The following is a 144,179-nucleotide window of genomic DNA, read 5'->3' on the forward strand; positions in this document are numbered from 1 at the left end:
ATTTATTCCAAATCTGATAAGTAAATAGGGTCAAGTGGGGTGAACACAAACCGGCCCCCAAAGGGTGAAACATCACTTAAAAAGAGGATGCGGTTTAAACGGCTCAGCTTGATGGTAGGAGACAGCCATCAGAGAAAAAACGATATACTTTAAGCAAAATCCTCGTATAACATAGACTCAATAGCTAAAGGCCAAAGCACGGGAAAGGAGTTGAATGTGTCCCTTACCGTGAGAGACGGCAGCAACCGCTGTCCTCAGAGTTCGTAAGAAAAGGCACTGACGCGGCACTGAATGAACATTGAAATAGAGGCCACCACCGCGTGACGTTCAACGCGGCGCAGACGCTAAATGCTTGCAGTCAAAAATGTATTAGAAGAAAGACAACAAAGGTTGTTTTCTTGTGATTCGGCATTAGACATCACTTGGTAAGGAAATGAAGGACCGTGTAGATAATGCATAGAGAAAGCAAATTAACATTTTCCTGACAATTAGATTTCGTTAACACCACGTAATAGATCAAAACACATAGTTACATCCTAGATGGATACATTGTCATAAGATCGGTAGAGTTGAAGCGTTTGGAAAGACAAAGATCTGGATGTTCATCATTGATTTTGATTAAATACATTGGTGCGAGAGGTTGCATCATCTAGGCATAGATGAACATTATTAGAAAACATTATGAAAAACATTACTAAAAAAACACATCAAATTGAGAACAGTATGCATCAAGCAATATACAGACGTATTTTAACATGTATGAGCGCCATGCAGAGTGGCAAAAGTTCAGAGGGGGGTCAGCCTGGCTTGATGTTTACTCACATTGTACACATACATCTGTTTGACTAAATATCCTTTCAAGATGTAACCCCTGGTACCATCCATAGCCAATGTATTCATCCATCTATTTATTTCTTAAATTCAAGCCAGGCTGACCCCCCTCTGAACTTTTGCCACTCTTCATGGTGCTCATACATGTTAAAATACGTCTGTATATTGCTTGATGCATACTGTTCTCAATTCATTGTGGTTTTTTAGTAATGTTTTTCATACTGTTTTCTAATAATGTTCATCTATGCCTAGATGATGCAACCTCTCGCACCAATGTATTTAATCAAAATCAATGATGAACATCCAGATCTTTGTCTTTCCAAACGCTTCAACTCTACCGATCTTATGACAATGTATCCATCTAGGATGTAACTATGTGTTTTGATCTATTACGTGGTGTTAACGAAATCTAATTGTCAGGAAAATGTTAATTTGCTTTCTCTATGCATTATCTACACGGTCCCTCTTTTCCTTACCAAGTGATGTCTAATGCCGAATCACAAGAAAACAACCTTTGTTGTCTTTCTTCTAAAACATTTTTGACTGCAAGCATTTAGCGTCTGCGCCGCGTTGAACGTCACGCGGTGGTGGCCTCTATTTCAATGTTCATTCAGTGCCGCTTCAGTGCCTTTTCTTACGAACTCTGAGGACAGCGGTTGCTGCCGTCTCTCACGGTAAGGGACACATTCAACTCCTTTCCCGTGCTTTGGCCTTTAGCTATTGAGTCTATGTTATACGAGGATTTTGCTTAAAGTATATCGTATTTTCTCTGATGGCTGTCTCCTACCATCAAGCTGAGCCGTTTAAACCGCATCCTCTTTTTAAGTGATGTTGCACCCTTGGGGGGCCGGTTTGTGTTCACCCCACTTGACCCTATTTACTTATCAGATTTGGAATATATATTGGGCACCCCTTTTAGGCTGTCCCTATCTCCCACTGTGACCCGTAGCTTATTTGTTGGGCCTTCTGTTGAGTGTGTCGAACTTTCGCACACTTTTTGAAGTTCTATTTGCTGGTGAAAGCCCTGGGTTCCCTGTCCCGTGCGCTGTACTTCTTTTAGGTTTGGGTTTTAAAAGTGTTTTTATTACCATTCCTTTACCGTATATTTTTAGAGGCTGAATTACGTTTGTGATTAATTTCACTCTCCCCACCGATGGTGCGCCATGGCGTGTGACGTTGGAGTTATTAATTTCTCCGATTTAAGTGAATTTTCTAATTAAGTAAGTCACTCATGCTGAGGTCTTTTGAACCTTTATGTATCCTTTATTGGTTTAACGGATCATTACAATGACACCTCATTCTTTGTAGGTGTCACTCACCCCACCTCCATCTGGAGCTTCCCAGCCCCTGCGCCTTCTAACGCCAAGCGGACTCTGACTATATGTCCACCTTCTATTTTGGTAAATATAGCGATTTGTTCAATATTGAGTCCCCTTCATTTCGCCTGGTTAGGACTCCAATTTTATTAGTAACACTGACTTAATATCATTGTAGGTGCCATTCCTCCCTGTTACGCCGTCTTTTGTGTCCTGAAGAAGACCCCGTTAGTAAGGAGCCAACTAACCTACCTATGTCAAGGGGTCGAAACGTCGACAATACTACATTGCCAGTACTTCCAACAGTGTAATTCACACTGTGTTTTTGTTTGTACATGGTCTCTGTGAATAATCTATGTTCCAACCAATGAATTTTATCTGGATTATGTGGCTTTAAAATCGTTTCTGCCTTACAATTAAGTTGTGACAGTTTCATATAATTTATATGTCACTTTTCCCTTTTACCTCACGCAACTCACTACCCCCCCTTCCCTCCTATGGCACCCCGCACTGCTTGATTACAGTCGATTGCATTTATGAAAAATGTGTATCTTGCCAATGTGTGATTAAATACCACTTTGACATCATTTTTTCTGTACTTATTGTTATTGATTTTGTGTTAGTCTTTAATAAGTCTGTATACTCTGGGACCCTTTCTCCCCTATACTGCTTAATTACCCAGGTCCCAGTGATTATTGGGTTTACCCTTTACTTTAACGCTCTCATGGGCAGGTGCACACCTGCGAGGTATTTTATGTGATTCTCCCCTTTTCTTAAAATGGTGGAGAGTGAGACCCTTTCCTATACTGAGGAGTATATCAACCAGCTGCTACAGGACCCTAGGAACCTTTTCCTTTCATCAGATACACCTAATATTGACTTTACACTCAACGATAAAATAGCACGACTTGAACGTCTAGAAAAAAAGTTAATTCGTACTAAACTTCATGGTCATTTACTCACAAAATACTTACAGGCTAGTATAATACCTGTTGGACTACAGATTAGAAATGAACCTGCTATTTTTAAAGATACACCCAAATTCAAGGAAGGCTTCAGTTTCATTTCCAATAACGCCTCACAACATTGGATGGTACTAGGAGTGGAAACTGCGGCGCAACAGGTTCAAGTCTTGACGAGAGAGATTGCTGCCCTTAAACAAGAAATAGCTGGGGATGCAACTTTGATCATTGCCAAAAGTGCCCTTGAAAATCTTGACAAATCGTTAAAAGACTTTGAGATCTCCACTCAGAACAAGAAGTTAGATAAACTTTCTAAGGACATCAGATTCTACGAAAAAAAGAACACCTACCTCAACGAGGACTATTACAAACAAGACAATTCAGGCCGTTTCACAGGGAGGGGCAGAGGAGCCTTTAGGGGTAGGAGGAATTACACCACTTTCTCCGAGTCAACAGTTAGCTCAGACAGTGACCAAGAAGCTTCGGGTCCTGGCCACGACTATAACTACCGTGATAATTGGTATCCCCCCCAAGGGTATCCCCCCCAAGGTTATCCTCCTTTTTTAGGGGAAGGCCAATGGAGACCACCACGGGGTCGAGGCAACTGGCCGAGAGGACCAACGAGAGGCCAACAGAACCCAGCGAGTACGAACTGGGACAGAGGCAGAGGCGCGATCCCCAAGCAGGTCCGGTTCCAATCAGAGAACCACGGGGAGATCTCCACGAGACGCAAAGTATACAGGTGGTAAAACCCAACAACAATCAGGTAGTCAACATTTCCTCATATACTTTGAACACAGATGAACAATCCGTTCTTTCTAAAGGGTTGTCTTTTGTCCCTACGGCCCACCCTAATTCATTTAATCTCAGAACAGAACTTCATGGATTCTTCCGCAAGATACGTCTTAGGTATTTTTTTAGGAATTCTGATGATAATCCCTCCAAATCTCTCACAGGATTATGTCCTCCATCCAAGTTCGTACCGCCCACTCATGCAATGAGCAATAGAATCTTGGCATATGAGAACATGGTTCTGAGTGATGTCAACACCCTTTTATCAACTTACAAACACACTATACCTAACACCAGCAAGATTGAGAAAGCCGCCCTTCAGAGTCTCAAGAATAATAAGGACATTGTAATTAAATCTGCTGACAAGGGTGGTGCCATAGTGGTACAGGACACTATGGCATATAAATCTGAAATAATGAGACAACTGCATGAAGGTGTCAGTTATTCTCTACTCAAGTCCAACCCCACGAAGGATCTGGCTGAGGAGATTCATCAAATTACTCTTGAGGCACTGGATTCTGGTTTTCTTAGTAAATTGGAATTTGACTACCTTAACCAGAAGAACCCACGATTACCTACCATCTACACCCTACCTAAAATACATAAAGATATGCGTCATCCACCTGGACGTCCAATTGTGTCTGGATGTGGTTCACTATTGGAACCCCTTTGCAAGTATATAGATTTCTTTTTGAAACCGATGGCTGAGAAAACAACAACATACCGACGGGATACCATGTAAGTCATTACTATCATCGAGCAAAAACCATTTAACTCCAGTGAACAATTACTTGTCACGTGTGATATTGTCTCACTCTATACCAGCATCCCCCAGGAACCAGCTTTGAATGTGATGCGAGAAGTCCTGAATTCAAGACCAGCACCAATGAGGGTACCTACAGATTTCATCATAGCACTTCTTACTATTGCGATGAAGAAGAATTTCTTCTATTTTTAAGGCAACTACTACATCCAAAAGAAAGGTGTAGCGATGGGAGCTGCCTTTGCCCCAGATCTAGCGATCTTGTATATGGATAATTTTGAACAGCGCCATGTCCTCAACAACAACCCCTTCTCTCAAAATGTTGATTTATGGAAGAGATATATCGACCATATATTATTAATTTGGAATGGCGATATAGCTCAACTGAATATGTTCCATGAATGGCTCAACAAGTGCGACCATGATATCCAGTTTACCATCCAGTCTGACCCTCAAGAGATACCATTCCTTGATCTAAAAATTTTCAGTGAAGATGACAAACTCTGCACTACACTGTACAGAAAACCCACTGAACGGAATTCACTTCTAAGATATAGCAGTTACCACCCTCGCGGCCTGCGAGATAATCTTCCGGTGGGATAATTTTTACGGATACGCAGAAATTGTACCAAGAGATCTGATTACTTGATTGAGTCCGAAGACCTGAGTGCCAGACTAATTTCAAGGGGTTATCCCAAGCGCTTGGTCAAAAGGGCCCAGAAGAGGGCGTGGTTCAATCCACGGGAAACCTTACTCACGGCTAAAGAACCTGCTGTATCAGCCAAGAATAAAATGATTTGCGTTACAACTTTCTCAACCAGAAGCAACGCGGTAAAGAGGATAATAAACAAGCACTGGAGCCTTGTTTCAACTGAGATTGATCAACCAACCCTGCCGATGCATTCCTTCAAAAAAGCAATGAGCATCAAGGATCATGTCGTCCATTCCTTTCTTGAGGACCCAGTGGAACCGACCATCCAGTCACTTTGGAATTTACCACCTGTTATAGGCCATTTCAAATGTGGGTCGTGCAAAGCATGCCCAACAACAATTCAATCCAGAAACTTTGTTTACCAACAACACACTGTTACACTTCATTCTCATACTAACTGTAATTCTACCGACGTTATTTATGGGATTCTATGTCCATGTGGCCAATTATATATTGGCCAAACACAGCAGAAGATTAAAGTGAGAATATTGCAACACCAAAGTAGAATAAGATGCCAGGTCACAGGAGCACCACTAGTTGAGCATTACAGCCAGTTGGGACATAGCCCTGACCAAATGCAGTGGATTGTGTTAGAGAAAACCAAACTGCGGCCAAGGGGAGGCGACATATCCTCTATTCTTACCATTAGGGAGTGTAAATGGATGATCCGTTTTGACACCATTAATATGGGTCTGAATGAACAAGATCCCAGTAATGCACAGTTGGCCAGTCTAAATATTTAGGTATTTCTTGTTACTGTTGGCCTTTCTTTGCCTTTGACTAGCTTGATAACAATTGCCTTCTTACAAGTATTTGCTTGGTTATTCATTGGATGCGTGTGATGTTTACTCACATTGTACACATACATCTGTTTGACTAAATATCCTTTCAAGATGTAACCCCTGGTACCATCCATAGCCAATGTATTCATCCACCTATTTATTTCTTAAATTCAAGCCAGGCTGACCCCCCTCTGAACTTTTGCCACTCTTCATGGCGCTCATACATGTTAAATTACGTCTGTCTATTGCTTTATTCATACTGTTCTCAATTCGATGTGTTTTTTTAGTAATGTTTTTCATAATGTTTTCTAATAATGTTCATCTATGCATAGATGATGCAACCTCTCGCACCAATGTATTTAATCAAAATCAATGATGAACATCCAGATCTTTGTCTTTCCAAACGCTTCAACTCTACCGATCTTATGACAATGTATCCATCTAGGATGTAACTATGTGTTTTGATCTATTACGTGGTGTTAACGAAATCTAATTGTCAGGAAAATGTTAATTTGCTTTCTCTATGCATTATCTACACGGTCCCTCTTTTCCTTACCAAGTGATGTCTAATGCCGAATCACAAGAAAACAACCTTTGTTGTCTTTCTTCTAATACATTTTTGACTGCAAGCATTTAGCGTCTGCGCCGCGTTGAACGTCACGCGGTGGTGGCCTCTATTTCAATGTTCATTCAGTGCCGCTTCAGTGCCTTTTCTTACGAACTCTGAGGACAGCGGTTGCTGCCGTCTCTCACGGTAAGGGACACATTCAACTCCTTTCCCGTGCTTTGGCCTTTAGCCATTGAGTCTATGTTATACGAGGATTTTGCTTAAAGTATATCGTTTTTTCTCTGATGGCTGTCTCCTACCATCAAGCTGAGCCGTTTAAACCGCATCCTCTTTTTAAGTGATGTTGCACCCTTCGGGGGCCGGTTTGTGTTCACCCCACTTGACCCTATTTACTTATCAGATTTGGAATAAATATTGGGCACCCCTTTTAGGCTGTCCCTATCTCCCACTGTGACCCGTAGCTTATTTGTTGGGCCTTCTGTTGAGTGTGTCGAACATTCGCACACTTTTTGAAGTTCTATTTGCTGGTGAAAGCCCTGGGTTCCCTGTCCCGTGCGCTGTACTTCTTTTAGGTTTGGGTTTTAAAAGTGTTTTTATTACCATTCCTTTACCTTATATTTTTAGAGGCTGAATTACGTTTGTGATTAATTTCACTCTCCCCACCGATGGTGCGACACGGCGTGTGACGTTGGAGTTATTAATTTCTCCGATTTAAGTGAATTTTCGAATTAAGTAAGTCACTCATGCTGAGGTCTTTTGAACCTTTAGGTATGCTTTATTGGTTTAACGGATCATTACAATGACACCTCATTCTTTGTAGGTGTCACTCACCCCACCTCCATCTGGAGCTTCCCAGCCCCTGCGCCTTCTGACGCCAAGCGGACTCTGACTATATGTCCACCTTCTATTTTGGTAAATATAGCGATTTGTTCAATATTGAGTCCCCTTCATTTCGCCTGGTTAGGACTCCAATTTTATTAGTAACACTGACTTAATATCATTGTAGGTGCCATTCCTCCCTGTTACACCGTCTTTTGTGTCCTGAAGAAGACCCCGTTAGTAAGGAGCCAACTAACCTACCTATGTCAAGGGGTCGAAACGTCGACAATACTACATTGCCAGTACTTCCAACAGTGTAATTCACACTGATTTCACCCCATCAGTACCAGTTTATAACCAAAATACAGCAATTAACATCAGAAAGATGTCTAGTCAACCTTTGTGATGGGCCTTCCACTCCGCAGGAATACGTGCTGCCACATTAGAAGCTCACCTGGCCCTGGCCGGGAGCAGCAGGGGTCCCTTAAAACCCTGGCGGTCTTGTGCAGAATTAAGCAGTTTACCCATGCCGCTTTCCTCTCACCCCTCCCTTCCATCCCTCTCTCCTCTCCCAATCCCGGATCCCTCTCTCACTTTGCAGGCCATTTTCTTTCACCCCTTTTTACAACTTCTGAACTCTCCACATTCAACTTCTCACTTCACCCTTAATCACCTCTTGCCATTCTGTCTTTTCACTGCCCTCATCTCTAACAGTTTCTAGCATTTATCTCATAGCCTCTCTGGCCCGTCACCTCCCGTGCCCATCTGCACTTCTCATTCACCTCAAGTCTCTCCATTCAATGTCTATTTGTATCTTACACCTCTCCATTCCCCCCCATTCATCTTTTACATCTCTCCTTTGTTTTTTCACACCTTCTTGAACCAATGTCTCTCTCTCCTGTTACCTCAGCGCCAGTGCTTAATTTGAGCAGGTGGTTTCCGGTGCTACGAACAGGCACCTAATTGTGCACACTGGCACTATGACATGGTGGCTCTGTCTGTGTAATTTAGAGATGAGCAGAACAGCTGTTTATTAATTCAATATACATTAAAAACAATAAACTCCTGACATCCATGCCATTCTTATAGCTTTGTGGGCTTGAAATAGTCACACTTGTACAGTGTTATGGTTGGTAGTTGTATAGGTATTGTCATTGGCCGCACAGGCAAGGCAATGGGTGGGTGGTTAAAGTTGTGGTGGCCTACTGGTGAAGGCCCTGGCACATGTTTTATTACAAATTAATCACTGCTCAGCACCCACCCCAGTACTCCCTCTCTTCCCCTAGAGCTGCTGTCGCTCACCCATGTCGCATCAAATTACTTTTTAGGTCACAGATCATCTCTCAGCTATCTTCTCTCACAGTTTGACAGTAGCCCTCCTCTGTGCCCTCAACTTTCCCTCACACTCACTTCTTGCATGTCCGCACTTCCCTTCGGCACTTCACATTTCTCCTCATCCCTTACCTCTTCAATCAAATTCTCTCACTCCCTTGCTGTTCTTTCTCATCCTCTCATCTCTCCTCACCGATCACACGGGTTGGACCCGTATGCTCCTCTTGGCCTGTGCCACTCTGCTTATTGTTCCCTAATTCAGGAAGGCACGAACTGTATGTCTTGCATTTTGGTGCAGGCCACATAGTTATGGAACTTGCACGCTCCTTTGCTTCGCTTCACCAAGAATCTATTATCCTTTAGGAAGATATGACAACCTGTCTCTATGCTCTGTAGGTCACCCCATTTGGCTGGTTCTCCTTCCCCTTCTGTATGTTTCTCATTTGCTTTCAGGCAGCAGATGGCTATTAGCCCCAGGACACCTTTTGGTAACAGCAGCACACTACAAATGTAAATAATAATAGTAATAGGCAGAAGCATGGGAGCCACTAGACCCAAACTTCATGGGGGGCCTACACTCCCAGGCAGGGCTGGCCATGGCACTGGTCACACATGGCGCAACAGTCTTTTTTGGTGCCCCATCCCCCGTTTCCTCCTTCTCCATAAATTCCCTCACTACCACTCACCAACAAATCACCTCATCTCTGTGTAGCACCTTTCTGACAAACAGTTGTTTTTTATAGTGCTACTCATTGTTTACTCACACTCAGTTCTGTGATCTGCATAGTACATGTTCTTTGTAGCAGGCACATTAACCCTCTGCACTGTGTGGATGAGAAGAGTGCCTATGTGAGTGCACGGTGAGCAATGCAACAGTGTGAGAGTAGGGAAAGAGGAGTGACTGTAGGGTGAGTGAGGTGACCATATGAATTTGGGTGCGGATGTAAGTGCAGAGTGGGACGAATTAATGCATGGTTAATGATGGGCTTGTTTGAGTGAGTTGCAAATTGAGCAGTGAGGGGGCAGGTGAATGAGGTGTCACATGAGTGCAGATGAGTAGTCTGACTGCAGGCTGAGGTACGGGGTGAACAACGCAATTGCATTGTGATTGCAGAGTGATCACTGTGAGTGCAGGGTGAGAGGGTGAATGATGTGAGTACATGGTGATCAGTGTGAGTGCATTGTGATCGCTGCGAGTGCAGGGTGAGCGTGAAAGTGAAGTGCGAAAATGAGAAGTGAGTTCTCTGAATGCAGGGTGCATTCCCAGACACTTGAAGTAACTCGGCATATTATTGACGGCAGCGTATGGTTTAAGATATAAGTTAAACTATTGCTATTATGACATTAATCAGGGATTGAGGGTGGAGGAAATAAATAATATGCTGATCCTGCAACACACTTCTAGTCCTATGGTTAGGGTTGCCTGATCATTATTTTGATGTCCCAGACGGTACAAAAATAAGCAGTCTACAAAAGCTGTATATTTCAGCACTCATCTGTGCGTACTTAGAACAGCAAATATAAATAGAAAGCGCTTTTAATTGTGTTCTAGGGCTGCCTGAATGATCCATGACTGATAATTAAAGGGAACAAAGACAAAAAAGTCACATTACGAATTAATACATATTTAGTGTCAAGAGGAGGCCTTTGCAGGCTCTTTAAACATCAAATGGCTGGTATTTTTCTTCTGGCAACCCTACTTTATATTTCTTTTCATGAAATGCATTCTCACACTACAGCAGTAAATGAAGAATACAAATGTAAGGAAAAGGCAGAGTTGGGGACTCAGGGGTACTGGAACTAGAAAAAAAACTAAGCCTCAGTAACCAGTTTACAAAAGGTATGTAAATATGCAAATGGTCTTTAACAACCTGTGAAAAACTAAGGCGTGCCGGGCTGTGCTGGAGATAAGACTGCAGACACAGCCCAGCGGAGCCCACAGCAGCTCGAGCTGAGACACACTACGGGGGAGGAGGGGGGCTGAATCCCTTGTAGTCCGATGGGCCTGGGCAGAAGTGTGACCGGGAATGCGCGACCCCCTTTCCATCCCTCCACGGCCCCCCTGGGGGTCGCGCCCCACACTTTGAAGACCCCTGGTCTAAAGTTTCCAATGGAAATTAACATCGGGAAAATGCATTTTGAGACTCCCCTTTGTTCTCGGCTCCCACTTGCCAAATCACCCTGAAACTTTCAAGACAGGAGATGACCGGAGCGAGCCACTGGTTTTGAAAATTTCACGAAGATTCGTCAACCGGCGCCAAAGTTATTGGGATAACAAAAATGCTTTTTGAATAGAAATGAGGTCCTAACTATAACTACCTACTGGAGACCGCCAGTAGGTAATATATATATATGATCGACTGCACCATTAACTAAAAATAAATGCTGCATTGGTAAAATCAGCACATCAATTTGTCCGTATCTCTTGCCGTGCGTGAATGCACACAGGAGTGGTAATTGTGTATATATATATTACCTACTGGCAGTCGCCAGTAGGTAGTTATAGTTAGGACCTATTTTCCATAGGAAATCTGCAACATTCTATTTGGAATAACGTTGGCGCCCGTTGACAAATCTTCGCGAAATTTTCAAAACTGTTGGCCAGCTCCGGTCCGCTCCTATACTGAAAATTTCACGGTGATTCATCAAGCGGGGGCCGAGAAAAAAGGGGGGTCCCAAAACGCGTTTTCCCCATGCATTTTCCCAAAGGACCTGTTGACGCAGCTACAGCCCGAACTGCTGAACGGAATTACACCAAATTTGGCAAAGAGGTAGTCCTCAGTTCAGACTCGTGCCTTTTGCTTAAATGATGTAAATCCGTTCAGTAGTTCCTGAGAAAATTAGAGTTAAAAAGATAGATATATCTGGGCGGAGCCTAACCACACATCTCATCGTGAGATCTGATTGGCTGTCAGTACTTCATCCAAGAAGTGTTGGCAGCCATCTTGGGACCAATATACATGATAGCACCTCATTAAAAAGCATTGCAGTTAATGGAAGGTTTTAAGACTAAATCATTTGTTGATGGTACCATACTGATTTTAGGAATTGTGGTGTGTTCTAAGGTGATTTTACCATGTGAAACAGCCATCTGCTGTGATATCATGAATCATGTTTGAGAGAAAACTATTTTCTCATGCTTTTCCCACAGAGGTTTGGAAGGTGATCTATAAGCTAAACTGAGAGCATATTTTCTGTAAATTCACATTATCTTTCTCAGTCATGTGAGAATGAAGTTTGAAATTCTCAGTAAAACATGTACATCCAACAAGGGCAGAGACTGTCAGTTGATTCCTTTGTGTTCTACTGCAGCTTCCCAGAGTGTTCTAAAGAACAACTAGAGCACTAACAGTCCTACTTATGACAAACGTATTGCACACCTGAAGCCATCTTGATTGGAATAAAGTGGTAACTCTCTCCCAAAATGGTCACCAGAGACAAAAGAGACCAAATGTAGCCCAAATATCACCCAGATGTAGCCACAGTGCTAACATTCAGAATTCGTAGCAAATGTGTGACACATCTGAATGCTTTCTTGATGGATCCAAAGTAAAAAACTGAAAGTATTTCCTACTGAGGAGACTGCAGTAAATGAGGAAATTAGGAAACTTCATAACAAATAAATCTCCCAAGATGTCCACCAGAGACAAAAGAGCCCAAATGTAGCCCAAATATCACCCAGATGTAGCCCAAGTATAGCCCAATTACAGAATGTCCCAGAGTGTTCTAACGAACATCTAGAGCGCTAACAGTCTTACTTATGACAAAAGTATGGCACACCTGAAGCCATCTTGATTGGAATAAAGTGGTAACACTTAAAACATTTAATTTACAAAGGAACAAAATGAGGGGGTTCATATTGCCATAGAAATTATGATTAGTGCTGCAGAAAGAAAAATTAGGGCACATTTTGACTTCTCAAATCCTCTTCTATTTCATAAAAAAATTCTGACATGCAGACTGAAACATGCACTTTGAATACCAGCAGCAGACTTCCCTGGTGAGCAGTAGCTTTACCACAGTGATCTAATGAGCAACTAGAGTGCTAACATTCAGAATTTATGGCAAATGTGTGACACATCTGAATGCCTTCTTGATGAAACCAAAATAAAAAACTGAAAGTATTTCCTACTGAGGAGACTGCAGTAAATGAGGAAATTAGGAAACTTCATAACAAATAAATCTCCCAAGATGGCCACCAGAGACAAAAGAGCCCAAATGTAGCCCAAATATCACCCAGATGTAGCCCAAGTATAGCCCAATGACAGAATGTCCCAGAGTGTTCCTAAGAACAACTAGAGCGCTTACTGTCTTACTTATGACAAAAGTATGGCACACCTGAAGCCATCTTGATTGGAATAAACTGGTAACACTTAAAACATTTATTTTAAAAAGGAACACAATAAGGGGGTTCATTTTGCCATAGAAATTATGATTAGTGCTGAATAAAGAAAAATTAGGGCACATTTTGAGTGAGTTCTCAAATCCTCTTCTATTTCATTAAAAAATTCTGACATGCAGAATGAAACATGCACTTTCAATACCAGTAGCAGACTTCCTTGGTGAGCAGCAGCTTTACTACAGTGATCTAATAAGCAACTAGAGTGCTAACATTCTGAATTTATGGCAAATGTGTGACACATCTGAATGCCTTCTTGGTGGATTCAAAGTAAAAAACAAAGTATTTCCTACTGAGGAGACTGTAGTAAATGAGGAAATTAGGAAACTTCATAACAAATAAGTCTCCCAAAATGGCCACCAGAGACAAAAGAGCCCAAATGTAGCCCAAATATCACACAGATGTAGCCCAAGTATAGCCCAATGACAGAATGTCCCAGAGTGTTCTCAGGAACAACTATAGCGCTAACAGTCTTACTTATGACAAAAGTATGGTACACCTGAAGCCATCTTGATTGGAATAAAGTGGTAACACTTAAAACATTTAATTTACAAAGGAACAAAATGAGTGGGTTCATTTTGCCATAGAAATTATGATTAGTGCAGCAGAAAGAAAAATTAGGGCACATTTTGACTTCTCAAATCCTCTTCTATTTCATAAAACAATTCTGACATGCAGACTGAAACATGCACTTTGAATACCAGCAGCAGACTTCCCTGGTGAGCAGTAGCTGTACTACAGTGATCTAATGAGCAACTAGAGTGCTAACATTCAGAATTTATGGCAAATGTGTGACACATCTGAATGCCTTCTTGATGGAACCAAAATAAAAAACTGAAAGTTTTTCCTACTGAGGAGACTGCAGTAAATGAGGAAATTAGGAAACTTCATAACAAATAAATCTCCCAAGATGGCCACCAGAGACAAAAGAGCCCAAATGTAGCCCAAATATCACCCAGATGTAGTCCAAGTATAGCCCAATGACAGAATGTCCCAGAGTGTTCCTAAGAACAACTAGAGCGCTTACTGTCGGGCACATTTAATACACACGCACACCAAGCCATTCAAAGGGGATTTGACAAAAATTCGACCAAACTATGCAAGAAACCCCCCTCACGGATAATAAAACACACTTCCACCGCCGGATGTGTAATACTTTTTATTTTACTCTCTGGAAAGGAGACGAACCTCACTTGAGAGTCACAGCGTGCTCCTGGCTGAGCCCAATGCTGTGTTACACCCACCAGTGCCCGCTGAGTGCCACACACCTCTGTGTTGTATTCCACCAGCTAGTGCGTATGCTATGACACTCTCTAGCCCATGTGCAGTGTAACACCACCCCGTGAATATGTCATTCCACACTTGCCTTCGCACGGGTTTTATTGCCCCATCTAATGTGCCTTCCTCGATGCCTATGTTATAACGCACAGCGCTATGCCATACATATTACAATCTGGGATCCATATCTTTGTCACAGTGCATATGCAACGTTACACTCCCCAGCACATATTTTATATTACAACTTTATAGACTAGTTAGGTTACACAACACTGCCCTGTGCATATTACACTCCAAGGCGCATATCGCATAGCACGCGCTAGTGCCTGTGCTATCTCGCGCGCTCCAATGAATCTGTCATTGCGCACAATGTATTGCATATTATTTCACGCCCCGGTTCATCTTATATCACAATTTTTGGTGCATAGTTTATACCATATACTATATCTAGTTTTCATTTTCAATCGTGCTCTCAGGACTATGTTCTATATAACACTGCGTCCACCTACCCTTTTCACGGGCATTACATTTTGAGATGGGGGGTGGAGGGTCAGGGGGTGTTTCTGCCAAGTGATCCCGGAGTCACAGTCACAAACGTCCTCTTCTTCCTGAATAAAAGTGAGATTATGCTGAATACTCATTTTAAAAACAATAAAGTTCCTAATACCCACCTTCTCTGAACAGTTAGCTTGCTGCCCCATCCACCTCCTCCCTATCCTCTGTTGTCTGAATCCATGGACTAGCCTCCTCCCTCCTGCATGCATGGTCTGATGTGCTGCCACTGCCCTCCATTTAGCATGATTTACCAGTCCACTCCTCCTGCCCTCCATTGCCCAATTCCATGGCCCATCATTGACCTCCTGCTTAGCCTCTGTGCTTAGCTTGCTGCCCATATTCTCCTTCCCCCTGCCCGCCAATGTCTTTGTGCATGCCCCTGCTCCATCCTTTTTGCCCACCATGTTCCATGAATCTGCCACTCCTATCTACTCTGAGTGTTCTGTTGAGCTGCCACTCCCCTCCCACCTGCCTAGCATTGTCAGATGACTGTAACCTGTCCCTGCCACCTCCACCCTGCCTGTCCACATGCCATGCCCCTATCCCCTTCCTGCTGTCCTCCATGGTCCATTTTACGGCCACACCCTTCTGCCCTCCCTGGTCTGTTGTGCTGCAACTGCTCCTCCTGCCTGCCCCACGTGGTCTGTTGTGAGGCCCCGTCCCCAGGGCCAATACAGCCCTCCTTCTTAAAAAAATAAAAAAAATAAAAGACCGGCATCGCGCGGGAGGCCATGCCCCCTCCTTGCAGCACTCTGCAAACGCGCCCCCTGGCCAGTTGTAAGTTGGGGAATTAATTCCTCTTCAATACTGAGGGTCCCTGAGGGCCAACTAGTCCAACAGGTATCTCCAGTATGCACCAGGGAGCTGCGTTGCAGACAGGTGTTCTGAGGCCATGCCCCTTTTTACACCTCTATGCAACGCAGCTCTGTGGCGCTTACTGGAGGTACCTAGTGGGCTAGTTGGACCCTAAGGATTAAAATGAACTTAATCTTCCAACTAAAAACGGCCACAGGGCGCGTTTACACAGTGGTGAAGGGAGCAGACGGGGCCTGAGGTGACGTGTGCAAACACGCCCTGTGGCGCGTTTTAAGTTGGGGAAATAATTCCCTTTCAATCCTGAGGGAGCCTGGTGGCCAACTAGCCCACCAGGTGCTTCCAGTAAGCACCACTGCTCTGCGTTGCAGAAAGGTGGTGCACGCCGTGCCCCTTTTTACACCTCTCTGCAATGGCGCTTACTGGACGTACCTAGAGGGCTATTTTTCCCCTAGGGACCCTCAGGATTCAAGGGGACTTCATCTCCCAACTTAAAACGGCCACAGGGCTTGTTTACACAGTGGGGAAGGGAGGGGACAGGGCCTGAGTTAACGTGTGCAAACACGCCCTGTGGCGCTTTTTAAGTTGGGGAAATAATTCCCCTTCAATCCTGAGGGACCCTGGGGGCCAACTAGCCAACCAGGTGCTTCCAGTAAGCGCCACTGCGCTGCGTTGCAGAGAGGTGGTCTAGGCCGTGCCCCTTTTTACATCTCTCTGCAACGCAGCTCTGTGGCGCTTACTGGAGGTACCTAGTGGTCTAGTTGGACCCTAGGGACCCTCAGGATTCAAGGGGACTTAATCTCCAAACTTAAAACGGCCACAGGGTGTGTTTCCACAGTGGGGAAGGGAGGGGACGGGGCCTGAGGTGACGTGTGCAAACACGCCCTGTGGCGCGTTTTAAGAAGTAGTTTTAATCCCCTGCCCTATTATATACTAGGGGCTTACAGAGGAGGTCATGCTAATCACAGGGGGACCCCAACGCATAGTGTTCCCTAGTGTATGTAGGTGTTTTCACTGTATTCTGAGTGTTTTTTAACATAGCACTGGCTCTAGGACTGGTTAGTCAGACTCAGTTACCACCAGTATCCGTCTGAAAAAGTTGAGGGTACAGGATGATTTTGCAACAAGGCTTCTTTCTGCTCTTCTGTTTGTTCCTTCTGCACGTTATCCTTCTTCCTGCACTTTTCTTCGTCTTTGAGGACTTCTGTTGCTTCTTTTTTTTCTTTCTGTGCGGTTTTTCTTCTTTCTTCACATCTCCTATCTCTGTAGGCATAGTTAGAAATTAGCATTTAAAAAACCTTTGAAATTCACTGAAAAAACCATAGGTTTCAGGCACATTATAGTTAGGAATTAGCATTTAAAAAACCTTATAAATTATCTGAAAAAACCATAGGTTTCAGGGGCGTTATAGTTAGCTGGACCTTTCACTCATACAAAACCATTGAAATTCCCCCGTTATAGTTAGTTCAGCTAACTATAACTCGCGCGCCCGCAATGCACTGCTGATGACGTCACATATTACATCACTCATGACATGGTCAGCGACATCACTCATGACATCACTGATGACATCATCCTTGTGATAGAGTGGCAGACCTCCTCTCCCCCTAATATAACCTTTGATACACACATTCAAAAATAGAAAAGAAAATTTTCAAAACAATGGACATACCAATAACAGTTACAACAACCTATTCAGTAATTCTAAGATCCACATACACATCCACTCATTCACCAACAGTCTTATACAGTCACTCATACATGTACTCACTCATCAAATGTACTCATACACCTATAAATCCTGTTACACAACGCCACTCATCCATAGAGTTACTCACACACATAGTCACTCATGCTAATAAAGAATCAAACATCCATTTACTTGCTTATTCAGTGATACACACACCACCACACTTACTTCTACAGAAACTTACACATACTTAGTCTTTTAAACAATCACTTATAGAAACACATACTTATTCATACAGAAACTCTTTCAATCTCTCACTCTCACATATACTCACTTATATACACCAATAGTCACATATACTAGTTTAAAACATATGTAGTTACTCATAAAGACACTATTGAGACAGTTATTCACTCACTAACACACCCATGCACACACTCATCCACCCATACAGTCCTGCACACATGCTGTCTTCAACACTTACAAACAGTGAGTCACTCATTCATGCACCTATGCACTACGTAATACCCCCACCGAACCATGCAGACACTCAGACTGATACTCAAAAAACCAACTAATAACCTATATAGACACTCATGTAGCTACTCACCAACCATGCAGCCACTTATACACAAAGTGAGAGACTGATACAGATATTTACATATTTAAACATTACTCACTAAGCCATGTATTCACTAAGATACACTTAATCAGTCAGTTATACAATCAATTTTTCAAAAATAAATCATCCATTTAGACACTTATATACCCATTTATTCTTCCATTGACCTTGTGATATACATATATAAAACATATGTAATTTTCAGAAAAACACACATTCACTGGATGATGTCATCAGTGATGTCATTTGAGATGTCATCAGTGATGTCATGAGTGATGTCACTGACCATGTTATGAGTGATGTAATATGTGACTTCATCAGCAGTGCATTGCGGGTGCGCGAGTTATAGTTAGCTGAACTAACTATAACGGGGGAATTTTAATGGTTTTGTAAGAGTGAAAAGTCCAGCTAACTATAACGCCCCTGAAACCTATGGTTTTTTGAGTGAATTTCTAAGGTTTTTTAAATGCTAATTCTTAACTATAACGTGCCTGAAACCTATGTTTTTTTCAGTGAATATATATATATATATTTGTATATATATACAAGCAATAATAAAACATTTGGCAAATGCAATAGCACAGTTGATTTCCTTGAATGTGCACATACTCACTCACACATCACAAAGTCAATATGATTATAGCATTGTGTTGTACATTGGGAAATACACATCTCGCACGTTCTGTTCTTGGCAAGCTGGTCTACTCTGTGACAGCTCCCACTTTAAAACTACAAGATTAAATGAGAGTAATCTTCAAGAGAAACAAGGCATTTGCAGGACATATATTCATGCTAGGGTAAAGTGAAATACCAAAAGTCAGATAAAATCATGGTAGTCAAATGTCATCATGTGGTGTCAAACCATAAAAGTGCCTCTAGAACTACAAAATGTTGCACTTTCTTTCCCTATGGGCCTAATTACAAGTTGAACCCTTGGTGGGAGTGCGGCCAGTGGTGCACCGGCGGTCCGGCTGCCGTATTTTGCCTACCGCAAACACCAGGGTTCATGGATCCTGCGGCAGTGGCGCAGCAGTCAGAGGTTGAAATATGCTGGTGGTGCCGATATGGCACCGCCAAGCATATAACGCTGTCCATGGCGGAGAGCCCGCCATGGAATGCGGGGTGGTGAGGCAGCTCATGGAGCCCTTACAGGCCCACCTGTCACCTCTATACCGGGGGTGGATGCATGGGGGCACATGTTGTGCCCCCTTGCATGTTTGCACCCACAGTTCCTGCACAGGACAAAAATGCACAACATGGTGCATTTCTTCTTGTGCAGGAACATGCTGTGGCGCTCCCACAGCACTGCCTTTCTATGGCTCTCCTTTGCGCAGTAGAATGCCACCGCCATGGGACCGCTGCAGCAGCACCACCCGCACAGGATTAACTCGTAATCCTGCGGGCGATCTGACTATGGGTTTGGCGGTCTTGCAGTGGGGTGCTGGCGTGGCGGCCTGCTGCAAAACCGCCATACTCATAATCAGCCCGTAAATCTCTATTTACTGTTATAACATGAATATAGAAAAATAGTTATTAGTAAATATGTTTTAATAATATACAGTTAAATAGACATATTTTTTTTTTCAAAACTTACTTGTATCTTGTTTAATTAAGTTTTCTATTCTTGGAAACTTTGTTCAGCAAGCTTCTTCTTGAAACAGGTGCTTTTTTCTGGTGGAAGAGAAAAGGTCATTTTATTTAGTGCACATATTATGTTTTTGATGTTAATTAGGTTAGGTTATTTGGAGTTTTAGGTTAGGTTATTTGGAGTTTTAACTATTGCTGTTTTGGTATTTTTAAAGCAGTTTTTTAGCTATACTTACTTCTTTTTTTATGGCCTTTGATGTGTGCTTGTCGATGAGGTTTGTTTGTAGCTTTAATAATCTGTAGAAAAGATTAAACAGTAAAAACTGTATTAGTTGTTGGTTATTAAGAATTGTTTTTTAAAGGTAAAGTTATTTAAGTTCCTATAAGTATAATTGTTACTTACTTGGAGAAGTGGATGTACAGTTGTATATGTTGAAGTCTTCACTGTTGAAGGGAATATCCAGCAGAGTTTCTTCCTCTTCTAGTGTTTTGCATTTTTGAGCAATTTTTACTTAAAATTCTATGTAGTTTGTTTCATTGGTTATACTTTTGTATAGTTTCATATTATTGGTTGTTTTAGCTTTTAATATTTTTTTTCTGTTATGCTCCTATTTGGAAAACTCCAAATAATGTTTTTTATGCTCATATTCGAGATGACTTATTTTATCATTAAATGTATTTAGTTTAAGTAAAAAATATTATTGTTTGTAAATATAAATATGTATTGTATGTAAGTGGGATATAAATATGTGTAATTTATAATTTAGAGGAGTTTTATGTTGATATTTTGTAAATGTATTATTTTAGTTAAGTAAAATATTATATTTTATTTATAAATTGTAGTTATTATATTAGGATATCTTTTTGTTTAATAGTATTTTTCTTAATTTTTACTACTACTAATTACATGTTTTAACAATATTTATGTTGTTGATATTGTTGATTTTGATATTTTTGACATAGTCTATGGTCAGATAAAAGTCACAATATTTTTGTTTCCGATATTTTTTTTCCAATATATATGTGACCAAAGCTTGCACAAAGCCTTCGTGCCTGTCTTTATTTTCCAATGGGCGAAAATGGTGGTCCTGTATGCTCACCCTCTCCCTGGCGGCCACCACATGTTTAGTAAAACCCTCTACATCCTACTGGTCCCATTCGATGACGGGCCAGATCTGCTTTTTTCCCCAAAAACCCTCATCCTAGCGGAGCCCTGCTTGGTACCTCTGCTGCGCCTCGTGAACCCTTTATTTGTGCTGGAATAGCGCTGTTTCTTGGCTGGTTCCTCCATTAGGCAATGCAATACTTTCTCTTTGACCTACTCCTTGACTCGGCTGGCCACTAGCACGCAGGCCCATCCAGCTTGGGGCCGGTATTCTCGTGTGCATTCGGAGGTGTGCACCGCCTCCCTCGCACTGATCCCACCTAGTCATTCTCAGCTGATTCATTGGGGAAGCGTGCAGGCTTCCAAGTCTCTCCTACGCCCCTGCTTTTGCATTGGGCGATTTGAAGCTTGCGCGCCAATAGCCAGTGTGCATTTTTTCTGGCATTTCCTCCCGCCCCTGTTGGCGCCCACCCTCTATAGCCATTCATCTCAGGCCCCAGTTTGCCTTTCCAGCCGGAGATCAAGCACATCTAAAGAACAGCTTCCCACAGGACTGTAAATCTTCCGAGCTCCACTGTGTACATTTTACGTTACCCCAGCAGGAGTAAAGTCACTGATTTTGTGCACTCAAACATATGCTGGATGTAAAACTTCTCGCTGCCAGTTTTGTTTTTGCTTGCTCTATTTCCTCTCGTTACCTCCATGCACTTAGAAACAAGACTTCTCTGGTATTAAGCCGTACATAATAAATAAATAACTAAGGGGCATATTAACAAGGCGGCGCTATAAAATTATCGCCGCTTTTGCGACCTTTTTCAGCCGAAAAGCGGCGATAATTTTATCGCCTTATCAGCAAAGACACGCTATCGCGAGTTTTGGTGACTACTGCCCATTTCCAGCACGCCTAAATTTGCATCGCTAATGAGATGCAAAGTAGGCGTGGCTGTGAAACCAACCAGGGAAAATATTGCGAAGGCAGCTTCGCGATATTAACAAGGATGGGTAGCGATTATTTAAAACGCATTTGGGGGCATATTATCAAGCCAGGCGATAAAATTATCGCCGCTTTAGCGGCAGAAAACTGCCGCTAAAACGGCGATAATGGGCTTGATAATATGCTCTATGGAATTCCAATTGAAGCCCATGTTAGACGTCCTCCACATTTAACATGGGCTTCAATTTGAATTCCATAGAGCATATTATCAAGCCCATTATCGCCGTTTTAGCGGCAGTTTTCTGCCGCTAAAGCGGCGATAATTTTATCGCCTGGCTTGATAATATGCCCCTTGGAGTTTTAACTATTGCTGTTTTGGTATTTTTAAAGCAGTTTTTTAGCTATACTTACTTCTTTTTTGATGGCCTTTGATGTGTGCTTGTCGATGAGGTTTGTTTGTAGCTTTGATAATCTGTAGAAAAGATTAAACAGTAAAAACTGTATTAGTTGTTGTATATTAAGAATTGTTTTTTTAAAGGTAAAGTTATTTAAGTTCCTAGAAGTATAATTGTTACTTACTTGGAGAAATGGATGTACAGTTGTATATGTTGAAGTCTTCACTGTTGAAGGGAATATCCAGCAGAGTTTCCTCCTCTTCTAGTGTTTTGCATTTTTGAGCAATTTTTACTTAAAATTCTATGTAGTTTGTTTCATTGGTTATACTTTTGTATAGTTTCATATTATTGGTTGTTTTAGCTTTTAATAATTTTTTTCTGTTATGCTCCTATTTGGAAAACTCCAAATAATGTTTTTTATGATCATATTCGAGATGACTTATTTTATCATTAAATGTATTTAGTTTAAGTAAAAAATATTATTGTTTGTAAATATAAATATGTATTGTATGTAAGTGGGATATAAATATGTGTAATTTATAATTTAGAGGAGTTTTATGTTGATATTTTGTAAATGTATTATTTTAGTTAAGTAAAATATTATATTTTATTTATAAATTGTAGTTATTATATTAGGATATCTTTTTGTTTAATAGTATTTTTCTTAATTTTTACTACTACTAATTACTTGTTTTAACAATATTTATGTTGTTGATATTGTTGATTTTGATATTTTTGACATAGTCTATGGTCAGATAAAAGTCACAATATTTTTGTTTCCGATATTTTTTTTCCGATATATATGTGACCTGCACAAAGCTTGCACAAAGCCTTCGTGCCTGTCTTTATTTTCCAATGGGCGAAAATGGTGGTCCTGTATGCTCACCCTCTCCCTGGCGGCCACCACATGTTTAGTAAAACCCTCTACATCCTACTGGTCCCATTCGATGACGGGCCAGATCTGCTTTTTTCCCCAAAAACCCTCATCCTAGCGGAGCCCTGCTTGGTACCTCTGCTGCGCCTCGTGAACCCTTTATTTGTGCTGGAATAGCGCTGTTTCTTGCCTGGTTCCTCCATTAGGCAATGCAATACTTTCTCTTTGACCTACTCCTTGACTCGGCTGGCCACTAGCACGCAGGCCCATCCAGCTTGGGGCCGGTATTCTCGTGTGCATTCGGAGGTGTGCACCGCCTCCCTCGCACTGATCCCACCTAGTCATTCTCAGCTGATTCATTGGGGAATCGGGCAGGCTTCCAAGTCTCTCCTACGCCCCTGCTTTTGCATTGGGCGATTTGAAGCTCGCGCGCCAATAGCCAGTGTGCATTTTTTCTGGCATTTCCTCCCGCCCCTGTTGGCCCCCACCCTCTATAGCCATTCATCTCAGGCCCCAGTTTGCCTTTCCAGCCGGAGATCAAGCACATCTAAAGAACAGCTTCCCACAGGACTGTAAATCTTCCGAGCTCCACTGTGTACATTTTACGTTACCCCAGCAGGAGTAAAGTCACTGATTTTGTGCACTCCAACATATGCTGGATGTAAAACTTCTCGCTGCCAGTTTTGTTTTTGCTTGCTCTATTTCCTCTCGTTACCTCCATGCACTTAGAAACAAGACTTCTCTGGTATTAAGCCGTACATAATAAATAAATAACTAAGGGGCATATTAACAAGGCGGCGCTATAAAATTATCGCCGCTTTTGCGACCTTTTTCAGCCGAAAAGCGGCGATACTTTTATCGCCTTATCAGCAAAGACACGCTATCGCGTGTTTTGGTGACTACTGCCCATTTCCAGCACGCCTAAATTTGCATCGCTAATGAGATGCAAAGTAGGCGTGGCTGTGAAACCAACCAGGGAAAATATTGCGAAGGCAGCTTCGCGATATTAACAAGGATGGGTAGCGATTATTTAAAACGCATTTAGGGGCATATTATCAAGCCAGGCGATAAAATTATCGCCGCTTTAGCGGCAGAAAACTGCCGCTAAAATGGCGATAATGGGCTTGATAATATGCTCTATGGAATTCCAATTGAAGCCCATGTTAGACGTCCTCCACATTTAACATGGGCTTCAATTTGAATTCCATAGAGCATATTATCAAGCCCATTATCGCCGTTTTAGCGGCAGTTTTCTGCCGCTAAAGCGGCGATAATTTTATCGCCTGGCTTGATAATATGCCCCTTGGAGTTTTAACTATTGCTGTTTTGGTATTTTTAAAGCAGTTTTTTAGCTATACTTACTTCTTTTTTGATGGCCTTTGATGTGTGCTTGTCGATGAGGTTTGTTTGTAGCTTTGATAATCTGTAGAAAAGATTAAACAGTAAAAACTGTATTAGTTGTTGTTTATTAAGAATTGTTTTTTAAAGGTAAAGTTATTTAAGTTCCTAGAAGTATAATTGTTACTTACTTGGAGAAATGGATGTACAGTTGTATATGTTGCAGTCTTCACTGTTGAAGGGAATATCCAGCAGAGTTTCCTCCTCTTCTAGTGTTTTGCATTTTTGAGCAATTTTTACTTAAAATTCTATGTAGTTTGTTTCATTGGTTATACTTTTGTATAGTTTCATATTATTGGTTGTTTTAGCTTTTAATAATTGTTTTCTGTTATGCTCCTATTTGGAAAACTCCAAATAATGTTTTTTATGCTCATATTCGAGATGACTTATTTTATCATTAAATGTATTTAGTTTAAGTAAAAAATATTATTGTTTGTAAATATAAATATGTATTGTATGTAAGTGGGATATAAATATGTGTAATTTATAATTTAGAGGAGTTTTATGTTGATATTTTGTAAATGTATTATTTTAGTTAAGTAAAATATTATATTTTATTTAAAAATTGTAGTTATTATATTAGGATATCTTTTTGTTTAATAGTATTTTTCTTAATTTTTACTACTACTAATTACTTGTTTTAACAATATTTATGTTGTTGATATTGTTGATTTTGATATTTTTGACATAGTCTATGGTCAGATAAAAGTCACAATATTTTTGTTTCCGATATTTTTTTTCCGATATATATGTGACCTGCACAAAGCTTGCACAAGCCTTCGTGCCTGTCTTTATTTTCCAATGGGCGAAAATGGTGGTCCTGTATGCTCACCCTCTCCCTGGCGGCCACCACATGTTTAGTAAAACCCTCTACATCCTACTGGTCCCATTCGATGACGGGCCAGATCTGCTTTTTTCCCCAAAAGCCCTCATCCTAGCGGAGCCCTGCTTGGTACCTCTGCTGCGCCTCGTGAACCCTTTATTTGTGCTGGAATAGCGCTGTTTCTTGGCTGGTTCCTCCATTAGGCAATGCAATACTTTCTCTTTGACCTACTCCTTGACTCGGCTGGCCACTAGCACGCAGGCCCATCCAGCTTGGGGCCGGTATTCTCGTGTGCATTCGGAGGTGTGCACCGCCTCCCTCGCACTGATCCCACCTAGTCATTCTCAGCTGATTCATTGGGGAAGCGGGCAGGCTTCCAAGTCTCTCCTACGCCCCTGCTTTTGCATTGGGCGATTTGAAGCTCGCGCGCCAATAGCCAGTGTGCATTTTTTCTGGCATTTCCTCCCGCCCCTGTTGGCCCCCACCCTCTATAGCCATTCATCTCAGGCCCCAGTTTGCCTTTCCAGCCGGAGATCAAGCACATCTAAAGAACAGCTTCCCACAGGACTGTAAATCTTCCGAGCTCCACTGTGTACATTTTACGTTACCCCAGCAGGAGTAAAGTCACTGATTTTGTGCACTCAAACATATGCTGGATGTAAAACTTCTCGCTGCCAGTTTTGTTTTTGCTTGCTCTATTTCCTCTCGTTACCTCCATGCACTTAGAAACAAGACTTCTCTGGTATTAAGCCGTACATAATAAATAAATAACTAAGGGGCATATTAACAAGGCGGCGCTATAAAATTATCGCCGCTTTTGCGACCTTTTTCAGCCGAAAAGCGGCGATAATTTTATCGCCTTATCAGCAAAGACACGCTATCGCGTGTTTTGGTGACTACTGCCCATTTCCAGCACGCCTAAATTTGCATCGCTAATGAGATACAAAGTAGGCGTGGCTGTGAAACCAACCAGGGAAAATATTGCGAAGGCAGCTTCGCGATATTAACAAGGATGGGTAGCGATTATTTAAAACGCATTTGGGGGCATATTATCAAGCCAGGCGATAAAATTATCGCCGCTTTAGCGGCAGAAAACTGCCGCTAAAACGGCGATAATGGGCTTGATAATATGCTCTATGGAATTCCAATTGAAGCCCATGTTAGACGTCCTCCACATTTAACATGGGCTTCAATTTGAATTCCATAGAGCATATTATCAAGCCCATTATCGCCGTTTTAGCGGCAGTTTTCTGCCGCTAAAGCGGCGATAATTTTATCGCCTGGCTTGATAATATGCCCCTTGGAGTTTTAACTATTGCTGTTTTGGTATTTTTAAAGCAGTTTTTTAGCTATACTTACTTCCTTTTTGATGGCCTTTGATGTGTGCTTGTCGATGAGGTTTGTTTGTAGCTTTGATAATCTGTAGAAAAGATTAAACAGTAAAAACTGTATTAGTTGTTGTTTATTAAGAATTGTTTTTTAAAGGTAAAGTTATTTAAGTTCCTAGAAGTATAATTGTTACTTACTTGGAGAAATGGATGTACAGTTGTATATGTTGAAGTCTTCACTGTTGAAGGGAATATCCAGCAGAGTTTCCTCCTCTTCTAGTGTTTTGCATTTTTGAGCAATTTTTACTTAAAATTCTATGTAGTTTGTTTCATTGGTTATACTTTTGTATAGTTTCATATTATTGGTTGTTTTAGCTTTTAATAATTTTTTTCTGTTATGCTCCTGTTTGGAAAACTCCAAATAATGTTTTTTATGCTCATATACGAGATGACTTATTTTATCATTAAATGTATTTAGTTTAAGTAAAAAATATTATTGTTTGTAAATATAAATATGTATTGTATGTAAGTGAGATATAAATATGTGTAATTTATAATTTAGAGGAGTTTTATGTTGATATTTTGTAAATGTATTATTTTAGTTAAGTAAAATATTATATTTCATTTATAAATTGTAGTTATATTAGGATATCTTTTTGTTTAATAGTATTTTTCTTAATTTTTACTTCTACTAATTACTTGTTTTAACAATATTTATGTTGCTGATATTGTTGATTTTGATATTTTTGACATAGTCTATGGTTAGATAAAAGTCACAATATTTTTGTTTCCGATATATTTTTTCCGATATATTTGTGACCTGCACAAAGCTTGCACAAAGCCTTCGTGCCTCTCTTTATTTTCCAATGGGCGAAAATGGTGGTCCTGTATGCTAACCCTCTCCCTGGCGGCCACCACATGTTTAGTAAAACCCTCTACATCCTACTGGTCCCATTCGATGACGGGCCAGATCTGCATTTTTCCCCAAAAACCCTCATCCTAGCGGAGCCCTGCTTGGTACCTCTGCTGCGCCTCGTGAACCTTTTATTTGTGCTGGAATAGCGCTGTTTCTTGGCTGGTTCCTCCATTAGGCAATGCAATACTTTCTCTTTGACCTACTCCTCGACTCGGCTGGCCACTAGCATGCAGGCCCATCCAGCTTGGGGCCGGTATTCTCGTGTGCATTCGGAGGTGTGCACCGCCTCCCTCGCACTGATCCCACCTAGTCATTCTCAGCTGATTCATTGGGGAAGCGGGCAGGCTTCCAAGTCTCTCCTACGCCCCTGCTTTTGCATTGGGCGATTTGAAGCTCGCGCGCCAATAGCCAGTGTGCATTTTTTCTGGCATTTCCTCCCGCCCCAGTTGGCCCCCACCCTCTATAGCCATTCATCTCTGGCCCCAGTTTGCCTTTCCAGCCGGAGACCAATCACATCTAAAGAACAGCTTCCCACAGGACTGTAAATCTTCCGAGCTCCACTGTGTACATTTTACGTTACCCCAGCAGGAGTAAAGTCACTGGTTTTGTGCACTCAAACATATGCTGGATGTAAAACTTCTCGCTGCCAGTTTTGTTTTTGCTTGCTCTATTTCCTCTCGTTACCTCCATGCACTTAGAAACAAGACTTCTCTGGTATTAAGCCGTACATAATAAATAAATAACTAAGGGGCATATTAACAAGGCGGCGCTATAAAATTATCGCCGCTTTTGCGACCTTTTTCAGCCGAAAAGCGGCGATAATTTTATTGCCTTATCAGCAAAGACACGCTATCTCGTGTTTTGGTGACTGCTGCCCATTTCCAGCACGCCTAAATTTGCATCGCTAATGAGATGCAAAGTAGGCGTGGCTGTGAAACCAACCAGGGAAAATATCGCGAAGGCAGCTTTGCGATATTAACAAGGATGGGTAGCGATTATTTAAAACGCATTAAGTATGCCTTAACGCAGTAATTTAACATCTGTTAAAGTCCTGACTAAGGCATACTTAACATGGGGGGTGGATTCTGTGGCTAAGACCACAGGCCCTATCATCTAGGATATCGCCGTTTTCCATGGTGGAAGACGGCGATATCCACACTATCTCTGGAATTTATATCGCCTCGGCGATGCGCGTTGTTGATAACGCGCTAACCGGGCGATAAATTCCAGAGATAGCCGGCGATAAAAATGCAAGCGCTAAGCGTGCTTTGCGATATTTATCCCCGGCCCTTGTTAATATGCCCCTAAATAATTAAAGCGACATTCTCTTGTTTGAAATTCTAACAGGGCAGCAGGATTCCCCCTCTTGTAAAGGAGAAAGTGCAAGGTGCTGTGAGCGCGATGGAAAGTATTAGGCTCTCATGGAGGGGTGAGGACAGAAGTGTAGCATGGGGCCAGCCTGTCAGGCCAGTGCCTTACCATGCACTTCAATTCTAACCCTTGTATTTCAATGAGCCAGTGTGGCCAGGATCTCACCCATGAACTGAATAGGGCTCGCTTTAACTCTGCCTTATTGAGTCTTAGTTACATGTGAAGAGTTTGAAGCGTAAACCCCTGCTCAGAATGTTGGCTTGTTCAGCCTAGCCAGAATAGATGGAATCTGGGCCATTAAAGGTTCTGCGGTTTCTGCTTAGGGTGCAAACCTTGATTCCACTTCTCTCCTCACAAGTGATCTGCATTTGTACAGCATTAGACAGTATCCCTGACTTCATAAAGGCCCATGGCTACTGCTTATGTCACCAACTTCCATTCATGTGCATGTGGCAATATTTGACTCCTTTCACAACATCTCTGCCTTATGCTTGTTGCTATGTAGATTACTGGACAAGCTCTGCTTATTCCCTTTTTTCATTTACATGCACACTAGACTGCACTGCCTCTCTGATTATCTTGGTGCTATATTGCTGTGTATGTGTTTTAGTTCACAAGACCCCATCCAAACAGGGCTACCTAGAATAGATTTGATTTGCACTTGTGTGGTTTGGTTTGAGTTCGGGTGTTGATATGAATTTTCATAAATACATAGAAGTAATTTAGAAGAAGATTGACGGCAGATGAAAAGGTGACAGAGTGGGTGATGATTCCAAGCTTTTGGTTGTTTATGAAGAAGTCTTTAAGGGTCTGAAAGTTTGTTGTTCTCATTTGGGTTGACTTCATTGTGTTGGTTGGATGCCGAGCAGGGTGATTTGCAAAGCAAGGTGATTGGACCAGTTTATGGATATACTTGGTGTGCGCTGAATGGTTAGTGGTGTTCAAAAGATGAGGTCCAGGATGTGGCATTTGTTTTGGATGTTTTGATTGGCTGGCAGTGAGTGTGTCAATAAGGTTGAGGATGGTGTTTCTTATTTTTTCATACTTGAGTTGTCTGGGAGGTTCGAGTAGTTAAAAGTGTGGTGTTGGTATTTTGAAGGCATTAGGTAGTGATGCATTTCAGGAATCCATCTAAGAAGTCCTTGCTCTGTCCAGGAGGTCTGTAGAGAAGGTAAAAGGTGGCAGACTGTTTTGGAAAGAGTAGCATGTGACATATGAGAAGGAGCTTCATAAAGTTGAGTGTTGCTTGACTGCCTATGATGCCGAACCAGGAGGAATTATAGATGACGGCCAAGCTTCTATCCTTATGAACATGGTCCACTCGCTGGATTATGTAGGCCATGAAAATAAGAATGTCAACGGTGTGGAGGTGAGACATGTTTGTACAATCAAGAGTTCATCAAGGTTGTGATGAGGTGGTGGTGATACCTGGAGCATATAGAACTGCAGAGCATGCATTGATGAGTATGAGATGAGGTTTGTGTTCAATAAAGTGAGGGTGAGTAATGGTTACTGGCATGTATACGTGGTGGCATCTATGTGTTGTGAGAATTCCATGTGAGTGTTTGTGTGGTCATGTTCTGAGTGTGATTATGGGAATGGGCAGTGTGTTGTGGATGTTGAGACACATGATTATATTTTACTTTGTAGGTTGCAGGGGAGCAAATGTTCTAGCTCAAGGTCCTTCCTGGGTCACAGAGGTCTGAAAATAGAAAGTTCTTTTTTGTGTCCACCTTAATTTGTGCATAGTAAGACGGCACAGGAGATGATTATGGGGGGGGAAGTTATGTCAGTGGATCCAGTAAAAATAAGAAATGTCATTTCCTGCAGAGATCGATGCCATGACATTGAGTGATGTCACTTCCTGATGTAATAGGTGCTTGAAAATGCAGTGATGTCACTTCTTTGAGAGATGGGTGCTTTGGAATGAACTCTGCTTGTCTGACTTCTGTTTTTTTAAAGATGGTTCTAGCAGGTAAACAATAATGTCAGTTCTTGTAGACATGGACGCTACAAAATGTAGAAACTTTTTTGAGACAGAGATAGGCTCATGGTTTGAATAAGACTTTGGAAATTACTACAATTTAACTTGGGCGAGAGGAAGAAGTCTAATGGGGACAGTAGCTACGGACTTGAAATAATCTGTTGAACATGTCTGACAATGAGGAATCACGAGATGTAAGGCTTGGCTGTGATTTGGCCACATCCTGCCAGATAGGATGGGCAGCCTTTTAGAAATGGAATTCCTGGTTTGCTGAGGTATGCACCCAGGCCAAGCAGGAACCATTACTCTAGTCATGGTAAGCTACATACACACTAGCAGATAACCTGTACACACCCTCTGGTAGTTTGGCACAAAGAGAGCAGACAGGCTTATCTAAAGAGGCAATGTGTAAAGTATTTTTGCAACACACACACACAAACACACACACAGTGGTATAATGAATACACCACAAAAAGACTCCAACCAGGTTTATAAAAATAGAGTATATATTGTAAACCAAACAAGACCAAAATGACAAAAAGCCAATGTTTAGAAGTTGAGATAGTGAATTTTGAAGTAAAAAATGCAGTAAAGCAATTAGAACAAGTAGAGCTAAAAAGATTACTTTAGGTCCAGGGCAAAGTCAAAGTTCAGGTCGACCACGATGGAGCGCCAACTGGCTACAGCACCCACGCAGGCCCCAGTGAACAAAGTACCTTTCCTGGTCATAGTCCAGGATGCATCGATATCTAATCCCACAGGAGGAACCTGTGGAACCTGTGGATGTGTCGATCTTCTCCACGCAGTGTCAGTTCCGAAGACGGGTGCTGGAGTAGTGAGGTGTCAAGCTGTGCGCCAGATTTTGATATGCAATCAAGAGGATATGTCAGTCTCACCAAGCTGCAGCGATACGCTGCCAAATGCATCAATCTTTGGAGGCAAAGCACTGGTTCCAAGACGATGTGCCGGTTTTACTCCCACAATCGGGTCAATGTGCCGGTTCTGCTACAAGCAGATAGGAGATGCGCCAAAATCTGTGTTGCAAGTATCTGGCCCACTTCCAGTGAGCCAGGCACAGGAGCAGAAATAGAGACTTTGATATCCCTGAGTCTTAAGAAACAGGAGGCAGGCCAACAAGCCCTTGGTGATCACTTTGAGTGAAGGCAGAGTCCAGCTGTCCTTCAGCAGAGTCAGGGAGCAGTAGGCAGCAGGGCAACAATCAGAAAATCAGGCCCTCCAGATCAGCATGCATGCGCTAACGTAAGAAGCGCTGCTTCTCCAGATGAAGAAGCACACTAGGAAAACCTGGTCTGGACTCCTCAGGGCTGGTAAATAAATTGGCTGACAGGAGTGGTTTGTGCGCTGTGGTGTTTGCATGCGGTCATTTTGTGCAACATATGCTCTGCTTTGGCTAATTTGGGAATAGTATTTCTGCTTTCATTTTGTCATACAACATAACTCCTTTCTGTAAGAAGATAACAGAACCATGTTTAAGCAAACATCCCAGATAGGACCCATCACTACTATGCCATTCTGATGGCAGGTGGGCGTTATGCAAATTATGGCAGCATACCATATCATACCATATACTACCATGTCATAAAATGTCATAAGGTAACATGACATACCATACAATAATATGACATAACTTATTAACACAATGCTGTATTAACCATTGTGTTTCTTTGGTGACTTTTATACCAGTCCACTGTTTATACTGCCAATTGACCTCTGTCATCTTAGAAGGTATGCTTCAGGACCTTTTATTTAATTTAATAATGTTGTTGAGATTTCACCTGTACAAACATTTCTTGAACTGAGCGAGCTCATTATCATCAAAAATGATATTCGGGTCATCTGTTCGGTGTTGTGTTGTCATGTTCTACCCACAGCCATGCAAGCTGTCGGTGTGTCTGGTGGTGAGAGTGAATATGTCCTGCTCCCTCTTTGAGCCTGATGCAATTTGAGTTTTAAGATCTCGCATCAGCTCTAACTGCCCCGTCTTAGACCTGCTGGCACCATTAACAAAAGGAGAGGGCTCTGATACTTACTAAAGATGCTCTTATTCCACAGGCCGACAAAAGGACTAAAGGCACTGTTGGACCTGGCCCTTTTGGCCGGATGGTCCCTAAACTTTTCGCCTTCCACCTGTACTTTTTCTGACCTGTTGTTGGCTATTCTATGACTCTGGGCACTTTACCACTGCTGTTCAGTGCTAAAGTGCATATGCTCTCCCTATGTAAAATGTATATGTTGGTTGGATTCCATGATTGGCTTATTTGGTTTACTGTCAGACCCCAGTAAAGTGCACCAGGAGTGCCCAGGGCTTGTAAATACAAATGCTGCTGGTGGGCTTGCAGCACTGGTTGTGCCACCCACAGAAGCGGCCTAGTAAAATGTGCCTAAGGTCTGCCATTGCAGAACCTGCGTGCAGTCTGGTACTGTCATGCTGACTGGGCAAGTGCACCCACTTCCCAGTCCCCAAACCTTCCCTTAACTTCATATTAGTCACCCCTATGGTAGGCCCAAGGCAGGGTGCATTGTAAGCATAAGGTAGGACAAGCCCTGGTGTGTGTGGCATGTCCTAATAGGGAATTACAGCCATTTTCGTTTTTCACTATTGTAAGGCTACCTGTTCTCCAAAGGCCAGAATGGGCTGTTAGAATTGTTACATCCTATGATCCTAATATACCCAGGGAACATGGTAGAAAATCGAGTTTAGTATCCCTGAACTCAGAATAATAAAATACATCTTTTAGTAAAGTTTATTTTAATATTCTGTGTTTGCAAATACCACTTTTAGATAGTTGGTATTTGCTTGCCTAACCATTTCAGCCCGCCTCTGCTATGTTGTGTATCTGCCTGTCTGGTTTGTGTGAGTGACAGGGCTGGGGAAACCCAGAGGGGCAGGGCTAGGTAGCCTGGTGGTGAATAGAGATATTGACATCCAGATGGGTGGGAGGAGTGCACCTGGACTCTGAATAGGGCTGTGCTCTGCCACCACAATGCTGGCTCCACCTCCTGTGGAGCGACTGATGTATCTGCCCTGCACCCTGAATAGAAAGGCAGAGTCATGTCAACAAAGTGCTCAAGAACTGGTTTGGACTGGGCAAAGGCCCCTCTACCCCAGAGGAACAAAGGAATTAGGGGTATAAGTATTGGGACCCTGCTCCCAATAAATTAGATCCTGCTTGACAAGAAGAACCTCTGCCTGAGGAGAAGGAACTGGGAAAGCTGTAAGGAGGAGTACTGTCCCTGACCTGGGGGATTGGCATGCAGTGGTTGCTTTGCTGCTGGAAGGAGAGGAGAAAGACTACAAAGACTTTATTTCAACTTGTGCTTAAAAGATCTCCAAGGGCTTGTGCTGAGCTTGCCCCCTGAACGAAGTCCCAGGACCAGTGGACTTCACCCCCCAGCTCCCCAGAGTCTTTTGGAAGTGCCTGCTGCTGTTGTTGGGCCTTCTGAGGGACTGCGTGTCGCAAGGAGCTGGAAGCGCGACTCAGGAAGGAGAAGCGTGCCGTCATCGGAGCTGTTGTCATCGCATCTCGCAAAGGATGTCGCCGCTGCAGCATCGCATCAAGCGGAAGCGTCTCGCATCATTCCAGAAGTGTCTCGCAACACCGATAAAGCGTGTCGCCATCGCAGCCATCGTAGCTGACGCATTGCACCGCATCAAGAGAAGAGTCTTGCATCGAGGAAGAAGCGTGTCGCCATCGTAGCCATCGTAGCTGTCGCATTCCACCGCATCAGGAAAAGCGCCTCGCATCCATGGAGAAGCGTGCCGCCGTCGGAGCTGCTGTCGTCGCATCGCGTAAAGGGGTGACGCCGCTGCAGCATCGCATCGAGCGGAAGCGTCTCGCAAATGTCGGAGAAGAGTGCCGCTGCCAAGGCCGCTGTCGTCGCATCGCATAAAGGGGTGACGCCGCTGTAGCTGACGCATCGAGTCGAGTCTTCTCGCAACATCGGAGAAGCGTAATGCATCTGGAAGATCTTCACGTCTTTATTTCTTTGCACCAAAAACTTCATCGCATCAACATCGTTGCAACACTTTCGTTGCCCTGCGTGTCGCATCTAAGGTACATTGACTTAAAGTGTCGCATTTAAGAACTTAAGAGAACTAAGCAAACTTCTACCATCTAAAGTAACAGTATTGTGTATTTTTGTCGTTTAATGGTCTTGTGGTAACTCTATATAAAGAATCCTTATTTTTAATATAAAAACCTGTGTGGTGTCCATTTGTAGTGTTGTCACTTGGTTGCTGTATGTGTTCACAAATGCTTAACCTATAACTCTCTGAGATAAGCCTTGTCTGCTCGCGCCAAGCTACCTAGAGGGTGAGCAGGGGTTATTTTAGGAGTGTAACCCCTTACCCTGACTATAGGAAAGGTTCCCTGCTTGTCACAAGTACCTACCTGTGCCAACCAGAGAACCCGGATTCTAACAGGCACTCTCTATCATTAGCACTGGTGAGACTAGATTTACCAAATGATTAATCACTAAAACCAGACTCAGGCTTCTTCTGTGGGAGACCCAATCAGTGTTGGAGCCCACTAGTAGCATTTAAAGTACAGTCCTTGGGTATACAGTATACCGCTATACAAGGGATTTTCCACTGCAACAAATATGCCAATCAGATATACACCAGTGTCATCATGTTTAGAGGAGAAGCACATGCACTTTTCCACTGGTTAGCAGTGGTAAAGTGCTCAGAGTCCTTAGGCCAACAAATAGAATCAGCAAAAAAGGAGGGCAAAAGGCAAAATGTCTGGGGAAACACCACTGTAAGGATGACAGGTCTAACACAGCCTCTTTAAACAAGAAACCTTTCAATAAGTAGTCTTTACTTGGCAGTATAGAAAAAATCTTTTCGGAATTACACGGTTGCTGACTTGCAAAAGTCTCAGTATTGAGATACGTGGAGAAACCTTATCTAAATAAATAAGCAAGTGGCCACAAACAGGACTGGCCAGTGAACACAAAATACACAAGGCCTGATTTACAATATTTTGCCGTAGATGCGACGCATTCCTGACCTCTTTCCCAGCGCTGGTGCACAATTGGCTGCCATGTTATTGTTAATGTTAATTGGGATTTGTAGAGCGCATAATCACCGTCAGGTCTTTAAGCGCTAAAGAGGGAGTGGCTATGGCCCACCCCAGAGTGACTGTTGGTCTCAGGTCAACGTGTGTGTTATGTCCAGGCCTCTATAAAGAGGAGGTTCTTCAGTTTTTTTCTAAAAGGGAGAAGTGCTTTCTTCCTTATGAAGGTATCCTGGCAGCTTATTCCACAGCTGTGGGATCAAGACCGAGAAGGCTCGTCCCCCGTTGGTCATTTTGTTGAACCATGGACAGGCCAGCCGGCCTGTCTCTGATGACTGGAGGGTACGTCCAGGAACGTATCTTTGCAGGCACTTCTTGATGTATACTGGAGACTGTCCATGAAGGGCCTTGTGGGCATTGCAGTGGCTTCTGAACCTGGCTCGCTGCTTGACGGGGAGCCAGTGTAGCTGTTGCAACAGCTCCCCCATCTGGATTCTTTGAGTCCGGGCTGTCTGGAAGGAGGCGACCCATTGATATACCATCCCACTAATGCCCATGTCCCTGATTCGTGCCAGGAGTTGGCTGTGGTTGACCGTGGCGAGCGCCACCGTGAGGTCTAGTATCAAGGCACACGGCTTCTTGCTGTTGCCCGTGAGCCTGAGTTCATCCAGCACCGACAGCATCACCAGCTCTGTGCTGTGATGGGCCCTAAATCCTACATGCCGAACCTTAAGTAGCTGATGTTTGATATGGGCCTTTAATTCTTTAGGTTGGTGACGTCTGCCCCGCCTTTTTCAATAGGGGGTTACTCTGGCTTCCTTGAAGTTACTGGGGAACCTCCCAGATTCCAGCGCTAGATTGATCAGAGCGAGGATCTCTCCCTCAATCACTGGTAAAACCATTTTGAATATTCTTGGTGGGCATGGGTCCGCTGGAGAGCCTGATTTAATTTGAGCCGCAATGTGGGCCACGGAGACATGGTCTAGCCTCAGAAAGGAGGCGAGAGGCTCCATGCCGTCACATTGTAACTCATCCATAACAAAGGGGTTTGGGCTGGTGGGAGTGTATATCAGTAAGGATGTCCTTTACTTTATCTAGAAAAAAGGTCAGTAACCTGTTGCAGTGTTCCGGGCTAGCGATTGTTTCCAGCACCTGCTTTTGCCTGAGTTCCTTCAGAATTCTGAAGGTTTCTTTTTGCTTGTTATCTGCCTCCGAGATCCTGGCCTCATCGTATTTGGCTTTTCTTGCCAGAATGGCTTTTTTGTATGTGGTGAGTCTGGCTCTGTAATCCTTGAGCACCTCAGGGTCATATGACTTAAACCACTGTCTTTCGTGTTGGCGTAGGGTCCTTTTCTGTCCCCTAAGTTCCTCCGTGAACCAGGGGGCTCCCTTAGCCTTATTCCGCACTCGTTCTTTATGGGCAGGTGTCACCCTATTGATGGCTGCTCTCAACTGGTTGGTGAGGGATTCACTCTCCTCCTCGAGATCCTCCGGCTGTGATCTCCTTGGCGAGTTGCCTCGCAGTGCATCCCCTAGGCCGCCTACCTTAGTTTTGCTCCAGCTTCGTACCATTCTCCATTCTGGGGAGGGTGCGTGGGGCACCTTGCTTGGGGGATCTGGAGCCTGATCAGGTAGTGGTCTGACCAACTACATGGTCTGATGTCCGTCAGCTTAGCCGGTGGCTGAGTGGCCCAAATGAGGTCTAGGGTATGTCCCTTTTCCTGGGAGGAGGAATCCACGAGCTGCTGCAGCCCCAGTGTGGACATGGTTTCCTCTAACTGACTGGCCTGTGATTCTCTAGGTATCTGGTCCCAGTGTTAGTTAAAGTCCCCCACCACCAGGAGTTGCTGGTACAGGGAGCGTAGGTCGGTGACTATGTCCGTGAGGAGATCGTTAAACCGCGGGGTCGATCGAGGGGGGCGATACACCACCACTACTGCCAGGCACGATGGCTTGGAGCATACTTTTGCCACTAAAATGTCAGCGCCCTCTAGGTTCTCTCCGGCTAGCTTTTCTACAACTAGCTGCTTGTTATAGAGTAGCGCTACCCCTCCCCCTCTTTTCCCATACTGCCTATTGTGCCATAGGGCATCGTACTCTAAGGGGAGTGCTGCTACGATGTCTGGACCTGAGCCTTCATCAAGCCAGGTTTCTGTGATTTCTAGGATGTCAGGGTCTTCCTCCAGAAGGAGGATGAAGATCTCTAGACTATGCTTCTGGAGGGAGCGTGTGTTGAGTACTACTGCCTTTAGATCCATGGGGTTTACTGACCCTGTGCCCTTAGGGATATGTGGCTGTGCAGCCCTACTCTCTCCTCTCCCCTGCGTAGTAAGCAAACTCTCAGCTATGAGTGTGTCTACTACCTGCTTCTCCAAGAAGAGAGCTCTGTGCTCTAGTGCCCGCAACTCCTCCAACGAGTAGGACTGGATTTGACCAGGGGTCCTGGCCCTTGGTCCCGTTCAGGCGCGGAAGGACGCAGACGGGCTTGCCTTAGGCGTGCCTTTGGCCAACGCAGGCACCCTTGCACCATGGTGCAAGGGTGTCTACATTGAATGATTGTTTTTGTGCAGGAAGGGACGCCATCCCACACGAAAACAATCAGTGGAGGCGATTTCCTAGAAAGAGGAAAACAATGAGGAGAAATAATGTTATTTCTCCTCGTTGTGCCTCTCTGCGGCGTAGGCTTTTGACGCATTCCCAGGTTTACATAACGTTAGATAACTGGGAATGCGTCAAACGCCATGAGTGAATTGTCGTACTATGTGAGTCGATTGTTGGTTATTAGTTCCTGGGTCTGCAGAATATTAATGCTGTTTGACACGATCAAATCTTAATAATTCTGTCTGTATATTCTTTTTAGATAGTTTGCTATGAAAAGTACAAGAATGACTACTCTTTAAGCAGTCTCAGACACAGTTGTATTTCTTGTGACATACACAATGCACTCGTCTGCTCTTTTGGTGAAACAGCTGACTTCAGACTGTTCTGCTACACAGATAAAAACCCCGCATAAATTCACACATAAGTAAGCATTTCCCAAAATATATGTTTAGAGAAAAGCAGAAAAGAGATTTCCACGTGTTTATTCGGAAAGAATGTAATGACTGTGGCAGTGCTTCTGCGTTTTATCGCAGACTTGTTAGGGCATTTGGATGTCACAGGAAACAGCCTCAGATATGAAAATGCTGAATTAACAAAAATATTCATATCTTATTCACAAGACATGAAAAGTAGGAGGAAGTTGAGGGAATGTGAGATCAAATGCAGAAGCTGATGCAGCTGTGGTTCTCAGGGTCCTAAACTATCATGTGGTTGACTCTACAGAAGCTGCAGATGTCTGTTGTGTTCCCCGACTTGTTGGATGCTGTGTTGTTCCTACACATTGGAATTCTCCAGGGCATATTATCAAGCCCATTAGCACCGCTTTATCTGCAATTTTCTGCCGCGAAAGCGGCGATAATGTTAACGCCGTCCTTGAGAATATGCCCCTCAATACCCCAAACTCTTCCGCCATTCATGCAGACCAAAGGACGCTGTTGGCTTGCACCTTTCTCAAAGAAAAATACCAGCCATTGGATCACGTTTTAAAAAACATTCCGACACGTTGAACGTGGTAACGGGGGACTTTGAAAGCAAATTGTGGTAATTGATTTTCACCACTGACTTACATTGAAGAGGGGGAGATTTTTGAAGGGAGACACCTAAAATAAAGACATTTTGGGCTAAAAAAATATGAGTTTCCAGCATAAATTAGGTGTCATGTTTGTTTTAAGTTTAAGGCAGCTCTAGAAATCCTTTTAATGTGCTTTCAGTTACTGTTTTACGTATGTACTGTTAAGGGAACACAGTTACAGTTTTACATATGTACTGTTAAGGGAACACATACCAGCATACAGGCTTTAGCAAATTTTTTTGCAATTATAACAAATACTAGCAAAAAACCTGACAGGTGACAACCGTAGGGTTAGGTGTTGCTCGGATATGAATTTACCGTAAATAAATGAAAAGACAAAAGACGTTTGGAAAAACAGGAGAAAGTTATCGAGGGCCATGGAGTGAGAATGGTGATATATGCTGATGACACTCAGCAGCTAGTCATTACATTAGCAAATGATGACGGCAGGGCTGCAGCGAAATTCAAATCTTTTCTAGCTGACCTGGTGACATGGATGCAGGCTAGATGCCTGAAGTTAAATGTGGAAAAAACAGAGGTGTTTGTGATTAGGAAACAGCCCTTGATTTGGTCCTCTGCATGGTGGCCTGGTGATCTGGGCCCCACCCCTATCCCAAAACCCAAAGTAAAAACTCTGGGCATCCTTTTTGACACTCAGCTGTCATTTGAAAGTCAGATCAGGGCCACAGTGGGCACCTGTTTCAGAGTGCTGAGGCTGTTAAGGAAGATTCTGGGATTAATACCTGACTCAGCACAAAAAACAGTAACCCAGGTCCTGTTGGTGTCCTGGCTTGATTACTGCAATGTGCTCTAGGGGTCTCCAAAGGCAGACTGGAAATGCTTTAAAGAGTATAAAATGCAGCAGCCCGGATGATATTAAGAATTTCAAAATGGATTTCCATTAGCCCTGGTCTGGCTGAACTTCATTGGCTCCCCATTAAGCATAGATTCTCCTTCAAAGATCTCTGTCTTACGCAATGGATACTGAATTGGAGGGGCCCTAGTTACCTTTTCCCCTTGATCAAAGTTTACACCCCTTCCAGAATACTTAGATTTGGAGAAGCAGCCCTGGCAGTGATTCCAAGAGTGCCTCGATCGCGACTGGGAGGTATCTCCTTTAGTCTATGTGCGGCCAAGCTGTGGAACTCAATGCCACTCAACCTGAGACTTGAACCTTCAGAGGCAAGTTTCCGAAAAAACCCTAAGACTTGGTGGCATATTTACAAGACGGCGATAAAAAATTATCGCCGCTTTTGCGGCCGTTTTCGGCCGTTAAGCGGCGATAATTTTATCGCCTAATTAGCAAGGTCAAGCTAACACGTGAAACCTTGCTTTAGCGCACGAAATCTTAACGCCCAGCTTTGCATCTCTCATGAGATGCAAAGTGGGCGTTCCTGACCTAACATGACAGGAGAAATCTCGCTAAGCGACATTTCTCCTATCATCAAGCCCCACGCTATGAAGCATAGCGGCAGGAAAAGTAGCGATAACCCATGCTATCGCTACTTTCCTTACGCCTGCTTCAGGACTGACTTAGCCATGATATTCTATGGCAGGTGGATATCATGGCTAAGTTTGTGAGTCCCTATCAACAAGCTAACGCCACATTTCGTGAGATTATCGCTGGGTTTCCAGCGATAATCTCACGTTAGGCAGTTAGCGCTAGGATTGTTATCGCTTTTGAGATAAGCGTTGCTAATAGCACGCTATCTCAGCGATAAAAATCCACGCTAGCCGGCGATATTTATCCTAGCGCTAAGTGCGCTTATCGATAATTATCGCCGGTTGTTGCTGATATGCCCCTTGGGTCTTTAGGCAGAGTTAGTAGGAGCACAGAGCCTAACTGTTTCTAACTCTACTTCTGACCTCGATATGAGGTAACTGCTTAACCTGGGGACACTCCGTGGGAGTAACCAGGTGCTCTATAATTTCTAAATAAAGAAATAAAATAAGTTGGTTCAATTAAACGTCCCAGTAGGGAAAGCCTGGACATAGTGCGTCAACTCAAAGTATCTTGATGTGCAAAGTATTGACCTTCAATTTATACAGTTCATGAGGTACAATAAAATGATAGTTACATTCCTAAAGAGCATCTTAGTCATAAATCAGTCACTTGTGTGCATCTGATAAGGACACAGATGGCTCTCGACCTCGGGAGAGCTAATGTGGGTCAGTGTGTGTGTTCAGGCGTCTGGTGTGAGGGGCACGTGATCACTACGTGTGGTGTGCATGTCGTGTCCTGATTGGTTGAGTGTACCTATCTACATGTGGTATCTAGCTGGTGGTATTTATGGGGAATGTGAGCCTTTGGCCAAACGGGTTTTATTAGGGCCAATCATCTTGGACTTGATTGTGGTGCAACTATCTATCTGTGGAATCGATCAAGGTTTTCCATGTGTGCATGTTTATCTTTTGTTTATGGGGGACCCCACCTGTGACCTGCTACTTGATAGGCATGGGCATCAGCTGCAGGGCCTGCCTGACCACATATCTTTGACTCAGGGTTGATGGAGAGGTCGCCTTGGGTGAATCCAACAGCAATGATGTGAGTTTATCGGAACTCCCAAAAATAATATGGCAGCCACTGGTATCATTTTTATCGACATTATAAACATTATGTTTACAATGGTCATCTTGTACATTGTTATCGTTCATACTGGTTTTAACAAGGTTATGTGTATCTGGTCTGAATGTACGTTGACATTGGTCTTATTAGCAACAGCAATATTATCGTATGAGCATAGATTATTACATACATCGGTATCACTGTTGCTGATGGCAGCCTTGCTTTGCTAGGCACAAGTTACATTATACATTGATATTGCACTGACGGGTATGTGCGGGCACAAGCTATGGCATATGTTCACATTGCAATTACTGATATTGCTGTTGTCGTGCCCGCAAAAATAATGATATTCATTGACATCGCATTAACCCATTCCAACATAGGTATGGAAAGTCTTCCCCTGGAAGATGACCTTTAAGTTGAAAACCTCATCTCTACTGCCCTACAGGTTCCTTTTTTCTAAAACCCAGCTTGCATTCAACTAAACTGCACCAGCAAAGGGCCCAGTTTACATGCAGTTTAGCACAGTCTGGTAGCTTGGCACCTCCACTTTATTTACGCAGACTACTTTTAAATAAGGTGTCAATACTAGTTAAATGCATGTTGAGTTCTGGTCCAAAGACACATACTTGATGATAGAAATTAGGTTTTTTAAGCACAGTATGGATAAGTGTTCCTCCAATTTCACAGCAATGTTTTTTTAAATGATCTTTCTTAGTTTTGAGAAGGTAACATCCTTGACATTTACATGACGATTCAATCGACAGTATAAAATAGCAATACATTTGTATGGCATAGGTGGGGTACAGGGAAACACTCATCTGGAAAGCATTAAAGTCCATTCTGTATGCTGGTACGCCGCTTCACTCTCGGTGCAGCACAGCTATACACAGTCAAAAAAATTCACAGCAATATTAAAGTTAGATATCATAAAATTACATGATAATTCTTGAAATATGACAAGATGTTTGTACAAATTCAATTATGATTTGTTAGAATTTGGGTTTCTGGTTGGCAGAGTATACACCCGGTCCAAGCAGGAACCACAATTCTAGACAAGGTAAGTCAGATACACCTCAAAACTTAACCTGTGCTCACCCTCTATGAGCTGGGCACAGAACAGTCAGGCTTAACTTTTGAGACAATGTGTAAAGTATTTGTGCACACTTTAATTACAATAACACAGTGAAGACCCGCAAAAAGACTCCACACCAGTTTAGAAAAATAGAGATTTGAATTTTTAAAGATTAAATCCCAAAACATTTCTTAGAAGTCAATATGTATGTAGTGGAATCCTGCTCCTGAATCGCGGGTGGGAGCAGGAATCCAATTCACTAGACCACACAAACTTTTTGTTGTTGTTTGAGGAGCAGATCTTGGGCAAGGGTCACTCGCCTATGGGCAACATTTTGCATCCATGTTTCAGCCCCCCAGGGGGCTAGGTTTATTTTTGGCCACTCTGCCCCCCCAGGGGGTCGAAACCCACTAGACCCCAGGTATTGTATTTAATAAATTGTGGGGAGCGACCCTATAAGCAGAGGTTGCTCCCTTTGGTGGCAATATATTGCATCAATGCTTTGGCCCCCGGCGGCTAGTTCAGCTGCGTTCTGAGCTGCTGTGGAAATGTACAAGGCGGAGGTGGGGCAATAGTGTGACACACGGGGCCCCAGACCACCAGGTGGCCTATACGGGACCTGGCACCACCCGACACATCCCCTCTGGTCAGACCACTAGGGGGGGTGTGTAAGCTGGCAAGGCTGCTCAGCCTCCTCTCAGCTGGTAGGGGAAGGGCCTCCGCCAAGCGGCAGGCCCTCAAGTCGGATGGTCCTTGACGGGGTGGAAGCTGAGGCTGGCCGAGCAGTCCTCCCTTAAACTGACCAAAAATGCCCAATTGGTCGGAGTTTCCCGCCCTGGCCGGGCCTTCCCCTGGCAGGTCGGCCTGCATGAGGATGCCGGCATCACATCCCTCCCTACTCCCGTTGAAGCCAGGCTCGGACCAAAGGCCCATCAGGAAGGGCTGGGAGGGAGGAGTGAACTCGGGCCCCTCGGTCCCTGGCATGCACGCCCGGTCCCTGGCTTTGGCTGCCTCAGAATCACCGGACCTCAAGGGGGTCGGAGGTACCCTCTCTCCTGTAATCCAGAGGAAATAAACCCCCCTTTCTTGTAATACGTGCACACCGAGTGACAGAGGGGACCGTAGGCACGAACGCACCCGAAGTCCTGGCTGGGATTGGTAAGGCAAATGAGCCCTCATCTGTAGTTTCAGGGTGGCCTGGCCATCTGGTAGCGGCATTGGAAAGCATGGCGGGAGACCAGATGGCTGAGGGGCTCAGCGTGACAGATGGCCGGGCTCAAAGGTGGGCCTCAGGGATGGGACTGCAAGGGGGGCCCTGATGGGCCTACGACCTGGGTACCACTGGCACCCTAACATCCAGCAAAGCAGGGAAGACTCCTGGGCACGACGGGCCCCCGTCTCAAGCCCTTGGGGGGTGCAGCAGGCCAGAGCCCAGAGTGGGAGTGCCATCCTCGGGGCCCGGTCAGAGCTCCTGGACCAGGCCAAGCAGGGGAAGCCTCCCCGGGCCTGATGGACCCGTCCCAGGGTTGGCAGTGCGGCAGGTCAGAGGATGGGGCCTAGGGATGGATCATGCGCCCCATAGGTCCAGTCATAGCTCCTGAGCCCAGATGCATAGGGAAGGCCTCCCTTGGCCCAGAGGACCCCGTCCTGGTCACTCTGCCATGCCATGTGCCACCCTGCATGAGGATGCCGGCATCACCTCCCTGCCCACTCCCGGGGATGGCTGGCTCGGACGAAAGGCCCATTGGGAAGGGCTGGAAGGCAGGCATGAAGCGGCCCAAGGCAGGGGTGTCCGCCCTGGGGTCTGTCAGGGCCCTGGGGCCTAGTTAGAGCTCTTGGGCCCGGACACTGTCAGGAAGCCCCACCCCTGGGTCCTCCTGGGCCCCGGGCAGTGCTTTTGAACGAGGCCAAGCAGGAGAAGCCTCCCCGGGCCAATAAACCCAAGTCCCAGGGCCCTTGACAGTGAGGCAGCATGGGTGGAAGGGCCCCATGGCTTGGCCACACATGTGAAGCCTCCATGGATCCGAGAAAATGATAATAACATTTGTTCTACCATTTTTGTTCCCTTAGATTTTTGACCCTAGCTCAGCCAGACCCAGGGTAACCTAGCCAACCTAGAGCTATCCATTGTGTGGCTCTCACCATGTTATATTACCCAGAATCCCCTGCAAACTTTTGCTCTTTCTATGCATGCTGCAGAATACAGCACACATGGGTAGTGTAAACACAAGGAGAAATAAAAGTATTTTTCCTCGTTGCGCCAATCTAATGTCTGCTTTTGAATGGCGCTGCCTCAGATTTACACATCCTTGTAAATCCGGGGCAGCGTCAAAAAGCAAAGGGTGTTGCAGTGGAACATCCACAGCTACACCCATTGCACACAGATATCTGCGTGAAAGGGTACCATATTTACAAAGTTGTGTTAAGCAACCCAAAGTGGCTTAGCGCCACTTTGTAAATATGGAGCTGGGCATTGCGCCACCAGAACGTTTCAGCTTATGGGAAAGCAAGGCGACAAAGAGCTTAGCCTGGAAGACACTCTCCTCAGTCACCTGTGGCCTGTAGGCAGTTGGGGGAGTCACGCACTGTCTCTGCAACATGTGCTTAACGTAACCATACTAGGCCGCAATACCCTTGGGGTGTGAACGACCCTCTCGGTTCACATGGGGCTCCCTGCCCCCCTTTCCCCCAAGGCAAACAAATAAAAAAATTCAAACACCTTCACTGTTTGGATTAGGGGTCGGAAACCCCGGCCGTATTTTATTACATGAAATATTCAAACATTAAAATTAATAATTATGTACATTATGTACACAATACGCAGAAAGTCCAGTACATTGATAGGTACAAGATGTCAATTGGCTAACCATAACCTGTTTCTAATACATAATCTAAGCGATGAATATATTTTCTTTCTGCGTATCCCTGTTAGAGTCTATGGCAAGGTCAATGACTAGCGGCCCCAGATGCAGATCAAGCTAAGTCCCAACCTCATACCGGAGAGAAGTTTGAATTGGGGATCCAGCTTACTGGATGGATACCTCCCCGGGGCCCCACCTACGCCCTCAACATTAACTTCATAAACGGGGGCCATTGCAGTTATACATCCTTGCTCCCTTGAGCACATGCGCGTGCGGGGATTGGTCAACCAGCCTACAGGAAGTGAGACTTCCCTTGCCTCCGCACCCTTCCAGCCCACCAGCTGTAACTGCCCCTGGAGTTCCAAGAGAGACCCTCTGTCTCCCCCTCAGGCGTCCCTATTTGACAACGGCGATGCACGCTAAGGCTCGAACTAGGCTCACCAATCATGACCTTACCGCCACAGGCCAGTATAGTTGCCCGACTAACTGGACTCCCCCCTCTGCCTACCAGAAGGTCATGCCCTGCGCCTTGCACCTTCCAACCATGCCAGCATATTCTCCATGAATACCTGGTTACCTCGACTTGAGATGTATACCACATCCTGCAGGAAAAAACTGGTCTCCACGGATGCACCTGTGTCTTATTGATCTAAGCTTCGGGGTCCTGAATAACTTCCCCATCTTGCTGCAGAACCTCTTAACCAAATGATTTAAGGCACACACAGTCACCCCCTCTCCACTCAAGTCTAGGAATCATGTGTGACCACCATATTGTTGCCTCGGGGCATCTCTTTACCAACCACCACACTTCAGTAAGCAGGGTCTCTATTACACCCCTCCATCCCAGGTGCACCAGGTCGTTACCCTCTAAATGCAAAATACAAACCGCAGAGGTTCCCTGATTTTGTCACCAGATCCCTAAATTGACTAACAAGCAGACCACCCTGCCCGTAGAAAGAGATTTTTGCACCTGCCTGCCGTGCCCTGACCTCATAGTTACCTCTAAAAAAGAGCTTTCGCAACTTTCTCAACCTTCTAACATGAGTGGCTGATTATCCACACATCCTGTTCTGCATGTTCCCAGGCGTGAACCTGGTCAGTAACGTGTGCTGTGTGTCGGCGAATTGTTGACTGTTGTCCTCCTGCCTGACAGGATGTTGCACAACAGGTCATGTATCTGCTAAATCGTGGCAGTGGCTAGGAAAAGCCTAACAGTACACCAGTGACCGCTGTGGATGCCCATGTTGGTTTTTTGGGAGCAGCGTGGGCAGAATTGGGAAAGCAATTGGGTGAACCATGCAAGTTGTTGAGAAGCCACTGGGTGACCCCAGCGTCTCCTTCACACTCCAGTTACATCTGCTTACACGTGAGGATTTACATTCATAATAAAAGAAGGCTGCTTTAGCTTTCTGGGATAAAAATCGCCATTGCACAAAAAACCGCCCATGCTAACTGGCAAAGGTACCCGTAACCTCCTCCCTACAACCTCTGTGGCGGTGTTTGCCTGCAGTGCTCCCGGGAGCCTGCCTGGGTCTACAGGCCGGGCCCCCAGCAGCGAGGGAAGCCTTGGGGAAGACGCGGCGGAGCAGCATGGGGGCAGCAGACTGAGGCAGTTCTCAGGCCCGGCCCCGGGCACATCCCAAGGGAGAGGAGACCCCAGACACAGGGCCTTTCACATCATGCACCCTGAGACTGAGCACTGTCGCTGAATGGGGAGGACAAGTGCCATTTACCAGCTGGGATTTTTGTGAGAGAAATTGAAAATAAAGGAGAATGGCCATGGCTAGACTTACAGTGCCAAGACGAGAGGGAAATGCAATTGACCAATTCAGTTATAGAACCAGGCATATGTATAGGCTAATATGCCATCCACACAGCCACTCTGAAGGTGCACACCACATGTGCGTGCACATACATGTAGTTACCAAGATGTATTAACAAATACAGTACTGAATGTGTTCAGTTTGGGTTTTTCGATCTAGATATTCCATCACGCCTCATCACAGCGATTGTTATCCCATTCGTTGTGTAAAAATCCCTTGTAGGCCCTTGTCAAATACTAAGAAAATTACGAGCACGAAGCAGCATTCCGCTTGCACTGTCAAGTATGTTTACATTTTTATGGGTACATAAAATCAGAAATATGACTACCATTGAACCCTAAAATCGCGATGTTACATATTATACGAGATTATACGTTGCAAACAACACCAGACAGTGGAGCAAGACATTTTTATGGCAAACTGCACTTCTGGTGAGTTAAAAGGCCGCCTTGTCACACCTATTATCCGTTTAACAGACGAGATGCTCGCCTGCACACACCATGTGGGAATGTGATATATGAAAGGTGTGGCAGGGCTTCCAACCATCTGCCTAGGGTTACTCCCGGGTGGCCTCACTGTGCTGTCAGACCCTGCCGCGCTGTTCCACATTCATCTTGGCGCAGGGAGTGTTTGAATTTATATATAATTCATGGCATATTCCCGGAATGGTGCACGCTAATGTATAATATCGCCCTGAAAAACGTGTGCTTTTAAGCACTGCCACTATCCCACATGTCCTTGGTATAGTCCTTGCTGCCCTATGCCTTGTTGTTAACGGGGGAATTGACTGACCCTTATGTGCCTTTCAGCACTGCCACTACACAAATTGAAGTCCCTGCGCGGCGTTAATGAAGCTTTCTCGGGCAATAAGCACGTCCAAGTCCCAAATTTGGGGTAAAAGGCCGCTTTATTGGACAGGTAGGCAGTACGATACATATTTATATACAGCTCATATTTCAAAACATATTCCACACTAACACCCCCGCCCCTAAGCAATCTACCCCATAACAACTATTACCCAACATTGTCCTGCCTACTCCTGTTCCCCAAATCCCTATCTACATCTCCTGCCTACCTCTTGCCTCCAACCTCACTCCCTTGCTTCCCTCTGTCGAAAGCTATTCCTAATGCCCCCCACCCCTTCCTGCCTGTCTTGATCTCCTCCAACTCTGCCACCTGTCGAAGCGACAACCACCAAGCAAAAAAATGTTATAAGACATTTTTACATGAAATGGAAAACAATAAAATACACAATTCAAGGGTGGGTGGGCGGGTTCCCTACCTATCTGCACTCGAGAGCAAGTGCGCCACAGCAATTTCGCGCTCCTAATGCTCACGCTGATAAGCGCCGGCCAATCAGCATAGCCTCCTGTCCTGGGCCATACTAAGTGCCTGAAGATTATACCCACAGGAACCATTGCACCGACTGACTTCCTGTGTGCGTTTGCGTTCTGTTCCTTCCCAACATATGTGATCCTTTCTGCACTGCTACCTCAATACGAGACCCTCAATACGAGACCCTATGCCGTCTTACTAATGCTGCTATACTACAGACTCTCGCCGCGTAACTGGTCTTAAAAAGGAGAGGAGGGGCCAACTAATGATAGAGCGTGCACACCCTCTATGCGCGTCTTTCGGTTCTGTGCACCGGGCAGCTGCCAGGACCGGAGGCATGGGGAGCCACCGGAAAAACCCTCCCCTCTTTAGCAAAACACCAGTGATTGTAATTAAATAGCCTCCCCCGCGACTGCCCGGTGCCACAACCAAAACGGCCCCCCTCCCTTTACCTCCATGTACCGTGAGTAAACTCTACAGCTCCCCTGGGTCTTATGTTGCGCGGCACTCCTCTCAGGCTGCACTGTACTCCTCTTAAGCAGCGCTGCACTCTCGTTGGACCAACGGTGATTCTCTTGATTCGGGTGCTCCCGCGCCGACTGTTGAAACGTCGAAGAGCGCCGGCCCACCGCCTCCGGGTCGACACCGCAGGTTCGCCAACCACCACCTGCAGAAGGGGGAAAGAAAACGGTGACGATCCTGGCTCGTGAAAAAGGAATCGACTGAGGCCCTGACCCGTCTTGTGTCCTGCAAGGCTGGGGAGCGGCAAAGAGAGAGACCGTCCGCTCTGCTCCCCAGCCTTTTAAACGCCTGTCTTGGGCAAGCCGGTTCAAACCTGCCTGCTTGACGTGGTCCAGTCGTGTAAGGTTCACGCGGGCCAACATCCAATCCGCTTGGGGCTAGAGGAGACCGGGGGTGCCACGTCACCACTGTGCGCGGCACGCCCAGCCTCCCAATTATGCAGGGGAATGGCGCGATTGCCATACTGGCGGTGTGCCCGAGCCCGTGCCTGCCCTACAATTTTACTTGTTTATCTTTTGCGGAACAAAAATCTTCAGTGCTGCATGCCTAACGTTTCACTCACTATGTTGGACTCTTTACTGTATTCATTTGGGAAACTTGTAAATTTAATAATAGGAGAAGAACCCAAAAAAAAGATACTCTGGTGACAACAGCATGGCACTTTTACAGTGTTTCCGAATGCTCTACGACAGCCAGCAACAAGCTTTAGAAAATGCAAGATTCTCCATTCTGATTTGAAAAACAAGTTTTAGTTCACAGAATATGGAGTAGAGGCTTTAAAAGGAGTTTGGGGTTTCTGAACTTGCTGAACGAATAATGAAGACATCTTTTTGAAGTGTAGTTCTTCAACGCGCTTAAAAATAACAAAGTCTCCTGCAGTTCTGCGCTACTTCTCTTTTGCTGTGCAGTTCGGTGCCGCACCCTGTAGAAAGTTGGCTCTCTCTATAGTTTACTAGAAAGAATTACACTGTCCAGAGAGTCCAGTGGATCCCTTACTGGTATACAGAGGTAAAAATAGATAATTCTAACGCTCTTTTTATGGCAGTGTGGGCGAGCAGTTAGGCTTATCAGAGGGTAGTGCTAAGCATTTGTTGTACTCACAAAGGCAATAAATGAGACATACACTCAAGAACAAATCCGAGACCAAATTTGTAGTATTTTTATATGTGTTTTTAGAAACCAACAACTGAATTCAACAGTTAATAAAAGCTTTAATTTGTATATCGACTTTTAACCAAATGTAGTTCAAGATATAAATGCTTACTGATTTTAAACAAAAGCAGTCGTTAACATCAGGCAAGGACCGCCATGGTCAAGGGAAAGAAAGCATTGGTTAGAATGGGATGCAATGGTGTGGCACACCACCAAGACAGTTACCATCGCGGTCACTGTAAGATAAGCATAGAGTTAGATAGCGGAGCACCACCAACACATTTACCATTGCAATTGATGGAAGCAACACCATGCCACGGAGTTTTGGGGGACAACGGTCAACCAGACTTCAAGGGAAGTTCTGCTCCAGAGGAGTCAGAGATATGGAAGTCCCAGGGCTCGGGCACTGTAGGCATTTCTGGGTTACCTGGGTCGAAGGTGGCAGGCGGAATTGGATAGTCACCAGCATCGTGCAGCTAGCGGTGCAGTGTGGGACATTCCATCGTGGTCAGGGCAGTTGTGCCCAAGTTGCTGCATTTCACGCAGTAAGTGGGTACAGGCACACAGGAGCGGGGCTGGTTCCAGCATCGGTCACAGGTACTATGAGGATCCCTCTGGGTGGTGGATGTGTTGAAGGGGGTCGGTCTTTACCCCGTGGCTGTCTTTACTGGCGGTGTGCCAGGGACTAGTACCACTAGTCCTATTGGAGGTTTCAGGCAATTGACAAAGGCTGGTAGGGCTCTGGCGTTCTTGGAGGCTTCCCAGGTTTCAGGCAGGGACAGCAGACAACGATTGTCAGATCCTTTTGCAGGGTTTGGTGCCGGTTTCTTCTGCAGCAGGGTCCAGTTCTTGGATCAACAGCACGTCTTCTACCCATTCTTCATCCGTAGAATCTGCAGTCAAGGTCTCAGGGAGCCACCTAAATACTAGATTTAGGGGGCGCTGAAGGGGAGCCAGGTAGTAGCCAGTGGTCTGTTTACCTGTAGGGTGACTACACTCTCTATATGCTAACCAGGTGTGGGGGGTGGTCATATCCCTGACCATGATAGGCTATTTTCCCCATCTTCAAAATGGTGGAAAGTGAAAAATAGGGTCTACCTCACCTGCCCTGCATTAGAGATGGTGCAGGCGTAACGTGGGCACACATCCTAGTCTCACTAGTTTTTTTCACCTTTCCTCCCACCAAAAGTGGAGCCGGTAAGGCGGTTTGGCCTCCCCCACTATCTGGAGGTTCCTGGGTTGGATTTCAAAGGCAGCATGGCCTTTGAAGCTTCCTGCCCAGGAAGGCCATCCTGTACTGAGGAGGTGTGAAGCACCTCTGCCCAGAGCAGGCTTTGTCTCTGTCCTCTGAGAGAGCAGGCTCTCATCCAGTGAGGTCAGAAACATGTCTGGTGGTGGCAGCCTGGTGAAAACCAGCCAGAGAATACACCGGTGTTAGGTTGGGTTTCAGGGGACCCTCTAAAAGGTTCTACTGTGGGAATTTATCAACAAAGCCATCACTGGCATTAGTGAGGATTTATTAAGACAGGAAGGGGCATACTTACAAGCCCCTATCGCCACCAACAACGTCACTAAAAGTGACGCTGTGTTTGCGATAGGGGCTTCGCCTTCTTTACAAAGCAGCATTAAGCCACTTAACATGACTTAACCCTGCCTTGAAAATAAGGCACCCTTCCACACAGTACTTAGCATGAAAGGGGAGGGCAAGGGGTGTTGCAGTGGGTATGAAGGGAGAAGGGTTTGCTGTTCCTGAGTGGGAAGAAGGCAAACTGGAGGAGCAGGGGGGGGATCTATTAGATGAAACCAGGTGTTCGTGAGAGGAAAATGTAGTAAAGAAGGGATAGCTCCATTTAGGAGCAAGGGCCCTCACACACCCCAAAGGGTGTCATGCTTCATCACTGAGCAGCTACTTGTTGGGCCGGTGCTGCAATGCCCAACGGGCCCCAGAGGGGGGCTCTGTGATGGAAATCTTCTCTGGTTGCCGAAGTGAAGCTGAAAGATAGTATGAGGGCGTATGTGTAGTGAGTAGAGGTGGGAGAACATGAGTGTGATTTAAAAATAGCTACAGGATTCTCCAAAACTTATTTAATCGCTGGGTTTCTGAGCTATGAGTTAAAAACGACTAGGAAGTCATGGATGAGGAGAGAGAATTATACCTACTTCAGCTCAAAATGATGTGTAAAGTGTTCACGGGGTCGGCATGTTTCATGCCCTATGTTGTCCAAGCAGATCCAGGCATTTCATCAGGACCCAGGTATCCTCATCTACTCTACGGGACGGAATAGGTATATGTGAAAAGAGGTAATTTCCCCTATAGTATGGACTTGTGATGTAGTCCTGTTTTAAAGTGAAAAATTTATTAAATCGAGGTAAAATGTTCTATACCTTCTGGAAAAACACCTAGAAGGGGGTCTTTTATCCCCAACAGTGACGTCCAGGGTACTCGCTGAATGGCGAGGGAAGCAGTGCTTCTCTGGAGGTGCTCTGTAATGCTGGACCTACCTGCATCTGGTCGTCACCGCAACACTCAATAATTTTGACACTGCCCCATATTTACAATGGTGGCACAATTAGGAGGCAGAGCCAAAATTAAGACCAGGGAAAACCTGGTCTTAAACAGGCGAAGCAAAGAGAAATGCTTTATTTCTCCTCGTTTTTGCTGTTTCTATGTGTGCTGCATTGTTAGAAACATCAAATTGCCATTGATTGTTTATGTGCTGGAAGGTGACCCTTCCTGCACATAATATCAAAACAAAAAGAACGGGTTAGTTATAAGGTACACACCTGTGCCTGGATTTTAGGTGGATGTACCCGGAATGTGTTCTGCCTAGGAAACCCTCAGGTTTTGAAAAAGAGTCCTCAATCACCTACCCAGTAGGTGACATGCTTCATCATAGGGCCCCCCCTGGTCACCGAATGTTTCCAGGGTGTGCTGCGATGCCTGATTACAGCCTCAATCGGTTCTATATTACAGCCAGTGTCCAGCCGGACAAAGGCTACTTTAACATACAGAATTTAATAATAATATTCAAACAGAGGTAAGTTAAATTTCAGTGGGATACAAGCCTGTATCCTACAGCTTACATATCGCATGGAAAACAAAGTGCGAAAAATCCTTAGGCAATTTACATGGATGTTTCAATCAGTAAATACTTCAAATAGTGAAACATCTGATACATATAAGGTCGCCTTCACAGTAATTTATATACAGTAAATAGAGTGTGTAAGGTGGACAACTGTGTCGATGGCGTTTCGATCCTTATCAGGGGGATATCGGATCATCATCAGGACTAATTACATAAAATTGCCCGTATAAAAATGCCTGGTTATAGAACCGATTGAGGCTATATTCATTGCACCACTAAACCCCTTTTTGCTTTCAGGGACCACTGTTTCCTGTAAAATACTAGTTCCTGAGGTCCCTGTCCTATTCCTCCGGGTGCCCTTGTCCTTTTTTTACACGCAATGCCTGATTACAGCAGAGCTGGTTGTTTTTTTGAGGGTATAATGGTGGTGGTGAGTGAAAAGTGCTCAAGTGAGATGTGCTTTTTAAAATTGACTCAAATACTGTTTTTTTAAACCTCAATTTTCTTGTTGAGAGTATTGGTCAATGTTAAAAAAGTGGCGGTTATGTGAGAGATGTTATTTTGATCTTTCTAATCCTGTGAAAGGTCTACATATTTCAGCCATGTTCAAATGTGCCCAATAGGGTCAGATGGCTATCGTCAGGACAGATACAAGCTTTCATACACACTAAGGCATGCAGCTGTTGTGTCTATTGTACTTACAACCCACTGGAAAATCTCTGTGTTACTTTTATTTCTTTGGAGAAAAATACATAGGTATAATCACTTCAAAGACATACATATACATAGGCAGTATTAAAATTGATGCTATAAGCAGGGGGGGAGGACTCTTCCTGGTCTGCTATTTAGCTAAGTCTCATTTGTGAAATTTAAATAATTTTTCAAATACCACTGACAATCATTTCTTTACCCAGAATTTTCTACACAGTGAATTCCTTTTTAGACTCTGTCCATATGAGTTTTTGTTGTAAATAAGGTGAGTAGACCATGGTAAGTTTCCATGCAGGCTGTCCAGATGACAAAGGACACTGTTGGGGCTGGCCAAGGCGTTTCCTTTTCCTTAAGGTTTCTGTAGTTCCAATATTTCTTAATAGGTTCCTTAGTTCCAGTAGTTCCTAATCTCCTTTAAACACAGTCTCTTTCCTCAACGCTGTAGGTTCTTTAAATCGTCGCCACCGGCACCGTTGGGTTGTGGGCGACCGATGGGGTGGTCACTGGTAGGGCTGTGGGTGCCAGATTCATCAGGCCTCTTGAATTTCTTCAGTTTCAATTCACTTACTTCAAGCTTGACAGGTTTCAGTCCAATTAGGTGGCACTCATAGGTTCTTCCTTCTTAAATCGTCCCCAAAATATGTTGTAAATAAGATGCGTAGTCCATGGTAAGATTCCAGGTAGATTTACTATAAGGTAGATGTTACAAGGATGAGCCCCACCAGGAGCAGCCTCCCTGCTGCTCAGTTCTTACTCCAACTGACACTCTCTCTCATCCAACATTTCATAGCCAGCTCTCACACCAACATTTCACTACACAGACAAACAGGCTGAGCAGCAGGTAAAAGTTATCATATAGCTCCCAACACATAAGAGACACACAAGACATACCCACATGTAAACATAAGCAGAAAATTAAAAACACTCTTTGTATTTAGATGGTGTTACAGATATATATCCAGTTTTGTTCCAAGTGTAGCAATGCATGTATACCCTCATTCTATTTAGGCGTTTCTTGAATTGGCATATCCCTTCTTACACAAGGGATATTATTTAATCAGCGCGTGCTTAACTCTCAACTAATAAGTTTACCCACATAAGTACTGTGTAAAAGCACAGTCAGCCTTACTTCATTAACAGCTGAGCATATCTGAACATGGCTGAAACATGTAGATCTTTCACAGAATAAGAAAGATCAAAATAACATCCTTCACATATCCGCCACTTTTTTAACATTGAACACTACTCTCAACAACAAAATTGAGGTTTAAAAAAACAGATAGTATTGGAGCCAATTCTAAAAAGCACATCTCACTTGAGTACTTTTCACTCACCACCACCATTTCACCCTCAACAACCAGCTTCGCTGTAATCAGGCGTCGCAGCACACCCTGGAAACATTCCATGGTCAGGGTGGGAGCCCTATGATGAAGCATGTCACCTACTGGGTAGGCGAGTGAGGGTTCTTTTTCAAAACCTGAGGGTTTCCTAGGCAGAACACTCCTGGTACATCCACCTAAAATCCAGGCACAGGTGTGTGCCTTATAGCTAACCCGTTCTTTTTGTTTCGAAAATATTACTCGAGAGGAGGAACGGGCTCGTAACCTGACTTCGCATTCTCACATTTCTGCTGAGTCTTTCCTGCATATCAACAATCAAAAAACAAAAATTATGTTTTGCAACTTATATGGGTGCTGCATTAAGCAGCACACATAAAAGTAACAAAACATCATTTAAAGATTGTTTATGTGCAGGAAGGGAGACCTTCGAGCACATAAACAATCTTACCCTCAACACAGACACCCTTGCACTATGGTGCACGGGTGTCTGCATTGGCGCTAGGCTGCTAAGTTTATCTCCAGCGCAGGGGGGAATACAGGGCTGCACCATATTGTTGTAAACATGGTGCAGCCCTGTGTTTCTGAAGTGGTGGTGTGCGGAGTTAACCCAGGGAGGCTAACAACGCACTCCGTCACTTCATTGTAAATATGTCCCGATGTTTGGCACCAAACATCCTAGAAATCAGTGAAGCCATCATGGAGCTAGGAAACTCGTGTTGACAAGTACCCAGCCCATGCCCTCTTTATTGCTTCCCTGCTCACTTTCATGCAGATATGCCCATAGACAGGATATATTACACCCTGCCTTAGGGCTGCAGGCCTGCGGTAGGGTTGACTTACCTATATCTTATGGAGTGCATAAAAGGCATGGCACACAGAGTGCCATGTCAACTCTTCAGATTTTCCTGCACTAAGACACGCAGTCTGCAGTGGCAGAGTGTATAGCCTTGGTGAGGGGGGCCTGGGGTGGCACAACCACTGCTGCATCTCCAGAGGACCCTAGGTACCAGGGGTATCATTTCCTGTGGACTTATAGGGGTAACTAAAGTTGTGCCAACTATTGTAGATTTTTTTAGGAAAATGATATGGCAGTGGGGATGTGGTTAGCAAGGACCCATTGCACTTACAGTTCGAAATCACATCAGGCAAAAAGTGTGGGGAGGGGTAACCATGCAAAAAGATGCACTTTCCTACACACCCTATGGCGCAGAGTATATTGACAGCACTGTATATTAAACACACTATTTCAGAATTTATGCAAGGGCCCCTGGGAGGTAGGTTATGAGAGCACACTCTGTATAATTATGTGCTCTTGTGAGTCAAATCCTTAGCGAGTAGTAGAGGGAAGCCTACATTTAGGAGATCTATGCATTAGCAGAGTCAGCAATGGATATGAAAATATCAGAGGCATCCGATATAAAAGTGAGTAACCATTGCTAAGGCTTTGTGCACTGCGACAAGTATAAAAAGGCAAACTAAGGTTATATAAGTTGGTCACCTGAGAGGTGGAAGCATTTATCTACCTATGTAGTATTGAGGCCAATAAACTATATGGGGATCACCTTAACAGAGGTAATAATATGCGTAGACACATCTGTCTGAACTGTCTTAAGGTGTACAACATCTAGTACACACATCTAAGAGTAGCAGCCTGCAGGATAAGTCTGCCATTCACTCACAGATGTGTGAAAACACCACGCCCCTCCTTGCCTGGGCTCTGAATGTCAGCAGCTGTCTACTAGGCAGCTTGGGCTATCCCTGTCAGCAGCTGTCTACTAGGCTGCTTGGGCTATCCCTGTCAGCAGCTGTCTACTAGGCAGCTTGGGCTATCCCTGTCAGCAGCTGTCTACTAGGCTGCTTGGGCTATCCCTGTCAGCAGCTGTCTACTAGGCTGCTTGGGCTATCCCTGTCAGCAGCTGTCTACTAGGCTGCTTGGGCTATCCCTGTCAGCAGCTGTCTACTAGGCAGCTTGGGCTATCCCTGTCAGCAGCTGTCTACTAGGCTGCTTGGGCTATCCCTGTCAGCAGCTGTCTACTAGGCTGCTTGGGCTATCCCTGTCAGCAGCTGTCTACTAGACTGCTTGGGCTATCCCTGTCAGCAGCTCTCTACTAGGCAGCTTGGGCTATCCGTTACAGCAGCTGTCTACTAGGCAGCTTGGGCTATCTCTGTCAGCAGCTGTCTACTAGGCAGCTTGGGCTATCCCTGTCAGCAGCTGTCTACTAGGCTGCTTGGGCTATCCCTGTCAGCAGCTGTCTACTAGGCAGCTTGGGCTATCCCTGTCACCAGCTGTCTACTAGGCAGCTTGGGCTTTCGCTCTGTGCTGCAGGTTCTCTAAAAGGGCGCCTATAGTTTGACTGCAGTTAACCGGATGTCAGAGGACCGAGCAGATCATTGTAGATATGGACTGCTGCTCCAGCAGTTTATGAATTTGTGTGAAAACTGGGGGCGGTGCAAGCTGTCAGGGTTTTCACTAAAGAAGATACTGAGCCCCACAGAGATAACGCAGAGCTCTGAAGGCAGGGTTGCTGCGGATGTCATAAGCTGTGAGTTTCCAGGAAGGGGGATATGGAGAAGAGAGTGTCCAAAGGGCTCTCTGAAATGTGCAGGACATAAAGGTGGGCGAGCCAATGAAAGCATGCGCGAGATGCCTGGTACTGGCTCAGGTTGAAGTCCTCTTAAATCTTTGAACCCAATGTCCCTACTGCAAAGAGCATAAACCGCACAAATTCTCAGAACTGTGTATTTTATGAGGATAGCTGTGAAGTACTGCTTTTCTCACACAGATCAGATCCATTATGTTTACTTGTGGGATGTCTGTCATACACTGCACCTGGCGCTCACCTGAGGGGCGGAGGGTGCTTTGTTTAAATAACATGGGTTGAAAACCAGCTGGCAGTGGGGCTGATTTCTTTATGTGCCCAGTTTTCATGGCAACAATAAAAATGTCAAGATAAGTCTGATGAATAATGTAGTGCTGCAAGATGGGCACATACATGCCAACATTTTAAAAGAGGAAAGAGAGTTTTTTTAAATAATCAGAAGAATGTATTTCTCCCATTGACTCCTATTGAGGCCTGAATCTGGTCTATTGTCACGTACAGGGACTAAATGAAAATACCTGTTGTTTTTCCTTACCTGTTCCCGGAGCATGGAGAAAGGATATGGCAGGCGGAGAGAGCGTGGAAAAAATGTTGTGCACTGGCCTGCGGGAGCAGGTTACTGGCAATGCCACACAAGACAGGAATCGGGAGGCGGGGGACTAGCCTTGCAATCATTAGTCTCAGGCCTGAATTGGCAGGGTTGGCATGTATGTGAGCATTTTGTCTAGTGACAGTTTTCACAAAAGAACATAAATCACACATATTCGCAAAACTGTATTTTATTAGGATTAGCTGTGAGTTACTGCTTTTCAATAGGTTAGTAGCCTTTCAATTCTGGTGCTTTGCAGCAGTTTCAAGATCTTCTTAGAGTTCTCGTTGCTCAAACAGATGTAATTTCTAATGTTTTTATGTTTCCCTCATCCTAATTGCTTAATTTTGCTTGCAAAAAAGTTTCACTCATAGTCGTTAAATATCACTCATAATTACACTGAAATTATGAAATGTCCCACATAAGCAATCTGGAACCTTGGCAACTACATGCAAAAAGGAGCAACAGACAATAAAATAGAATTTTGCAAAATGGACTCAAAATATCCTTATCAGTGCCACAATGTCCACCTGCTCTATTATGGACTCCACAATATCAATATGTTAAGTAGACATGGCATAAGAAATTCAGGGCCTCATTTATGAGAAATGACGCATCGCTGCGTGAAAGCAGCGATGCGTCACTTCTCAGTGTGCCCTCCTTGCGACATGATGGATGCGTCATATTTACAGTATGACGCATCATGTCACAAGGAGTTACAGATACGTCAGTATTTCTGACGTATCTGTAGGCGCAAAAATGACGCATTGCTGGAGTGTGTCCCAAAAGTGAAGCAACTCCAGCAATGTGTCCTTTCACAAGGGGCAAGCCCCATGTGAAAGGGCCTGCGTCAGTCTTACGCCTGCTGTGAGGCAGGCGTAAGATATTGACGGATTTACACCCTAGAAGTGGCGCAGTGAAATCTCATAGATTTCACTGCGTCACTTCTACGATGCTTACTTAAGTTGTAACGCCCACCCTGCATACATTATACCTGACGCAGGTATAATGTAGCGCAGGGGTTTACAAAGTGACGCATCTACCTAGATGCGTCACTTTGTAAATAAGGTGCAACAAGGACCAATTTTTACGCCACTGGTGCGTCACAAAAAGTGACGCACCGGCGGCGCAAAAGTGACGCAAGAACTCATAAATGAGCCCCAAGGTGCTCACTTATGGGGATTTAACGAAGGGCAACACAGCAAGTCACCTTCCTGTGCTGCCGTAGGTCGAAGTGAAAGGGCAGGACTGCACCATATGTATGTAATGCGATGCATTCCTGCTCTTTCCCACCGCGCTGGCGCCATTTCAGCAGCCTAGCGACAGCGCAGGCACCCTCGCACAATAGTGCAAGGGTGGCTGTGTTGTCGGCTAAACTTCAGAAAGTCAAGTGCAGCTGAAGTGTGCTCAGAATGTGGTCCTTTAGACAAACAATATTGGGGGCTAGACAGGATGCTGAAGACTCTCCAGGATAGCGGCCTTACCCATCATAAAGAGTAGTGCGAACTGATCCAGTCTTCAATTCGCTTTTTTGGCTACAGGTTTTCTGCCAACAGAGGGACATATCAACAACGAGGCGATGGAAAATTATCGCAAGGTCGCGCTAACGCGTGAAACCTTGCTTTAGCTTACGAAATCTGAACGCCCAGCTTTGCATGTCTAATGAGATGCAAAGTGGGCGTTCCTGACCTAACATGATAGGAGAAATGTCGCTTAGCGACATTTCTCCTATCATCAAGCCCCACGCTATGATGCATAGCAGCAAGAAAAGTAGCGATAACCCCTGTTATCGCTACTTTCCTTACGCCTGCTTCAAGACTGACTTAGCCATGATATCCTATGGAAGGAGGATATCATGGCTAAGTTTGTGAGTCTCTATCAACAAGCTAACGCCACATTTCGTGAGAATATCGCTGGGTTTCCAGCGATAATCTCACGTTAGGCAGTTAGCGCTAGGATTTTTATCGCTTTTGAGATAAACGTTGCTAATAGCACGCTATCTCAGCTATAAAAATCCACGCTAGCCGGCCATAATTATCCTAGCGCTAAGTGCGCTTAGCGATAATTATCGCCGGTTGTTGCTGATATGCCCCAGAGTTGTCCCGGAGTGAGATAAAGTGAGTAATATCAAAGATCCCAGCCCGCCCTCATCTGTTACTGAAGTGAGGAGTTTTCTAGGCCTGGTGAATTATTGTGAAAGTTTTTATGTATCTTAACTGTGCTCACCACTCTGCTCAATGAGCTGACTAAATCGACAACTTTGTGGGCTTGCGATGCCAATAGGAATTGTTCCAAAAAACAAGGAGGCTCTGTCGGCAGAGATGGCATTTGTACTTTCACACAACGAGAGGATCAGAATTATCCATGAATGTTAGCCCAAGAGGAGCTGTTTTGTCTCTGTGTTGGATGGTGAATGAGTGCCCCTACCATATGCCAACCTCGTGTCAAGACTCTACTCACCTGAAGCAATGGAATCTCCAGGGGCGACGATGGGCCACCCAAGCCCTCGAAGAAGATCCTCAACATGGGGTAACCCAAGAGTGTTGATGACAGCACTCTGGGGGAAAGGGGAAAGGAAAGTGTAAACGGTAGGGTGGTAGACAAGACCTTCTGGTTCTTCTCACAGCTAGAGATTTCGATTGCACCGGTTTTCTGTTTGCCAGTGCTAAACAGCTTCCAAAAGAGCATACCCACACAATTAGTATAATGTAATCTGTTAACCATCATTGTAACAGCCCTGCATGCAAGACAATTATATCATGGAGTCTTTCCATGAGCGCACTCACCATCATCTTTATGAGATGCTCATTTATTGTATTCAATGTCCATAACTACTGTTCCCAATGTCCAAAGAAATCCGGTGCATACGTTTTAAAATAATAATTGCTCTTATTCCGAAGGGATATAAACATGGGTGATATTTACAAGGGTTTATCGCCACAGGAACGTTGTTTTGTTAACTTGGCTTAACGCCGCCTTGTAAATAAGGGGCCTTTCGTGCTATACTCAGCATGAAAGAGGTGGGCAATGGGTGTTGTGGTGGGCGTTCCGCCGCATCACCAATTGATTTTGACCCTGCCCCATATTAACAAGGGCAGTTTAAATATGGGGCAGTGCCAACATTGAGACCAAAAAAAACTGTTTTTTACCCTTCCGAAATGAGTAGAAAAGCTATATTTCTCCTAGTTTTTCTTGTTTCTATGAGTGCTACATTGTGCAGCACTAATACAAACAGTAAATTGACATTGATTGTTTATTGTTCTGATGATTCTGGCTCTCGCTCTATGGGAACAAATTAATCACTAAATATTTGCACATTAAGGGGCATATTTACAAGCCCATATTGCCACAGTAACTTCACTTTTAAAAATGTTCCTGTGGCGATACGGGCTGCACCTTATTTACTAGGCAGTGTTTGGCCACTTAAGATGGCTTAACACCGCCTTGTAAATAGGGCCCCCTTTCACGCTACACTTAGCGTGAAAGCAGTGGGCAATGGATGTTGCAATGGCCTTCTGTCGCAACATCCATTGCTTTTTGACGCTACGCCCTACTTACAAGGGTACAAAGAGAAACACAAGGAGACCCTAGAGGTCAGACGGGACCAAGGGTAGACATATATTAAGAGCAACAGTGGTCCCACACAAGTAGAATAGGTACAGTATCACAACTTCTACAATCAAAAATTTGAATTATTCGCATATTCAATAGAAAAATAAAACCAATTTATTATCATTGAATTAGGGGCACGAAATATACAAGGGGGTGAGTGAGCAAACCGTGACGAGGTAAAAGGAAATCAGCCGATTTCCTTACCACAGGCAAGTGACTTAAAAAGTGACTTTTCAGTATGTGAAAATGTAAATACAAAAGTCACAATCAAATTAACATCTCATACTCATCAATAAAATACAGATTATAGTATAGAGTTAAAGACATGAGTCGACGACGTTTCAATACCTATAGAATAGTGGGATCTCTTCAAGACTAAGCGATGAAACAAGTGCCTGGGAAGTTTGCTGTGAGCAATTTCGAGTCAGGAGGGCCAGCGGCCAAATGGCAGCTCATAGAGCCTACGACCGCGATCGATCAGGAACCCAATTCCAGAGGAAAAAGGTGCAGAAATTTAACCCGGAATCACGGGGCGGAAAGACAGTAGGGCAGGGGGTGGCGCCTATGTCAAGGGTCGGAGAGGCCGCAGGAAGGGGCCGGTTAAGTCCCAGCCGGGACCGAGGTGGAAGAGTGCCCACGTTGGTTGAAAAACGGCACCTAAAGATGCGCGACGAGTGTGTGCTGGTGAGGCGCTCCTGGCGTACTCGCAGCAACAACGGTAGTTGTGGGTCATGTGGAAGAAACGTAGTCAATGGTACTACTACACTTTTTAAGTCACTTGCCTGTAGTAAGGAAATCGGCTGATTTCCTTTTACCTCGTCACGGTTTGCTCGCTCACCCACTTGCATATTTCGTGCCTCTAATTCAATGATAATAAATTGTTTTTAATTTTCTATTGAATACACGAATATTTCCAATTTTTGATTGTAGAAATTGTGATACTGTACCTATCCTACTATTTACAAGGGTGGCATAAATATAGGGGTCAAGGCCAAAAATAAGACCCGTTCTTAACCTGGTGCAACAAGGATTAACTGATAGTACAACCCAGCGAATTCAACCAGATTATAGTGGGAGTATAGACCTAATTAAGGTCTTTCAAGACAGTGTAATCTCAGCCATAAGACCTGTTCTTTGTTTTTAGTTATGTCTAGGGTACCCGCTTATTAAAGGAAATTGTCCTTGGTTTACCTAAACCCTTTCGGTGCTCATGACGTCATGGCACCAACCCATGGGGGAAGCGTTGGCGCTCCCCCCAGGGGCAGCCGATATAGCCCCCACAGAGGGGGATGGCAGCGGAAGAGATTCCGCTGCCACCCCCGATCCCCCCCTCAGCGATCCTGCAATTGTTTCCATGCGTCCAGACGAGCAAGGGGTGAATTTAGGTGCTCCGGTGGGGTGGGGGGGGCCAGATCCTCACAATTTGAGACATCGGGGGAGAGGAAACAGTGTTTCCTCTACCCTGATGTTTCGGTGCAGGGCATTTCTGCTGCACGATCGTGCACAGCGTCGCGATCGTACAGCAGGAATGCCCCTACTAGACACCTGGAATGTGTTTTTTATGGAAAGGAAGCAACCCCTTGAGCAAGGGTCGCTTCCATAGGTGCACAATTTATTTGAAGACTTTTCTGCCCCCCCTGGGGACAGATCGCCTTTGTTTTTTGGCGTTTCTGGCCCCAAGGGGGGCAGAAAAGCCCACTTGAGCCAGGAATATTTAAAATATAAAATGGAAGCGACCCCTTGGGCAAGGGTCGCTTCCAGGAGCCATATTTTTTTTAATGTGTATTCTACCCACCCTGGGGGCAGATTGGCAGGTTTATTTGGCCTCTCTGCCCCCAGGGGGGCAGAATACCCCACTGGACACCAGGGAGCTCTTTATCTATTTAAAGGAAGCCACCCCTTGGGCAAGGGTCTATTCCTTAGGGGGCACATTATTTTAAAGACTTTTCTGCCCCCCCGGGTACAGATCGTCTTCGTTTTTTGGCATTTCAGCCCACTAGAGCCAGGCATATTTTTGTATATGTGTATTCTGCAGAACGGCCTGTTTTTGGCCTTTCTGCCCCTGGGGGGGGGGGGGGCAAGAAAACCCTTTAGGCACCAGGGATTTTGCTTTGTGTGTAATGGAGGCGACATGGTTGATTCCAAGGGGGTAAAATTTGCTTAATGTTTTTTCTGCCTCTCCTGGGGACAGATCTGCCCCCTTTGTTTTAGTCTTTCTGCCCTAGGCGGGAGGGGGGAGGCAGAAGACCCTACTAGGCACCAGAGATTTAATTATTTTTCAAGGGGGGCACATTTCTGTCTGCTGCTTTCTGCCCCACCTGGGGGACAGATCGGGCTGGCAGACAACCTCACCCGATCCCTTGGGCAAGATCACCCCCCATTTTTCTCAGCCCTATTTGGAGGCCCATCTGACAGATTGACTATTTGGTTAGTGACATAGGGCCTCATGTAGGTAGCCAAATACCGGTCGGTAACGGCCGATTTTCGGTAATTATACCGTTACCGACCGGTATTTTGGCTTTTGGTATGTAGGGGGACAATTTCTGGATTCGGAATTTACCGAATCGGTAAAATTACCGAATCGGTAATTTTACCGATTCGGTAAATTCCGAATACAGAAATGAGATGTAGGGGGAGTGTGTGGGTGTTGTTATGAGTCGGTATTTACCACCAACTAATAGTTGGTGGTAAATGAAGAATGGATGTGGAAATGCATTTCAAAGCGCCTACAAGTGTGCAATGTGGCAGACATACATGCCCTTAGGGCATGTATGTGTGCCACATGTGCACACATGGCCGCTTCAGGGGTGCAACAGGGTGTCAATGTGACACCCTGCCACCCTTGCATGTGTTCCCCCCATTACCGAATCGGTATTTACCGATTCGGTAATGAGGCATACCTTCCCATCAATGGGAAGGTATGCCTCATTACCGAATCGGTAAATACCGATTCGGTAATTACCGAATCTTACCGATTCGGTAATATTTACTGAATGATTACCTACATACGAGTTACCACTTCTTAAATACCGATTCGGTAACGTTCGGTATTTAAGAAGTGGTAACTTGTATGCTACCTACATGAGGCCCATAGTGTGTTATAATGTTCATTGTTTTATTTCCTGTGAATTGCAATTGTAATCCTTTATTTATCCCTTTTTGTTCTAGTTCAAGGCTTTTGCTCTTTAGACTGTTTCAGGTTGCGGTTTCGTTACTGGTGGTTCTGCTGTTTGTGTAGTTGCATGTGTTTGGTAAGAGACTTTTTTTGCACAATGTAAAGGAGTTTCCTTTCTCTGCATGAATGTGATTTTTGCAAATGGTGTAATAATAGCAGAATGTTTGGCTTCTGTTTTTTGAGTGTCAAAAACTTTTTGCATTTGTGCTCGATGTGTATTTTGTTGTCTTGTGAGTAATTGGTTTTGGTTTTTTCTTTCTAGTGGGATATCGTTGGTTTTTGCTGTCTCTCTGCAAAGTAGGTGCTGGTGAGTGTAGCTGTCTCTTCCAAGTGAATTCTAGAGTTTTTGAGTATATAGATCTTTGTGATAAAATTCCACATTTTTTTTTACTTACTTAGGGGCATATCAACAAGGGCTTTATCTCTGCTTTTTTGGCTTTAAAAGCCAAAAAAGGAGAGATGAAACTAGCGCCCTATCAACAACAGGGTGCTAACACGCAAATTTGCATGTTAGCACCCTTTTACTCTACGCTTCCCCTTGCATCTCTAATGAGATGCAAAGGGGGCGTTCCAGAGTAAAATAATAGGAGAAATGTCGCTAAGCGACATTTCTCCTATTATCAAGAATGTCGCTAACCCTGTTAGAGACAAAAAAAGCAGCGCTAACCGCGGTTAACGCTGCTTTTTTACGTCTGGTATTTTTCAGACTTAGCCATGATATCCTATGGAAGAAGGATATCATGGCTAAGTTTGCCTGTCCCTATCAACAAGGTAACGTGAGATTATCGCTGGGTTTCCAGCGATAATCTCACGTTAGCCTGTTAGCGTGAGGATTTTTATCGCTATTGAGATAAGCGTTGCTAATAGCACGCTATCTCAGCGATAAAAATTCACGCTAGCCGGCGATAATTATCCTAGCGCTAAGTGCGCTTGAAGATAATTATCGCCGGTTGTTGTTTACATGCCCCTTATTTTGCACAGTGTTGGTTGTTGCTGTCTCCTTTCTTAGTAAGGATAATGGCTATCTGCAGGATTACTGCTCAGCAGGTTGTTGGTTTGCTTTTTGAGTCTTCCTCTGACCATGGTTCGGAGACTGACTCTGCATCTGAGGCAGAGGAGGGAGGGGAAGATTCAGGTAGTGAGTTTTCTCTCCACATGGAATCATCAGATGATGAAGCTACTTTCAGTGCGGATGAAGCTACTCTTAGTGCAGATGAAGTGCCTGTTTTAGAGGAGTACATTGATATGTCAATAGCGCAGAAAGAGGCATCTGGGCTGCAGCCTGGGGCTGCAAGGCTTCCAGTTGGAAGTGATGACCTCTGGGTTGCCCCAGGCATGCTGCAGCCAGCATTGCCAGACTTTACTGGTGTTCCAGGGTGTATTTTTTTTGCCGCTAAATTTATTTAAGTTGTTTATGGACGATGTATTATTTGCAGAGATTGTTGAGCAGACTAATTTGTATGCCGAACAGTTTTTGAGGGACAACAGTGCCAGCCTTAGGCCACTCTTTAGAGCTACCTGGTGGACTCCCACAAATCTGGAAAAGATGAAGAAGTTCTTGGGTTTAACTTTTTTGATGGGCTTACTAAGGAAGCCATCAATGTCTTCATATTGGTTTACTATTATCATGATGGCAATGGCTATATTTCCGCAGTCATGAGTCGTGATAGGTATTTGCTTCTGCATCGGATGCTGCATTTTGTCGATAATGGTTTAGCGTTTGCACGAGATCACCCTGATTGTGATTGTCTTTTTAAGATTCGGCCTGTCATTGATCACTTTGTTGATCGATTTTCTGAGATCTATGTTCCAGAAAGAAATGGCAGTGGATGAGTCTTTGGTCTTGTTCAAGGGCCGCTTGGTTTTTAGGCAATACATTCCTAGTAAGAGAGCACGCTATGTGTTAGACCTGGCACCTTGGCGTGAGTCTCCCTTCCACTTTTTGTCGCTGTGCCTCATGTGTTTTGCTGGTGTTAGCTGCTCAGAGCACTGTGCCACTGCCAACCAGTGCCACAGTGCAAGTGCTCCCTGTATAAAATGTATATGTTTGTTGGATTCCATGATTGGCTTATTTGGTTTACTGTCAGACCCCAGTAAAGTGCACCAGGAGTGCCCAGGGCTTGTAAATACAAATGCTGCTGGTGGGCTTGCAGCACTGGTTATGCCACCCACAGAAGCAGCCTAGTAAAATGTGTCTAAGGTCTGCCATTGCAGAACCTGCGTGCAGTCTGGTACTGTCAGGCTGACTGGGCAAGTGCACCCACTTCCCAGTCCCTAAACCTTCCCTTAACTTCATATTAGTCACCCCTATGGTAGGCCCAAGGGCAGGGTGCATTGTAAGCATAAGGTAAGACAAGCATTGATGTGTGTGGCATGTCCTAATAGTGAATTACAGCCATTTTCGTTTTTCACTATTGTAAGGCTACCTGTTCTCCATAGGCCAGAATGGGCTGTTAGAATTGTTACATCCTATGATCCTAACAGACCCAGGGAACATGGTAGAAATTCGAGTTTAGTATGCCTGAACTCAGAATAATAAAATACATCTTTTAGTAAAGTTTATTTTAATATTCTGTGTTTGCAAATACCACTTTTAGAAAGTTGGTATTTGCTTGCCTGACCATTTCAGCCCACCTCTGCTATGATGTGTATCTGCCTGTCTGGTTTGTGTGAGTGACAGGGCTGGGGAAACCCAGAGGGGCAGGGCTAGGTACCCTTGTGGTGAATAGGGAGATTGACAGCCAGATGGGTGGGAGGAGTACACCTGGACTCTGAATAGGGCTGAGCTCTGCCACCATAATGCTGGCTCCACCTCCTGTGGAGCGGCTGATGTCTCTGCCCTGCACCCTGAATAGAAAGGCAGAGTCATGTCAACAGAGTGCTCAAGAACTGGTTTGGACTGGGCAAAGGCCCCTCTACCCCAGAGGAACAAAGGAATTAGGGGTATAAGTATTGGGACCCTGCTCCCAAGAAATAAGATCCTGCTGAAACAAGAAGAACCAATGCCAGAGGAGAAGGAACTGGGAAAGCTGTAGGAGGAGTACTGTCCCTGACCTGGGGTATTGGCCTGCAGTGGTTGCCTTGCTGCTGAAGGAGAGGAGAAAGACTACTAAAGACTTTGCTTCAACTTGTGCTTTGAAAAGATCTCCAAGGGCTTGAACTGAGCTTGCCCCCTGAACGAAGTCCCAGGACCAGTGGACTTCACCCCCAGCTCCCCAGAGTCTTTTGGAAGTGCCAAGGAAGAGAAGCGTGCCGCCGTCGGAGCTGTTGCCGTCGCATCTCGCAGGGAGTGTCGCCGCTGCAGCATCGCATCGAGCGGAAGCGTCTCACATCATTCCGGAAGTGTTTCGCAACGCCGAAGAAGCGTGTCGCCATCGCAGCCATCGTAGCTGTCGCATTGCACCTCATCCAGAAAAGCGCCTCGCATCCACGGAGAAGCGTGCCGCCGTCGGAGCCGCTGTCGACGCATTTCGCAGAAGGGGTGTCGCCGCTGCAGCATCGCATCGAGCGGAAGCGTCTCGCAACGTCGGAGAAGAGTGCCACAGCCAAGGCCTCTGTCCTCGCATCTCGCCAAAGGTGACGCCACTGTAGCTGACGCATCGAGTCGAGCCTTCTCGCAACATCGGAGAAGCGTAACGCATCTGGAAGACCCCGTCTTTATTTCTTTTGCACCAAGAACTTCAACGCATCTGCATCGCTGCAACACTTTTGTTGCCCTGCGTGTCGCATCTAAGGTACATTGACTTAAAGTGTCGCATTTAAGAACTTAAGAGAAACTAAGCAATCTTCTACCAACTAAGCAACCGTATTGTGTATTTTTAATCGTTTAATGGTCTTGTGATAATCCTATATAAAGAATCCTTATTTTTAATATAAATACCTGTGTGGTGTCCATTTGTAGTGTTGTCACTTGGTTACTGTATGTGTTCACAAATGCTTAACCTATAACGCTCTGAGATAAGCCTTGTCTGCTCGCGCCAAGCTACCTAGAGGGTGAGCAGGGGTTGTTTTAGTAGTGTAACCCCTTTCCCTGACTAGAGGAAAGGTTCCCTGCTTGTCACAAGTACCTACCTGTGCCAACCAGAGAACCTGGATTCTAACACTATGGAATTAGGCTGTATATGCTGAGTGACAGGAGGACTGAATATGTCTCTAATTTCAGGGTATACACCGGTAAGGAATCCAGGATTAACCCCCCTGGTTGTCCGTCCACTTTTGGAGTGACTGAGAAAATTGTGTGGGAACTTGGTAGAGGACTTTTTAACAAAGGCCACTATTTATATATTTATATGTAGATAACTTCTACACTGGTGTGCAGTTGTTCAGGCAATTGGCCAAAGTGGACGCTGTTGCTTGTGGCACAATCCGCTCTAACCGTACAGGTTTCCCAACAGAACTTGTTTGTCAAAAGCTTGTGTGGGGACATTGCCGTGCGCTGTGTTGTGAGGAACGTCTAGGTGTGAGGTTTTCAGACAGGAGAGATGTCTACATACTGACTACCATTCATGATGAAAGCACTTCACCTGTGACTGTTTGGGGTCAGGTTGCTGAAGCGCGCAACCCTGTGTGCATTTTAGACTATAATAGGCACATGGGTGGTGTTGATAGAGTAGATCAGAGGTTGGAACCTTACGCTGCTCTTCGTAAAGCTTACATTTCGTATAAGAAGTTGGCTATCCATCTTTTCCACTTGGCAACCTTTAATGCTTTTGTTAAATTCAGGGATTCTTGTCCTGAGTCAAAGATGACTTTAACTAAGTTTCAGGAGTCTGTAATAGGCAGCCTTGTTGTAGTGGAACAGGCAAGTGTTCCTAGAGTTGGAGTGGTGGAGGATGTGGCTAGATTGACAGATCGCCACTTTCCTGATCACATTCCTCCCAAACCCCCTAAAGACTTTCCCAGTAGGTGATGTGGAGTCTGTTGGCGAAGAGGTACGCGGAAGGAGACTCGTATGTACTGCCCCGAGGGTCCTTCTGACCCTGGGCTGTGTGTGCCTGCTTGTTTTAGAATGTACCACGCGCAAAATAATTTTTGGGAGCATCCATGAGTGATAAAGTGAACTGCCTGGGGGAACGCTGGGTGGGAGGAAATATGTGGATCCACGCAGATTCCAGAACTTTCCCACACAGAAATTTGAGAAAAAACGTGATTTTTTCCGCGAAATTTGAGGTTTGCAGGGGATTCTGGGTAGGAGAATGTTGGGGGACCCACGCAAGCCATACCTCGCTGAACTCCCCCTAGTATCTAGTTTCCAGAAATGTGTGGGTTTGGTAGGTTTCCCTAGATGGCCGCCGAGCCCTGGGACAAAACCTCATGGGACCCTTGCAAAACCAGGTTGGTTTGTGATAGGTAATTTTGATGTCGCCTCAATAGGTTTTGGGACGTTGCCTGTCACGGGTCCTTGACCCACCCACGCGAGTGAGGTGTCATTTTTATCGGGAGACCTGGGGAAACGCTGGGTGGGAAGAAATTTGTGAATTCACGCAAATTCCAGAACTTTCCCACACAGAAATTTGACAAAAAAGTGATTTTTTCAGTGAAATTTGAGGTTTGCAGGGGATTCTGGGTAGGAGAATGTTGGGGGACCCACGCAAGCCATACCTCACTCGACTCCCCAGGGTGTCTAGTTTCCAGAAATGTATGGGTTTGGTAGGTTTCCCTAGATGGCCGCCGAGCCCCGGGCCAAAAACTTGTGGGACCCCCCTTGCAAAACCAGGTTGTTTTGTGATAGGTAATTTTGATGTCGCCTCAATAGGTTTTGGGCCCTTCCCTGCTGCAGGTACTTGGCCCACCCACGCAAGTGAGGTACTATTTTTCTTGGAAGACTTTGGGGAATGCGGGGTGGGTGAAATTTTGTGGATCCACATAGATTCTAGAACTTTCCTCTACAGAAATGTGAGGAAAATGTGTTTTTTTGGACAATGTTTTAGGTTTGCAAGGAATTCTGGGTAACAGAACCTGGTGAGAGCGAGTCAAGTCACCCCATCCTGGATTTCCCTGGGTGTCTAGTTTTAAAAAATGTATAGGTTTTCTACGTTTCCCTAGGTGCCGGCAGAGCAATGGATCAAAAACTATATAGGCACTTTGCAAAAAAGGGTCATTTTTCACTGTGAAATTGTGGTGTGTCCACGTTGCGTTTTGCGCCATTTCCTATCGCGGGCACTAGGCCTACCCACACAAGTGAGGTACCATTTTTCTTGGAAGACTTTGGGGAATGCGGGATGGGTGGAATTTTGTAGATCCATGCAGATTCCAGAACTTTCCACCACCGAAATGTGAGGAAAGTATGTTTTTTTGGCAATTTATTAGGTTTGCAAGGGATTCTGTGTAACAGAACCTGGTGAGAGCCAGTCAAGTCACCCCATCCTGGATTCCCCTGGGTGTCTAGTTTTCAAACATGTATAGGTTTTCTAGGTTTCCTTAGGTGCCGGCAGAGCTATGGTTAAGAAACTACAGCTAGGCACTTTGCAAAAAAAGGGTCATTTTTCATTGTGAAAATGTGGTGTGTCCACGTTGCGTTTTGCGCCGTTTCCTATCGCGGGCACTAGGCCTACCCACACAAGTGAGGTACCATTTTTCTTGGAAGACTTTGGGGAATGCGGGGTGGATGGAATTTTGTAGATCCATGCAGATTCCAGAACTTTCCACCACAGAAATGTGAGGAAAGTATGTTTTTTTGGACAATTTATTAGGTTTGCAAGGGATTCTGTGTAACAGAACCTGGTGAGAGCCAGTCAAGTCACCCCATCCTGGATTCCCCTGGGTGTCTAGTTTTCAAACATGTATAGGTTTTCTAGGTTTCCTTAGGTGCCGGCAGAGCTATGGTTAAGAAACTACAGCTAGGCACTTTGCAAAAAAAGGGTCATTTTTCATTGTGAAAATGTGGTGTGTCCACGTTGCGTTTTGCGCCGTTTCCTATCGCGGGCACTAGGCCTACCCACACAAGTGAGGTACCATTTTTCTTGGAAGACTTTGGGGAATGCGGGGTGGATGGAATTTTGTAGATCCATGCAGATTCCAGAACTTTCCACCACAGAAATGTGAGGAAAATATGTTTTTTTGACAATTTATTAGGTTTGTAAGGGTTTCTGGGTAACAGGACCTGGTGAGAGCCAGTCAAGTCACCCCATCCTGGATTCCCCTGGGTGTCTAGTTTTGAAAAATGTATAGGTTTGCTAGGTTTCCCTAGGTGCCGGCAGAGCTAGGGTTAAAAAACTACAGCTAGGCACTTTGCAAAAAAGGGTCATTTGTCATTGTGAAAATGTGGTGTGTCCTTGTTGCGTTTTGGACCATTTCCTGTCGTGGGCAGTAGGCCTACGCACACAAGTGAGGTACCATTTTTATCAGGAGACTTAGGGTAACACAGAAATGTAGAGCAACTGTTATTACCTATTGACTTTCGATGCATTTCTTGCTTCCAAATGAAAGACAATGTGAAATAGAAGTCATTTTGAAAAACGACCTATAATTCTCATGCCAGTATGGGTACTCCCAATGTCGGAAATGTGCAAATATCTGCTATTTCTAAATTCTATATTTTGTTCCCATTTCAGAAATACATAGGTGTCTTTCATACCTATTTTTCCATGTATACATTTTCCCAGAATAATTGCTTTATATACCCGGTACATAATCAAAAAACATTGCAAGACGCTGTTCAGTTATTGGCTCTGGGTTCGTCGGGTTCTTGGGGAATGGGATCTCTGGTTGGCTAAGGCTTGCGCCAAAGCCAGGCAGAAACCACCACTCTAGTCAGGGCAAGAGAGTTACACACTGATGATAACCCCTGCTCACCCCCTTGGTAGCGTGGCACGAGCAGTCAGGCTTATCTCAGAGGCAATGTGTGAAGCGTTTGCGCAACACACACATCAGCAACACACTAGGCACACCACAAAAGAAACTCCACACAAGGTTATATCAAAAATAGCCTTTGTTTTGTCATAAATACATTGGAGACATAATCACATATTTACACTGCACCAACTGCCACTAGGCAATATTCACAAGGGACTTATATACAGGACAGGGCCAATCGGGCCACTGTCATAATCCTTACACTCATAAGTAGTGAAAATAACACAACCAGTAACTACTGGTATTAGCATTAGGCATAAACACAGTATGCGTAATCACATTAGGCAGGAGCCCTACTATGCATCATCACATTATGCAACCACATTAGGCATAGACACATTAGGCATAAAACACTGCAAGGTAAAACACATAAGTCACAAGCAGGCCCTGAAATATGGGGATCACCAGCATGTCATCTATGAGCCCATTAGGCCACCGTGACATTACCAAATGCCCAAATACTACAGATACCCTTATCATCACATAGGGCACGTATCTCCTGGGCCCCTATTAGATACTAGGCGGTAATTTGGTTTCTTATATGGAAGCAGCTGGGCCACCTGCCCACCTACTACCACCACTACAGCATTCTCCTTCTTTCACCAAGTTGGGGGGCCTCCGTGGAGGTCTCACCTCGATCAGGCCAAACAGGAATACCCTTGGGGCTAAGTACACCAGATACGGGGGCAGGCCACCCCACACACCCAGTCTCGTCCCGACAATAGCAGGCCAACGGTGGCCAGTATCCCGCTACTTAGGCACCAGCTCCCACGGCGCTAACAGCCCGTCCGGAGCCATTCCTGGGTCTCACGGGTGGCTGTAAGGATGGCACGTGTGGGCAGCCTCACCTCGGTTAGTGGACCGAGAACAGTGAACTTCTCCAGGGCGAGCCGGTACAGCAACTGGGAAGGAGGCGGAGTAGACCCTTCCTATCTGGGTCGCGTCGGAGGTCGCGTCCCCAGCAGACCTGCCCTGACAGTGCGGCTTGGGACCGGGGATGTGCTGAAGTTGCCAGCACTCACCTCGCCACCGGCTCCTGCAGAAGGCAGTCCTTCTCTCGGCCGTGCACGGCCACTTTGGTCCTGGGTGGTTGGGGCAGCGAATGACGCCGAAGCGTCCCCTCCACCTTCCGTGTCACGCTGGTTGCTTGGCAACGCTTCCCAGTCCGCGCTCTCCTTCTGGGTTTGAAATTGGTCGCCTCGGGTGCAGAAATGCAGAGCACCCACCATGATTGTTCTGCAGGTGCTCCGACATGCACACCGGCTGCGTTTTTAAATCTCCCCTCCTGGAGCTTCCCTCACAAGGGGCCCTTCATCAGAGGCCTCTACTTGTTTTCTGCAGCCCACAGCATCCAGCCTATCTCCACTGCGGAGACCTATATAGGGCACATGCAGGACTCCTCTTGGCAATCAGGAACAAAGTACTTCGCCCTACCTCCCCATCAGCAATTGCAGGTCACGTGGAGCTTTCCCAATTGCTACAATTCCTCTAGTAGAGGACCAGAGAACAGGGCACAGGAACAGCAGGCAGGCCAGCACGCAGGGACCCTAAGCAGAGGGGTAGTCCCTGCAGACCCTTCCCAGCAGGTAACAGCCTGATCCCAGGCGGCGGTTCCTCCTGGCAGTCCAGCAGCCTGCTGGCTACCAGGTCCAAATCAACACCCAAGAACAGCACATGCTTTTAATAGGGTCACAGCCCCAGTACTTATACCAGTATTCTCTTTGTCTGCCCTGGCAAAGGGCTTGGGGGGAACCAGTCCTAAATGGTTCTGAGGAGTGTGGAGCACTTTGTGTACAGTGCTCACGCCCTCCTTTGTTAGATGGGGACTCTGCCATCAGACACACCACAGGGGGGCAGAGCCAGCATTCACATAGGCAGGCACAGTTCTATTCAGGGTCAGGGGACTACTCCACCCACTACTCCAAATGCAGATGCCCTATTTAGCCTAGCACTGACTCACCCTGCCCCTCCTGGAGCCACACACACCTCACCAGCCCCTGTCACTCCAAAGCCAGACATGCAATCCACTTCAGTCAGGCAGACACATAGCACACAGAAATGCCAACTTCTAAAAGTAGCATTTCTAAAAATAGTTATAACAAATCTGCGCACACCAGTGCGTAGCATTTATTATTACAATTCCAACCATACCAAACTTGACCACGCTGCTCCTCTCATATCAGGAATTACCACTGAACCACTTATCAGGGAATCCCCAATGCATTCCTATGGGAGGGCAGCCCCACAGTAGTGAGAAACCAAAAATGGCTGTTGATCACTACCAGGACATGTTACACACTTAAGGTACATGTCCTATCTTTTACCTACAATGCACCCTACCCATAGGGCTAGCTAGGGCCTGCCTTAGGGGTGACTGACAGGTAGTAGAAGGGGGGTCATGGACATGGCACACACTTTAGGTGCCACATCACAGCGGCAGTAGCACTGCGCGCACAGCCCCTGCAAAGGCAGTAGGCCTGAAATAAGTTGGAAAGGCTACTTTGGTGGGTGGCGCAATTAGTGCTGAAAGCCCACCAGTAGCATTTAATTCACCAGCCCTGGGTATATGAGATACCACTTTACAAGGGACTGACAGGTAAATTAAATAGGCCAAACAGGTGTAGACCAATCTTACCATATTTAACAGAGAGAGCGCTCGCACTTTACAAGGGACAGCAGTGCTAAATTGCCCAGAGGCCTAAAACCACCAACACCATTTCAGAAAAAAGGCTAGGAGAAAGTCAAAAAGTTAAGGGATGACCCTGCAAAAAGGGCCAAGTCTAACAGTGAACCTACAAGTCCTATATATCCACACAACCCGAAAGGTCCAGCGGATGTAACGGTATATTGCTTTCAAACAGCTGTCAAAATTAGAAGAAGTTACAGGTGAAAACGTTGACACAAATGGCTGTTTTTTTCAACTAATTTTCAATTTTTCCTATATTTAACTGTTAGTTTCTATGAAGAAACCTTGAAGGATCTACACAAATGACCCCTTGCTGAATTCAGAATCTTGGCTACTTTTCTGAAATGGATAGCTTTCAAGGATCCATTATTGCTTTCATACCCATTTCTACCATTAACTGGAAAGAGGTTGAAAGCACAAAAAATAGCAAAAATAGGCTATGTCCAAGAAAAATGCCAAAACTGTGTAAAAACGTTTGCTTTTCTGACAGAAACATGCTTGTCCCTGAAAGCTGGGAAGATGCTGATTTCAGCACCACAGCCCCGTTTTTGATACCATTGGCAGGGAAAAAAAAGATGCTTTCATCTGTAGCCCTTTTTCCCATTTTTCCAAAAACAACATTTAGCTGTATTTTGGCTAATTTCTGGGTCCCCTCCAGGAGAATCCACAAACCCTGGGTACCTTTAGAATCCCCATGATGTTGGGAAAAAAGGACAAGGTTTCCGCCTATTAGATCGGTGTAACCTGTGTCCATCCATCCATGGACTCAATTACTCCTTATTCAACCAGCCATCTATCCATGTATGCACCCATTTATTCAACTATTCATCCGTCTTCCTATCCATTTAGATGTGTGCAATTTTCCTTGGAAACAAAGGTTCCTTGACTGAATTCCACGTATTTCACAAACATCAATTCAAAACTTCATAAATGATTTATAGTTCACAAATGTATTTTCATGCAAATTCCACTGAATTTAATTTGTTTCATATTTGAATCTTAATTGCATCAAAGCGTTGTTTTAAGAAACCCAATGCATTTCGGGTCGATTACAGACCCTTCATCAGGTGTCTAAGGTTAAATACAAAAGAAACCAAATAAGCTTTATATTACACAATCAGTGAACATTTTTCACATATTACAAGTTCATACTAACTCAGCATTCGAAAATATGTCAAATGAATTAATCGCGCCGCATACACTCTTGTCAGTTATCGGCTGAGGTCCTTCCCAATGCAAATATTATACTTAACAAACAAGTATTATGCTCATACTTCACACAACTGTAAGAAAAGATCTCGTTAATTTGAAACTTAGATTATCACTGAACCCGCTATCAAAGATATCTAAACGCGTAAAGCACTTACTTTCAAAACGCATAGGAGAAGCTTAACGCGCACATCACACATAGGTTATCTCTTCGTATAAAACAAAGTATAAACAGTTCGGGCTTTTATTTCTGGCTTCCCCCTTCATCACGTGTTAAGAATGGACCAATGCCTTAAAACTCAGTACTCCCCTTACACGTGACTTACTGGAGTGACAGACTGCCTGCAATCGGTGTCGTTATATCAATTTAGGTCAAAACACGAAGATATTGCGATGATAATGTAGCAAGCCCAATATACAATTATTAAATGATTTCACACATCTTGTTTTTAGAGAGCAATAATTCCTGTTGTAAATCTTATTAAATAAATTTCTAATTAGAAGTGGTATTAGACCTCTTGTCACATTTGATCAAATGAGCAATAAAGCATTGTTGAAAACACATAAACAAAAGTAAATGTTTTGCATTTCAGGGGATTACAAATATAACATCAAAGAAAACACGTAAACTCAATCCGATCATTCATCCCATGCGGTTGCATGGAATTGAGTTTTTTTATCCAGAAGTTGTTTGTGAGGATCCCTATCACATCATTGTTGAATAGCTTCTAAGATCGTGAATCTCACTTGTGCAGTTGTATGTCCTGCTTCAAGCCAATGTGTGGCAACTGTGGATTTTGTATTCTTCATTCGAAAATTACTTTTATGTTCGGTGATTCTAATTTTGGTTTTTCTTTCAGTTTTTCCCACATATACCTTACCACATGGACATTTGATCACATATAGCACATTTTTTGTGTCACAAGTACTTGAATGTAACAACGATATTTTAGTACCTTTGGTAGGGTGGGTGAACTCATTCCCTTGGATCACATTATTGCAATGCCTGCAATGTTCACATCTTTGCATCCCTTTACATGCTTGTTGATTTTTCTTTTTTTATTTCTTTGACAAATATTCTTTGAGATTCTTTGATCCTTTGAATGCAAAAGTGATTTCTTCATTAAACAGTGATTTAAGATCCGGTTCTTGTTGAATAAGCACCCAATGTTTTTTCATGATCTTTTTTAATTTTAGGCGCTTGTGTAGAGTATTTTAATACACAATCTGTCTGGTTTTTTTCGGAATGTATTTTAGTGGTGAGTAATGTTTCTCTGTTTATGTGTAACACTTTCACAGCTGATTCTTCTAAAATGTTCATTGAATACTGTAGTATCTTGATATAGTGTGGTTCTTGCCATTCACTTCTCCATCAGTGGAACACTGGGAGATGATGTAATGTGGAATGTTGATCTGTGAAACACACAGTTGGAGTTGGGCTGAGCGCCTTGCTAGCTGCTCCTGGTGGGGCTGGATTACATCTGATTCACTGCTGAATTCTACTATACTACTGAACCTGTAACCAACTTGAATAAATCATCTTGAATCATACCTACCAGCGTGGACTTGGTTACTACAGTTTTTGGCGACGATACCCTCTCTTACGGTATTTCATGATCTGATTATTGATGGTGGCGGACACATCTTCAGGATTGGAAGTAATGCGTTTCAAACGAATAAATTGTGACAAAGGTAAAACAAAATTGAGAGATTTTTTATGGAAGCTTTTGAAATGTAAACAATTATTGCAATCTGTCTCCATGACGTAGACATTGGTTTTGACAATATTGTTTTCAATGGTTACCAACACATCCCAAAAAGCTATTTGGGATTTTTCAATGTGATAAGTGAATTTAATGTGTTCATGGCACATGTTCAAACGGGTGATATTGTCGAGTAAATGCGATCTTGTCTCCCTTCCATATTATGAAAATATCATCGATGTAACTCTTGAATAAAATCAGTCCCTTTGTCCAGTCTGCATTCTGAAGGATATGGTCGAATTCAAATTTAGCCATGAAGATATTTGCGTAGGACGGTGCCCTCTCAAATCCCATTGATGTTCCATTACATTGCTCAAAAAACATATATTTCCATTGAAAATAGCTGTGATATAAAGCAAAATGTAAACGTTTTAACAATTAGCATTCCTAAACATGTGGATATTGAGCAAATTAATGAATTATGGTTATGTACAGTGGAGGTCACTGCGCTGTACACATCAATCCCCCACAGTGAAGGTTTGGAAGCCATCGAATGGAGTTTACGTAGAAGTGAAATGGATGACACCAATAAAGTTTTTTTGTTAGAACTTTTACATTTTGCTTTACATCACAGCTATTTTCAATGGAATGATATGCTTTTTGAGCAATATAATGGAACATCACTGGGATTTGCGGAGGCGCCGTCCTACGCAAACATCTTCTCTAAGAGCACAGAAGGAATCGAATCTGTTTAAAATCTTTTGGAGACCCATGGGGGATTTCAACATAAGCAAAGTATCGTCCGCAAACAACAGGACCCGTGTCCTGGTGTTTGCAAGGGACGGAGCATCAGAACCACCACAGTCCCCAAAAGTTGCTAGGTTGTTGGCAAAAAGAGGGTTGGGTGAAGAACACACCACTGTCTAACGCCCATTTGGACAGGAAAGGGCTCAGTCAATTCACCCATCTAACCACATCTTACTTAGGCAAAAATATTTTGATATAGGCACATATTCAAAACATAATGCAGTACCCCCAAATTATCCATCACCTGCCCTAACTTGGAACGGGAGACCAGATCAAAATGCTGATCTAAGATCAACCAAAGCTGTCCCCGCCCCAGTAAAAATATTTCCAAAAGAGAAGCTGATACCGGAGGACCTGATCTAGTGTACTGATCCGTTCTCTAAACCCGGCCTGCAAGGGTGATAGTGTCTGGGTCGCAGTCATCCATTGTAGAAGCCTATTCAACACAACCCTTGCAAAACGTTTTTGAGTACAATCAATTAGGCTAGTAGGCATATAATTGTCCGGGGTGTCCCGGGTTCCTTTTTAAAGATTTGAAGAATATTGGCCCGGCCCAAGTTGAAAGAATGGAAGCACCTCTCATTATAGCACTAAAACAAAAGAAAAATAGGGCCCCCACACATCAGGTCTACTTAGGAAGAGATCTCTGGGAAACTTGTCCAATCCTGGGGCCTTTTGGGGAACAATCTTATTGATTGTCACAATGATTGCCCTGACTGCCTAGATATTACTGATAAAGCAATCATTTTTGGTAGGACGGGGGGTGGGGCGATTCAGTACTATTATCCATTGTAGCACTGATGCAGAAAGTGGAGGGTTGACCAGCAGATGATAGACTAGGGCCTTGGAAGGAATATGAGTTGGAAAAATGCTCAACCCAAGTTGCCATGGGTATATGATTTTCAGTCAGGCGGCTACCCTCCATTGTGCCAGTGGCAATTATATTCCAGAAGGATCGAGACTCCCTCCCTTTTACCGCTGCCAACAGGTGTTCCCACATCATGGCTTCCCACTCTTTGCCCCCCGGATGCTACCTTTATAAATCATTCTAACCTACTCTATCCTGAAACAATCTTGCTGCTTAATGGCCGATGACAGCGCCACTCTTGCTGTTCTACACTGCTGGTTGTACCAAGTAGGAGGTTTGGGCCTCGTGCTCAGGCAACAAGATTCTACACAAAAGAGCTCTTGTAATTTGCAAAACAGCTCCAAATGTATGTCTACAGGGACTGCCCTGTTACCCACCTCTAGCTGAGGTTGCTCTGTTAATATCAAAAGATCATTGATTCCCCCAGCAACACAACTATAGATATTGCCAATAACCTCTTCTGATGTTTGGAAGTCACTGCATCGCACCCACGTCTACAGGACCAATCTTCTTTCAAAAGGTTCATCAGGGTTTGCACCTACTATTGACGTTATCGTCTCCAATACTAGCGATAAGGGCCACACTCTGACATCCAGTAAGAAGTAATCCAGAAGGCTTGATCCCTGGGATCACTTAAATGTGTGGCTTTCCTCCCTGTTCGAGGTGGACCTGTCATTACAAGCCCTAAGGCCCTGGTTTAGCCTAAAAGCATTTCATTCTCCTGATCACCGAGTCATTCAATCTCTGACGTCATTTCAAAGCGGTTTTAAACCACAATGGGAAAAAGTGAGGGTGGCAATGGAGTAGGAGTGGCAGCTGGATCAACTTGCTCACTGCAGTAGGATGTTACTACGAACCAATTGACTCCCTTCCTGCCCAAAAGAGCAAATGCTTAGCCAAAGAGGGTGACTTAAAGTTTACAATTATACAATCGCCATGACGATCCACAGGCCCAGAACCAATCAAACCCATCCTTCTTGTCGCAAAATGTTACTTTTCAACTCAAGGGAGAAGTTCCTGTGCCGAGTTAGCCAGTGCAAAGTTTTATTCTACAAGTCATTTTGTGACTCTCGTTGGTCCGTTCGCAGTGGAGGCTCTCCAGTTAACACCAACACATAGGGACAGGAAGCTGGCGGGAGGTTAATCACCGGCTGGTTGATGATTTGGGGGTGTAACAGCAGAGGGTTGAGCAACAGATGCGGCCACATTCATTGAACTGAGGGAGTGTCTTCTCTCAGTGAGGTCAATCTCGTTACAAAAGACAATCAATCAATCAATCAAACATTTGTAAAGCACGCTACTCACCCGTGAGGGTTTCAAGGCGCTGGGAGGGGTGGGGGATGTCGCAGCTACTGATCGAACAGCCAGGTCTTGAGGAGTCTCCTGAAAGTCAGCAGGTCTTGGGTCTGACATAGGTCTATGGGGAGGGTGTTCCATGTCTTGGTGGCGAGGTGGGAGAATGATCTGCCACCGGTGTTCGTTCGGCGGATGCGTGGGACGGTGGCGAGGGCGAGGTCAGTGGAGCGAAGCTGGCGGTTCGGGGTGTAGAAGGTGAGCCGTTCGTTAAGGTATGCTGGTCCGGTGTTGTGGAGTGCTTTGTGCGCGTGGGTGAGGAGCTTAAAGGTGATCCTCTTGTGGACCAGAAGCCAGTGCAGGTCTCTCAGGTGGGCGGTGATGTAGCTGTGGCGAGGGATTCCGAGGATGAGGCGTGCGGAGGTGTTTTGTATGCATTGGAGTCTTTTCTGGAGTTTGGCAGTGGTGCCCGCGTAGAGGGCGTTGCTGTAGTCCAGCCTGCTGCTGACGAGGGCTTGTGTGACCGTCCTTCTGGTTTCGGTGGGGATCCATCTGTAGATCTTGCGTAGCATGCAGAGGGTGTTGAAGCAGGAGGAGGAGGCAGCATTGACTTGCTGGGTCATGGAGAGCTTTGAGTCCAGGATGAACCCCAGGTTGCGTGTGTGGTTGGTGCGTGTCAGGGCAGCTCCCAACGTGGCCGGCCACCAGAAGTCATCCCATGCGGAGGGGCCAAGAATGAGGACCTCCATCTTGTCAGAGTTCAGTTTCAGACGGCTGGCCTTCATCCAGTCTGCGACCGCCTTCATTCCATCTTGGAGGTTGGATTTGGTGGTGGCCGGGTCCTTGGTGAGGGAGAGGATCAGCTGGGTGTCGTCGGCATATGAGATAATGTTGAGGTGGTGTGCTCAGACGATGTTGGCGAGAGGTGCCATGTAGATGTTGAAAAGGGTCGGGCTGAGTGATGATACTTGGGGTACGCCACAGGTGATCGTGCTGGCTTAGGATCGGAATGGGGGAGGCGGACTCTCTGGGTTCTGCCGGTGAGGAAGGAGGTGACCCTGTTGAGGGTTTTGTCATGGATACCTGCGTCGTGGAGGCGTGTGCGCAGGATGTGGTGGCATACGATGTCGAAGGCGGCCGAGAAGTCCAGGAGGATGAGGGCTGCCGTTTCGCCGTTGTCCATCAGGGTCCTGATGTTGTTGGTGGCGGCGATGAGGGCAGTTTTGCTGCTGTGATTGCTGTGGAAATTGGATTGGGAGGAGTTGAGGATGTTGTTCACCTCCATGAAGTGGGTCACTTGTCTGTTGACGGTCTTCTCAATGACTTTCGCCGGGAACGGGAGCAGGGAGATGGGTCAAAAGTTCTTGAGGTCCTTTGGGTCTGCCTTGGGCTTCTTGAGTAGGGCGCTGATCTCGGCATGTTTCCATCTCTCAGGGAAGGTGGAGGTCTCAAAGGAGCTGTTGATGATCTTTCGGAGTTGGGGTGCGATGATGGAGCTCGCTCTGTTGAAGATGTGGTGGGGGCAGGGGTCGGAAGGTGAGCCGGAGTGGATGGTGTTCATGATTTTGATGGTGTCTTCGTCGTTGACATTGTTCCAGGAGAGCAGCAGGTCGCTGTGTTTGGTGGGCGATGAGTCAGGGGTGTCGGTGTTGGCGACAGTGTCTGTGTGCCAAAGCTGTCGTGGATGTCTGCGATCTTGCAGTGGAAGAAGGTGGCCAGGGTGTCGCAGAGTTCTTGTGACAACGGGATGTCATTGGAGCTGGAGCGGGGGGTGGCGAGTTCTTTCATGAGGTTTAAGAGCTCTTTGCTATTGTGTGCCTTGTTGTCGATGCGTTCCATGAAGGAGGTTCTTTTGGTGGATCGAATGAGTTGGTGGTGTTTGCGTCTGGCGTTCATGAGGGCTGCATGATTGTCTGGTGTCTGGTCTTGGTGCCACTGCTTCTCGAGTCTTCGGTAGGTCTGCTTGGAATTCTGGAGGTCTCCGTTGAACCAGATGGCTCTCGTGTCGGTGCGCCTGTTAGAGGGTTTTCTGATCGGGGCGAGGGTGTTGCTGCAGTCGTCGATCCATTGTCTGAAGCTGTGGGCTGCTGCCTTGGTGTCCGAGGGTTCGGATGGAGGGTCTCGGGCGAGGGTGGTGAGGAGCTGGTCTTCGGTGACTTTGTTCCAGCTGCGGTGTGGGAATCGTTGTGGTTGGTTTTGCGTGGAGTGTTTCTCTAAGGAGAAGTCGATGCAGTGGTGGTCGGTCCAGTGGAGTTCGGTAGTGTGGCTGAAAGTGATGTGGTTGCTGGTGGAGAAGATGGGGTTGAGCGTCTGTCCGGTGGAGTGGGTGGGTGTCATGACGATCTGTTTGAGTCCGAGGTTGGCGAGGTTGTCGATCATGGTTGTGGAGTTGCTGTCTTTGGCGTTCTCGAGGTGGAAGTTCAGATCTCCCAGGAGGATGTAGTCTGTGGAGGCGAGGGCGTGCATGCTGATGAGGTCGGCGATGGAGTCGCTGAACTGTGGTCGGAGTCCCGGGGGTCTGTAGACAAGGGTTCCCCTGAGGGTGGTGTTGTGATTGACGTGATCTGGAAGTGTAGGTGTTCGGCCATGCTGAGGGAGTCTTCGGTGTTGGTCGAAATGCTGATGGTGTTCCTGTGGATGATTGCGATTTCTCCTCCTGGTTTGTTGGTGCGGTCCCTGCGGATGATCTTGTAGCCATCCGGGATGGCTATGCATATGTCAGGTGCCGATGAGGCAATTATCCAGGTCTCTGTCAGGAAGGCGACGTCCGGGGAGGATGAATCGAGGAGGTCCCAGAGTTTTACGGCGTGCTTGTGGACTGAGCGGGTGTTGAGGAGTATGCATCTGAGGTGGTTGTGACATGCTTTGGTGTAGCTGCAGTTGCCGCAGGTGAAGTGTCCCTGGGTGATTTTCGGGGTGGCCTGGAAGCAGGTGGAGGATTGGCTGGTGTTGAGCGCGTGGAGTGTTGTTGTGTCGTAGCGGCATCAGGTGTTGTGGTGCTCGCGGGGACCACGGGGTCTGGCGCTGGGCGCAGTCCAGGCACGGATGGGTGCAGACAGGCTTGCCTTAGGTGCGCCTTCTGCTGCCATATGAAGGGGAGGGGGGCAGGAGCAGAGGACAGGAGGCGAGAGCGTGCAGGATTGGGGGGCAAGGCCGCAGAGACAGCAGCGGCGGGAAACTGGCACAATGGGAGCGAAAACAACCAAAAGGAAACAGAACAGTACTGTAAATACAGTCAAATTAAAACAAAATAAAATAGAATACATGTACAACAATTACAGGCACACCAGGGGCAATGAAGTGGGCAGAATGCAGGCGGGGGACTGCAGCGCAGGGATGGGCAGCTGGCTCGAACCCTGACCGAGGCAGTGCTGGGCTGGGAGACTGGAGACCGGCTGGAGGCGGCGCTGCCGGGGAGAGTGCTGGCCTTGAACCGAGGGTCAAGGTTTCACCCCCCTTTGGAGCATGCCGTCAATTGACATTGAAGTGGAGGGAGGCATAGCTAAATGCAAAAGACCCCCAACCTTCTTCTTCCCCATTGTACTAAGTTAAGAGTGCCACTGATAAAATAAGATGGTGGCTCGATTTCAATAAAATATAGGTTTCAATAAATGACCACTCCTACCTCTAAACACGACCAAAGAGGGTGGCCCAGCCAGCTCCGGGATCGGACGGGTGCAGACGCATGCTGTTTAATGCCTCCTGATGATTTTATGTTGCTCTGGTGCTTGTCAAATGCATTGCTGCCACCCCTCTGGGCCAAGAATGCTGGGAGTTGTGGTCTACCCAGCCAATTGCAGGGCACAGGAGTAGAAGGACAATGGTGTTGTTACCAATTGAAATGTCTTTTCTTGATCCCCCAGCTGAAATCTTATCTTTTCCTTAATAGTTTCTCAAGAGGGTCCTTGACCTCTGCGCAGTTGTTGACAATCTTACCATAGCATTCACATAATTGCATGCTCTTTTCCCGGATCAGCATGTGTTATATCGCTCTCCAACCGTTGAAAATGGTAACTAATCCCAGTAACAGCCTCAGTGCAGGGCAGGTGAAGGCAAGGCCGCGATCGGCCCTCGCGTAGGCCCCGTTTCAAGATGGTGCCCTGAGCACAGGCAGCGCTCCTGTGCTCTACTGCGGTGGACAGTTGTCGGGCCGCTGGCCCACGTGCTGCGGTTGGCGGTCAGCGCAACTGTGCTTGGGTAAAGGGGCCGAGTGGGACCTCCGTCAAGGCTTCCGTCCCCGCTCGGCTGACTAGGCTCGTCTCAAAACAAAGGGGCACGTGTTGGCCCGGTGCGGAGTCAGCAGGATGCCTTCTAGGTTCCTGTTGGGACTCCTAGCTCACCCGCGAGAATCTGTCTGCAGCTTTGAGTTCTGCAATAGGTGGTGGGCACAGAGGAGCAGTCGCTAAATCGGCGATGCAGCGCGCAATGTAATTTGTTTTATTTATTTATTTCTTTACTCAACTCCGTTCGCCCAATTGCGGAGTTTACTACCCCCACCCTGTCCCTCCCCCGCCCCACCCCACCGATCCGCAGCACTCCCTTGAGGAGCCGCTACTGTGTAAGAGGATAGGCTGCGCACACAATAGCTACTTACAGGTAGATGGAAAGCTACCACTAGCTCACGAGCTACTGGTTGGAGAAGCCTGTTCTAGCTTTTAACCAAATCTGGGCATCTGGGTCTGAGGTTTTGGTAGTAATTAAAAACGGAAATTGAAAAGGGTCCCTGTCGCACGATACAAAGCGGTGGTGCTTTGCGCAAGTGAGGGGCACAGGAGGTCCACGTCCCATTCATATTGATGAAGCAGGCGGTGTGTCAACCGCCTTGAGCCATACTCCAGTGCACAACAAAGTCGTGATGATTTGTTTGCTAGCAAACAGTAAAGCTGCCCATAGCGCCCCTCAGGTGATGGTGCTACTAGCAGCATCGTCATGAATCAAGCCCCTCACCTTCAACATCAGCCTCATTCTCAACTATATGCCTGACAGGATCACTCAGAGTACTCACTCACTGCTTCTATCCATAAAACATAGCTTTGCTGGATGGAAAGTGTTAGACCTGGCACCTTGGCGTGGGTCTCCCTTCCATTTTTTGCTGTTGCCTCATGTGTTTTTGCTGGTGTTGGATGCTTTGCGCACTGTGCCACTGCTGTCCAGTGCCACAGTGCAAGTGCTCTATATTGTAAACTGATGTATGGATTAGTGATTCCATGATTGGCTGGTTTGGTTTACCTGTCAGACCCTAGACAGTGCACCAGAAGTGCCCAGGGCTGGTAATCCAAATGCTGCTGGTGGGCTTGCAGCACTGGTTGTGCCACCCACAGAAGCAGCCTGTAAAAGTGTTTCTAAGGCTTGCCATTGCAGAGCCTGTGTGCAGTCTGGTACTGCCATGCTGACTGGGCAAGTGCACCCACTTGCCAATCCCTAAACCTTCCCTTTTCTTCATATCAGACACCCCTATGGTAGGCCCAAGGGCAGGGTGCATTGTAAGTATAAGGTAGGATAAGCCCTGGTGTGTGTGGCATGTCCTAATAGTGAATTACAGCCATTTTCGTTTTTCACTATTGCAAGACTACCTGTTCCCCATAGGCCAGAATGGGCAGTTTGATTATAAGATCTTACAATCCAAACTGACTCAGGGAACATGGTAGAAATACGAGTTTAGTATGCCTGAACTCAGAATGATAAAATACATCTTTTAGTGAAGTTGGTTTTAACATTCTGTGTTTGAAAATACCACTTTTAGAAAGTAGGCATTTTCTTGTCTAACCATCCAAATCTGCTTCTGCAAGGTGGTGTATTCCTTGTCTGGAGTTTGAGTGACAGGGGGTGGGGGATTCCAGGAGACAGGGTCAGTCAGCACAAGGCTGAATAGAGAGATCTGCATCTAGATGGGTGGGAGGAGTTGCACCTGGGACCTCAATAGGGCTATGCCTACCCTCCACAATGCTGGCTCCACCTCCTGTGGTGTGTCTGATGTCTCTGCCCTGCACTCTGAAAGGACAGAAGGAGTCTTGTCAACAAAGTGCTCCAGGACTGACCAGAAGTGATTTGGACTAGGCAAAGGCCTCCCTGCCTTCAGAGAACAAAGAGAAACTGGTTATAAATATTGGGACCCAAACCCAAGAATTTTAGATCACCTTGGGAAACAAGAAGAAATCTTTGCTGAGGAGTGGAACCAGAGAGACTGAGGAGAGACTATTCCTAAGCTGAAGTGCTGCTTGGGGGATTGGCCTGCAGTGGTTGCCTGACTGCCAAAAAAAGGAGAAAGGAACTTTGTATGTACTTTATTCAACTTGTGAAGGATATCCAAGGGCTTGAGAAAAGAGCTGGCCTCCTGCTGAAGTCTTAGGAACAACAGACTTCAACCACCAGCTCCCCAGAGTTCTTTTGAAGTGCCTGCAGCTGTATTGGGGCCTTTTGAGGGACTGCGTGTCGCAAGGAGCTGGTAGCGCGACTCACGAAGAAGAAGCGTGTCACCGCCGCAGCCGCTGCTGTCGCATCACTGAACAAGGGTGTCGCCGCTGTAGCTATCGCATTGCATCGCATCGTAAAGAAACGTCTCGCAACATCGAAGAAGCGTGTCGGCGCCGCAGCCACTGCCGTCGCATCACTGAACAAGGGTGTCGCTGCTGTAGTTGTCGCATCGAGACAAAGCATCTCGCAACACCGGAGAAACGTGCTGCCGCCGCAGCTGCTGTCGTCGCTTCACTGAACAAGGGTGTCGCTGCTGCAGCTGTCGCATCGAGCCAAAGCGCCTCGCACCACCGGAGAAGCGTGCCGCAGCCGCTGTAGTTGCATCATTGAACAAGGGTGTTGCCGCTGCAGCTGTCGCATCGAGCCATAGCGTCTCGCATCATCAAAGAAGAGTGTCACCGCCGCAGCCGCTGTTGTCGCATCACTGAACAAGGGTGTCTCCGCTGCAGCCATTGCATCGAGTCGAGACGTCTCGCATCATCGGAGAAGCGTGTCGCAGGGCCTATCGAGGCTCAGAAGAATCGTCGGGCGTGCATGCATTGTGTCGCAACAAGAAGAAGACGCCATCTTTGTTTCATTGCACAGAATCTTCATTGCATCGTGGCGTTGCGGGCCGCATCGCCACGGAAGGGCAGCAAGAAACCGACGCATCACCGTTCCTGCGTGTCAGGAACCGATGCATCACATTCCCTGCAGCACTTTCGTTGTATAGCGTTACGCATCCAAAGGTACATTGACTCAAAGTGTCGCATTTTAACATCTAAAGAGAACTAAGCTAATTCTACCATTTTAAGAACAGTATTGTGGATTTTTGTCGTTTATGGTCTTGTGTTAAATCTATATAAAGAATACTTATTATTGATATAAAACTTGTGTGGTGCCCATCTGTAGTGTTGTCACTTGGTTACTGTATGTGTTCACAAATGCTTTACACACTGCCTCTGAGATAAGCCTGTCTGCTCGTGCCAAGCTACCAAGGGGGTGAGCAGGGGTTATTTCAGGAGTGTACCTCCTTCCCCTGACTAGACACAAGGGTCCCTATTTGTCAAAGTGTAATATCCTTAAATTCATAAGTTTCTTTAATGTTGCTCACATTGCAGTCATGTTGCTTATACTTGAAAGTGCACCATGGTCATAGAACCTGGTGTAGTGATGCCTCTGCTGTTTATAGTCAGTTGCACCTGACATCTCCTGCTGGATGGATGGGATCACTTTACTGGAATAAACCTAATCCTTACTTTCACCATTGGAGTCTCCTCATCATCTATTTTACTTGAATTTTACACTGGCAACAAGATTAGGATCCGACTCAAGCATCAGCGATGTCAACAACAGAACATAATTTTGGGACTTTTTTTTTCTCACTCAAATGACTTGTGGAACTTCTAAACTGGTACTCTCAATTTTCTGTAAGTACCCTTCAAGACTCTGACTTTTATTCTTAATTTGAGCTTCCTACACATGTATCTTATTCAATATTTAATTGGATTAAAAGACCTCTGTGTGAGCTGTAACAACAGAGCAACCGCCGCACATCACCTCATTTTAAAGTTTATATCCCTTTGAGGTTGGGAGATTCCGGTGCGGGCTCTTCATCACTTAATTTTTAGCTAAGAAGACAATTCATGGACATTTGAAAATTAGTAAATTGTCATCTTTGTCTCCTTTGCCATTGCTGCACGCTTAATATTATGCTTCTATCAACTGCCTAGTGAAAGACTTCTGTTTTGGAGATAATTCACTGTGGTTTATATTTCTTTTTCTCACTGCGTGGCATGACAATAAATAACTGAGTATATCTCTGGAGACTTTGGCTAACCTTTAAACGTGCAGTGGAACTTGTGACAGACACTTCACTTTGACATGTGTAATATCTGCTCCAACATTTTGAGGGGAGAAAAGGATTACAAGCCACTTTGTGGCATATTATCAAGCACGGTGTTAAAATTATCGCCGCTTTAGCGGTAGAAAACTGCCGCTAAAGCGGCGAAAATGGGCTTGATAATATGCCACAGAGAATTCCAATAGAAGCCCATGTTGACACCAGAACCTGGGCTTCTATGGGAATTCTCAAGGGCATATTATCAAGCCCATTATCGCCGCTTTAGCATCAGTTTTCTGCCGCTAAAGCGGCGATAATTTTAACGCAGTTTCTTGATAATATGCCCCCTAGTTATTTGACATCAGCGTTATTGTTATTTGGCTTCTATTGATTTTCAACCAGTGTCATCGTGATTTGGCATCTATTGAACCCCAACCGCTTCACAATCAACTGTTGTCTTCTTCGTGTGTTTTTTCTCAGCGTCATCGGCATTTGGCATCAATTGAAAATCAACTGCATCAGTGTCAGCTGTTGTCGTCCTCGCGTTCCCTCTCACCTGTTTCCATGTGACCAGAGGATTCCATAATTCACGTCCATCTGCAGCCTTTCTTCTTCAGAATCTTCTCTTCCAGAGTTCTTTCTTTTCGTCACTTCGTAACGCCGCACAACGCTCTGTGCGTGCATAACGTGACGTGGACGCCATTTTGGTTAAAGATAATAATTTCAAAAAGGACAGAAATGCAGCTGCCTCTGAACTCCAATATTTATTCAAGTATTTGCAACCTTCGGAAACGTTTTTAAATACGCAGCTGCCTCTGAACTTTAATATCTATTCAAGTATGTGCAACCTTGGGAAACATTTTTAAAAACGCAGCTGCCTCTGAACTTCAATATTTATTCAAGTATGTGCAACCTTCGGAAACGTTTTTAAAGATTTAAAGCCTCTGCTTCAACATCATTTCTTCATCACATCGATTGTACTGTTGCAAGTAACTCTTTGTAATATCCTATACCACAGTGCCATCTAGTAGTGTTTGGTGACTCAGTTTATTATTTACTATTTCTTTTCCACTAACAATTTTTTCCTTTTTCAGCTAAATTCAAACACAGTTATATTGCAATCATTACTTTACGTTTTGTGGTTGTTACATTTGCTCTATACATATAGGCAGTGCTGTGGCATCTGTGAGTCACTCCAAGTACCTCATAACTTTATTTTATTATTTGCTTATTCCATAATAGGTACTTTTGGTGAAGTGTTGTTCTCAATTTTATTCAAACCCCTCATCTCAATTAGAACTCTGTTTACAGGATGCAAAATATGGCAACACCTCCATTTTTTCTTTCTACGCCAGGTGATCCACCGATCAAATGGCAAAAATGAAAAAAGGTCTTTGAGAGGTACGCTAAATTTGTGGTACACATCTTAGTGCTGAAAGATGAACAGCTCTTCTCCTCCATTGCCTCTGCTCTGAGGGACAAGAGGTGTTTGATCACCTGCCTGATGTAGATAATCAAACTTTAAATGAATATGAGACTTGCATTGTGAAACTTGATAAGCATTATCTACCTAAGGTGAGTACCATTCTAGAACGGTTCCACTTTGGTAGAAGGACACAAATTGAAGGGGAATCAGTTGAAAATTATGTCACCGCACATAGAAATTTAGCGTCATCATGCAAATTTGGTGCTCTTCTGGAAAAAAGAATAAGGGATCAATTCATGCTGGGGTGTAACGTTGAAAAGGTCAGAAGTGATCTTTGGCAAAAGGATGAACCCAATCTTGATGAGGTTTTATCTATTGTCAAACAGATTGAACATTCCTTGAAGTGTGTGGATATAATTACAAAACGTGAGAACAAAGATAATGCCATTCAGTCAGTAAAAACTAACTCTAAAGAAAAAGACTTTAAGAAAGGCTCTATAACAAGGGATCAGAAAAAGAATAGGCGAGATTTAAAACTTAAATGTTACAGATGCGGGAGTGAGAATCACCTTGCCAATGATTGGAAGTGTCCCGGACTAAAGGCAACTTGTTCAATTTGAAAGAAGGTAGGGCACTTCACATCTGCTTGCAATGTTAAGAAAAACAAGGGAAAAGTTCTTACAGTAGCAAACAAATGCGACAATTATAGTGACATTGTATCTGATTGTTATTGCGGACAAGGTGTTTCACAAATTTCTGATAATCAAAAAAAGGGTCCACTAGATGACATAAAAGTGGAAGGAGAGGTGAATAGAGTTTTGTTTGATTCAGGGGCGAAGATCACCATACTCTCTAGACAATTCTTCATGAACAAGCTTGCTAAGAGAGTAAAGCTTCTCAAAGCTGACATAAGTCCTACTGGATATGGAGGTGAGCCCATCAAATTGCTAGGGTACTTCACTGGATTGATAGAATACAAAGGTAGGCTTACCACAGGGAAGGTATATGTTTCACATAAAGGGGACAGCATCCTCAGTTGGTTTCATCAGAGAGATCTTGGGGTGATGTTAGACCCCAACAGCGATCCTCCTATTTTACTACAAGAAGATTTTCAAGTTAACAATGTATTAGTTCAAGATGGAGAAAGTGATTTTACCAATCTTTTGAAGAATGAGTTTCCTAACGTCTTCAAAGATGAATTAGGGTGTTTGAGAGACTATGCTCACAACATAAGATTAATTCCTGGAGCAGTTCCTATAGCTTGTAAAGTACGTAGTGTTCCATTATCAGTGAGAGACAAGATGAAAGGGGAGCTGGAGAAGTTAAAGAAAGATGGTATAACTGAGGAAGTAGAGGGCCTAGGTGGTTGGCGCCAGTTGTAGCAGCACGAAAATCTAACGGAAATTTGCGTCTTTGTATTGATTTAAGAGAACTGAATAAACAGGTCATCATTGATAAATATCCATTGCCAAAAATATCTGATATGTTTAATGCTGTGGGGCACTTAGCGCTAGGATCATTATCGCCGGCTAGCGTGGATTTTTATCGCTGAGATAGCGTGCTATTAGCAACGCTTATCTCAAAAGCGATAAAAATTCTCACGCTAACTGCCTAACGTGAGATTATCGCTGGAAACCCAGCGATAATCTCACGAAGTTTGGCGATAGCTTGATGATAGGGCCCCACAAACTTAGCCATGATATCCACCTTCGATGGGATATCATGGCTAAGTCAGTCCTGAAGCAGGCGTAAGGAAAGCAGCGATAACAGGGGTTATCGCTACTTTTCCTGCCGCTATGCTTCATAGCATGGGGCTTGATGATGGGAGAAATGTCGCTTAGCGACATTTATCCTGTCCATGGCAGGTCAGGAACGCCCACTTTGCATCTTATTAGAGATGCAAAGCTGGGCATTAGGAATTCCTATGCTAACGCAAGTTTTCACGCGTTAGAGTGAGCTTGCAAATTAGGCGATAAAATTATCGCCGCTTTTCGGCCAAAAACGGCCGCAAAAGCAGCGATAATTCTATCGCCTAGCCTTGCTGATATGCCCCAAAGCGAGATAGGTGAATGCTCTCTCCGCCGCCTCCAACTTTACTTTCCGAGGGACAGATTGACAATGAAAGTGACTCAGTGCGTTCCGCAAGCCATTTGGCTGTTCCGCACTGAGGTACTTTCAAAACACAGGGATGCGACATATTTGCCTGCGTCGTGGGGAGATTGTTTTTGTGCAGGAAGGTGATTTCCTCTTCCAATGTGTGCTGTTGAATGCAGCACGCATTGAAAGAGGAAAAAAACTAGGAGAAATGCACCTCGCTATGCCACCCCATGGGTGGTGTAGCATTCTGAAGCATTTCCAGATTTACGATTGTTTGTAAATCTGGAAATACATTAGTGGACATGGGTGTTGCATGGGAACACCCACAGCAACACCCATGTCACGCCCCTAACACACAAAGTGTTGCGTGACAAGGGGTGACTTTACCTGTGCTTGTAAATATCATGCAGCAGGTTGCGCCGCCAGTGCATCACGCAATGTGACACACCGGCAGCGCAAAGGGCTTGTAAATCTACCCCTGAGTTTCCAGTGGAGTATGGATTGCATTGTACCATGTTGTGCAACTCCTGAAATTCGTGAGTACTTTTAGAGGCGCATTTCAGAGTAACTGCGCAAATGTAATGTGAACTGTCTCTAAAAATAAGCATGGCGCCGCTTGAAATCAGGCATGCGGAGTCATTTTGGCTGATATAGTTCAGCATGAAAATAATGCTAAGTTAGACGCAAGGTCACCTCGTGGGGCATGAAAACATTTGTGTGAGTCCTTCAGAAGTCTTGATTCTTGTGTAGGGTGGCATTCCAGGCCCCTCAATGCCACTATGTACAAACTAAGGGACATATATACAAGGGGATATCACCACCAGAACGTCACTTTTAGCGAGGTTCTTGTGGCGATATCCCCTTCTCTTTATTTACAAAGCAGCGTTCAGACACTTAAGGTGGCTTAACGCCACCTTGTAAATAAGGCCCCTTTTCACGCTATACATAGTGTGAAAGGGGAAGGCACTGGGTGTTGAAGTGGGTGTTCTGCTGCAACACGCATCAATTTTTGGCACTGCTCCAGATTTACAAGGCTGGGGCAGCGGCAAAAACAAAGACCAGGGAATGCCTGGTCTTAGACGATTGATACGAGGAGTAATTATTCATTTCTCCTTGTTTTTCGCTCTTTCCATGTGAGCTGCGTTCTCCTGCTCACATAGAAGGAGCAAATCGCCTTTCAAGATTGTTTATGTGCAGGATGGTTTCCCTTCCTGCATATAAACAATCGCCCGCAGTGCAGGCCCCCTTGCAACACAGTGCAATGGTGCCTCCACTAGCGCTAGACAGATTTTTTAGTGCTAGGGGAAACACAGGGGTGTGCCGTATTGATGTATATACACCACATTCTTGAGTTTAAAAAATGTCGGAGTGCAGCATTACAAATTTTGGTATAACACCGCGCTCCGACATTTTTTTTTAAATATCCCCCATGGTTCCTGTTTTTGTTTATTTAATTATCCCCCCCTGTGGTGCACGGGCCACTCACGCAATGAGACCGTGCTTAGAGAACCCATTCAGGGCAGACCAAGGCCTTGTTTGACCAGCTCTATGGTGCGCCTGACTGAACATGTGTCCTTGAGTGTATACTGTGTGTTGCAATCCCTGCTGTTTTTTCATTCATTAAAAACCTTTTAAAATGTGTCATATGTTGATGTCCACTTAGATGATGTTTTACGAGCTATCCGAGGACTCACCTCCAGGAAAGCCCCTGGGGAAGACGGATTCCCGAGTGACTTCTATAAGACCTTTGCCCATGACCTAGCCCCGCTCTTGGTCCACCTTTTTAGCTCTTTTAGCGATACTGGAACCCTGACTCCTACCATGACCATGGCAGAGGTTGTTGTAATACCAAAGCCAGGCAAAGACCCACCGGACTGTGCATCCTACCGCCCCATATCCTTACTTAACATCGATTTGAAAATCTTCCCGAATATATTAGTGGCTAGATGGGCACCCTTTATGCAAGGATTGGTGGACCCGGATCAATCTGGGGTATTCCAGAGCGTAGCTGCAGCAATAGGACGAGGAAGATGTGTCATCTCCTAGACAAAGCCAAACGCACTCAACAGCCCACTGTGCTACTCTCAGTGGATGCAGAGAAGGCATTCGACCGGATCCACTGGCCATATCTGAAACAGGTGCTCAGCAGATTTGGATTCGGGGACCAATTTATGGGATGGGTGGAGTGCATCTATGACAACCCGCAGGCGCGAATCAGGGTGAACCGGGTTGCCTCAAGACCCTTTAAGATAGGGAGAGGGACACGGCATGTATGCCCTTTATCGCCTCTGCTCTTTGCTCTCTATATGGAGCCATTCACAGAGAGAATCCGTCAAAACCCGGACATATCAGGGATTAGAATGGGAGACAGGGAACATAAAATATTGCTTTACGTTGATGATGTTGTACTCTTTCTTATGAAACCATTGACCTCGCTACCCCCCTTGTTGAGTGAGACCAAAACTTTCAGTTGGGCCTCGGGCTTTAAGGTCAACATCCCAAAAACTCAGGCCCTTAGCTTGACGCTTCCTAAGAACATCCAACAGCAGCTGGCAACACAGTTCTCATTTAAGTGGGCCCCCGACGGCATTCCTTACCTAGGGCTACAGATATTCCCCGCACTTGACAAAATAGCACAGGTGAACTACACAACACTCTTAGCCGAGATCAGGGGGAACTTTTAAACTGGAAACGGCACACTTTATCGTGGCTGGGTAGGCTGGCATCTATTAAAATGACTATCTTGCCGCGTATCCCCTACATAATGCAGACACTCCGGCTTCGGCCCCCACCTATGCTGGTGGTACAACTACAACAGCTCATTTGGAGCTATATATGGGGAGGGAAAAAAGCATGGTTGGCCCGACATCTGACATATCTGAGACAGGAGGATGCGGGGCTGGGCATCCCACACCTGGAGCGCTACTTTCAGGCAGCTCAACTAAGGTACATGACCGAGTGGTACAAGCTGGAGTCGGAGAAACATTGGTGCTTTATCAACCGCTCAATAGTGGGTATGCATATTTGGAAAGTACCATGGATCCCGAAATGACACCGTCCACCAGGAGTATACGTGTCTTCGGCCCTTAGAACTACCCTCAGTGTGTGGAATAGAGTGCAGGAATCGTGTGGCCTCTTGACCTCTATGTCATGACCCCCTTTATAGGAAACCTGGATTTCCCCCCGGCAAGAACAGGAAATGGATACATCTGCTGGCAAGGGGCTAATTGCAAAAGAATTGGGGATTTGTTTGGCGAAAAGGGGGTGATGGCGTTCACTAGCTTGGTCTTAAACATCAGGGTCCCTGGGAATGCTTACTGGCAGTACCTCACCCTTCGCTACTGGGTGACCCAGCCACAGGTGTACCCTCATGCTAGCCGCCCGCTAACCAAGTTTGAGCAATGGTTTATTACCCGGATGTCAGAGAAGCGCCTGCTGTCAGACATATATGCATTCCTGAACACTCCCAGATTGAGCAGTAAGTCTTCCACGCAGTACCGGTGGGAATCTGAACTTGAGGGTGCATTCTCCCCCAGGGAGTGGCATGACATCATACACAGAGCTAGTGCCTTCTCTTGCAGCACAGCGGGTAAGGAAATGTTTTTAATAATAGCGCACTACTGGTTCTACACCCCCACTAGGGTTGCGAGGTGGAGGCCGGGAGGGGATGACCTGTGTGGCGCAGATGCGGGATGCGGGCCACCCGCTCACATATCCTTTGGCACTGCCTGAAGATACAAACATTCTGGGACTCAATTTTACACGATGCAGACAACATACACCAAACGGAAATTCCCAGATTCCCTAGCTATGTACTGTTAGGGCTCCCCAACGCTATTACTGATCCTCTTAAATTCTGCTGAGAGAGAGCGATCACCCTAGCACTAGGCGTGGCTAAACTGGTGCTGTTATCCCGATGGGGAACAGAAGAGGTACCGACCCGACTGGATTGGTTGCACAGGCTGTGGGAATTGCTGGGTATGGAAAGATTACAGCAGGCATTACACACTCACTCCCCAAATTTGACAAAACCTGGGGTACAACTCTAGGGGCCCGATTCACAGAACTAGCTTAAGACAAAATCCTAAACTTACTACCATTTTGGTATTCACAGAAGGCACTTACTCATTTTGGTATTCACAGAAGGCACTTACTCATTTTGGTATTCTCAAAAGGCACTTACTCATTTCGGTATTCAGGTTAGGACTCCTAACTTCTGTGAATACCGAAATGAGTAAGTGCCTTCTGTGAATACCAAAATGAGTAAGTGCCTTCTGTGAATACCAAAATGGTAGTAAGTTTAGGATTTTGTCTTAAGTTAGTTCTGTGAATCGGGCCCTAGAACTTTTATCCACAGAATTTCTGGAGCTCACTTGCGGGAGATACTTTCGGGTACTAAGACTCACCAAAGAGTCTATTGTTCTCATCTAAATCAATCAAAAGATTTAAACCATAAAATGTGTCAAATGAATGTAACAATTTGTTCAAAGGCGTTGGAGGCAAAGATAAAATTTAAAATATAGAGTTGCCAACAAGAGTAGAAATACTTGGTAACACGACGAGATTACAACGTATAAAAGCACGCTGTAAATGCGTGTATCCAGACATTGTAAATGCGCGCAGCAAGATAACTACAGGTAAAGAGCAAACATTGTGCAGCCTTAATAAAATAATTAATAAAAAGAAGTTCTAACCACCAAAGCGAATTTGATGGGAATGCGTAATAGGGCCCCGGGATGTGGATAAGAGAGAACCAAACAAAGGAGAAAGCTTCAGCCAATAAAAACAAAGGAAATCTAAAGTGACAAGCACACGGACAAATCACAAGTGAAGGCGGGCTGTAAGTCCCGTTTAAGATATATTCAGTACAATAGATTTCACAAGCACAGCACAATCGCTGTGCAGGCAAAACCTAAAAAGTAACCAACTCTAACCACAGACCCAGGGTTTCAACAGGCGGTGGGAGGGGAGGAAACATTGCTCCAGATTGGTGTCTCACACTGAGGGAGGGACTGTCTCAGCACACAGGGCTAGTGCAAGCCCTCTCGCTGCACACAGGAGTCCTGTCTCTGCAGACAGGGGAGTACACAGAGTGGGCTCGCCTCACTGAACTGTTGATTCAGCAAAAGTTTGAGCTCAGCTTGTGGGTGTTTGAAGCAAAATGGTGATTATATTGAAGAGCTGGAGGCCAAGTGAACGTGTTCATGGTCGCTGGGGCTGGATCCACGCAGGTAAGCCAAGTGACGGACGAGTGAGACACTATGATCAGTGTTTGTAGTTTCTGCACACACAGAAGATCCCACAGTCACACATTGGAAAATTTAGAGATAGAGGAACTGACCTCATATCATTACTAATTAATTGCTATGTTGGTGGATCCAAACTCTAAGATTGTGCAGGTGTAAAAGAGGCAGTAGTTTTTCTTTTTCAGACTGAGTATTGCAACATAACTGGACAATCCATTTTATATTGAATTGGTAGTCAATATTTTTATTGTAATACACTGAAACTGAAAAAGATGTTTTCCATGCGTGTATTTCAGGAGTTGTAGGGTTGAGTGATCATACAGTTCCCTGCACATCTGTTCTAAGGTGTGCACTACTTGAGTGCACTATTTTTCCAAGGTGTGCTCTATTCGTGCACACTAATGTTCCAAGCTGTGCACTATTTGTCCACCCTGTTGTTCCAAGGTGTGTACTATTTGTACGCAATATTGTTCCAAGCTGTACACTATTTGTGCACACTTTCGTTCCAAGCTGTGCACTATTTGTCCACACTGTTGTTCCAAGCTGTGTACTATTTGTACGCACTATTGTTCCAAGTTGTGCATTATTTGTGCACACTATTGTTTCAAGCTGTACACTATCTGTGCACACTGTTGTTCCAAAATGTGTACTATTTGTACGCACTATTGTTCCAGCTGTACACTATTTGTGCACACTATTGTTCCAAGCTGTACACTATTTGTACGCACTATTCCAAGGTGTGCGCTATTGTTCCAAGCTGTACACTATTTGTCCACACTGTTGTTCCAAGGTGTGTACTATTTGTCCGCACTATTGTTCTAAGGTGTGCACTATTTGTCCACATTGTTGGTCCAAGGTGTGTACTAGTTGTACGCACTATTTTTCCAAGGTGTGCGCTATTGTTCCAAGCTATACACTATTTGTCCACACTGTTGTTCCAAGGTGTGTACTATTTGTACGCACTATTGTTCCAAGGGGTGCGCTATTGTTCCGAGGTGTGCACTATTTGTCCACACTGTTGTTCCAAGATGTGTACTATTTGTCCACACTGTTCTTCCAAGGTGTCTACTATTTGTACGCACTATTGTTCCAAGCTGTGCACAATTTGTGCACACTATTGTTCCAAGGTGTGTACTATTTGTCCACACTGTTTTTCCAAGGTGTCTACTATTTGTACGCACTATTGTTCCAAGCTGTGCACTATTTGTCCACACTGTTGTTCCAAGCTGTGCACTATTTTTGCACACTATTGTTCCAAGCTGTGCACTATTTGTCCACACTGTTGTTCCAAGGTGTCTACTATTTGTACGCACTATTGTTCCAAGGTGTGTATTATTTGTCCACACTGTTCTTCCAAGGTGTCTACTATTTGTACGCACTATTGTTCCAAGCTGTGCACAATTTGTGCACACTATTGTTCCAAGGTGTGTACTATTTGTCCACACTGTTTTTCCAAGGTGTCTACTATTTGTACGCACTATTGTTCCAAGCTGTGCACTATTTGTCCACACTGTTGTTCCAAGCTGTGCACTATTTGTGCACACTATTGTTCCAAGCTGTGCACTATTTGTCCACACTGTTGTTGCAAGGTGTCTACTATTTGTACGCACTATTGTTCCAAGGTGTGTATTATTTGTCCACACTGTTGTTCCAAGGTGTCTACTATTTGTGCACACAGTTGTTCCAAGCTGTACACTATTTGTGCACACAGTTGTTCCAAGCTGTACACTATTTGTGCACACTGTTGTTCCAAGGTGTGTTCTACTTGTACGCACTATTGTTCCAAGGTGTCTACTATTTGTGCACACTTTTGTTCCAAGCTGTGCACTATTTGTCCACACTGTTGTTCCAAGCTGTGTACTATCTGTACGCACTATTGTTCCAAGCTGTGCACTATTTGTGCACACAGTTGTTCCAAGCTGTACACTATTTGTGCACACTATTGTTCCAAGCTGTGTACTATTTGTGCACACTGTTGTTCCAAGGTGTGTACTATTTGTACGCACTATTGTTCCAAGGTGTGCGCTATTGTTCCAAGGTGTGCACTATTTACGTGTACTGTCGTTACCACGTGTGCAGAGCACAATTCCTGCGCACTGTTGTTACAAGGTGACCTATTGCCTCCTAATCGCCAGGATAAGAGGCCTTTACTGCCGAGGTCCGCAATCCAGGGCCACGTGCAGCGGTGTCCGGGAAGCTTTTGGGGCTCATTTATGAGCCCCTGCGTCACTTTTGCGCCGCCGGTGCGCCACTTTTTGTGACGTACCAGTGGCGTAAAACATGTGCCATGTTGCGCCATATTTACAAAGTGACGCATCTAGGTAGATGCGTCACTTTGTAAACCCCTGCGCCACATTATACCTGCGCCAGGTATAATGTATGCAAGGGGGGCGTTTTGACGCAACAAAGGGTCGTAGAAGTGACGCAGTGAAATCTACGAGATTTCACTGCGCCACTTCTAGGGTGCAAATGCGTCAATTTCTTGCGCCTGCCTCAAGGCAGGCGTAAGACTGACGCAGACCCTTTCACATGGGGCTTGCCCCATGTGAAAGGACACATTGCTGGAGTTGCGTCACTTTTGTGACACATTCCAGCGATGCGTCACTTTTGCGCCTACAGATACGTCAGAAATACTGACGTATCTGTGACTCCTTGCGACATGATGCGTCATACTGTAAATATGACGCATCACTGGAGTCGCAGGGAGGGCGCAGTGAAAAGTGGCGCATCACTGTTTTCACGCAGTGATGCGTCACTTTTCATAAATGAGGCCCTTTGTTTCTTTCCATGACCTTAATGAGACCTGGTTCCACAAGGAGTTGAGCTGGAAGGGAAGTGAAGAGAAGGGAGTCCCGTGTGTGCAGAATCCTTCCCCAACGGCTGTGAACCATGTTGGCAGAGTTTCTTCAGGGAGGCCGACCTCAAGATGAGATAACCTGCCCTGCCCTCCCTCGGTCCGGCTCACCTGCCTGCTGTGCTGGTCACCTGCACCAGGGAGGGCGTTGACCACAATCTGGGGAGAGTGTTTTGGTGAGAAAAGTGGATTGGGGGTGCACAGCCAGGCTGCATCTGGTAAGAAATCTCGCCCGAGATGTTTAATAGAACTCTGGGGAGTTCACTCTGCCAATAGAGTCCTAAAGTACGGTGGCCCACAGACGTCAAATAAAGAACTAGGCTGCTAGCATCCTGTAGGATGAGAGGACCAAAGTGAGGCAGTCATGGGCGTCATTCGAGTGGAGCAGAAGCCGCCAAGTTCACAACAATCTCTACAAATTGTACAGCAGCTGGGAATGAGAAAGCCAGGGTTTTACATCTACTTTGTTTATTTTTAAATAAAAATAAGAAGGGAAGTTATGAAGTGTATGAAGTTGTCGAAATCTAAAGATAAAAGAGAGATTGCCCCGAATATGCCCAACATCCCCTCCCTTGAGCTGTGTCCTCAGACAAACGTAGTCCTTGTCACCTCATGCTCCTTCGATTTTAAAAAAGACATTTAGAGACATTTCAGAAGACAAGGAAGAACTAGTGCAGCTTTTTATATTTATGTATTGCAGTGTGTTTTAAAGCAACGTATACTATTGACACTGTATACTGAGTTTAAACATACTGGGCCTAATTCACAAAGGTGAACTGTTGGAAAGGCGTTCGCCGGAGGGGGGTTCGATACACGTCTTGCCCACCCCTTTGACCCACCTCTCCCAAGTAGGCCGAACCAGGCGCGCACACCCTGAGATACACTACGAACAGAGTGACACCACACGTATTCTTTGTAGGACGATAGGTTCTTTTATCGATGATTTCAAGGGATCTTTATGATCCAAGATGCAAGCAGTACAGCAGTGACACAACGTACCACAAATCAGTCGTGGGGAATGGGGGTAGCGGGACAGTCTTTCAAGATAGTGTCTCTGCGAAATACCCTGCGGAAAGCTCACAATCCTCGAGCTGGAGGGTGTCGTGTCTCTGGGCGATCTCTTACCGAGTCGTCCTCAAGGGGAGCGCCGCGAGTCTCTCAGCAGGCACAGGTGGTCGGAGTTCGGGAGCCGCGATTCCGTCAGCAGGGCTCAGATGGTTCAATAGCTGGGGGCCGCGAGTCACTCAGCAGGCCTAGGTGGTTCAGTGTTCGGGAGCCGCGACCTCGTCCGCAGGGCTCAGATGGTTCAATAGCAAGAGGCCGCGAGTCACTCAGCAGGCCCAGGTGACTTCAGCATTCAGGAGCCGCGACAGCGTCTGCAGGCTCGGATGGTTCCAGGTCTTCTCTGCACTCGTTTCTCCGGCACCCCTTGTTATACTCCGCTGGTTCTTTGAAGTCCGGAGTGCTCGCAGAGGGGGGACTGGGGTGACGGAGGGGGTCCGGCGGGATTTCCTGCCGCTCACTTCCTTGGTCTTTTCAGGTGGGTCTGGGAGGGACCCCAGACGCTCGGCACGGGAGGCTCCAGCTCCCCAGGGGCCTGGTGGCCGATCGAGTCCTCCCGGGGAAGGCGACCCGAGGTGTGACTGGGCTGGCGCCTCTGGGTCTGGCTCGAGGGTTCCCGCTCCCTCGGTTGGACATGCGTGGTAGGGTGTTGAGTCTGTCAGGCCTCTGGCCGGCCCGCGGATCGGGGGTGGCTGGGGCGGCCGGAGTCGGAGATGTCGTGTCTTGAGGGTGGTCGCAGGTTGGCTGGATGATGAAGAGGGCAACACCGTGAGGCCGGTCTCACACGCGTCCCCCCCAGCTGAAAGGCGTGGAGAACTACCCATCCACTGGGGGGTTCTCCTCGCCGAAGCGGAAGAACCGGGACAGGCCGTCGGCGTTGGCATGATCCGTCCCGGGCGATGTTCGACAGTGAAATCCATCCCTTGGAGAGAGATGGACCATCGTAGTAGCTTGGGGTTCTCCCCCCTCATCTGCATTAGCCACCGCAAGGGCCGGTGGTCCGTCTGTACTCGAAAATGGGTTCCGAACAAGTAGGGCCATAGTTTCTTGAGGGCCCAGACTACGGCAAAGGTCTCTCGTTCTATAGTACTCCAACGCTGCTCTCGCGGCAGCAGCCTTCGGCTGATGAAGGCGATGGGCTGATCAATGCCCTTGTCGTCGAACTGCGAGAGCACGGCCCGATGCCGTGTTCGGATGCGTCGGTCTGGACCACAAACTCTTGGGAGTAGTCGGGGGCCTTGAGTACGGGGGCGGTGCACATGGCGGTTTTCAAGGCGTCGAACGCCTGCTGGCACGGGGTGGTCCACTGCACCTTCTTCGGGAGCTTTTTGGAGGTCAACTCTGTGAGGGGCCCCGCGATACTACCATCATTTTTAATGAACCTCCGGTAGTACCCCGTAAGGCCCAGGAAGGCCCGGACCTCTGTCTGCGTGGTGGGGGGCTCCCAGGACTTGATGGCGTCGATCTTCGGCTGGAGGGGGGCGACCTGGCCGCTGCCCACCTGATGCCCCAGGTAGACCACGGAGCCTTGCCCGAGCTGGCATTTGCTGGCTTTCACTGTTAGGCCTGCTTGGCGCAGGGCCATTAGTACTTGTCGGAGGTGCTGGAGATGCTCGTGCCATTGAGAGCTGAATACGGCGATGTCGTCAAGGTACGCTGCGCTGAACTCCTCGAGTCCTGCCAGGACCTTGTTCACCAACCGCTGGAACGTGGCTGGGGCGTTTTTCATCCCGAACGGCATGACCCTGAAGCGGTAGTGGCCATCCGGCGTGGAGAAGGCAGAGCGCTCTTTCGCTCCCTCCGTGAGAGCAATCTGCCAGTATCCGCAGGTCAGGTCGAAAGTGCTGAGGAACCGGGCGGCCCCCAGGCGGTCGATGAGCTTGTCGGTTCGGGGAATAGGGTGAGCGTCTGCGCGGGTGACCGCATTGAGCCCCCGATAGTCCACACAGAATCTTAGTTCGGGGGCGACCCCTGGGGAAGCCGCCTTCGGGACCAGAACCACCGGGCTGGCCCAGGGGCTGTCGGAGGGTTCGATTACTCCCAGGGTGAGCATCTTCTGTACCTCGGTCTTGATGCAGGTGCGGACCCGGTCAGGCACCCGGTAGGCTCGGTGTCTCACAGGCGGGCTGTCGCCGGTGTCTACGTCGTGGACGCACCAGTCGGTGACCCTTGAAATGAGGGAGAAGAGGTCTGCGAATTGTCTGAGCAGCTGGCGGCATTCGTCGGACTGCTGGGGAGTGAGGGCAGTCGACAGTTTCACTCCCTCCACGGAGCCATCCAGTTCTTTAGCGCACAGGAGGTCGGGCAGGGGTTCGGTGTCTTCTTCCGCCCCATCATCGGTGGCCAGTAGCAAACTTAATTCCGTCCTCACAAAGTGGGGCTTGAGACGGTTCACGTGGAGGACCCGGAGGGGGTTCCGTGGGGACTGTACGTCGACCAGATACGTGACCTGGCTCTTCCGCTCGACCACCTTGAAGGGACCAGTCCATTTGTCTTGTAGGGCGCAGGGTTTCACCGGAGCCATGACCCAAACCTGCTGGCCCGGCTGGAACTCGACCAGGGTTGCGTTCTGGTCATACCAGCGCTTCATTTCTTCTTGGCTGGCCTCGAGGATAGCCTCTGCGAGTTCTCTGAACTTCCTCGTCTGGTTGCGGAGCGCCAGGATGTAGCGGAACACATCAGGGGGTGTCCCCCAGGGGCTTGTCTCCCAGCCCTCTTTGACCAGGCTCAGGGGCCCTCGGACGGGATGTCCGTACAGCAGTTCGAAGGGGCTGAACCCCAGAGACTTTTGGGGGACTTCTCGGTATGCGAACAGGAGGCAAGGGAGGAGGACGTCCCATTTCCGGTGCAGGGGCTCTTCGAGGCCCAGGATCATTCCCTTCAGGGTTCGGTTGAAGCGTTCCACTAGGCCGTTGCCCTGGGGGTGGTAGGGGGTCGTGAACTTATACGTGACTCCGCACTGCTGCCACAGGGACTTCATGTAGCGGGATATAAAGTTAGTGCCGCGATCACTCACAACCTCACGGGGAAATCCGACACGGGAGAAGATCCCCATGAGAGCCCGGCCCACCACGGGAGCCGTCACGGTGCGGAGGGGGATGGCCTCGGGGTAGCGGGTGGCATGGTCCACCAGGACAAGGATGAATCTGTGGCCCTGGGCGGTCTTCGGATCCAGGGGTCCCACGATGTCGATGCCGACCCGCTCGAACGGGGTACTCACAACGGGGAACGGTTGTAAGGGAGCTTTGCGTTTTCCGCCACTCTTCCCACTGCCCTGGCACGTGAGGCAGGATTTGCAGTGTACTTCTACATTCGCTCGCATCTTGGGCCAATAGAAGTGGGTAACCAATCGCTGATATGTCTTGTCTTGGCCTAAGTGTCCTGCCAAGGGTACATCGTGGGCCAGGCCCAGGAGGAGGCTCCGGAACCGCAGGGGTACCACCAGTACCCGTGCTGCACCTAGCTCGGCGGACTTTTGCTTGCTGTATAAGAGGCCATTGTCCCAATAGATCCAATGGGTTCCGGTTCGGTCACCGGCGGCCTGGGCTTCGGCTTGTTGTCTAAGTCCCCCGAGGGAGGGGCAGGTGGCCTGTTTCTGGCAGAACTCTTCGCGGGAGGGCCCCCCCTCACAGTGCCACTGGGCCATCTCGGGCAGTTCTTCGAGCTCCGTCAGGGCCTCTGGGGCGGAAGGTTCCGGTCCTTCCCCCGGGTTAGTGTCTTCTTCTCCCTCTGAAGGAGGGTTGTCCGCTTCTGGTAGGGTGTCCCGGCTCTCGGGGATAGTGTTCGGTAAGAGGGCTTCACCGCCCTTGGAGAGAGGCGATCGTGCGGTCATGGAGCGCGTGGTGGCGCAGACCCATTCTGGTAGGCCCATCATCTCCAGGTGGGCTCTTCGTTCTACTTGCCCCCACGGGGAACTCTCCAGGTCGTTGCCCAGGAGGCAGTCTACGGGCTGCGATGTCCGGACCGCTACCTTCAGTTCTCCGGAGACCCCCCCCCACTCGAAGGGCACCAGCGCCATCTGGCAGAGGCTCTCAGAATTGTCGGAGGATACGACCGGACAGAGGGCCCCGGTTAGGATCTGGTCTTCTGAAATTAGGCTGCGGTGGACCGCGGTGACACTCGCCCCGGTGTCGCGAAGGCCCTCGACTCGGTGGCCGTTGATGGTCACCTGCTGTCGGTATTTTTCGGTGTTGGCGGGCAAGGGTGTCCCGGGGACCATTTCTCGATCACCAAGGGAGACCAGGGCCATGGCCGCCGGTTCCCATTCCTTGGAGTCTTCCATCTCTTCCCCCAGAGCCACGGAGGCCATCTGCCGGGCCGTGGGGTTGGTCGTTTTGGTTCGCTGATACTGGGGACACTGTGGGTCATTGGCGTAGTGTCCGGGCTGTTGGCAGCGGAAGCAGGTGATCCTAGCTCATGGACCTGGTCGTCCTGGGGCTCCGGTGCTTGCTGGGGACTGTGCCGAACCCGCCGCTGGTGGGCTGCTGGGGGGGCTGGTTGAGGACCCCCCGGGGAAGTCTCTTGGTCGGCTGTGGTTCCCTCCGCCCCTCTGGTGGGGGGGCCTTGACTGTGGCGGCCGTAGTCCCCCACGGGGCCCCGGGTGGCCCGGGTGTTCACCCAACGATCAGCCTCAGCGGCCAGCTTCCGAGGGTCGGTGAGTTTACTGTCCAGGAGATGCTGGCGCAGTTCTATAAAGCAATTGGCCGCTAAATGTTCCCAGGCAATCAGATCGAACAGTTCTTCGAAGGTGGAGACCTTGCTGCCCTTGATCCAACCGTCCAAGGCTCGGCTGTAAAAGTTTACGTATTCTACCCACGTGGTGCCCGGTATCTTCTTGCAATCTCGGAACCGTTGTCGGTACATTTCGGGGGTGAGTCCGTACCGGCCCACGAGGGCTTCCTTCATGTGGCTGTAGGAGTTCATGACCGTGGAGGGCAGATCTAGCACAGTGTCTCTTCCTTCGCTTAAGAACCGGCCCCATAGGCCAGCCCCCCAATCCTTCTGCGGGACTCGGTGAGAGGTCATGGCGACTTCGTAGGCCTTAAACCACTGCTGGATATCATCGTTCTTGTAATACTCCTTTACCACATCCTTGGGGATGTGAACTTTGGTTTCCCCGGTGGGAGCGGACGGTGGATTCCCGGGTGGCTGTGACTTTTCGTTTCTAGCCCGCCACTCAATCTCCTTCAGGCCGCGTTCATGTTCTAGCTGGAGTTTCTTTTCGTCGTGCTCCCTTTGGAGTCTCTTCTCTTCAAGTTCCCCTTGTAGCCGTAACTGCTCGACGGCCAACTTCTTCTCTGCCAGTTTTATTTCTCCCTCGATTTTTAGTTTTGCCAGTTCAAGTTCGTGGTTGCGGCTTCTCTCTCGGTCCGCTAGTTCCTCGGGGGACAGGTTCCCCTCTGGCCCGTTGTTTCTTGCCGGGATGCTTGGTGGTTCATGGGTAGAGTCTCCTTCCGTTTGGGTCGGGGCGCCCCCGTCTCGACCCAGGCTTTCAGTACTTTCTGGAAGTCTTCCTTTGTGCTTAGTCCGGTGGTAGTGATGCCAAGGTCTTTGCAAAACTGTTTTAGTTCTCTATGCGTGTAATACTTCAATTGATCCTCTCGGAACGGTGAGCTTATTTCGGTACCTGCGGCACCCAGGGAGGTTTCTCCTTCCATCTCTGTTTGGTAGTGCGTCAGTCGTTCACTGCACGCTCTCTTTCGGTGTCGGCTCGGATCCCGTCGTCTGCCACCAAATGTTGGAAAGGCGTTCGCCGGAGGGGGGTTCGATACACGTCTTGCCCACCCCTTTGACCCACCTCTCCCAAGTAGGCCGAACCAGGCGCGCACACCCTGAGATACACTACGAACAGAGTGACACCACACGTATTCTTTGTAGGACGATAGGTTCTTTTATCGATGATTTCAAGGGATCTTTATGATCCAAGATGCAAGCAGTACAGCAGTGACACAACGTACCACAAATCAGTCGTGGGGAATGGGGGTAGCGGGACAGTCTTTCAAGATAGTGTCTCTGCGAAATACCCTGCGGAAAGCTCACAATCCTCGAGCTGGAGGGTGTCGTGTCTCTGGGCGATCTCTTACCGAGTCGTCCTCAAGGGGAGCGCCGCGAGTCTCTCAGCAGGCACAGGTGGTCGGAGTTCGGGAGCCGCGATTCCGTCAGCAGGGCTCAGATGGTTCAATAGCTGGGGGCCGCGAGTCAGTCAGCAGGCCTAGGTGGTTCAGTGTTCGGGAGCCGCGACCTCGTCCGCAGGGCTCAGATGGTTCAATAGCAAGAGGCCGCGAGTCACTCAGCAGGCCCAGGTGACTTCAGCATTCAGGAGCCGCGACAGCGTCTGCAGGCTCGGATGGTTCCAGGTCTTCTCTGCACTCGTTTCTCCGGCACCCCTTGTTATACTCCGCTGGTTCTTTGAAGTCCGGAGTGCTCGCAGAGGGGGGACTGGGGTGACGGAGGGGGTCCGGCGGGATTTCCTGCCGCTCACTTTCTTGGTCTTTTCAGGTGGGTCTGGGAGGGACCCCAGACGCTCGGCAGGGGAGGCGCCTGCTCCCCAGGGGCCTGGTGGCCGATCGAGTCCTCCCGGGGAAGGCGACCCGAGGTGTGACTGGGCTGGTGCCTCTGGGTCTGGCTCGAGGGTTCCCGCTCCCTCGGTTGGACATGCGTGGTAGGGTGTTGAGTCTGTCAGGCCTCTGGCCGGCCCGCGGATCGGGGGTGGCTGGGGCGGCCGGAGTCGGAGATGTCGTGTCTTGAGGGTGGTCGCAGGTTGGCTGGATGATGAAGAGGGCAACGCCGTGAGGCCGGTCTCACATGAACTTAGACCAAAAGTCTAAGTTTATGGCTTTCGGTATTCACTCAGGGTAAAATTTCCACACCCGGGTGGAATCTCTGCCTCAAGTGCGGAGATTCCACCTGAGTGCAGAGATTCCATCCGAGTGCAGAGATTCCATCCGAGTGCAGAGATTCCATCCGAGTGCAGAGATTCCATCTCCAGTGTGGAGATTCCACCTCAGGTGCAGAGATTCCACCCGAGTGCAAAGATTCCATCCGAGTGCAGAGATTCCACCTCCAGTGCGGAGATTCCACCTTGAGTGCAGAGATACGAGCTGAGTGCAAAGATTCCATCCGAGTGCAGAGATTTCACCCCGAGTGCAGAGATTCCACCTCCAGTGCAGATTCCAGCCGAGTGCAAAGATTCCATCCGAGTGCAGAGATTCCTTCCGAGTGCAGATATTCTACCCCAAGTGCAGAGATTCCATCCGAGTGCAGAGGTTCCACCCGAGTGTAGAGATTCCATCTCCAGTGCGGAGCTTCCACCTCCAGTGCAGAGATTTCACCCCAAGTGCAGAGATTTCGCCCGAGTGCAGAGATCCCAACCCGAGTGCAGAGATTCCATTAGAGTGCAGAGATTCCATCCGAGTGTAGAGATTTCACTCCAAGTGCAGAGATTCCATCCGAGTGCAGAGATTCCATCTGAGTGCAGAGATTCCATCTGAGTGCAGAGATTCGACCCTGAGTGCAGAGATTCCACCCGAGTGTAGAGATTTCACCTCAAGTGCAGAGATTCCATCCGAGTGCAGAGATTCCATCCAAGTGCAGAGATTCCATCCGAGTGCAGGGATTCCATCTGAGTGCAGAGATCCCACCTCCAGTGCAGAGATTTCATCCGAGTGCAGAGATTTCATCCGAGGGCAGAGATTCCACCCCGAGTGCAGAGATTCCATCCGAGTGCAGAGATTCCACCCGAGTGCTGAGATTCCACCTCCAGTGCAGAGCTTCCACCTCAAGTGCAGAGATTCCACCCCAAGTGCAGAGATTACGCCCTGAGTGCAGAAATTCAATCCGAGTGCAGAGATTTCACCCCGAGTGCAGAGATTCCATCCGAGTGCAGAGATTCCGCCCGAGTGCAGAGATTCCGCCCTGAGTGCAGAGATTACATCCGAGTGCAGAGCTTCCATCCGAGTGTAGAGATTTCACCCCAAGTGCAGAGATTCCATCCAAGTGCAGAGATTCCATCCGAGTGCAGAGGTTCTATCTGCAAGCGGAGATTCCACCTCCAGTGTGGATATTTCATCCGAGTGCAGAGATTCCACCCGAGTGTAGAGATTCCATCTCCAGTGCAGAGCTTCCACCTCCAGTGCAGAGATTCCACCCCAAGTGCAGAGATTCCACCCTGAGTGCAGAGATTCCATCCGAGTGCAGAGATTCCATCCTAGGGTAGAGATTTTTCCCCAAGTGCAGAGATTCCATCTGAAAACTGAGATTCCATCTGAGTGCAGAGATTCCACCCTGAGTGCAGAGATTCCACCTCGAATGCAGAGATTCCTCCCCAGTGCAGAGATTCAATCCAAGTGCAGAGATTCCACCCCACCTGCAGAGATTCCATCCGTGTACAGAGATTCCCCCTCCAGTGCAGAGATTCCACCCCACGTGCAGAGATTCCGCCCGAGTCCTAAAGTAGACATAAAAATTCTACTCGTAACTTACCTTATGATTACCCCATCGGATAGTCAGGGTGCAAACACCTACAATAGAGCGAGCTGCCCGTCACATATTGATTATATCTTACTGGACGAAAGACTCTGGGGAGATCTGTTAGATATGAATGTGGGTTTTGAGTTATGCCCCGGCACACATAAATAATCATCAAGACAAGTCAGACTTGAATATTAATATGAATACATAAACAACATGAATGATTTAATACATTTCTTGTTAAGATCCAGCCAACACGTGTTTCGTCGCTCGGGACAAGAAACCCGCGACTTCCTCAGGGCTGGAAAACATATCAAAAACATAGTATCAGCCTACTCAGTTCGGTGCTTAAAGGATAACATACATCACATGTGGATAAATAGTGATCCCAACTCATATCCTAAACCTATACCGTAAATCATACATCCGTGTCAATAGTACCCTCCAAAGGACAGTGACTATTTAACATTAGAAAAATCATCTTGATATATACATTGATGATGTTCGATAAATAAAGTCAAACGATGAGGCATACACCCTATGGCAATATGTATAATGCCAAAGCAAATTGTAATAAGCATCAGTGCAGCTAAAATCTTACGTACAGGCGACAAAACCTAAATAGGTTGTCAATAGAAAAATATGCTGGGCAAACCCATACCTACCTTCCAAAATAGTGCAAACGTCTATGCGCCTAAAATTAAAACAAAATAATGTATAAAATAATTTTTAAAATGAAGGAGTGCAACCTGACAGGGCCATACAATGTTCAAGGTCGCATCCATAGGGTATAGACATACCTTCTGACTGGTTATAATTCCGTCCCAGCCTGATTGTGGCTGGGCAGAGCATGAAATCTCATGTACGATCCAAATTTTCGCATGTGTCTGTAAATATATAATAAGGTCCTATTTAGAAACGATACCGAAAGCTCCTGTTCAAAAGTATTATCCAACAATTAAGTGTATCAGTTTAGAAGAAATATTGGGCTTGTGTGATAGAAATGGGAGAATTAAAATGACACCCGTAGTGTTAATCAAACAGTCATAAAAAACAGCTGCCATTGGAGAGGAATAATCCCCAATTACAGAGGTCTAGTCGTCATCCATGCCGACATCAAAAGATTCCCAAGTCTGAATATCACAAAAATACACAAATAGTATCAATACACGCAGTGATCCAAAAGCATATAAGCTTTGTGCCCAGTTAGCCCACATCGTGTGCCCGACACCAAAGACACCGCTATGAGATGCAAATAAGAGAACGTCTATCCGCTTACCAGGACTTGCACGAGAAGAAGTAAACTCGTGACACAGTGAGGGCTTCAATATTAGAACGACCCCCGATGAGCTGAAAGATTAAAAGTGTATATCTATTCAAGATACCAACGTTAACTCTCAATGCAGAGTTATTCCACAACCCAAATAGCCCATCCATACCTGTAAATTGCATCACAAGAGCCTGAATCCGACTCCCGGTACCTCTGTATGGCGATAATACGCCGCCAATAGCCGGAAGTACTGTTAGTAGTGTAGGGAACTTCTGAAGACTAGCGTGAAGACGCGGTGGACATACACCCCAACCGCGGGCCCCATCTTGTGTGAAATGTAGTTTAAACGTGCGCCATATCTAAACGTTCGTAACTGCCCTAAGGCAAACGAAGCGATGATAATTCACGAAATATTAGAGCAACAAATCCATGTTTATATGATACTATTTAATAAACCCACTGGGGAAACGATCAATATTGTGAGAGGACACTTCACACGTAACGACAAGACTCCTAAGTCAGTAAAGCACATCATATATTACATGTGATTCTGCATTAGTCCAGTTACTCGGTATGGTCGGCCTAAGCAATTCTGCAAACGGCCGCCATCTTGGATATGTCATCTTCAAGACAGACGGCTAGGTCCACCTTAGTAGATCCTTCATAAAGGATCATTGTAGTACATCGTCCAAGTTGGTAAATAAAATTCGAAGTCCATGCCAATCCAAAGAGCATTCAATATGATATTAAGCCAGTCTTTGATGTCGCCCGATCCAAAGAAAAACAATTTTGTTAACCACCTTATCGTAACGTAAAGTTATTCAATACAAAGGATACATATTAAGAAGGATAAATTCTCACCCCTTAACCACGCAAGCCCAAAATTCCTGATTGTTAGTCAAGAAGGGGAAAGAAAGGAAAAACCTGGGAGATATCTCAAAATGCGAGCTCCCAAGTCAGTTAACATCCTAAATCACAAAAAGGGGAGTAAAAAGTACAGCATGTACACGTGGGTGCCTCATTGCCCGGTTCCACACCGAACCATCTACAATGTTTATACCGTACAATCTAGATTATACATAGATCAAAAGTATCTGTAAGGTTGCATATCATCATATCTACAATATTAGCAAAATATAAATACATAACAAGATGTCCTCAGTAGTAAATAATTGTCGCGACAGGTTCCGATGTGTTATTGTATATATCATACCTTCAGATTGCCCATATGATAGAACATTTCTGGAGTCGTAATCCATCATTAGTAGTATCATCAATAATCACCTACATACCATGAAATCCCGAGTAATATATATTTATCGTGAAAAGTTCAAATATGTCACTACACAGCCCCAGTATATACAGTACTAAAATCCAATCTCATAGATCACTGTGTCCCTATCTAAAATCCTAGATCCTACAGCGGGGATGTCTAATCTCCTAGAAAGTAGCGTAGTTCGTGGTCTGTGTTCATCCCATGTTCGACCGCTTGAAGCTTCATGATTCACATAGCCTCTCTGCGTCTGACTTGAATATTAATATGAATACATAAACAACATGAATGATTTAATGCATTTCTTGTTAAGATCCAGCCAACACGTGTTTCGTCGCTCGGGACAAGAAACCCGCGACTTCCTCAGGGCTGGAAAACATAATCAAAAACATAGTATCAGCCTACTCAGTTCGGTGCTTATAGGATAACATACATCACATGTGGATAAATAGTGATCCCAACTCATATCCTAAACCTATACGGTAAATCATACATCCGTGTCAATAGTACCCTCCAAAGGACAGTGACTATTTAACATTAGAAAAATCGTCTTGATATATACATTGATGATGTTCGATAAATAAAGTCAAACAGTGAGGCATACACCCTATGGTAAGTGAAGTGGTCAATAAGAATATGTATAATGCCAAAGCATATTGTGATAAGCATCAGTGCAGCTAAAATCTTACGTACAGGCGACAAAACCTAAATAGGTTGTCAATAGAAAAATATGCTGGGCAAACCCAGACCTACCTTCCAAAATAGTGCAAACGTCTATGCGCCTAAAATTAAAACAAAATGTATAAAATAATTTTTTAAATGAAGGAGTGCAACCTGACAGGACCATACAATGTTCAAGGTCGCATCCATAGGGTATAGACATACCTTCTGACTGGTTATAATTCCGTCCCAGCCTGATTGTGGCTGGGCAGAGCATGAAATCTCATGTACGATCCAAATTTTCGCATGTGTCTGTAAATATATAATAAATGTGGGCACCGCCAACGACAGCAACCATAACCCCCTTTGCACTGCTATGAAGTCTCCGTGGGTTGTCCCATGCCATCATGAGAGCACCCCAGTTTTAACTACTACCAGAGAGACTGTTCCTTCTAACTGCAAAAGATTCCTAAAATGGCATGTCAATTCCCAAAAAACAGGGAACCTACCACTGTTATTACGATTAAATCGCCCCCTACTTCTTCCCCAGATTAGAGGAAGAGGTCTGACAGTTTATCAGGACAATTAAATCGGGCTCTTCATTGGATCCACTGCCCCCTCCTCTCCTATTGAACGTGCTGGATATTCTTATACCCTCGGTGACTGAACTTCTCAATCTCTCCCTAGATTCGGCACTAGTTCCAAAAACCTGGAAACATGCTATCATCAAACCACTCCAAAAGAAAGCTAACCTTGATCCGACAATTTTGAATAATCTCTGTCCCATTTCCCTGTTTCCATACCTGGGTAAACTCCTGGAGAAGCATGTTAATCACTCTCTGTCTAACTTCCTGGAGTCTAATGATATTTTCCATCCTACCCAGATGGGCATTCGAGCCACATACAGTACTGAGTCAGCCAGTCTGATAGTAACTGAAGAGGTAAAATCTACACTTGATGAAGGTCGGTCTGCCACCATCCTCTTGCTAGATCTCAGTGCCGCTTTTGAGACTGTGGATCATGCTATTTTAAAAGCAATATTGGGGGAAGTGAGAATTCAGGGAAAAGCCTCGGAGTGGCTCGCCTCCTTCCTGGATAATAGATATTTCCAGGTGATGGAAGGGCACTGCGTCTCAGAGCACCTCCCTACCACATGTGGCGTCCCGCAGGGTTCATCCCTCAGTCCGACTTTGTTTAATGTTTATGTTCGTCAGTTGGCTGAGGTGGTACAGTCAGGAATTTGGAATATCGGTGGTGTCATATGCCGATGACACCCAGCTAGTTGTGTCCTTTTCTAATGGCTCTGAATCTAGCAATAACCAACTACCTATCTGTCTGGAGAGAGTGGTGAGTTGGATGTCCAACAGCTCTTTGAAGTTGAACAGGGGGAAAATGGAGCTCATGTTGCTCGGAAATTTTGTGGGGAGCATTGGTCAGCATGTCCTTCATCATAAAATCCTTCTTGATCCCATGTGTCACCATTGCTATGGAAGTTGTAGGCCTAGGGATATGCCCCAAGTCTTTAATTCTGGGTAGTTTCCCTTTCAGTGAAAGGTAGAGCGTGCACTGACGTCTCCCCTCCTTCGGCATTAGTGTGTTCTCTTCAAGTGTAGGAGAATAAGAGGAGGGTTACTGGGTGGGCGGGAAGCATGTGACGCTCCACCAGGTCTCTCATTCCCTGGGCTTCTTCGGTCTGCCTGGGGTGGGTACCCTGTCGGGCCTATGCTTGCCCTTGCTCTCTAGGATCTTTCAGAATCCAGGAGGTGGCCTTCCACCCAACTTCACCCGCTTCGCTATCTGAGTGCCACCCCAGTCCACACACGGTTTAGCTCCTGCCCACTGGCTCTATACCTAAGGTGGTAGAGCAGTCCGGGGGAGCCCAGCAGCCATGTCTAAATTGTGGCGGTAGTTACCCAACGGCCATCGGGGATCAAGAGATTTGGCCTTGCTAGAGAGTGCAGCATCCCTGGAGCCTCTCCTGGACATCTCAGGATGCCATCTCCGAGGACGAGATCTGGCACTGTGGCGATGGCACTGGCTTGAGAGGTGCGGCAGGGGGTGGAGAACCTTAAACTCCCTCTAGTCTCAGCATCAGTTTCTCTGCTGCTACCGGGATTCGAGATGTTCAGCCAATCTTTAGCCTAGCCCTACATGACTCTTTACCCCAGGCCTCACGGAAATGCTGTTTACAGCCATGTTAATGAACCACACAGCTTTCGTGGTGGGAGCCTGCACAGGCCTCACCAGCGGGTCACACTTCACTCCATCTCACACTGCAAGTTGACAATCAAAGGTCCATACAACCAAGGATAGACAACCCACTGTGCATGACCATGTTTGTTGATATGTTTGTTTTTGACTGCAAATGCTAATAATTGTTTTGATTTCATTTAAAAAAAAAAAAAAAAAAAAAGGTTCATACGACCATTTGGACTTCACTGAATGATTGAGAAAAAAAAAGAAGCCCCACTCTATCAGGTCCTTGGTAGAGACACTGAGAAGACAGCATCCCTACTACAATAATAGCATGCCAATGAACACCTTAACAGGAGAGTTATGGAAAGCTGTGTTGGTAAAATAGTGTTAAGACAGGTGAGTCATGCCATAATGTGTTGCTGGTGAGGACTCTATTGGTATGGTTACTGATCATGTCTAAATTTATATTACTTCCAGACAGCAGACACCCAGGCAAGAAGGCTCATTTCTTGTTCAGTTGTCTGTCCCTCCCATCAGCTTTAATACGGGAGACTCTCTTTCTTCCAATTCAGCTGAGGCATCTCAAATGTTGGAATTGATCACCCCAGGATAGAAGCCTTTTAAAAAAAAGGAGAACTCTTTTTGTCAAATAAAAAAGTATGGGCCCTTCGTGCACCCCAGATCACACTCATTTTGACCTCTTCTGCAGCTATACATCCGTAAACTCAGCCTAAAAGGTTCAGTAAATGTTCACGCAGGTGTGAGGAAATGTGGTGTAACATATGCTGCGGTTGTGAGACCTAACCGTGTAATACAGTGTAATACCGTCCTGTGTCCAGTCAGGCTCATTTGTGAAACCTTTACCTCAACCCTGGGTAGCTGTGGCTTGGAGTAGCAATGCTTAAACAAAGGAACAATTGTAAAGCATTTCAGCAACACCAAAACAATAGAAAAAGAAAGAAACATGACTCTATTGAAATCCAACAATAATTTATAAAAATAAACTGTATTTTTATACATTTATGGACACCAAAATGAACAATAGTCACTGGATGGTTCCGGAGATTTAAATGCTTACAATTCATCTCAGCTTTTCACACAAGCACAAACAAGCATTGGTAAGTTCAACAAATATGACACAGAAGCTTTCTCAACAAAACTTGCATCAAATTTGAATGCAAATACTTTGGGCTACTTTGGGACACCGGATCTGGCAGGGAGCAAGTCAATGGGACCAACCAGCCCCAACAAGGCAGTTACCTCAACAAGAAAGTAGTCTTCAGTCCAGTTCCAGTGTCAATGGCAACTTGCCACAGTTTCCAATGGATTTGTCCTGATGCACGGAATAAAGGATGCTGAAGAGGCTCGAGGATACGGTAGTCGATGCTCCGGTTGATGGGCGTCTTCTGAGGCCATCCCTCAGTCCAAAAACATGGTTAAGTGTCTTTGGACACAGAGGTTGACGTCCAAGATTGGAGGTTGGAGGTTGGAGTCCAACACTAAATCAGTTGCCACTGGTCTACTGGTCTCCGGCTGTGACGAAACAAGGGGTCCCCTACTTCTGATGATAGCTTGCCATCTGGGTGACCAAACTGCACTCCAACGGCTCTCCCAGGTCCCACAGACTCTGAGCGGAGGGTCTCGGTCAACCAGGCTGCCTTTTGGAGAAGAATGACAATCTACTGATCTCGCCTACCACTCGCCAAGGCAGGCATCCTCAGCTTTTATTGCCATGGTGTTGCAACAGGAAGTCATTCAACTGACTCTTGAAGTCACCTCTTCTGTCTAAGGCTTGGGGATTACTTTTCCCTGAGCCAGACACCTCAGGCACAGTCCTCTCTTCACTAGCCCAAGGGGAAGCAGGTGCACTTCAATCTTCAGTGCAGCCTCTCTTCGGAGTTACAAGGTCAGCAGGGCAGTCCTACTTCAGTGCTCTCTCTAGTACAGACATGATCTGTCTGTACTCTACATGACCTGTCTGGCTTTACATGGCTTTTAAATATGGCCCTCTTTCATCTTTCATGCATTACTCAGCCTGAAAGGCGCGTTCCATGAGTGTTGCTGTGGATCTTCACACGCAACATCCATGGAATCTGAAACATTCCCAGGTTTACAAGGTTTCGTAAACCTGTGAATGCGTCAGATTCCTACGCCTCCCCAGGGGAGCGGAACAGGGAGAAATGCTTTTATTTCTCCGATTTTTCCTTTTTCTATGCGTGCTGCATTCTGCAAAATCCTGGTCTTAAGTTGGCGAAGCGAGGAGAAATGCATTATTTCTCTTCGTTTTTGCTTTTTTCAATGTGTGGTGCCTTGTGCAGCCCACATGGAAAAGCAAAATGACATGGTTTATTTATGTACAGGAAGGCTTCCCTTCCTGTACATAAACAAACCTTTTACATCAAAGCCATTTTGTAACTTTCATGTGTGCTGCATGCAGCAGCACACATAGAAGTTACAAAATGGCATTTTAGGATTGTTTATGTGTAGGGACAGCTTCCTGCTCATAACCAGTGGCGGCTGGTGACATTTGAAAGTGGTGTGGCGTAACACTTTGTGATGAGTCCTGTCACCGGTGGCGAGCGAGCCCGACCGTCAAAAGAGGGTTTTGGGGGGGTGGGGGACTCTTCGAACATTTTTTGATGATCTCTGGAGATTATTCATGAGAGAAACAGCCTTCACCTTACGGGGTATGTGTGTTTTAGACAGAACCACAGGGAGCAATTAAACATTCTCTAAGTTCAAAGTAACTTTCTGCAGGGCCAAGCAAGGTCTCGTTTCACTCGGTATTGAACAGAGGTTTTTTTAGTTCAAAAGGTAACATTAAACAACACAATAAAGACACGTTATGCAACAGAGAGACTAAAAGATTACACAAAAGAAAACGGCAGGTCAGACACTTTGAAGAATTTTCAAAGCCAAAAACAAACAAGTTTCCAATTATTTTTAATAAAGCATAAATCTCACTTAAATTGTACTTAGTGGGCAGGACAGCAAGAAGAAAGAAATTTTAGTGTCAAAGACTAATATGTTACACGTCGAACATAAGCAACAGTATGAAACTGAGAATGCACAACGATGATTATTGCGAGGAGACGAGCTAGGGTAGCGAGAGGAATGGGCAAAAGGTATGAAGATCTGCCATTGTATGCTCCGATCAGTCGCGGCTGGCAATACTCGATGGGGGTGGACTCGGGTGGGGACAGGGGGAGTTTTAAATTAAAATAAAATAAAAACTTACCTGACCGGCCTCTGCTCCTGGGCCGGGGTCCAGCGTTGGCGCTCTTCAGTTTGTGAACAGGAGCAGCAGCGTCACAGGACTCCCGCCCTGCGTTCTTAAATTCCGGCCGGCTGCAGCTCTCCTTGCGTCATCGGGACACGCAGCCTCCCTCCCTCCCCTCCACCAATCAGAACTCTCCAGGCGAATCTGAGCGCGCCCCACCTGGGCCGTTTTCTCTATGTAGGCTGCTGCATGCAGCAGCCTACATAGAGAAAAGGGAGAGTGGGCGGTCCTGCTCAAGGGTAGGTGGGGAGTGGCTTGCCCAGTGTTGTGCATACGGTCTGTTTGATCGGCCCCAGGGCCGGCCAAACAGTCCCTATGCACAACAGTGGGCAAGCCACTCCCCCCTGCCCTCAAGCAGAGCCGCCCACCCCCAACCAGGCACTTCTGCTTTCTCACAGTGCGAGAAGGCAGAAACATAAATGGTAGTTATTACCATTTATGTTTCTGCCTTCTCGCACTGCGAGAAAGCAGGGGGGCGGCACCCAAACGCCCCTATGGAGGAGCTGCCACTGCTCATAACCAATCCTCCCCTGCGCACAGACACCGTTGCACTCTGGTTCAAGGGTGCCTGCATTGGTGCTAAGTTGTTAAACTTAGTGCCATTGCAGGGGGAAACGCAAGGCTGCACCTCATTCTTGCAAATCTGGTGCAGCCTTGCGTTTCTGAAGTGGCGGAGCGTGTTGTTAAGCGAAGGAGGCTAACGACAATCTCTGCCACTTCATTGTACATATCCCCCTCAGTGAGTGAAAGACATGACTAGCGTTTTTGAATGCCAGCTCAGTCACGACACTGTGGATGCTCAGGTCATCAGCTAGGTGTCACAAATAACTGCATAAATAGCATGACCACAAAATACAGGCGTGGCACCTGCACATGGAAAAATATATCAAACATGCATTTATGGCCAGGATCTGAAATTGAATTTGTAGATCTAACCAGGCTTTTGATTGCCAGAAAATGCTCATCTTTTTAACCTTTACCAAGTGAAGTTACAATTCCTTTTTTGTGAAGGCGCCAGCCTTTTGCGGAAAGATTGCTATTGTTCTAAGGAGACATTATCGGAACTTTACAACTGAGCTAATTTACATTGTAGATGCGCTTCCAGGATCTCTCCATTTTGCTAGTAATGTGCTGGGTTAATTATGTCAGGGTGCACATGTAAGAACAACAGGAAACTTCATAAACTATATACATACACACACATTTGTATGTATATATATATTCACTGAAAAAACCAAAGGTTTCACACACGTTATAGTTAGGAATTAGCATTTAAAAAACCTTGCAAATTCACTGAAAAAACCATAGGTTTCACACATGTTATAGTTAGCAGGACATTTCACTCGTGAAAAACCAATGAAATTCCCCCGTTATAGTTAGTTCAGCTAACTATAACTCGCGCCCCCGCAATGCACTGCTGATGACGTCACATATTACATCACTCATGACATGGTCAGTGACATCACTCATGACATCACTGATGACATCTCAAATGACATCACTGATGACATCATCCTTGTGACAGAGTGGCAGACCTCCTCTCACCCTAATATAACCTTTGATACACACATTCAAAAATAGAGACTAACATTTTCAAAAAAATGGACATACCAATACCAGTTACAACAACCTCTTGAGTAATTCTAAGATCCACATACACATCCACTCATTCACCAACAGTCCTGTACAGTCACTCATACATGTACTCACCCATCATATGTACTCATACACCTATACATCCTGTTACACAATGCCACTCATCCACAGAGTTACTGACACACATAGTCACTCATGAAAATAAAGAAAGAAACATACATTTACTTGCATATACATTTATACACAGACCACCACACTTACTTTATTTATTTATTTATTTATTTAGCGATTTGTAGAGCGCCTGGTGACCCGAAGGCATCCCCGCGCTTTAAACATTTTAGAGACCAGAGGGGACAGGCGACCTTATTTTGGGAACAGCAGCGTTTTTAATTTTTTCCGGAACAGGAGATGGCTGGGTTCCGTCCTCAGAGGGCGAGGAAGTGCATTCCATCCGGAGGAGACTTTTACAGAAAAGCGACGCCCGCCGGTGCGTGCCTTCCTGTATCTAGGGACGTTGGCCAGCCGCTCATTGTCCGAGCGTAGGGATCTGGGAGCTTTGTAAGGGGTGACCAGGTCTCTCAGGATAGCAGGGCCAAGACCATTGAGAAGTTTGTGTGCGGTGCACAGGGCCTTAAATTCTACCCTTTGTCGAATAGGGAGCCAGTGGAGGGCCTTGATCGCTGGTCTGGCTGAGACTCTGGAAGGGAGATTCAAAAGGAGCCGGGCAGCTGCATTTTGCGTGCGCTGAAGTTTTGCCATGGTGGCTTCCGGAGCTCCTAGGTAGACCATGTTACTGTAGTCTAGCCGCGCCAGGATCAGACCTTGGACCAGGAGTTTCCTAGATAGGGGCGGAAGTAGTGGAAGGATCTTGTGGATGGAGCGCATGAGCCCGAAACAGATGCCTGCTGTTTTGGCTGCTTGAGTTTTCAGCGACAGCTCGGGTACCAGCCAGACTCCTAAGGTCTTGATTTCTTGTTTCGGGGTGGGAACTTCCCCGAAAACATCTGGCCAGACCGATGAGGGGATGGATGTCCATTGCTTGCCCAGAAGCATGACTTCTGTCTTTGAGCCGTTTAGCTTGAGCGATGACTCGCACATCCAGTGGTGAATTTCCTGGAGGCAATTCAGTAGGTTGTCTGGGTGTTTGTCAAGGTGTGAGAGAGAGACGACCAATTGCGTGTCGTCCGCATAACTTACTATCTTGATCCCGAAGGGGGCGACGACATCCTCAAGGGGGGCCATGTAAGCATTAAACAAAGTGGGGCTTAATGAGGACCCCTGGGGGACTCTGCTCAGGAGGGGGAGGGAGGCAGAGTGTGAATTGCCATCCCATACCTGGAATGAGCGCCCTGAAAGCAAGGATTCTATCCAAGTAATCGCGGAGCCTGCGAGCCCTGCCACGGCCAGCCGATGGAGAAGGACACGGTGGTTAACCGTGTCGAAGGCTGCGCTGAGGTCCAGGAGGATCACTGCCACTGACCCTCCTGAATCCAGAATGCACCTTGCCTCTTCGATGACAGCGAGAAGGGCGGTATCTGTGCCGTGGCCCGGGCGGAACCCAGTTTGGGACTGCCGCAGAAGGTTGTTCGATTCTAGAAACTGAGACAGTTGCCCATTGACCAGTTTCTCTGCCATTTTGCTGAAGCATGGAAGGAGTGAGATTGGTCGGTAGTTTGCCATGTCGGCGGGGTCCAGATGATGTTTTTTTAAAAGTGCCTTAACTACTGCGCTCTTCCAACTAGGGGGGACCAAGCCTTGAGAGAGCAAGATGTTTATTAGTTCCGTGATCGTGGGCACGATGGCAGGGGCTACTGTTTTCAGGAATCTAATGGGGGCGGGATCCAGTGGGGAGCCGCTTTTCATTTTGGCCATGGTTGAGCCTACTTCGTCCAAAGTTACTGCCCTGAAAGCGGTCAGCTGAGGATGCCTGTTGTTTCCTGTAAGGTTGGTAGATGCATCATGGTCCATGGGGTTCAGCAGGCAGGGAGGGGGGAGGGAGGCTAGGATCTGGGCGATTTTGGAATTGAAGTAGGTTGCCAGTTCGTCACTTCTATCCGCTGGGAGTGTGTTGGAGGAGGGGGGGGATGGTATTTTCAAGAGCTCTTTGGCGATGAGAAAAGATTCTCTTGCCGAGTTGGTGGAATTTTTTTATTCTGGTGTCGTAGTGCGAGGTTTTAGTGATTTTCAGAGTTGACTTGTAAAGTCTCACTGACCTCTGATAGGCTTCCTTGCTGGCGTGCAGCCAGTCTTTCCTCCATAGTCGCTCTGCTTTTTTGCAGTTCTTGCGGAGAGACCGTAGTTCCGGGGTGTATCAGGGGGCTGAACCTAGTTTCCCGTTTTTGTCCTCACGGGATTTTATGGGGAGGATGGAGTCCAGTGATGTGGAAATCCACTCCCTGAATTTACTATCTGCGGTGACCGGATCTTCCGAAGGGGTGGGGGTAGTAGAGTTCAGGGTTGTGGACCATTCCTCCGCGGAGAGTCTGGACCAAGCCCTGTCCCTGGTATAGGTCCTGGGTTTGTGGGGTTTCTTAAAGGCTCCTGGTAATTGAAGAGGGACCATGAAGTGGTCCGTCCACGGGAGGGGGAGGGACTCTTTGGCTTTGAGGGTGGGGATGTTAGTAAACACCGGGTCGAGCAAGTGGCCTTTGATGTGTGTGGCTCCAGAGTTGGTGAGGTGGAGACCATAGGCAGCCAATTCTGAAATCAATTCGACTGCCCCTGTGTCTAGGGGGTCATCGAAGTGTATATTGAGGTCTCCTAGTATTGAGAAGTTAGATGTAGAGTGGGCCTGAGAGGCTATGGACTCTAGGAGAGCGTTGGTAAAAGGGCCCGCATGGCCAGGGGAACAATAGACTCGGAGGCCTGACAATGAGCTAGTCGGCGCTAGCTGGATTGTGAAGTACAGGCTTTCGGAGTCCAGGATATGAGCGTCATTGGTTCTACAGGAGAAGTAGTTCCGGTGGATGATGGCCAGTCCTCCTCCTCTGCCTGATGGACGAGGTTGGGACTGGATGAGGAATCCCGGAGGGAGGGCTAGCACAACATCTGAATCCGAATGGTCTGTGAGCCATGTTTCAGAGAGGAATAGAATGTCTAGCTCGTGGTCTTCCATTAGGTGGTTGATGAGCAGCGCATGCATAGGGAGTGAGCGACAATTCAGAGTAGCCAGTTTCAGCGTCGGAGGACTGCCGGGAGACCTAGGGAGTTGCAGCTGAGCTGGGCGGCAGAGTGAACAGTTAAAAAATGGTCCTTCTAGCCCGTGAACATAATTGCATGAACTGTCGTTGGAGGGTCTGAGACTGAGGAGGTCCCGACGCGAATAGCTTACCCTACTGGATGCTGGGTCCGGCATGGGTTTTGACTTCTACGTGAACTTACACATACTTAGTCTTTTAAACAATCACTTATAGAAACACATATTTATTCATACAGGAACTCTTTCAATCTCTCACTCTCACATATACTCACTTATATACACCAATAGTCACATATACTAGTTTAAAACATATGTAGCTACTCATAGAGACACTATTGAGACAGCCATTCACTCACTAACACACCCATACACACACTCATCCACCCATACAGTCCTGCACACATGCTGTCTTCAACACATACAAACAGTGAGTCACTCATTCATGCACCTGTGCACTACGTAATACCCCCCACGGAACCATACACACACTCACACTGATACTAAAAAAACCAACTAATAACCTATATAAACACCCATGTAGCTACTCACCAACCCATGCAGCCACTTATACACAAAGTGAGAGACTGATAAAGATATTTACATTTTTAAACATTACTCACTAAGCCATGTATTCACTAAGATATACCTAATCAGTCAGTTACACAATCAATTTTTCAAAAACAAATCATCCATTTAGACACTTATATACCCATTTATTCTTCCATCGTCCTTGAGATATACATATATAAAACATATTTAATTTTCAGAAAAATACACATTCACTGGATGATGTCATCAGTGATGTCATTTGAGATGTCATCAGTGATGTCATGAGTGATGTCACTGACCATGTCATGAGTGATGTAATATGTGACGTCATCAGCAGTGCATTGCGGGGGCGCGAGTTATAGTTAGCTGAACTAACTATAACGGGGGAATTTCATTGGTTTTTCACGAGTGAAATGTCCTGCTAACTATAACATGTGTGAAACCTATGGTTTTTTCAGTGAATTTGCAAGGTTTTTTAAATGCTAATTCCTAACTATAACGTGTGTGAAACCTTTGGTTTTTTCAGTGAATTTGTACGGTTTTTTAAATGCTAATTTTTGTATTATTTCATTATTAAATTTTTTTTTTAATTAAAAATAAAATTCCTATGTATTCATTTATATATTATCTGTATCTTTTTATTTGTTTTTGCTTTTTTTAAAAAATTTCAATTAGGATAAAGTTGAACAGTTTTTTTAATTTTGCAATTAATTTTTCTCCACTTTTTTTTTTTATATAAATTCTTGGAGTGCGCGCTCTGAGCGCGCTCCTAGTACAATTTCGTAAGTTTTTTATGAATACCGTCGTACGTTATTAACGTACGCAAATATACGTCATAGTGCGCGCTGGGAGCGCGCACCCAGTATGTATGCGTACGTACACATGCGTGCATGCGTCCTACGCGCTCCACGCTGTTTACTTCCGCATACGCTAAAATTACGCGCAATAACGGTCGCGTATACGCGTGTTCAAAGTATGCGCGCTACGTACGCGCATATGACGTATGCACATGCACTCCTATGCGTTCGCGCATACGTAATCACGAGGTGCGCGCTCGGAGCTTGCACAGTGCGCGCACCTCGGGTTTATGCATAATAAAACAGCACTCCTTATTGGTTATCATTACTTTCAGTTTCTAATTGTTTCAACACCACACCCAATCCTCTCATGGCAAGTCATGTGATCAAGAATCATCACTTTTGATTGGTTTGAAGTACTTTCAGTTCCAGATTCTTCCCAAACCACACCTACTCCCCTCATTATTAGTTCTGATTCCTTTGGAGAAGGAGCTATTCTGTTGTTGAGAGACAATGGCTGAACAGCAACCATCTTCAGACAGTGACCAGGACACTCTTGAGAGGCAGAGGAACAGGAAGCAGAAAGACAGCTTTATATGGCAGTTTTTCACTTTTCCAGAGGGACAAAAAAAGGTAAATGCACCTAAAGTTACATGTGTACTTTGTCAAAAAGTCTTGTCACGTGGGAATCCTAACAAGAAATATTCTTTTAGCATTCACACTATGTTGAGGCATGTTGACAAAATGCATCCAGTGACTTTTCGTCGAGCTTCTGGAGCAAACCCTCCACCTGCTCTACCGACGACATCTGCAGCAGCTCAGCCGAGCACATCTTCGGCAGCTCAGCCGAGCACTTCTTCTGCAGTGGTGCCTTTGCCTTCTTCCACACCTCGTTTTGGACCACCTTGTTTTGCTAGGTTGTCCACACGCTGCACTGATTACGGTAAACTTATTTCTGTGTGTGAGACCAGTCTTGATCTCATTCAGAGAAAATTTGATGCCCATGAGTGCAGTAGGCCATAGATGTTTTTTCTTTTTTTTCGTTTTTCTCTTCCTGTTTCCCTCCATTAACTCAAGGGCTCTTTTAAGAGCCACTTATAAACTAAACCCCCAAAAATTTTTGGGGGGAATTTTTTTTGAATTTTTTTTTGAGGTGCGCGCACCCTGCGCGCACCCAAGGTTTTTTTAAAAATTATATATTTTTTTTTTAAATTTAATGTACAAAAAGAGGTGAAGAAATGGAAGCATAAAAAGGGAGGATTGAATAGTACTAATATTTTTCACTTATTTTTTTAAAAAAATAAATTTTTTCGCAATTTTTTTTTTTTAAAGTATTTTGCAAGGGAACAGAATTTTTTTTTTCTTTTTTCTTTCCAGTTCTGCAAAAAAAGAAAAAAAGTATTAATATTCAATCATACATTACTAAAAGCATTACATGTTTTTACATATTTTACAAAGCAATTTTTTGCCCTTTTTTTGCTGTTTTCAGAATTTTTTATTTTTCACTTAAAATAGTGAAAACAATTGTATTCATCATTTAACAGCGGGCAAAAAAAAAACAATCTGAAAGATTGTTTAAAAAAAGCCCTAAAACTTTCCTCACTAAAATATACCTTGTTAGAAATATTACATCTATATTACAAGTACTTCTCTAGATGAATAAAATTTTTCTAGACAAACCGTCTTTAGACCTTGTCGCAAAAGCACATATGCCAAAATAATTTCTGTCAAAGGAGTCCACAATTGTTTTTATTACTTTTCCTTTAGGCCAAATAGTAATTTCAAAATCCTTTTTAAGTGATATCTTCAATTATAATCCTTAAAAAATTACAAAAAATGCTTTCTTCAGATTCAGTTTTTAGTTTTCAAAATTTAGGTTTCAGAAAAATTAAGTAAGAATTGGGTAAATCATAAGGCAAACGTTGCTTGAAAATCAATTGGGAATCATTACACAGTGTCCAGCCTTTTTCACATTTAAGATAAACTGTGTAATGCCCAGAAGTTACAGTAGGTCCTTCATGAAAAATTATTGCAACTGTAACAAAATTGATAATTGCTGTCCTGTAAACTTCTTTATTAAAGTGTCCAATTTTGAACCATCAGCTCTACATCGTTGCATCATTAAAATTATATACTGACCATATTTCTGTAAAAATAATGTGGAAAACATGTCTGATTTACATTCAGAACATTCCATGTTGTGATTGGCATCTTTAACTAATTTACTAAAAGTCACTGATTTACTTTGTGGTAATGGTAAAAATATGAACCTTTCTGAATCAACATTACTACTACATGTGTTCATACAGTTTTCACAGCAATGTTCCCATTTGTAAGACACACCAAATAAGTTTTCTACTTCTACTCCTTCATCTTCTAGTACACTCAAAATATATATTAAGAATTCCTGAGCATCTTGCTGGACATTTTCTTTAAACTGTGTAGAACCACAACATACATCTAAAAGATTTCTAACATCAGTAGCACTTTCTATTTCAGTTTTATCATTACTCAGCTTCTCATAAAGGAGACTCAGCAGAGAACACAATCTTTTTCCATGATTTACTATTATCTGTTCTAGCAACTTTTCAAGATAAAATACAACTTTCAGCACTACATTTGCATAGCAGTTGACACCAGAGCTATTTTCAAAATGGCAACCAACAACCTCTTCAACACTGTCCTTTTTCTTTTTCCTTGCTATCACATCACTGTCCTTTTTTTTTTGTTCTGTTCATCCACATTACAGATACTCTCAAATCTCCTTTTCCGGCAAACAACATGTTTTTCAATCACAGGATACTGACCTAAATGAGGACCATAGGTTCTTCTTAATCTATTATACTCCTTTTACACAGTTTGTATCAGCACTAACTTTTGAGTCATCAAAGTCTATCATAAATAAACCAGATAATGTTTTCACTCGAGACAAAGCAACATATGCCATACCTTCTTTGAACACAGTAGAACCAATGTTTACAAAAGGACTATCTACAGTCAATCCTTGAGACTTGTGAATAGTTACAGCATATGCTAGAGAAAACGGAAACTGCTTCCTTCGTACATATAAGTCTTTCACAAGCATGAAACGAACTGAACAACGACAAATGTCTTTAACTTCTTCTATCTGATCAAATTTTATTTTTAAACATTCAATTCCTTCTTTTTTCTGATAATTAATAAAACCCACAACTCTTCCCATAGCTCCATTCACTAAACCTTTTTCTACATCCAAATTTCTCCTTAAAATCACTCGACAATTCATGCAAACATATAGATTTTTTTCTAATCCAGCTGTTTTGGAAATATTCTTCTCTAGTGAATCCAATTTATTTTTCAGTTTGCCTGTTAATGTAAAAGTAATTCTTTCACGCTGAATTTTGTCCTCTGCTTCAATTTTCTTAATCTCTTCCTTTTCCAATTTCAAAAGTTCCTCATTGAATATTGAGCACTCACGTAGTGTTGGCATTAAGCAGATTACAGTATTTTTTTCTGCAATGTTCTGGTATATTTTCTCTGCAACTATTTCTTCATTTGGAAATAAATTATGTAGCAACCGACTCTGTAATGCTTTTTTGCCAACTTCTGTGAGTAGTCCAATTCTGATATCTTTCAGAATATTTGCATAATCTTCGTCGTTTGCTTGTCTCATATTGGTAGTGAGTTCTTTGTACTCAAAAAATGACCAAATATTCGCATTACCAATGCTTCTTAATGACTTCTTCGTGTCTTCATGTGTCACAGTATTAAACACTGGTTGTCCTTTAACTGGAGTGAGCTGTAAAAGATCTCCAAAAACTATGACGTGTTTACCTCCAAATAACACGTCATAGTCTCTCTTAAGAATTTGTTGCATTCTTAAATGCACAAAGGCAAGCATTAAATTTGAAACCATGCTCACCTCATCAATAATGAGAACTTGCATCTTCTTCAACACTCTTGAAACTTCGAGGCATGCTTCGCCAGTTAGCTTGTGGTATTCTATTTTGTTCTCATGCTCCACTGGTAATATTAGCAAGCGATGTAAGGTAATTCCTTTTATGTTATAGGCTGCTAACCCAGTTGGAGCAGTTACCACACAAGACAAATTTGAAGCTGTTTTTTGCTGTAGGTAGCTTCTGATTACTTTTATTAAGAAACTTTTACCAGTTCCAGCTTGTCCACTCACATACATCCTGATTGGTTCAAATGATGTGCATGAGCACTCTTTCTTTTCATGTAGTAATCCATGATCAATTTTTTTGATGACTTCTTCATAAATTTCTTGTTGTTCTTCATTCAGTTGTTGTTCCAGATTTAGTAAGTCGATTGAATCTTCCTGTGCTTGATTCATAGCCGTTTCTACTTCAGTCATGGCTACTGCAGCTTCATTTTCTATGATTGGTTGTCCTAGGGGATCTTGACTAAGTGTTCCTGAACTTTGGCTGTCTTGAGAACTGTCTCTAGCTACTTCAGCTGCAATTTTTGCTTCCTGTTCATTTTCTTCATTTAACATTTGGACATAAGTTGTGAAAGTACTGCATTCTATACTGTCTTTGCTAACATTAAAAGAATCTTCATAGCTTTGAAATTCTCCCAGTAGTTCGTCCTCTGAACGCTGTGGAAATATGGATTTTTATGATCAGTTATGTCCCCTATCTTGGACCCCAACGGTTTCATGTATAAATCACAAGTACATGTATGTTTCCTCCAGTTCCAGTTATGAAGACGCAAACACATGTGCGTCCACCGTCAACATGTCCTCTTTCAGATCCGCCATGAATGGGCCGGATATTCTATTCCTAAGTACGAAAGGCCACCGGCTTTATATGGTTCATTTATCCCATTTTACAGTCCAGACGAGTAGGCCCTGATTCTGCCATTAAGCCTTTTCCTGCTTTCTGCCTCTGAAAGCTCCAGTCTGAGCTCGCATCTGTATCCATGAACTTTGTCCTACTCCCTGCGCGGCTAACGGTGCCTGACTCGACCTGTCTGCCTGCCAAAAACTGTATTTCACCTTCGAGATTATCTGCTCCGCTCCCCATCCAATGCATTCCTGTCTAGTAGTTTAAGTAAACATTCTTCCAGCTACCGAGCAAAAGGCCCGGCTTCTCTGTCTTTATGCAAGTAATTCATAGCCCTGTTACTATGGAAGATTTCTGCCCTTGCATCTAGTGTAGACACTTAGACGCTTGTACACGCACTCACAGTCAGTATAGAATAGATTTTGTTCGAGACCTTTCCTTTTGGATAACATAGTTCTTTAAACATAGGATGTTAGATATGATTTGGGATTAGGTTGACTTGACCCCCCAGACTTCTGTCTCCACATGTAGAGCTAAATGTCAAGTCCCCTTCACCCCCTAGTTGCACGTCAATCACACGTCATGCTGCTGCGCGCGCATCTCTGCCGAGTATTTCTGCTGACATTGCGAAATTCTTTCATGGAACCACCCTGTTGTGACATCATACCTAATGACGTTCTTTAGTTACGCCCAGTTACACCCATTTTAGTTACGAATGTATGTTTTTATCTTTGTTATCAACTGTTACGCCTCCTGCATCTGTTTCACTGTAATGCCTATTGTATAAAAATGATTACCTGTCAATAAAGTTGGTCCTTCACTTCCTGAACCTTCGTGGTGATGGAATATGGAGTCCATCAATTCGAATTGATTTTGGAATAAAGCCCGTTCCGAACCTCTAATACCACGGATTCTGCCTCTTATTTTACTGAGCTATTATTATAGATTTTCCGCATCAAATTAAGTACCGGTAATTAAATTATTTACCACATATATGGCGCCCGAACAGGGACACTTTCTCATCTCACGCGCCGGAGGTGCGTTGCAGGCCCGGTCTCCTGTCACAGCTGGACGGACAACAACGCGTACCCACAGGATTTCCTGTATCTCCCTCCTGCCGAGCGGGGGTAACTGAGGCTGCGATCAACACCCAGACGAGGCGGTGAGAAGTGCGAAGTATCCCGACCAGAGCCTAGCTGAGAGAGCAAGATCCGAGGTATACAGAGGCCCACCAGTTTCCGAAGTTTCCGGAGTTTCGAGTCGAGTCCAGTCCGGTTCAAGTCCAGTTCAGTTCAGTTCCGAGGCCTTCCGTTTCGAGCTACCCGGTGAGTACCATTGTCGGGGAGGCGTTCTGACGTACACATAGGTTGTGCCGGTCAAGACGGGTTTGGGTACACAAATCCGGTCTGCACTGTTTCAGCAGTGTATCTGTACTGTTCAGCAGTATATCAAGTATGTCTAGTATATAATTCAGAATTACCTAGTTAGTGCCGAGTATTATGCTTAGTGACTAGTTCCCTAAATGGCCATCATTGTTGTTCATTAAAAGTTAAATGTTAAAATGTTTTAAATACGTTCTGCATATTGTGGTATGAATGACTGTTCATTTTTGTGTTTTGTTGTATTAAACGTGTTCAAAATTAGGCATCAGATCAGTTCTCAATATGCCGCTCTTTTCGAAATTAAGACAGATCAAAACTAGAAAAGGGGTGCTCGAAGAAGCTGTTCCCATTCCTCCTAGGGACACTCCAGGGTACTTCATGTATCATAAACATGGCCTAGACGCCATATTATTTCTTGATATATGGGTAGACTACACCAAGGAATTACCAGAAAGTCAGAGGTGGCCCACAGCTGGGACCTGGGATGCAGATTGCATCATGAAAGTAGAGGAAGAATTATGGAAAAAGAAAGCTAGACAATCACAGAAAGATGCCATTGAATTATGGCGTAAAGAATCATATAGACGTACAGAAAAAGCACTCAGACAGGAAGAGAAAAGTAAAGAGAATTCAAATAAAGTCCGAGAAAATCTATTAATTGAAGAAGGTACTCGAGTAAAATCAGAACAAGTAGACAGACAAAGAAATGCCCTTATGAATGGTATGTATCCTCTTCTGGCCGAAGGGTTACCTAAGGCTACTCCGGAGATACCAAAAGACTTGCCACCCCCATTGTTTCCGATAAAAGCACATCCCAAAGGGCATCCCAGAACCGCAGAAGATGTTTTCCTTTCCTCTTATTTAGACGACGCAGCTCCCGAGTATGCTAATACTGCACCACATAGACCGCCTGCCGAGGGGGTTCAACGCCAAGACCCTCCTCCGTCTGTACCTCCGCAACAGCAAACTCCGACACAAGTTCCGGCAAGCACATCTGTTTCTACAGCTGTATCCACACCTATGGTTGCTATATCACGTTCAACGAATCCTTTCACATCCAGCACCCCAGGTGGTGCTACAGGAGGTACATCAAACATTTTTTCCACGCCACCCAGAGTAAATAAACTTTCCTTTCAAGAATTAGCCCACCAACGTACGCCCAAACTAGTAACTCCCGACATGCTTAAGGAACTTCTAATAGATTGTAGATATGACCCTGTGCCCGGCAAAGAGGACGAAATGCTGCTGGCATCATTACGTATCCGACGAGCTGCAATATATTTAGGGAGGCTACCAGGAATGACTACACATTTAGAAAATATATATCACTTTGTCCAGTCAGGACGAGATTCTGAAAGTATTAATAGAGCCATGGAGTACCAGAAAGTGGAGATACAGGGGGAACTGTTACGTTTCCTCATAAATTGTGTGATCAGAAATCAAGACCGACCAGGGGTAAATCCGGAAGAAATGCAAATTCTTACCACATGGAGTCGGAATATATCAGAGGGGAGACATGATAAACGATTAAGTATAGTAGCTATGTGCCGAAAGATCCGCAAAGAAATAGAACGAATACACGAAGAAAGATTAGCAGTAGACCAGCCTGAACAAACCGAGGAGGAGGAAGAATTAGAACTGCCCACAGGACAGTTAGAAACCATGGCCTATGTAGGTAGAGGAAGATCTTGCAATAATACTAGATGCTTTACTGATCCGATACGCCCGATACGTCCAGATAATAGCAGAAATTTCCAAACCCCTATAATAAATATAAGGTCCCCCGAACATTCGTTCCAAGCCGCTGACAAATTACTCCGAGAACGAAGGGGTTATCATATACTCGATTCTATGGACGAACAAGAATTAGCCAGGTCAGCCGTTCATTGGGTTGATAGTCCCGGAAAATATAGTGATGATACATTAGCGCACACGTTTTTGAACCTCACCCCAGATGAACAGCGTTTAGCTGGTATCTATATGATTCAACAACTCCTTATATTATATAAAAGCCAACACTCCGATCCTGGTCCATTACCTGATATATTGACTGAATTACTCACGAATAAATGGAGAGGTTCAGGTACTGAGTTAATTAGAGAAATACTAGAATCCAGAAAGCAGTACATTCTTTTTGTATGCCCCGAACATGTCTCACTGCCCATCAAGGAAAGAACGACGTATTACATGGATAGACAGAATCCCTTACGCGAAGTGCACCCGATAAAAGGTGAGGACAATCAGTTTAAACGTGAGTTTGTATACACACCCATATCTAAAATAGAACTATTAGAAATGAAGAAAGTGGTACCCAGTCATGACAAAGACCCAGCGGGTTTCCACCGTGAAATTAAAGACATGTTGCTCATGGGAGAGTATACCTATCCCGACATTATGACAATATTGAAGGTATTAATGCCTGCGGGCATTTACGAAAAACTCAAGGAAAAGGATTGGGAGGTGGGAGACCAAAAGATAGATTGGACAGCATTAGAAAACGAAGAAAAAGCTCGAGGTCCAGGTTCAGGGCTTGGGGAAAAGACCAAAACACTACCAGGTTTACTAGTACAGGTACTGCCACGTTTATTAACTACGAAAAAGGAAGACTGGGGTGCAATCTCAGCCTGTAAACAAAAGCACGATGAGGACACTAGTGATTTCTATGCCCGATTCGAAAAATGTTTTGGTATAAATAGTGGAATAAAAGCAAGTAGCGAATCGTATCCACATCTGTTTGTGACAAAATTAGTTGAAAATTCCTTGCCCCAAGTTAAGAATAGAGTATTGAAATTCGAGAGTACATGGCAAGGTAACACTCCGTCACAAATGTTACAAATGCTACAGTACCATCACAATAGAATTAGAGAGGAACAAGAACATGAACAAAGACGCATGAAAGACACGAAAATGAAAATGCTAGTTTCCCAGACAGTTCCAGCTGACGGTCATAAAAAGGGTATGACACAGTCCAGTGTTTCAGCAGGTCCTGTAAAAGGGACATGCAACTATTGTAAACAGCCAGGTCATTATGTACACGATTGTCCAGTTTTAAAACATAATATCGCCATAGGTAATACAAAAGAAAGACCACGGCCACTTAGACAGGATCAGAACCAACAAGGAGCTCCGCAGCATGCACAGTCCATGCCAGCTCCGCAACAGTCTATGCCAGCTCCACCACCGCAGCCTATTGCTGCCACACAAACAACGACACAACAGATGTACCAGACCGCACAGTATGACTATCCTGATTATCAACGATACTCATGAAACAGCCTAGAGAGGGAAGTTGGCTTACCCCTTATCGAGGTCCCTGTAGATCAAGAAGGACCTTATGTACACAGTGAACTATTAGGCCAAGATAGAAAATTTTTACTTGATACAGGGGCAAGCCGAACAACCATAAAACGTAGTGAAGTTCCAGGGGCACCCCTCTCAGGCTCACAGAATATTTCCCTTGGCTTTTCAGGAAAACCTATCATTAACGAAGTATCACAGCCTCTTCCCCTTACGATTGGTCCCTTGACACGAACTACAGATTTATTGCTTACTAAATCATGTCCAGAAAACCTGTTAGGCATAAAAACATTGAAAGCTCTAGGAGCTATAATATGTTGTTCTCCGGAAGGAGTAAGATTGTTTTTACGTGATTTCAAAGGGCACTACGTGTCCCGAGACATGGATCACCGACTGCAGACTTTACCCACACATTTATGGGCACAAGGCCCTACAGATGTTGGTTGCATGAACATTACACCATATCGAGTTACACTAAAGACAGGAGTAGTACTACCACGAATGCGACAATACAAGTTACCCCCAGATGCTGTAGTGGCTTTACTGCAAATCATTGACGAGCTTATTACCCAAGGAGTGGTTGTGGAAACCGACTCCAATGTATGTAATTCCCCGATAATTCCGATTCTTAAACGAACTGATCCAAAAGCCTCGCCAGTATATCGATTGGTTATTGATCTGCGCGAATTAAATAAATGTATTGTACCACAATACCCCGTAGTCCCAGACATTTCTTCATTACTGACAGCCATTGATTCCGAAGCAACATTCTTTACTGTAATTGATCTCAAGAATGCCTTTTTCAGCGTCCCAATAGATCCGGAAAGCCAATACTTGTTCGGATTTAGTTTAACTGGACGAAGCTTTAAATTCACACGCGCACCTCAAGGATTCACAGAAAGCCCCAGCATCTATAGCCAAGCACTGAAACGAGAACTTGACAGTATCCACATGCCAGTCAACACTGCCCTGCTTCAATATGTCGATGATCTGCTGATCACCGCTAGAAACGAACCTGAATGTGAAAAAGCCTCACTGACGGTTCTACAATTTTTGGCCGAAAAGGGGCACAAGGTGTCCCCTTCTAAGCTGCAATTCTGTGTCCAGCGAGTTGTTTACCTTGGGCACTCGCTGTCCAAGGAGGGAAGGCAGCTTACACCCGATCGCATCCAGTTAATTGCTAACATGCCAATACCCAAGACACAAAAGGAGGTGCGGGCTTTTATAGGCCTCACTTCATATTGTAGACAGTGGATCCCTCAGTATGCATTTCTAGCAAAACCACTCATTCAGTTGACAACACAGGAGGCAGCCACATCGACTGTCCTCCCTTGGACTCAGGAACATACACAAGCTTTTGAAAGCCTAAAGAAAGCTTTATGTCAAGCACCTGTTTTAGCAACACCATGTTACAATAAACAGTTTACACTCTTTGTTACAGAACGCGAAGGTACTGCCTTATCAGTACTCACACAGGAACAAGCAGGATCACACAAACCATGTGCTTATTTTTCTAGTACATTAGATCCCGTAGCTCAGGCTCTGCCTGCGTGCCTGAAATCAGTGGCAGCGACAGCTTTAGCAATCAGACAAAGCGATGCCATAGTGTTAGGACATCCATTGACAGTACAAGTACCACACGCAGTAGAGGTTCTCTTGAACCGAACGCAAACACAACACTTGACTATAGCAAGACTTACCGGTTACGAATTAACATTGTTTCAGCCACACATAGAAATCAGACGTTGTAGTACATTAAATCCTGCCACACTGTTGCCAGTAAACGGAACAGACCCACTAGCACATGATTGTATTGAAGTTATCACTATCACGACGAAACCCAGACAAGACTTGACAGACGTCCCATTGTCAGATCCAGACCTGACGTTGTATGTAGATGGTTCATGTATGAGAACAAGTACAGGAGAGCTAGTGGCCGCGTATGCAGTCACAACAGACACTGAAATCATTGAAACAAATTGCATAAATACCTTGTCCGCTCAAGCAGCAGAGCTCATCGCTCTGACACAAGCCTGTATTCAAGCCACAAATAAAAAAGTCAACATATACACTGATTCACGTTATGCATTCGGAGTTGTACATGACTTCGGCGTGCTGTGGCGAGAGAGAGGTTATTTAACTTCTCACGGTGCCCACATTCAGCACGGACCCCTCATTCATGCCTTATTAGATGCAATACATCTACCCACTGCAATATCAATTATGAAATGTAAAGCTCATACGAAAGTTACTGATATCATTTCCCAAGGCAATGATCTAGCTGACAGAACAGCTAAACAGACTGCTCAAACTCACACATCTGACATGACAAAGACAATAGTTCCGACACCAACACATTGCATGATGGTTAAGGATCCCGCTCTTGACGTAATTGACATACAGACACATGCTACACCAGAGGAAATAAAGAAATGGACTGAATTAGGAGGGATCCAAACGGATCAAGGATGGATGACGAAGGAAAAATCTGTATGGTTCCTTCCTGATTCAATGGTCCAAGTTATCATTAATACTGTACATAGTCCAGCGCACCTAGGAGAAAAAGCTATGCTAGACAGCATTCAACACATTTGGTTCAACAAACATTTACGAGCAGCAGCTAAACAAAAAGTTCGTACCTGTATGATCTGTTGTCAGTTTAACCCAGGTAAAAGCATTCCCGTAGAACAAGGTGGATTTCAGCCTCCTGATCACCCTTTTGAAGTCCTCCAGATGGATTATATCCAGATGGAACGATGTCGAGGATTCAAATATGTTCTCGTAGTTGTCTGTGCTCTTTCCCGTTGGACAGAGGCATACCCGGTTTCAGATTACACTGCCCCGACTACTGCCAAACAGTTGGTTCGAGAATTCTTCCCACGGTACGGTTTACCACGTGTTGTCTACTCAGATAACGGCCAGCCGTTCTCATCCGAACTAATGAAACACGTTTCACTTTTGTTAGGCTATCAATGGAGATTTCACTGTGTCCGACACCCCGAGGCAGCAGGTCTCGTGGAACGACATAATCAAACTCTGAAAATTAGATTGTCCAAAGTATGTAGAGAGAAAGGTGTCGACTGGGTAGTAGCCTTACCAGTTGCACTCTTTTACATGAGAATGGTAGCGCACTCTCGAACAGGGCTATCCCCTTATGAGGTGGTCTTTGGCAGACCACCAAATATGTGGGGGACGCCTATACCACGCAAAATAACTGATGTTGACTGTAATATGCTGACAGATTACTTGGCTTCCTTGATGTCTGCACTACAATCTTGTCGTTCACAGGTAGCTGCAGCCTTTCCCGACAACACCGAGGTGAAACCCCATGACGTAGTTCCCGGGGACCTGGTGTTAGTGAGGAACTTTGACCGGAAGTCTCAGCTGGATCCTAGGTGGAAATCGCCTCAACTAGTACTGCTCACCACGAGGACAGCCGTGAAGATCGAAGGTCGCAAAGGCTGGATACATTCAAGTCATATCAAGAAATTTTATGGACTTCCGTCTGATGTAAACGATACACCTCGCGTGTCTTCACCGATTGACTCAAAGCTTCCTTTGTTTGAACCGAGTAATAAGGAACTATATAAACTAAAACTACGGTCTAACAAGTCAGACAATTTGATTGTTTAAGTCCTCTCCAAGGTGAATCGGTCGAATTTGTCTCTGACATGTATCCCCTAGACCTGATTAGAGAAAGAAACCGAAGGATGCAGTTGAAACAACATGCGTACTGTAAATCACTGCGTAGTCATTGCACAGTGACGTTATTAATTTTGTTTTTCTTAAGTCTTTTAATAATCGCTGCAAGTATATTGTTGCACATATATTATCCTATTTCTAAACATGTTTGCAATGTTACTGCTGAACATTCTTTTAGTGAATTACCCCCGCATGAGTTGTCCTATAGATTTGCGCTGCGCAATAACACTTTTATTAGTATGTTACATCATTCCCATCAGGCTAGCAATGCTACAAATTGTTGGATATGTGGCCGACTCCCTCCCTATCAGAACTATAAGGGAATTCTGCCTCTCTTTCCATATCCGTTCACACACAATGGCTCCTGTGGAGCATGGTTTAGTTTAATTAATTCCCTCGATTCAAACTCAGTAACTTATCAAGACAACTGGGTATGGGGAAACCTGAACTTAGCTTTGCTTAAAGTCTGCTACCCTAACAAGGAGGGACTTCCCAAAAGAACAGGAACTGATCTAGAAAATGAAGTATATGGATTAGGGAATTTCACGCTTAATCTCATGATCCTGAATGTTGAATCCGAAGCTGCACCAATTTTTCCCGCTATGTCAGTATTTCCAATTAAAGGTGAATTATGTGTAAGAAAGAATGGTTCCATACATATGGGCCATAGTAGATGCACCACTGTAATAGAATTCAGTGATCAAGGCAAGTCTACATTTAGAGCTTCTCGCCATTCCTACTTCATATGTGGTCAGACTGCATATATACGTTTGCCTCTAGATTGGGATGGTACCTGCTACATCGGATTCCTTTTGCCACCTGTTTTCCTAGCTCCTCCTGATTATCACAGAAATACTCATTTAGTACACAATAGAGAACGGAGAGATCTCCCAATCATCGATTACACTGAAACAGCATGGGAAAAATACACAGATTTCAATAAAGGTCTCTTTCCCTATATAGGTACAGTTACCAATAGTGAGCTGATACGTAGATTAACCAGAACCCTTGAAGCAGTAGTAAACGAAACTATTTCCGCCTTAGGCAATTTAACAGAAGAGCAGTCTGCTATGCGGATTGTTGTGCTTCAAAATCGTCTTGTCCTTGACGTCATCCTGGCCGATAGGGGCGGAGCTTGTAGGGTCATCGGATCAAGTTGTTGCATTTTCATACCAGAAAATTCGCCATCTGTATATAAAGCCATAACTCGCCTTCATAAGATTATAAGCCAGATACACCAGAATCCAGGCACCTGGACTTGGTCCGGTTGGTTTTGGAGTGTATTGTCAACCTTTGGATGGAGGGTCCTATCCTTCCTAGGTATTGGCTTTCTCATACTATTCAGTTGCTGCTTATGCCTACAATGTGGACCAGCGATTTGTGGTCTGTGTGCCACATCGTGTATTCCACCACCAAGATTTCATTCATCCCGGAAGAAGAAAGAAGAACAAATGATGCTATATGAACAGATCGACGGATTGATGAAGATTGATATCTCTTAAGGGCAAGTAGGGGACAAGGAGGGAATGTGGAAATATGGATTTTTATGATCAGTTATGTCCCCTATCTTGGACCCCAACGGTTTCATGTATAAATCACAAGTACATGTATGTTTCCTCCAGTTCCAGTTATGAAGACGCAAACACATGTGCGTCCACCGTCAACATGTCCTCTTTCAGATCCGCCATGAATGGGCCGGATATTCTATTCCTAAGTACGAAAGGCCACCGGCTTTATATGGTTCATTTATCCCATTTTACAGTCCAGACGAGTAGGCCCTGATTCTGCCATTAAGCCTTTTCCTGCTTTCTGCCTCTGAAAGCTCCAGTCTGAGCTCGCATCTGTATCCATGAACTTTGTCCTACTCCCTGCACGGCTAACGGTGCCTGACTCGACCTGTCTGCCTGCCAAAAACTGTATTTCACCTTCGAGATTATCTGCTCCGCTCCCCATCCAATGCATTCCTGTCTAGTAGTTTAAGTAAACATTCTTCCAGCTACCGAGCAAAAGGCCCGGCTTCTCTGTCTTTATGCAAGTAATTCATAGCCCTGTTACTATGGAAGATTTCTGCCCTTGCATCTAGTGTAGACACTTAGACGCTTGTACACGCACTCACAGTCAGTATAGAATAGATTTTGTTCGAGACCTTTCCTTTTGGATAACATAGTTCTTTAAACATAGGATGTTAGATATGATTTGGGATTAGGTTGACTTGACCCCCCAGACTTCTGTCTCCACATGTAGAGCTAAATGTCAAGTCCCCTTCACCCCCTAGTTGCACGTCAATCACACGTCATGCTGCTGCGCGCGCATCTCTGCCGAGTATTTCCTCTTGACATTGCGAAATTCTTTCATGGAACCACCCTGTTGTGACATCATACCTAATGACGTTCTTTAGTTACGCCCAGTTACACCCATTTTAGTTACGAATGTATGTTTTTATCTTTGTTATCAACTGTTACGCCTCCTGCATCTGTTTCACTGTAATGCCTATTGTATAAAAATGATTACCTGTCAATAAAGTTGGTCCTTCACTTCCTGAACCTTCGTGGTGATGGAATATGGAGTCCATCAATTCGAATTGATTTTGGAATAAAGCCCGTTCCGAACCTCTAATACCACGGATTCTGCCTCTTATTTTACTGAGCTATTATTATAGATTTTCCGCATCAAATTAAGTACCGGTAATTAAATTATTTACCACAACGCAATGGTTTAAACAGCTGTAAAAGAGCCAAGTAGTAAAATTCCTTTTTGTCAGGAGTGTCGCAACTCAGCTTCCTGTGATTTATCAAACTTCCTTTTGTTTGCTTCACCAAACATCCTTCCTCACCAATGACTTTATATTTTCCATTGTTGATGTCTTCTGTGGCTTTCCGTGAAAAAATGTAGTTCTGCAGCACTTCATAGAGACACATGTTCTCAAGATGATGACTTCTCTTTGGGTAATATGTGTCCAACATGTTTGATTTCAAAATATCTGTACTTTCTGGGTCATTCTCGGCCAAATGTTCAATTTCTCCAACAGATTTCAGTACCCGATTTCTCACTCCTGCAAGGCCTAAGCTTACCCAAATTATTCTTCTGGATTTCGAGTAAAGACTTGCAGATGATAACCTATCTGAGCATTCGTAGGATCCAATTTCTCGATGCGATAACATCTTTAAACTGAAACTGTACAGCTTCTTACTGACAGTCTTCTCGTGAGAAATCTCTTCCCACATTTCCTTCAATTCTGTTTTCTCAGATTTAGTGATGTAAGATGTCACATACCGAGCAACAGCAATAGAATTATCTGCCACATACTGAATATCCATGTTAGCATTCCACATGGGTAAAATGACTGGGTTGAAGTCATTTATAAATTTTGACTCTTCATTTCTTTTTAGGTTGTAGGTATTTTTGGGAGATTTTCTGGTTATAGTATGTCGCACAGCTGACATAAAACTGTTGACTCTTCCTTTTGAAAGAACAGGTCTAGGAAATCCAAATCGACACTTTGTGTAGAATTTATCTTTCGTCTTGTACTTCCGTCGACAGTATTTTCCACACCGATGACTTTGGAAACGTAAAACTTGTTCTTTTAACTTTTTCTCTTCTGTGCTTTTAGGTATAGCACATGTTGCATATTCTTCAATGAAAGATAACACTGCTTCATCAGTATCTGTTCCAAACTTTGGGGAATCCTTGATCCACAACAGCATATGAATATGAGGAGCACCTCTGGCCAGGTACTCTTTTCTCCAAAAGAAATCCACTACTTCTCCAAGAGGTGGATTTTTTTTATTGCAGATGAAGGACATCATAGCCTCAAATCTATGATTGAAATATCTGCAAACATTAACTGGATCCAATGAGCACAGTTCTCCAGCTGTCTTGTATTCAATGTTTTTAATGTTTGAATTTGCCTCTCATAGAAAATCCAGTAAATCATCCCAAGCGTACTCGGCACAGCTTAGGGTTAGAAACCATGTAGGAGTTCCTAAATTCCGTAACATGCATTTTAATTCACCATGGCGTCGGTACCAATATTCATTTGTCCCACGCTGACAAGCCATCAGTTTGATCAGTTGTGTTTCCAAATGATCATCTCGGTGCTGCACTTTCTCCATAAAATCCTTAGCAGACACATTTTGTAAATGTACTCCACTTTTTAAAATGTGATTTACTGCATAAGATAATGCAGACAAGTCGCTTTCAAATAAAAGATGGAACA

General features: G+C 45.4%; 1 long non-coding RNA gene and 1 pseudogene across 1 annotated transcript; one reads left to right on the plus strand and one right to left on the minus strand.

Annotated features, from left to right (window-relative positions):
* Positions 1-48,907: 48,907 nt before the first annotated feature.
* Positions 48,908-113,713, minus strand: LOC146863395 (uncharacterized). The gene is made up of 4 exons (XR_014978609.1): positions 113,418-113,713; positions 113,258-113,328; positions 112,779-112,865; positions 48,908-49,988 (listed from the first exon to the last, which is right to left on the minus strand). It is a non-coding gene; the product is annotated as an uncharacterized LOC146863395 (long non-coding RNA).
* On the plus strand, positions 53,933-111,964 carry LOC146863396 (uncharacterized; annotated as a pseudogene).
* Positions 113,714-144,179: the final 30,466 nt, after the last annotated feature.

This window comes from Triturus cristatus, chromosome 2_2, assembly GCF_964204655.1.
Source record: "Triturus cristatus chromosome 2_2, aTriCri1.1, whole genome shotgun sequence".
NCBI classification, from domain to species: Eukaryota; Metazoa; Chordata; class Amphibia; order Caudata; family Salamandridae; genus Triturus; species Triturus cristatus.